Source organism: Marmota flaviventris, unplaced genomic scaffold, assembly GCF_047511675.1.
Source record: "Marmota flaviventris isolate mMarFla1 unplaced genomic scaffold, mMarFla1.hap1 Scaffold_43, whole genome shotgun sequence".
Classification (NCBI taxonomy): domain Eukaryota; kingdom Metazoa; phylum Chordata; class Mammalia; order Rodentia; family Sciuridae; genus Marmota; species Marmota flaviventris.
In genome coordinates this window covers 448,373-592,551 of record NW_027288260.1, presented here as the reverse complement: position 1 = coordinate 592,551, position 144,179 = coordinate 448,373, and positions in this window count along the sequence as shown.

The window sequence follows — 144,179 nt, the reverse complement described above, 5'->3', positions numbered from 1 at the left end:
TACTCCTACTCTAGCCAAATGCAGAATGCGTTCTACAAACTTTGGGTCAGGGCTCTTCTTTTTTTATGGCTTTTGTAAAGTTGTGGCTATGAAAGAGTACTAGTCAGGTATCTAGTCAGGAAATATTTTTTAATGTTTTTGCTTTTTCTTTTAGAACACTGTCTCCTCAATGAGAACAAGCTCACCTTAATTTATTAGATTCTGAGATATCATGTGAAGAAGATTCAGGGTGCTTTTTCTTTTGGCAGCCAGATCACCCTCTGAAGTTCAGTAATCTTAACAGCTAAACATATGCAGCAAAAATATTGCAGATGAATGCAGTTCAGTCCAAATGTGAACTAGTAAGTTTTAGAGTGACTTCTTATACAGTTATAGAAAACAATATACCCACTGGAGGGAGAATGTCAGGTTTTAATCATATGTGGTACAGTGAATATCTGGAAAACAGCAGATATCTTATATAAAGTATTTTAATTTCTTTTATTCATATCCCCAGCCCTGATCCTTAGTCTTTTAACAATGAAAATGGACCAGCTTGCATTTTGGACTTGATTCTGGGCCCACTCGGCTTAGGTTGGAGGCAGTGCCTGAAGACTTTTCCAGTGAGTCTCTTAGGTGCCATTCTTTTAATCATTTTTAGGCTTTCTGTCATGGATCAAGAGCCCAAATTTCTGTGCTAAAAAGAAGCTGAAAACAAATCACAGGGAGAACTCTGAAAACCCTGAAAGCAAGAAAATGATAAGTGTGCCTTGTTATCTTGAGACTGGATAAGTAGGTTGTTTGAAGCTGGCAAGAGTGGCAATGGTGGAAAATGAAAATTGTGGCTAGGGACTTGTTGTGAGGGGGCAACTGAAAGACCCTCCGACTCCCTGTCCAAGGAAAAGCACACGAGACACTGGCTGCAAAAGCAAGAGGCGATTTATTGCTACACAGGCGCCTGCGGGTGCTCAGCGAAACCTCAGCCGGAGCTTGGGTGAACCGGCACACCGGGCTTTGGGGCACAGATCTTTTATAGGGAATAAGTGGGTTAGTTCTTAGCATAGCACAGCGACAGTCTTCCTGTTGGACCTTCTGAATCCAGTCAGTGGGTCACCTAGGGGGTAAACTTGTTTTTCAACTTATTGTTCTCAGGAAAACCATAGAATGGCATCCTGTCTTTTTAATTCCTATTTTAAACCTGCATCCTATCCTTTTAGTTCCTGTTTTTAAACCTGCATCCTCAAGTTTGACCGTTAGGGTTATCTATATGGAACATCTTGTGGTAGCATTGTGCAGGACTTGAAATGCTACGTGCTGCTGGAGGGGTCTTGACATGGGGGTTGTATAAGGGAGCATCTTGCAGCTTCAGGGCCCAGGGGTTAGATTTCCTAATGTTGGGCCTGGGGCCTTGAGGTCCTTCACAACAATTGTGATATATGCAGTACAGGAGAGAAATAAAGAATTTCCATGCACTTCTGCCCCTTTCAATGCTTTATTCACTCAATTACTCAATATAATTTCACTCTATAGGTTCTTAATCAAGAAAACAACAATTCTTAATGCTAGGTACTGCAATAGACATAATCCATTCACAGCTAACAATTATAAATTAATTCTAAGCACTGCAAAGCACACTTAATCATGACAGGCTAATTAAAGACATTCCCTCTGCATGTTAAGTTCAAAAGTCTCAAGCCTTAGGCTTTATGTCCAGCATATGCACACTCACTCAGACCAGGGTGATCAGGACAAAAACCAAGGCAGGGCTGTCCTGGTGTGGAGCAGATGACTGGTTGAGGAGAGGATGATAGGAAGAAGTTGCAGCTCTCACCAGGGTCCAGACAAGGGCATACAGTTGGAGAGTGGTGAGTATTATGCAGAGGATCAGAAAATGAAGACAACTAATGGGGTGTCAGGTCCTCATCAGGCTTTCCAGCTCAAGTGCATCCTTGTTTTGGCTGGCTGAATCCCTGTTCATTAGCTCTATTATTTACATAAAATTTTGGGCTTTTTGACCCCCCTTGCAATCTTCTTCAGCTACCACCAGGTTTCTCCTTATCATTTACCCTGGGGTCAGAAACATCTTGTCTGGTGGTCTCCACCCTGATATTTTTGCCTTTCTCTCTTATCAGGCTGGGAGACCCTGCCAGGGGCTTCACTCTATTTATCAGGTTGAGGGGAAATAACTTGTTAGAGGCCATACTGGAGTGCTTGGTGTGTGTGCCTGGTGAGACTGCAGGTTTGAAACTAGAATTTTTAAAATATAGTGTTGTGTAGGCTCAGGCCTAAGACCATCCTCACAGGACTCCTCAGAGGGTCTCTGTGGCAGATCAACCTCCATCCCCCCCCCCCCTTACTAGTTTATTGAAGCTTAGATCAGCAGTTAAAAACCTGGGCATTTTGTTGAATAATTGTATGGTGTTTTCAGCTTGTCTCTAAAGCCCTTTGTGGGCATCCATGTGCCATGAGTCCAGCATGTTCCCACATTGTGTGGTGAAGACTGGAATAATTATCTGAAGAGAACCCCAACTTCATTTGTTGTTTCCATGCACAAGAGAGATTGTACTTTTAGAGCTTGTTATGGAGGGTTTTTTTTTTTTTGTGTGTGTGTGTGTGTGTGTGTGTGTGTGTGTGTGTGTTTTGTTTTCTTTTTGGTACCAGGAATTCAACCCAGGGGTGTTCAGCCACTGAATCACATTCCCAGCCCTTTTTAAATATTTTTATATGGAGACAGTGTCCCTTTGCGTTTCTTAGGGCCTCATTAAGTTGCTGATGCTGGATTTTAACTCAATGCTCCTCGTGACTCCTGAGCTTTTTAAACATAGGGGAAGCAGTATCACAAATTCAGAACAACAATATAAATCCCAGAACTTCAGCTTAGCTCTTCCTAAGTCTGAGAATAAACCTCTAGTTTTCTAGCTCTCTGTTCACATATTCAAATCTAGGGTTCTTTTTTTATAGTGAATTAATATAAAATTAATTAGTATAAAATAGAAGGGATAGTAAAATGACAGTGTAATCAGGATAATGAACCTCATTCTAACACAGCTGGAGGCTAACTGGAAGTTATGTTAATGAGCACCATTAAGGCCTATTTCAAATGTAAAAAACCTTAATGCCCACTTTTGGGAACACCTTTAACAAAGTCCTTTGTCCCTTGGTGAAGTTGCAAAAGGAAAGATGGGTCACGGAAAAGATGAAAATGAACCCATATGGTAGTCAGGATGCCTATTCTAAAACCTATTTTAAATAATTTTTTTCCATGTCTGCTGAAAAACATCTGTAAACTTTTAAGATGGCACACAAAAATGAGTTTATCTGGTATCATTCCCCATCCCACATGGTGGGAGTTCTATTTCGACTTGCTTAAATAAATAGATTTTATTCTTCAAAATTTGTGAGACAAGCACCCAGATGCAATTGGCAAAGTGAGAAATTTTGTTTCATCTCAAAACTCCACTTTCAACATTATCAATGACTATTTTCCCATATTTCGTTTCATTTTTCTTCAAGAACTAGAGAGCATTTTCAAAAGATTTGATTTATCATCTGTGTAGGAATGGCGGAAAAGTTCCATAAACTCAACAAGCAGAACTGTAGAGGCCTGTTACAGAAGAGATGGGGGATGGGGGAAGAAGAGAGAGAGAAGGGGGAAGAGAGGGGGAGGGTGATGGGGAGAGGGAGAGGGAGAGGGTGTTGATATTTATGAGCTCAACGGGGATGAGAAGGAGCAGGGGGGAGTGGGCTCTTACTTCTTTATTGGCTGAGAGTTCACGCCACTTTGGGGATTTGGAGGTGTGCCATTGTGCCATTAAAAGTTCACGCCATTCAGTGTCATGGACCTGAGCTCCTGGAAGAGAAATGCTCCAGGCACCATCTTTTTTTTAAGAGATACACACACACACACACACACACACACACACACACACACACAGAGACAGAGAGAGAGAGAGAGAGAGAGAGAGAGAGAGAGAGAGAGAGAGAGATTTTATTTTTTTTTAGTTTTCAGCAGACACAACATCTTTGTTTGTAGGTGGTGCTGAGGATGGAGCCTGGGCTGCACGCATGCCAGGTGAGTGCTCTACCACTTGTGCTACATTCCCAGCCCCTCCAGGCACCATCTTTACCAACAATCCGAGCTTTTTACATATGAATAAAGCAGAATAAAATTAGGTGACATTTAAAAGAATTAATCTCTTCTAAATGAGGTAATTTAGTTTATGTGTCCCAATAAAGGTCCTCAACTCATTTTGTTTTCATATGTAAGACCTTTTTATTAAAATGCCTCTGACCTATAGAAACATTCCAAACATTTCAGTAAACACCTTTCTCTGGTGTGGCAGGAAATTAGAAGTGGGACTAACTTAAATTTAAACTACATGAAAGATCAATCTCTCTCTTTCTTTCCTTTTTTTGTTTTTGTTTTTGTTTTTGTTTTTTGTGGTACTGGGAATTAAACTCAGAGCCTCATGCTTAGAATGCAAGCACTCTACCAGCTGAGCTATATCCCCAGTCCCATATTTTGGGAGGCAAAACCAGAGATTGAAGTCATGGGCACTCTACCACTGAGCCACATACCTACCCTTATTTTTATTTTTACTTAGAGAAAGGTTTTCACTGAGTTTCTTAGCTTCTCACCATTGCTGAGACTGACTTCAAATTCAGGATCCTCCTATATCAGCCTCTGAAGCAGCTGAGATTACAGGCATGAACCACCATGCATGGCCAACTTCAATCTCAAAAACTAAAGTACACAGCAAATTAGGTCACAGGCTGTCAACAAATAGGTACACTATGTTAAAAAAAAAACTATTTTTTAGTTGTTGATAGACCTTTATTTTATTTACTTATATGTAGTGCTGAGAATTAAGCCAAGTGCCAGACAAGTTAGCTACCACTGAGCCCCAGCCCCAGCCCCCTGGTACATATTTTTTTATGGTGGATACTAGAGATTGAACTTAGGAACACTGGACTACTGAGACTCAGTCTCAGGGTTATTTTGTACTTCATTTAGAGATGAGGTTTCACTGAGTCATTTAGCACCTCACTTTTGCTAAGGCTGGCTTTGAACTTTTGATCCTCTTGCCTCAGCCTCTCCAGCAACTGGGATTACAGGCCTGCACCAACACACCCAGCCTTTGGTATATTTTCAATACCCATTATAAATAGATTTTAACCAGTAGCCTTAAGTCTTTTCTAATATATGTTTGGATTGAATCCATAACCCAGAAATCAGTGAAACAGAGAATCTAGTTTTATCTCCAAAACTGTTTCATCTATTAGAGTGTCTGAGTTAAGATTACCCATTGAAGAATTTACTGTATATTGTGGTTTCATCCTGACCTCCCTTATGTACCTGATTCTGAGTTTTAGAATGTAAGGGTAAAAGAAATTGAAGTTAAAGTGTAAAAGACCGGGCATTGTAAAGATTCTAAGCTGCAAGGCCTGAGTTAAAATGTAAAGGACTAGGTATTGTTAAGTTCCTATGCTACATGCAAAACCTGAAATTCCTGAGGCAGTTAAGACAATGCCCTACTGGCCATTTAGTTGACTTATAGCCCAAGATCCTGTGCAGCTTGCCACGTAGGTATTCAAGGCCCAAACCAATCAGTTTGAATGTAACCCCCTCCTTAGGAATGACCTATCACTCCAGCCTGACCTGTTCCCGCCAATGTATGTACTAATCAAGTCTAAGAATTGTTGCTTTACTTTCCCGTGGTGTATGATGATTTGTTAAAGGAGACTGTGATATATGTAAAGTCCCGCCCTCCCCAAAAAGTGTACTTAAGCATTGCACAACCCCTGCTCTGGGCTCTGGGCTGTTCTCCCTTCTTGAGTGGGCACGGAGCCCTAGCATGCTAGATCAATAAATCCCCTTCTGCCAATTGCATGAGTGGTCACTTGGTGGTCTCTTTCTCCGATGCTTCGCCGGACTATTACAAGAAGAGTCTAAAAAAAGTGCCCACAGATATCAAATATCTTGGAGTACTTAAAAATCACAAGTATCTGAGTCTTGCCTTCTAGGGACCAGATTTAATTTTAAGTGTGTAGTTTCTAAAGGCATTAGTTGGATAATCTGCAGCTGGAAGGCATTTTCTGATAATACCTTTTATCTAAAAGGCAATTATTTTTTTCCTTTTATTAGATACTTTGAATGAAGATACAATAAAAATAGAAGTGCAGCAATATCTTCAGCAAAAGGATTTCAATTGCTTTACATATATGCCCATATTTTTTTTTATTTATTTTGAATTTAAATTACATGCAAGTTCAATCTCTTTCTCTCTTTTATTTTATTTATTTATTTTTTTGTTGTACTGAGGATTGAACCCAGGGATTAACCCATGGGCATTTTACCAATGTGCTACATACCCAGTCTCCACCACTTTTATTTATTTATTTATTATTGAGACAGTGTTTACTGATATGCTTAGGACTTTGCCAAGTTTTTGAGTCTGGTCTCTAACTTGAGATCCTCCTGTCTCACCCTTCTAAGCCACAGAGAGTACAGGCATGTACAACCTTGTGGTAGTACCACAAATTATTACTAGTGGATTATGTAGCATTTTTATTTTGGGCTTTTAAAGAACCTTAACACTTTTATCAAAAATATATTTATTAAATTTATGCTGTTGCCAACATTTTTTACATGTTTTTGTACCCTGAATCTTTATGTTTATTTATTTATTTTTTAAATTTTTGGTTTGGTACTGAGTATTGAACCCAGGGGTGCTTTCCACTGAGCAACATCCACTGTCTTTTTTATGTTATATTTTGAGACAGGCTCTCACTAAGTTTCTTGGAGCCTTGTTAAGTGAATGAGGCTGTCTTCAAACTACCAATTCTCCTGCCTCATTTTCCTGAACTTCTAGGATTCCAGGCATGTTTCACCACTCATGACAATTTTACATTATTATAATAGCCATTCCAACAGCACTGTACAGGCTGCAGGAAATTTATTTGATTTATGAATTAAATCCCTGAGGCAAGTTAATGTGAAATAGCCAGTGTAAAAGTGTTATGTAAATATTCCTTGGGAATAAACAGGGATTTTTTTCTAACCTCTTTTTTGAATGACTGTTGGAAAATATAGTCCATAAAAGTCCTAGAAAAAAAGAATGCAAATTTATTTGTTTGCAGTTTACAGATATTTGCACATGCCCAATTGCCTTTGCATCAAAACTTTAAACTTCAGAACATAGTAACTCAAACAAAATTTGTTAAAGTTGAAACAGTGCACAAACAAATTTCTTTTAGGAGCAATTGGTAGTTGTGGAGTTATTACTGTGGTCAGTAGAGTTGGGCCAGGGCTCTGGAAGGTCTCACTCAGGGTACTGGTGATTTACTTTATTCTACACTATCACACCCACAATACAATACTGCCAGCAATAGTAGTTGAGAAAATATGCTTTAATGTCTTGAGCTAAACTGGCACCTTTGATATTTGCCTACTTCTCTGCACTGATCCCAGCTGAGTAATTAACATGGAACCAGAAGGTGAATAGGGTATTTCCTGGGCTTATTGTTTTGGGGTCAGCTGCTCCATTAGGGTGGGGGGTGGTCTGAAACCAGGCTGGTGCAAGTATTTTTGTATATGTTCCTTTGCTCTGGTTGAGGTCTATCATTTTAAATGAAAAAAAAGATTTAGAGTAATGTGCTTGGACTTATTTTTCATACACTTCACAGTTTACATCAAGAAGAAATGCCTCAGTCTGGCTGGGCACAAATAACGGAGCCACCACAAAGCTTTGTAGGTTCAAACAGCAACTACTTTATTTCAACTCTCACTGGCACTGCACGCATGCTTTTTCGCCAATGCCACTCACATGGCCCTCCCTGCAACCCCCCACACTGGAAATCCCTCCTCCGGCACTTCCCCAACCAATGGGAACTCTCTGGGAATCCCCAGAAGAACTCCAAAGTAGAGCAAGAACTTCAAAGTAGCGGGCGCCCAAGCAGCAAGAGCCACCACATTGCCCGACAGTAAAGGTCAAATATACAATGCAATCAATCCAGCATCACAGCAATTAGATATAGCTTAACTCAAATAATCATCTCAATGGTTCCCTGGCATAACCTTTCAAACATTCCCTGTCACCTTTCAAACATTCCCTCTGGCAAATGCCAGGCATCACTCTGACTGGCCATGGCTCTCAACAAAAAAACAACAGCTAGAATTTATCTCAAAACCCCTTTACATACAAAATATAGGTTGTCATTGAATATGTTGGAAGTTTAATCAAGGTTTATTAGTTAGAGAACAGGCTGATCTAGAGAGAATGTAAAGTACCACCAAGTCTTATGTTTTCAAAACAAAAAGAAATGTGAGATATATAGGCATGCAGAAGAATTTTTTAAAATTTTTTCTTTGTTTATTTTATTTCATTTTTTTTAAAAAATAGAAATCAAATAGAGGAAAAAGGAGACCAAGGTGGAAAATATAATTACTGGCAGGACTATGAGACATCAAAAAATAGAATCTAGATTTCAGAAAAGAAAGATTTGACATATTGTATTTGGAGATGTGGATGGCATGAATGTCCATGATAAGAATGTTGTAAGCTTCTGAAAGAAAATTGATATGGTGAAAGAAGCTTATGTAACCCAGATCCTTACTTAAGCCATTTTCTGCCCCCCCAAATAAGCCATGCTAGGTAAACCACTGCTTGACTCTACTGCTGAATACTGAATAAAGAAAAGATTGCCAACAAAAGGTTTGCTTCAAACCTTCCACCTTTGTCATGTTTGTGTCATTTATGCTATTGTTAATCAATCCAAAATTATACAAACAGTAATGACATTTCAGCCCCTTTGAAATTTGTCAGTGAATTCCTGACCATTTTGATGGAGGCTCACAGCAGGCCTAGCAGGTGCCCTGGAGAAGACTTGGACCTGAATGACAGCATTAGAACCTTATTTTCCTCCTTCTGAAATTAATCAATATTTTGAGATGACTTTCTGGCTGGAGGCAGAAAACAGGAATCATTTCAGAAGAGTTGAGTCAGCTCAGAAATGTGTCAAACCCAGCTGGGCACTCAGCTCAGTAGTTGACTGGTCACAAATATCTGCAGTGGCCTCATGATTGGCAGCCTTGCACAAAGAAAGATCAACCTTGGTGCTTTCCCAGTTTCCAGGTAAGTCACATGGATCCCAGGCATTGGGCACTCACCTGCCTTCCTAAAAAATCTGCAAAGCCACTATCCAGTTGTTCATTCTTAATAGTTGCTGAACACTCTGTGCTTTTCAAGGCGAATAAATCAATAAATAACAGCATCATGACTGCTCACCCCAGCCTGCTTGTTTTTATGCAAACAGAGTTGATCTGTTTCAAAAGGAGCTAAGTGGGGCTGGGATCCTGGCTCAGTGGTAGAGCACTTACCTAGCATGTGTGAGGTCCTGGTTTCGATCCTCAGCATCATATTAGATAAATAAGTAAATGTATTGTGTTCATCCACAACTAAAAATTATTTTTAAAAAAGAGGCTAAGTGTTCTGTCTTGCTCCCCAAGTGGTGCAAAAAGTCACATAATCATTAAGAGAGACTCAAGGAAGACACAGGCAGGGGGAGCCAGCAGGAGGAAGTCCACAGCTGAGGAGGGTCTGACTCCTGGTGCTCAGGACTTTCTAGAGGGAAGAAAAGGAACCCAGCGCCTCTGTGTGAACCGTGCCCCGGGCGGCGGCGGCTGGGTCCCCTGTCAGCCGAACTGGACGGGTTTATAGAGGGTTTCTCAAGGTCCCCAGTCCTGGGAAGGCAGTGTCCCCCTCTCGGTCTTTCTTCTTCTTTTAGTTCACTTGGGTCTAGGGTGGGCACCAGGCGAGCAAGTTGCCTCCAGAGTCGGAGCTCGCCCACACCAGGGCGGGGGACAGGCCCGAGGGCAGCAGAGCCTGGCAGCAGGGGAAGCTGGAGCTCCCAGTCCCCTCTGTGGAGAGGGCAGGAGGCCTGTATTGACTGCGGACTGTGCTCTGGGCTCCATGCACCTGGCCTCGTCCCGAATCGCTAGGTTCCGCAGGTTCCAGGGCTTGGTGGTGTCTCTGGCACTCTGTTCTAGGGCTCTTACTTGTCGCTCTGCATCACTGTGAAGGGACCAGCGTTGGAGCCTGCTTTCCTGAGGCTGTGGGTGCCGTCTGCTGTGTGCCCTGGAGGCCGGGCTGCCCAGATTTTGGAAAGGACCAGAGTTCAGCATCTGCTCCATGACCCTGAAAGTGCCTCATTGGGGAAACCGACTCCAGTATGGAGCTCCTGGTCCTGAAGGGATCTCAGGGGACATGTGAGTTGGGGCATGGCTTGCAGAATGTGGGTCTTGGGAGGAGTTGGTAGACCTTAGGCCAGGCGACAGCAAAGAAGCCCCCCAGTTTACTCTCTGGGCTGGTTGCCAGGCACTGTCAGGTAGGGCCACCTGGGGCCACCCGTGGGAGATCAAAAGGATGAAAACAACTCCTCCAGTCCCGGGATGGCAGAGTCTAACAGAGGGGCATTTTCTAAAAGATGAAGAGATGGAAAATGGTCAAAACTAGTATATTTTAAAGTTGAAATGAAAGCTTGCAAAATTTTGGGACAGTATTTTTGTGTAACTTGTGCCTAAAGAAATATTAGGTCATTGACTCCCTTCTACTTTTTTAGTTTTTGTTTTTATTTTATTTTAGCAAAGAATCGGTTTTGCCAGCATTTTCCTCAGGAGCTGAGCATACCCACAGCAGGGAAGACAAACTAACAATTCTCAGCTTGATTTTGACTTCAAGTCTGGGCTCTAGCACTTCTAAATGTAGAGGAAAATCATTTCTTGCTGGATTTTCCAGGTGTGATTCCTTCCCTTATCCTCAAGGACCCAGTGATATTTGTTTATTGTTTTCATAAGCATCTATTTAAATGTAGTTTTTGTATGAAATACTCCCAGTTGCCACAGGGTGTAGTTTGTCAGAGAAAGCTGCTAGTGGCTTCACTTTCCAAGAATGTAAGTCATTTCCTTTCTTTGATTTCAGAGAGTTGATATTACACAGCATCTGAACTTTGTAGGGACAATTTTCCATAGTACATCTGTCATTAAAAAGGCTTTTGGGTTTCCTTCCTAAGAGCAGTGCATAAATTTAAGCCAAGCAACGTAAAAAGGGTAAGAAGTTTTTCAGCATCTAGAGTATTATAAGACTACTGTAGAAATAAATTTTAACAACCAAGACCTACTAAAAGTCACCTCCAGATGGTACCCAGACAAGCTTATCATTCATGCAAATGATCATTGGTCAGTTGCTTTGTAGCTGCAACTTCAGAAAGCATATGTACTGAAGCCATAGTAATATTATTTTAATCATCTAGAATACATATGCAACTAAATCTGTTACAGACTCATCATTGTGCTGCTGTTAACAAACAAAATGTCATGTGATTATGCAACACAATATTATATATATGATTTTTTTTCATTCACTAGAAATAGATCCTTCAGTCTATGACTTAAGGTTTGTATTGTATGCCCTCTCAATGCAATTATCCACATCTTAGTCAACATGGATGAATTTTAAAAAAGAAAAAAAAGAAGTACCTCATCCTTGGGAGTAACTAGAGTTACAGGAATGCACCATTAGGTGAGTTTGTATACTCAACTTTAAGAATGTTACAAAAAAGCCATGTACACGGTCATGCACTTCAATACCGGTGATACAGGTTTCTGATGCTTGAGGATCAAAAGTTTTAGCTTAGCCTTGACAATTGAGAAAAACCCCGTCATAAAAAAAGAAGAAAAAGATCTGGCAGTATAACTCAGTGATAGAGGAGTTATGAGTTCAATTCTTCATATTGCTAACTAAGTTAGAAATATGAAACAAAAATATGATTAAAATTAATACTATTAATATTTTATTACATAGACTTCTCTCTAGCTGTAAATTCATCATAATTTTGCACAGACATTAAAACCAGTGTTCTAATAGAAAGCAGAGAAAGCACAAAAATTTTATAGGATGAATTATATTTTCAAATTAAATCAAGTTTTGAACTGTAACAAATTGTATAGATAAAATGAGAATCAACAGACTCCCGATTAAAATAATATTTCCTCATTATGTGTCAAAACAAGTCCAATGTTTAAATATTAGGAAATAAGACACCATTTAAGATGGGGTGATTTTAACAGCTCTCTTTCTGTTTGACATCCCAATTCTGCCTTTGTATGAACTGAAAAGAACCGGTATGGTGATGTGTTTCTGTAATTTCAGTGACTCAGGAGACTTAGGCAGGGAGATATCACATTCAAGGACAGCTTCAGCAACTGAGTAAATACTAAAGCAAACAAATAAACAAACAAACAAACAAAACCACGACTGTGTTGGTCAAGGTGCACACAACCATAATCCCAGAAGGATGGAAAAATGAGGCAAGAAGATGGTAAATTCAAAGTCACCCTCAGCCAAAAGTGAGACCCTAGACAACTCAGTGAGACTCTGTCTCTAAGTATAATACAAAATAGCGCTGGGGATGTGGCCCAGGGTTAAGTGCCCCTGACTTCAATCCCTGGTAACAAAATAAAATAAAATACAATGGGGCTGGAGGTGTGACTTTGTGCTTAAATGCCCCTGGGTAAGATCTCTGGTACAAAAGAAACAAAAATTCTGCTCTTTTGAATAAGTGTCACTATCTAACATCCAAGAGAATATGAAAATATTGATAACTCATGTAACCTAGAGGTGGTGAGTTTTGGCTTTGAGATAAGGTAAAGTTTAACCTGAATTCCAGTAAAGTTACTTAGCAAATATTCTTGTGAGACTTAGCAAATATTCTTTCACACTGAACACCTATGTGAACCTCATCTATTATAAAAGGTACAGTAATCATAAATGCCAACATGTAACAATTCTTCAGCTTCATTTATATACAGAAAGTAGATGATATGTTTTTACTCCTACTCTAGAAAAATGTAGAATGTGTTTCCAAAACTTTGAATATTGTCTCTTATTATTTTTTATGAATTATGTAATGCTGTTTGCTATGAAAGAGTATTAGTCAGGTATCTGGTCAAGAAACATTTGAATGTTTTCGTTTTTGCTTTCAGAACACTGGTACCTCCATGAAAACAAGCCCACAATACTTTTTTAATCATGAGTTATTTGGGGGAAAAACATCAGGGTGTTTTATTGGCAGCCAGATTATACTTTAAAATTCATTGTATTTACCAACCATCAGCTAATCATATGCAGCAAAGATTCCAGGTGAACTGAGCCTAAATTGATGACCATCCCAAATATGAGCTAATAAGTTTTAGAATGAGTTAATTAGTGACAGATAGTTAGTTAATTTATTCACTATAGACTGGATGCCAGGTTTCAATCACATGATGTGCAGAGGTTGTATGAAAAACAGCAGTCATCTTATAGACAGTGATTTATTTTTTCTTCATTAAAATTTTGTTGAGTCTCTTAGTAAACTGTATTGAACTATAGAAAAATATTTATAGACATACATGCCTTTAATTGTGAAAATATTCTCCCACTACCTTATAAATTTGGTATGAATATTAGCACAATTATGAAAGCCAAATATCGCAGTCCTGCCTCTAGACATTAAAGGGAAACTTATTTGCAATTTTAACGTCAAGGTAAAATTGCAAATAAGTTTCCCTTTAATTGCAAATAAGTTTCCCTTTAATGTATTTATATTGTAGAGTCTGGGGTACTGAAAAATCGGAAGACCTGGCACCATCCACCTCCTGTGACAGCAATTCTTTATGTTTACCATGTGGGATCTGAAATGGGAATGAATCTGTTCTTAGAATCTAGTGAGAAATAATGTCCACATTTGTACAGTTCTGGGTTGGAGCTGCCAGCTCTCTCAATTTGCACTGTCTCTCCTGTTCTTTGGCCCTGTTGAGAATATGTCCAGGAAGTGTATTCCATCACCTAGGACCTAAAAATGAGTGGTTCAGGCCTTTCATCTTGCTGATGTCAATGAATCCATAGCTCTCAATGTGAAATTTGGATACAATAAACTGAGATATGCCTGAGACTTCAGGTAAATAGTGAATATTAAGATGGTTTTCCAAAAGTGCATGTGTGTATTAATAAATTCATAGTGTCAAGCCATGATAATATATTGAATATAGAGTTTTTAGTTACAATTTGTTTAAGCTCTTATTTTCTTCTTCTCCTTCTCCTCCTCCTCCTCCTCCTCCTCCTCCTCCTCCTCCTCCTCCTCCTTCTCCTTCTTTTTCATTTAAGGACAGAGTATTACTGAGTTTCTTAGTGCCTTACTTTTTGCTGAAGGTAACATTGAACTCACAGTTCTCCTGCAACCACCTCCTGAGCCACTTGGATTACAAGTCTATGTCACTGTGCCTAACTTTTGTTTTTCATTTATAATTTGAATAGAAAAAAAATTAAAATTATACTTGTGAGTCTCTTTTTAGTGGTGAGAGGTATGGGGACATTGATGCCTAAGGAAATTGCTAATGAGTTTAAACCTCAAGCTTTTTTTCGTAAGATCATTGAACAGAAAAGTTAAATAAAAATTTAAACTAACTGTGATATCATTTCCATAAATAAAAATATATACATATTTATTCACAAATTGCTTTAACCTTATATACAGTGATAAGTGTCAATGCACATCTGTCTGGGTTAGGTCCTATTATTGGAAGGAAATTCTCCCTCAATGTAAATCAACCCAAGTAATTTAATGCAATTCACAGCCACTCAAAATAATAATAAGAAGAATAAGGGTAGGGGGATTCTAGGTTTATGAAGCACACCTGTAATATAATTTACTTGAAAAAGCATCACAGGAAAAAAATTATTCTCTCTCTCTCTCTCTCTCTCTCTCTATATATATATATATATATATATATATATATATATATATATATATATATATATACACACACACACAAGTAGTGAGGGTACACAAGTCTAATACACAGTCCTTTTTTTCTTAAATTTTTATTTGTTGCTGTAGATGGATATAATATCATTATTTGTTTGTTTCTTTTCTTTTTTTTTTAATGTGGTGCTGAGTGTTCAACCCAGTACCTCACACATACTAGAAAAGCACTATACCAGAAGATTCTGACCCCTTTTTTATTTGATTTTGAGGGCCTGCTATCCTCTCATGTTTTTAATTGCTGGACTCAGCAGTTTTAGATGTGCTTCTTTTCACATTTTGACACCATTATCAGCAGATCCAAGATCTTAAATTAGATAGTCCTTAATACAAAGTTTCTCATTTTGACTTCTTAGTTAAAGATTAGTTTCTAAATATAGGTAGGTGCAAACCATTATTGAATTAAATAGTTTTTATTTGAGTTTCTTTACAAAAGTCTTTTTTTTTCCCTTAGGTCACTATGTTCTCAGGTTAGAGTATTAACAGGAGATGCTTTCAGTTTTTATGGAAAATATAATTTTTTTAAATAACAAAAAAGAATTCGTTGAATGAATACTAATGATTTTAATGGAGGAAAAAATAATTTGTTGAGATACATAAGGAAAATTGACAATATTAAAATCATATTTAGGATAGAATAGAAAGAAATCATAATTAATAAAAGAATAAGTGCAAATCATCCAGAAAGATTTTTAAAAATTTGAAAATGCCTTTCCCCCATAAGCCTGCAGAACCATCATTGGATGATGATAGCAGCATAAAATATTTTAGGTTCTAAGGTGGAGACTAAAGAAAAAGAAAAAATGTTGATGGCTCCAGAAGTTCTTTTTCTCCTTATAAGTTTTTTTTTCTAAATTTTTATTACTTTTAATTTGGTGGAGAGATACTGAAAAACTTCCATGGCCCAGGGAGAATTGCCCCACCTCTCCACCTCCTATGCCCTCCACCCATATTTCTTTTTTTTTTTTCTCAATCCACCTTTGCCCCCTCCTCAGCCCCTTCCTTTCCCCAGTGACAGGACTTGACAGCGGTCACTGTTGGGGAGGAGGAGGGAGGGACGGCCTTGCTCCTGAGCCCCCTCCTCTGCTCCAGAGCTGGTGCGGTCCAACTCTCTCATGCTGAGATGAGGAGGAGGAGGGGGAGGGTGGAGCAGGGAGAGGAGGAAGAGGAGGAGGGGAGGAGGAGGAGTGGGAGGAGGAGGAGAAGGAGGAAGAAGAGTGGAGGAGGAGGAGGAGGGGGAGGAGTGGAGCAGGAGGAGTTGCTAACAGGAGGAGTTATAACAAGGGAACTTGGCGGCGGCAGCCTCAGCTACAGCTTTGGCAGCGAAGGTCAGCGCCCTGGGCAGGCGGCACCTGAGGGACCAATAACAGGAGCCAGTCACCGCGCCTTCCCCAGGGGCTTCGAGGGCGGGTGGGAGGTAGGCGGGGGCTCCGGGTCCCCACCCCGGGCTGTGAGTGCCCACACGGAGCCCCGAGGAGCCGAGCGCCCCCAAGAGGGCTGTTTCTGGGTGCGGGCACCGCTGCCCGAGTGTGCGGAAAAGGGGAGCTGCATCCCAGAGGCGCCGTGGAGCTCGGGAGATGCGGTTTGGGGTGGGGAGGGCGGGAAGCGGTGGGGGAGAAGCGGAGTCGCGGGAGAGAAAGGAGGCCTCCAGCGCCTCGGGAGAACTCCGGAGACGAGTCCCGGGGGCGAGGCGGGGGGAGGCTGCAGCCCCCGGTGCAGGCCAGAGGTGAGCGCTGAGGCGGGGGGCGGGGGGGCGCAGGCGCGGTCCCCACTGGAGAAGCGAGCGCCTGCCGCCCAGACTGGTGCGGGGTTGGAGACAGCCTAGGCTCCAGCTCTCCCCAGGGCAGCCAGGGGAGGCAGGACTCGGGAAGTGCTGGGGTGTGTGAAGGTGAAGCGGAGTGTCAGAGGCAACCCCCGGCTGAGCCTCTAGGAGGAGAAGGAGGAGGAGGGGAGCCCCGCCCCGCAGGCGGCCGCCCTTGTCCGCGCCGGGGGCAGAGACAGGGGCACCGCACTACAGGGCCTGACAGGAGGGAGCTGCAGCGGGCAGGGCGGCGGAGGCTCTGGCAGAGCAGGCCAGTCCGCGGATGGGAGCCAGGCCAGCAGCGGTGGGGGCGGGAGCCTGGGGCGGGGAGCCAGAGCCAGGGCCTCAGAGGCGCCAATCTCGCTCCCCCATGACTTAACTTTCTGGGTGGACTTGTGTGCCACAGGTGCGCTGGGGCCATGCGGGGCAGGAGGAGTCCACCCATATTTCAGCTCAAAATTGTATTCATGGAGTTCTTGATGTCTAAAAAAATTTGCTTTATGAAAAGAACCAACTACTCTCAACTTTTATTCATTGTAATTAAATTATTCCTTTGTACATGGAATAAAAAAAGAAATTATTAAATTTATTTGAAGACATCCGAATAACATTTGGTTATGCAGTCTGCCTATTTTAATATGACTTGCAAAATTGAAAACTGCAGAGGAATTCAAAGTCAATAGAAAAATCTCTAAACTTTTTTAAGGATATTCATCTCAAAATGTGGTTTAAAATTAGGCACTTCACCATCTGACACAGGAAGAGAAAGATAAGAAACCAAATAAAATACTAGCAAAGTCTGACAGAAACTCTCTTTCCAAAATTAGACTTATTAATCTTCACATGAGAGACTCCATTTTCTACAGAGGGCTTATTTTTTTTTTTAATATACAAGACCTCCTCTCCTCCCCACTAAACTTAGAAAATTACACTGGTTTCTTGGGGCTTCTGCCCAAGTTTCTTCCTTATGAACCACTGACATTTCTGCAAACCTCCTCTAAATATTGTGAGAGATAGAAGTGGCTTTTTATTTGGAAAAGTAGTTGTGATTTAGGATTATCGGTGAAACCCCTTGGGGCTTTATTGAATCATGTCAACAGCTGTCAGTAATAATATGTACTTTGCTGGCTACAACATAATGTATTGATATGTATAAAACAATGTTATAAACTGGAAAAGAAATGTTTTTTTATATATATATAATTTATATGCAGTCTTATGAATAATACAGAGTTCTTTGTGAGCATTATGATGCTGTAGATAATAAATTTACCCTGTTCTCTGGCCTGCCAAGAGAGATGTAAAGCAGAATATATTGGTTCACCTTTGTGATAATAAACAATTTTAGTATGTCAGTAAGTTCTAGCAACATTTACTTCTGAGATCTTAAAGAATAGTGTGCTCTAAATGGTACTTGGAGTGTTTATACTGGCTTTGACTCTCCTGGGTAATGTTTCAGTGAGTGATATGATCAGATAACAAGTGGCACTATTTCTCAAGTATTGATATTGTGATATCTCCTGTAGTTTTATTACCTGGAGTAGCCGATTTTTTCTTAACTGGATCTGTAGTTCTTTGTATGTATTTTTAATATAATTTTTTAAAAGTGGTTTATAAACTTGTGTACATTTTCTAAGTGATATCACCCTTCTTTCTCATTTATTTTTGCATGGATCAGGAATCAATAAGTCCTTGCTGTTCTTGTTTTATCTTCTTGACAAAATACAGACACCCTTATAGGAAATGTTTCTCTTGAAACTGAAATAGCGATCAATTCATCACCTCTTCATGTGTTCCAAATGGTAACAAGACATCTGCATTGGTAGCAAGTCATAATTGATTATATAAATTTAATTTAGAGTAACATGTTTACATAAACTTTGTGAGAATAGCCAAGCTTTCTGTGTTTATTAATTTCTCCTACAATAACAGTAAGGGTGGTGATTTTTGCATAGGAAGAAAAACTCTGATATTCAATCATTCTTTTGGGTGATAACATACAACTGAATTTTTAATATGTTGTAATTTCCTCACAGGATAACAAAGAAGAAATAAATTTATAAGCAGCACTTTATTGAAGGTAATAGCTTTTCTACAATGGGTGAAACATTTCATTTTGTTCTTAGATGAAATCCTGTGCCTCAAACATGTTAAGCAAGTGTTCTACCATTGAGTCACAATCCCAGCTCCAGGCACAAACACAGGTCTTTCAGTTCTTTCTTGATGTGTAGAATTTCTCACCCATGCCTCTGCTGTCTTGATCTAAGTATCCATACATTTACTTCACATTGATACAGTGATTTGATGCACATATACAATACCATTTACTGCCATAAAACAGCATGGTTTATAACTTAAATCAATTTTAAGCATTCAAGCTAATTAGAGTCATAAAGCTATAAGAATAGGGCCTTTTAATCCACTGGTATATTAACCTATTTAAGATGGTTGGGCTTTTTATACAAAAAATCCTGAAGTAGTCCTGAAGAATATTTGGATTAAAACAGGTGAAAAATAATGGTTGAGGCCCACTGCTCTTTTGTGTTTCACTAATATTAATGCAGAGACCACTAGGAGCAGCACACTAGCTGAGCTGAGCTGAATAAAGATGGCCAATTTCAAAGAAAATCATAATTTATATAATACAGGACCTTTTAGATCACATCAGGTTGACTCCTTTGGAAAGCAAATGTGTAAGCCATGCAGCTCATAAGACATGACATGGATCATCCACATTCTGCATGGCTTGTGAGGCCTCTGTTTGGCAGCAGAAGACCCTCAACACTGGCTCCCACAAAAGAGATTCCTGCAGTTCAATATTGGGATTAGAAAATTGTAGTAAACTATGGTGAAAGCAATTTTGAAGACAGATGCCTTCTGTTTGTTTCCAGAAAAAAGACAGTAAGGAAAATATGAGTGAAACAGTCCTTTTCCATGAACTCCTATTTGTTTTGCTTTGTGAGCATACCCTATAGAAGAAAATAGAATTCTGACTGTGAGGGGAAATCTGGACCTCCAGTGATTGTTATAGAAGGATAGGAAATGTTGACACCAAGGGTATGCTATCAAATACTTAGCATAGGACTGCCTACTTCATTGAGAGAAGGCTTTGTGGTAAATAGAAAATGCTGGTAAAATCTTTTCTTTTGGTTTCATGAAGCCTAGAGTTTTATTTGATGTTTGAGATCCATTGTCCATTGAAATATAATCTTCTTAGCATCCCTGCCATAGGTTTATATGAAAGGTGATTTAGCATACTGTGGTGGGCTAACATCCATTGCTTCTTTTCATGGGAAACATTTTCTACTAAAAAAAAATAAATACTCTTTAATACGGAATTTTATTCAACATTTAGTGGAGGCTTTCTTAAAATGCATTTATTCAAACACACCCTTTTTTTAGAGAGAGAGAGAGAGAGAGAGAGAGAGAGAGAGAGAGAGAGATTTTAATATTTATTTATTTTTTTTTAGTTTTTGGCGGACACAACATCTTTATTTGTACGTGGTGCTGAGGATCGAACCCAGCGCCATGCGCATGCCAGGTGAGCACACTACTGCTTGAGCCACATCCCCAGCTCCCTCAAACACACCTTTTATTTAAAATATAGAAATGATTGGCTTTACAAAGCCAGTTATGTAAAAAAAATTCAGACACTTTAAAATAAACAGATCACTCACATTATATTTTCTACAAAAATATTTCATTTACCATTATATTTAGAAATATATAAAAGAATCAAATTATTTCACATACATATAAAAGTTAACCTTAGATAAAACATATATACATTTATACATAGTGTTCTAGAGTGCACATGCACATACATATTCTAAAATATATATAAGATTTCATCGACTTGAAGAAAAATTCCAGGAAGTATCTACTTTTGATATTATTTAATAAACTTTCATGAATAAGTAATTACAAAATCGTGTCTAAACTTGTGAGAAATAGTTTCATATGTTATCTTTATCCCAAGAACATAAGTTTTCAGAGATTTATCAGAGGATAAATAATCTGTCATTCCTCACAGTCTTATCATGCATTCACTACTTTTCTTATTTTTAGCATGGATTCTCTAGTACATTAAGACTTCTTTCTTCATTTGTATATTTAGTTTTCCACTTCTACCTATTTTGTTTTACTTTCTTAATCACTCTTTGTATTCTGTCTTTCTTTATCTCACTCAAAGAATAGATTTAAATGAGACAATATATTATTTTTTAATAAATGAATATATTTTAGTTGCTTCAAAAGTATTTTCTTTTTTTCATAATATGTTACAATTATCCTTGAGTATTACAAACTCCAGAATGGAATATATAAAACATTTCAACATATAAAAACATGTTTTTTTTTTTAATTTTTGTATTTAATTATTATATTTCCTCTGAATTTGCTCACAATCTTTTATAACATAATTTTTAGATTTTATTCTAATTTGTTATAAAACACAGTAGAATGCATTGTAATTCATATTACCCAAATAGAGTACAATTTTTCATATCTCTTGTACACAACAGAGTCACACCATTCATGTCTTCATATATGTAATTAGGGTAATGACATCCATCTCATTCCATCACTTTCCTATCCCCATGCTCCCTTTCTTCCCCTTCCTCCCCACTGCCTTATCTATAGTTTTTTCTATTCCTCCCATGCTTCTCCCTCCTTTCCATTACATATCAGAAATTTTATGTCAGAGAAAACATTCAGCATTTGGTTTGGGGGATTGGCTTACTTCACTTAGCATAATATTCTTCAGCTCCATCCATTTACTTGCATATGCCATGATTTCATTCTCTTTAATGATGAGCATTATCCTATTTTGTATAAAAAGAACATTTTCTTTATCAATTCATATACTGAAGGGCATCACAGCATACTACAAAAATGCAGCTACAACAATGTTTATAGTAGCACAATTTAAAAAATGATTTTAACTATCAGATTATAAATACTTTTTCTAAAAATCTGATATAAAGGTATAAAAACTCTACATGGTTTCTATTGAACATTGTGGATGTTGAAGGTGTTGAATATTGTCTTATATATTTATCATCAGAAATACTATTAATTCTACTAATAAAATGTTTCTAAAATGAAAATATTAAATGGAGAAGCCAATAAAGTAATAGCCTTGCCTCATAATGTATTAGGTGTAAGACTTTGTGAATATTATAGTATTTTTTAGGTGTAAAACCTTAGCTAGATTTCATTTGAATCTTAGCTTTTCTCACTTAGTAACTTTATAAACTATGATATATCACTTAACTCTGGGATTCTCAGTTTGCTTATCTGTCAATCATTAATAATTGCTCTGATTTTTCTGGAAAATTTGAACATGCCCAACATTGTTTTCTTTTTTAAAAATATTTATTTATTTATTTTTTAGAGAGAGAGAGAGAGAGAGAGAGAGAGATTTTTTTTTTTTTTTTTTTTTTTTTTTTTAGCTTTTGGCGGACACAACATCTTTGTATGTGGTGCTGAGGATCGAACCCAGGCCGCACACACTCCAGGCAAGTGCGCTACCTCTTGAGCCACATCCCAAGCCCTGTTTTCTTTACTTATATGTTATAAAAGAATTGTTCAGAGTTTTCTAAAGTTAAGTAGCCCTGAAAAAAAGCAAGTGCTCTATACAATGTAGGAATGCAGTGGTCATAACTTTTGAGATCAGAACTACATGAAGCATGGTTTGTATACTCCATCAATTCAAGTTTTGTAAACAAGGGATAAGACAATGTTTTTATACCATGAAGAAGACCTCATAGCAGGACAGGTAGACACTGCAGTCACTTATCTCCATGAAGTCCCAATATCACATCCACCACATTTGCAAAAAGACATCTCATTACATCAAAACTGGTATATGAGATGTAACGTCACTAAAAGTCTCACCAAGCACAAAAAAATTTGGACACGATACATGGGAGGGAGGAGCCAGGACCAGATCAAACAGAAACTGCTTGCATTAAGACCTGTAACCACCTTGGTGATGTAGCTGAACACAAAGAAAAATCAAAGCATGAGTATTGGGGTTTAGAGATAAGTGTGCAAAAGGCTTATTTGTTCTAAGGCAAGGAAGCAATGTAAACCATAATTGTAACTATACACTTATAAATCACAATTTTAAACAAAAGGACAGAAAAACAGGCAGAAGTATCAAATTAAAGAACAGGATAGAGTTTTTAACTCATAATAGAAGACTTGACAATCCTTACCAAAGGGGTGAAGATGTCCAGAAATTTTCCTTTATGAAGGTAATTTGTGGAAGGAGTGAATTTTTCGTTTCTGAAGAAAATTTTGGCAGAAAGTATAGAATAAGAGAAGGAATAGCAAAAGCACAAAAGTCACAGAAGGAAGCTAGAGTCTAGTAAGATGTTCACTTATAGGGTTGGGAATATAACTCAGTTGGTAGAGTGCTGGCCTCACATTCACAAGGCCCGGGGTTTAATCCCCAGTACCACCAAAAAAAAAAGTTCAGTTACAAATTTTTATTGTGTTTACCATGATGTCATTTAGAATTATTATTAGTATTATTATTTAAATCAGGAATTGAACCCACAGGTGCTTAAATACTGGGCCAAACCCCAGCTCTTTCTTTTCTTTTTTTTTTTTTTGAGACTTAATCTTGCAGAATTTCTGAGACTGGCTTTGAGCTTGCAATTCTCATGCCTTAGTCTCTAGAGCCAACCAAGTTTACAGGCATTTGCCACCATGCCCAGCTTGGAATTTTTTTAAGTTATTTTATTTTTATATATCAGGACTTCATCTGACAATGATTGTATTTTCTTTTTCGAATGTTTTGAATAGAATCTGTACCTTATACCACAAATAACCTAAATACTCACTCTTTATGTAAATATGATATCATCTTGGCATGAGTGGAATGACTCGACAGTTCTTGAAGTGACTCCCTAAGTATCGTCAAGCATAATGTCAAATCTTTAATATTGTTCCATAAGAAATTTGGAAAAGAATGTGGCACATTAAATGTATATTCTAATAAAATTAAAAAGCCTTGAAAAATATGTCCCAGATACTTGTGCTTTAATCCATTAGGTAATGTTTTAGACTGTATAGTTGAGAAAATAAATGTTGTTTAGAACCTCACATATCAGTGATTTATTTAATCAATGTTTATTTCCCACTCTAAAAGGTCTAAAGTGAACAAAATCTAATGGTCAGGCAGGTCTACTGGGTGGCTTACATATGAGATAGTTTTCAGAACTCTGGGGTTCCTGCATTTCATGGATTTTATGAATCATTTTTCCTCTACAATTTGTTAGTATCACAAGAGTACTTGTTTTCATCAAAAATATCCACCTTAGTCTCCCAGACTTTAGAAATCTTCACTTTGTGATGGTGTGCTGTGGGAGAGGCATTAGCTTTCAGAATCACTTTCAGCCTTCAGCACGCTTGTTTGTGCTACTTGCCATCTTGAAGTATTTTTCCAGCATAAAGTATGCTTAGACAGTTATTTTGTGTATGGAGAAAAACTTGAATTTTTATTTAACTTGCCTCTTGGCTGACTCATGTCTCTTAACCAGTGATGAATTTCTATTAATAATTTTACATGAATAATAAAGGAAAATGCATATTTAATAGGATAAAATTATAAGTAAAAATAGAATGAGGCATTATGCCTTCATTAAGATTCCCAAATGAGAAAGAAAATTAATGTATTTTAAATATTTGTAATTTAAAATTATTGTACCTAAAATATTATAGCAAATACAGTAATTTTAAACTGTTTCTTTATCTTAATATATATGATTGAAACTTTATAACTTAAAGATTATTTTTTCAAACCTGAACTCAATGAATCACACCTCACCAGGTGCAAAAGTCAAAAATGAAGGCAGAGAATTTGTATATTAAGAACAAGATTAAAAAATTAAAAAATAGATGGCTATTATAAAACCTGGAAGATAATGTTGAAAAGATTCTTCAGAATGAAAACAGAAGATGGGACAAGGAGAATAAATTTTCCTAACATGATTCTAAAATGAGAGAAATGAGATATGGAAAAGGGGAGATAGAACATGAAAAAAATAAAATTCCCTACTGCTGAGTGGGAATGTGAATCTTCAAAGAGTTTAAAGTCTTTCCACAAAGTAAAAAGTGATCATGAATAAAGGTGCCAAACCCACAGTTGTCCCTGAGTTACCACCAGTCTCCCTGTCTAAAGACACAGGAGAAGTTCTTTCAAGTTTTTTGAGATAAGGTTTAAAACTAAACATCCAAGCCACTCAACCTTTCTTTAACCTAGGAGCTAAACATAAAGACCATGGTGTCTACACAGACTTTATATCCTGTGATATGACTGTGTCTGTGTTTTAAATAATTTCATCTGTTGCTTTATGAATTTTTAAAAATGACTATATTCTGTAATGGAGTCCTTTGTAAATTACCTGATAAATGTTGAATAAGAAAAAGTTATCTACCATAGCTAGAATATCAATTAGGACATGGTGAAAGGCATTAAAATTAATTAATCTAGAGAACTAGAAGTAAAAGTGTCCCAGAAATGAATGTAAATTTGCTAGTTTACATTTAACTTCTGGATTCTTACCATGTATCCATTAAAATATAAGATTTGAAGAAAAATATATTTTTTAAGACAATATATACTAGTCCTTTGTCTTGGCTAAGGGAAGTCAGACCTCTTAAGACCAACTCCATTCCTCTTTGATATAGCCCTAAATGCTGTGTGGTCCTGCACTGGCTTTGGTCTTGTTTTTCAGTTCCTACTGTTCTGTAGCACTTTTTGTTCTGACATTATTTAAATAGTGCTCTCATTCTGGGTGGTTCTACACATTCTGTATTATGAGCAACATGAACAGGGTAATCATTAATTATTGAAGAAATACTAAGAAAAATTACTTCTAAAAATAGATAAAGAGAGCTAATTATTTTCTTTAACTGTTTTAAGACCTAAATATAATTACTCAAAAACTTGTTCTTCATTTTTTTTTTTTTTTTGATGTCACAGTGGAAAGACGTGAGAGAGACACATGGACAGACACAGGGGATGTATAAAATTTTCTGAGGTTAAACCTTGTTGTGCACACCCATTTCTCAAGTATTTGCTTAGAATTCTGACTTTTTTTCTCTAATATATTAAATCATTAAGATTTCTTAAATTAGAGTGCTTATTAGTTTTGACTTTATATCAAAATTGATTCTGATATTTTCTTGCCAAGAATTTATTTATTTCATGATCCTCAGATTTTTGAGGCTTACTTAATATTCTTATCATCTTTCTCTTATGCTTGCATTACTCAGAGACAGAATTGCTGTACTCTTTCATATGTATTTCTTAAGAGTAAAAATTTCAGAGTATTTGTTCGGGTATCAAAAGTATTTTAAATTAATCTCATGGCAAAACAACTCTAAATACTCCTTTCTATGTTTTTACATTTTCAAATTGAGGTTTTCTTCAGAGCATATTTTACTGAATATTTGTGTTTCACAATAACAGACTCAGAAATTTCAGTCACTAAAAGCCATTTATTTACTGATATATGTACAATTTGGATTTTTAATTTTGTGCAGCTACAATAATATTTGATAATAATATTTATGATGCTTTCATGAACAAAAGTATATTACAAAAATAGATGTATTTCACTATACCTTAATAAAAATGGACATGTACATGTATCATTATTTAAATGTTTATTTTCACCTCTGGGTATATTTTACCAATATTATTATAAAATAAATCATATAACATTTATTACTTTATGTTTATTTCTTTGTACCATATTTATTTATTATATTATTGTTCTATACATATTGCTGGTTAATACATTCTTTTTTTTTTAAAGAGAGAGAGAGAATTTTAATATTTATTTTTTAGTTTTCGGTGGACACAACATCTTTGTTTGTATGTGGTGCTCAGGATTGAACCCAGGCCGCACGAGAGCCAGGCAAGTGCGCTACTGCTTGAGCCACATCCCCAGCCCCAGGTTAATACATTCTTAAAAAGAAAATGCTATTTAATAACCATAGCAATGGCATATTAAAGAGCTTTTTAAACTACTCTTTTAATACATATTTTCTTTTATCTTTCTAAAACCTTCTAGAATCTGTAAATTTATAAATATACACATTGAGAAACAAGAGATCCTATGGCAATAAGTAATATATCAAAGTGTCAAAATCTGATAAATTCAGTGCTAGAATTAACAGTTTTCCTGAATTGCAGGTCAACGATGTCTCTAATGCAGATAGTAAGCAAAACATTAAAATAACTAAATAACTGTAATTGAAATGATTCAGCAAACTATTTGGCATGACCATATATGTCCTCAATTTTAATCAAATATATATTAGATTTATTTATAATATATAGGTTAATTTATTCCTTTATGATCATTATCTATTTTTTGAGAAATGACCTCTAGTAAACAGCCTCATTTGGCCTCAGGATGTGTGTACAGTAAGAAAAAAGTCTCAAGATTTCTCTCTATTATATTCATAACATATTTACATATCCCCAAGGCCTTTCACATACTGGTCAGTCACACACAGCAAGCAATTTGAAAGTTCATGAAGTTTTGCAATATAACATTGTTATCCTTTCAAGCTATTTCTAAGAATTCGTGTGCTTTATTGAAAACATCAAGGAAAATGAATATGTCTTTTTAAACCCAGAACTTGAAATGACACTGGACTCAAGAGATCAAGTTTATGAATACAGGAGTTATGTGTTATGGCTTCTGTTTATCTGCAGAAGAGCTGTCAAGGTGAAAGGGGTTGTGTGAGAATGGCCTTAGGCCTGAGCCTAAGCAACTCCTGTAATGCCAGATTCATGGGACCCCAATAGGCCTCCAGGAGCTGAATCTGATGCAGTCACACAAGAGTGTTTATTGTAAGCTCAAGCCTGGACTCACAACCATTTCAGATACAGTGGTCCCAAAGAGTGGGTCTTGACCCTTAATTCATTGAGGATTAATAGATTTTTGGGGATATTGTATGCATCACAACATCACACAGCCAATAATTTCACATCACAGAAAAGTCAAACAACAACTCTTAACATTGATTAGCACATTCATTGGCAGGAACAAGTTGTGTAAGGGTGATTGGTTAGTTCAAGTTGTGGATACACTTGAACTGATTGGTTTAGGCCATGAGAGGTTGCAAGAGTGTATATGATAAACTTGCCTAATTATTTTATCAATCAACAAAACTACTGGGAAGGTCACCTGGTGTTTCAGGTATTTTCTGTGTCTCATGCTTTTTGTGGTAGCTAGGGGGTTGCTATGGGTCCTAACCTAGTGTAACTGAGTCAGGATCACTTGGCATGGAAGATCTCTCCAGTTATTCACAGACAAACAACTCAGCAGGGTGGGTATATGCCTAGGAGCACTCTGAGTTTTTCCATGGACAAGGGTAACTCCCTGCTTTGGACAGGCTTTGCTCTGATGTAGAGGCTGGTTTCTCAAAAATGGAGTCACATCAGTTTCTCACTCCCTTTAAAAAAACTCCATTTTGAAACCTGAGGTCATTATTAGAGGTCATTTATCACCAGGCACACCCACAGAGCCCTCTAATATGGCCTCAGACAAATTACTTCCCCTCACCCTGATAAACTGAGTAAAGACTCTGGCAGGCTTTCCTCTCCTGATAAGAGTCAAAGGTGAAAATATCAGGATGGAGACCACCAGACCAGATATTTCTGACCTCAGGGTAAATGAGAAATCTGGTGGCACCTGATAATTACAAGGTGTGGTAAAAAAAATAGTATAAAAATAGAGTGAATAAACAGGGATTCATCCAGCCTAAACAAGTATGTACTCCAGCTGGAGAGCCTGATGAGGACCTTCACTGACATCCCATCACTTGCCATCATTTTCCTATTCTCTGTGTGATCCTCACTGCTCTCAAACTCTACCACCTTGTCTGGACCTTTGTGAGAGCTGCAACTTCTCCCTGTGACCCTCTCCTCAACTGGCTGTCCACTCCCCACCAGAAAAAGCCTGTTTTGGTTTGGGACCTAATCACTGCTGTCTGAGTGAGTGTGCATCTGCAGGACATAAAGCCTAAGGCTTGAGAGTTTTGAACTTAGCATTCAGAGGAAATGTCTGTCACTAGCCTGTCATGATTAAATCTGTTTTGCAATGTTCAGAATTAATCTAAAATTGTTTTCTGGGAATTAATTAATCTAGAATTGCTTGGTGTTATTTGATTATCTCCACTGCAGTGCCTATCATTAAGGATTGTTGTTTTCTTCATTAGGAACCCATAGAGTAAAATTGTATTAAGAATTTGAGTGAATAAAGAATTGAAAGGGGCAGAAATGCATGGACATTCTTTATTTCTCCCCTTGACTGCATATGTCACAAATTTGCTCCCTGGCAACCTGTTGCTATTATTTTTAAAGAATTAAATTAAGGAATTTGTATCACTAAAGATTATTATTATCTTCAATTCTAAATGTTGACTTTACATTTGGCATCATCTCTGTCCTCTGACTGTTATTGTTACTGCTGTTTACTGGTAATGAGGCCATGCTTTCCCAATGCTGAAGTATAACACCAGAGAAGCATGTCAAGGCAAGTTTAGAGAGGAAAGTTGAAGTTTTATTAAAGGACAGCAGAAAAGACTTCTCCCTGGATGAAGAGGGTGACCCAATGAAGTGGTACCCCCTTTCTCCACAGAAAAGTCCGCTTCACCATGGCTAATTTGGGGACTGTCAGCCAAAGAGTCTCTGCAAAAGAGTTCAGTGTAGATAAACTTTCTATTTTTGTATTGCCCTGTTTACTTGGCCACTGGCCAGGAAGATACCAGCACTCCGGGTGCTGGACACCCCCTTACTATTTTCACAAATATATCCAGTATAGTACTTTGAAGAAATGTGCAAACAAGGCCTCTGGCCTTGAGCTGGGCTTCACAGAGATGTCCACATTTTAAAGATAAGTTACAAATGGGCTCCATGGTAACAGCTGGCAGAGGGAGGAAGAAAGGGAAGAAGAAGTTCTCCTCTTCTCAAGTGTTGTCCTTGAAGGGTTAACTTGCCCAGAACAGTGAAAGAGAAAGCTGCTTCTATGTGAACTTCTGCAGACCATGAACTTCTGAGCCCCTCTACTTACATGCTGGGTATAAAACTCTGAAACTCCCTGAACTTGGAAGGATTGATTAATAACAGCAAAAGCTGTGCTTTCTGAACCTGGCTGCAGCCAAATAAAACTGTTTCCTGCTATCTTCAGTGCCTTGCTTCATTTGTCCCTACAACAAACTGGGACACAGCACTGGAGGGAGTTCTGTCACAGGTGGTGAGTCAGGTTCTGCAAGAGAAAACACCAACTGGGCTGCTATCCCATACATCTTTCCCACTTAGAGTAGCAATCTGATTCTGATTATCACCCCAAAGCCTCTCCCCACAAAAAGAGGCCTTTACATATAAGGGTCTGCTGACTGCCCCATGTCAGTCACATGTCATTTGGAAGCCAATGACAGATCCACATGGCTCCACCATAGATCTTTTATAATACACCTGCACTCTACTGCTCCAGGCCCAGTTCCCAGCAGGCTCCAACTCAATGGCATCTCTGTTCTACACCATTTTCATGAATTCCAGTCAAAATAAACACTATCTGGTTCAGTCATGATGAGCAACAGGAGATCCAATGTATCTCCAGTGCTTCCTGGTCATGAGAATTTCAAATATTACACTGTATTGGTCTAGACATCATTCAAGGATGAATAAGGTGGCACTGTGGGTCTTGATTCTTTCAGGAACCATTAAGGGGTGAGAAAACTCCTTTCAATGAAATATATATATATATATATATATATATATATATATATATATATATATATATATATGAGAGAAATATATACATTAAATACATTTAAAAGTAGCAATAGATATTCAAATCCAAATTCTTAATGGAACATATATCATTCAAAGATCACAAAAATATTCATTTGACTCTAAATGGGGCTATGTATAAACTTGTTCAACTATGGAGCTCACCATTGGTTGAACTTTCAGTTGCCCTGGGGTTTGGGGGGAGTGATCTGTTCGTGGAATTTGTATTTGGCAAAGCCAGAGTACTCACATGAATGTACCTGTGATAACAGGAAGGGCAATATATATGTATATAACTATACATGTTCTGACCCAGCCTACAGAGAAAGGGAATCCATAAGTTATATATTTGTTAAATTTGATGATCCATGGAGAAGTATTAGAATGAAAATGTGACTAGTGTTATAACACATACCCTTGATAAAGCAAAAGGAAAATCAAAGTATACACAATTCCTCCTATGAACTGCCTGCATTTCTTTATTTTAGGTTTGCTTTTATGCATATGTTAGGATTAGTACTCAGAGTCTAGGTGTGGGTTAGGGTCAGAGATTCAATACTTCAAAGGGAAAATATTAAAATCAATCCAATGTGTATATGAACATGTGCTACACAAGATCACTTCCCACTGTCATCCAGAACAATGCCTTGACATTACCATCACCCCAAGTTATACACAATTAGAGGGAGAAGAAGAAGAATATCTGTGAATACATACTGGAATGGAAAATGCTCAGCAGTTCACAACCTTGTAGGTGGCAGAGGAGATTACAGTGACTGAGCCTTTAATCTCTCCTACTCTTGGTTGTGCCCTTCCAAAACCTGATCTCAGGTAGTTTTTACTGAGTCTCTGGAAACAAAGAATTGAGAAACAGAATGCATCAGTGGAAAGCTTTCCAGCACTCATCCTGATGAATATATGAATAGACTGCCACTTGCTTTGCAAATGGGCAAGACCTACTATGTTCCTAAGTTCCTGAATTTTTCCTGAATTTTGGCCACTCTCCAGAAGGGGCTCATGGTTTTGTGTCCAAGATATGTACCAGCTCCAAGCTCTGTGAAATGGCCATTTCCTGGACTGTTGAAAGGAATGCCAAGCATCTCAGAAAACTCAGAAATCAGTGTGACTGGTAAGGGTCTCAGTGGAGAAACCCTGCTTGGCTAGATAGCAACCTAAGTAGCATGATCAGAAGCTGTCAATGCCTTAGTGTTCATCTTGTGGAAAAGTCTGTCCCCGGGCTGTTTTCTTACCTATTGTTCAATTCCCCTTCATAACAGGAAGGTCTTCGCCTCAGACCACCCCTTTGTGAAGCCTCAAGAAAACAGTTTCAAAATGGAAATGAAGGGGCCTCACCTGTGGCTCTTTGGTAAAGTGCTTTGTGAAGGGATGTGTCTGAATCAACCTCTTGGCACTGGGTGAGGCTGTGGATTAGATTCTCAGCACCCCATGAAACTAAATAAAGATCCCATATGTCCATCCAAAACTAAAATTACAGAAAAGAACAGTAATTTTGGATTAAGTCTCTCACCTATTTCTGGTAAGGCTCCTGACCTCCATTTAGTTTGAAAAGGGATTCTTTGGTCAAATGAGGTGTTCCAAGCCCTGCAGTAGCTAGCATATAAGTGGTTGTGTTTTCTGCCTTGGACTTTGAATAGCTGGGATAACAGGTATACACCATATCATAAGACATAAAGAATCTACCCCAGCAGTCAGTAGGCTTCTAATTTGAGAAGTAGGGCAGTATTAAACAAATTCTTCTACTTAATCTCATCTAAAATTAGTCAAGTTCCCAATGAAGCTACAGAAACAAAATTTCTATCAACATTCTCTGTTGATAGAAATTTTTATTTGCCAAACTCAGTTGTAGTCATATCCTATGGAGTGATAGTCATATCCTATCACTAACTTTAGCATCCCAGATCTGGTCTCTTTACTTGTCAAAGCCAGCTTCCCAGTTCCTTCTCTGCCTCAAAGCCTCCCATTCCCATGGGTGAGCCCACTGCCCCTTATCTAAGGCAGTGTACTCTCACTTCAGTAACTCCTCATGCTCTGTCTAGTGAGTGTCTCCTTCAATTATCTGTTCACAAAAGAACCTTGAACTACAAACCTTGTCATTGCATCCATCTTGCAAGAAAATCTTTCATGATTAGAAGTTGAAAACAACTAGAAATAGAAGAAAGAAAAACAGCTGGATGATATGGTGTATACCTGTAATCCCAGCTATTCAAAGTCCAAGGCAGAAAACACATAAGTTCTAAACCACCCTGAACCCCTTGACCAGATTCTGTCTCAACATTTTTAAAAGGGTCAGGATTTAGTTCTGAATGTCTAGCATATGTGAGACCATGAATGCAATTCTTGATACTGAAAAAAAAGAAAAATGCAAACAACAACAAAATAAAGATCACACATGAGAAATTACCTTCTAATACATTAAATAATCAAAAAACAAAATATTTTCTTCCCAAATGGAAAGAAGACAATTACATGCTTTCACTTGTTCTTTTTAACATATTAGAAATCCTGGCCAGATCAATCTGCAAGAAGTACAGGCAGAGGGCATGCCAAATGGAAAGGTAGAAGTTTAAAAACCTCTGTTTATCAGCGAGATAAAGTTATATCTGGAGAATCTCAAGATTCCAAGAAAATAATCACCACAATTAATAAATTCAGCAAAGGTGCCAATACAAACCCCCCCACAAACTGTGTTTCTATACACTAATAATAAATATATATATATATATATATATATATATATATATATATATATATATATATGGAAAGAAAATCAAGAAAACAATTTCGAGAGGGGACTCATCACTCCAGGAGGAGGACCCTTCCTACCTGGGTGTTGGGGGAGATCCTATATCTCTGCAGCCAGGGAGAGGTGATTCGCCCCTCCAGGGGGGAGACCCCTCCTACCTGTGTGTCCAGAGGAACTCGAATACTGCAGCAGACAGGGAATAGGGGACTCGCCCTTCCAGTCAAGAGACCCCTATAACTTGGACGTCCGGAGGAGCTCCTATACCACCTCAGCCAGAATAGAGGACTCCCTGGACCCGGCTATGGCTGGACCTGGGCAAATGGTGCTCCAACCAGGTAACTGAAGGACACAGATTCCCCCATTTGGATTCCTGACAGACTGATTCGACCCAATGTCCAGCTTCTGGACCAGAAAGCTGGAGAGATCGTGCCCTCGGAGTCTCCAGTACTCCCCACCATTGACCGTGATGCCTGAGGAAGATTTGATGACTACCCTGATTCCATCACTTTCCCGAATGAACTTTGGTAGTCCTCGATCCTTACCCAGAGGAGCAACTTCTACAAGATCTGCAGAACTGCCAACTTGGGGACAATTAAAACAATTTACTCATCAATCTTGAGAACTTATTTCTGCTTAGTCAAATCCATGCACTCCTGAGAGTATGTTTGTTGCTATATTAGCTATTCTTGCCTGTCAGATAACCAATGTATCTTCTGAATATTACTGGGCATATTATCCTGATCCACTTTTATTTTATCTTACTGCTTGGGGAAAAGGAGATATTAAGGTATTTACCAATAATACTGATCTCCTAGGGGGTGAGTCTGATTCTTTTATTACCCCTATATCAACTTATAATTTTAGTTTTAAGGGTCATAGTCATTTACCTCCTCTTTGTTTTAGCCATAATGTCATTCAAACTGTGGGCTGTATACCACTTAATTATAGAAATTTTATTACAAATTCTCCAAATGAGGAAAGATGTGTAAAGGATCTTTGGGCACTTTCTATTTTAACTTTAAGTTTTCCTGATTTTGAAGAAATCTTACCTCCAGAAAGGCCCCCTCCTATGTTTCAAGATTGTAAAAAACTGACTCCCATCTTAATTATTCATGGGTATGGGTAAATAGACAATTTGGATTTCCAATCTGGAAAAAATGTATGTTTTTTGAAAGAAGATTTAAACTCTTTCAAAAAAATTCTTCTTTTCCAATATATGATTTTTCTATTTCTGAAACTGATTATGATGATCATGGATGTTTATCATCACATCCACGGAATACGCCTCAAGCACAAACTTATGAGAGTTCCACTTAGCCTGTGAAAATATGGTATTCAGCTAGATGGGTCACCCCTTTATATTTTACTAAACTTAAACAACATTATCAGGTTTATACAGAACTTTATATGTAATTGGCTTCCTCAGATATAATACATACGGATAGGCCTTTTTCACCATATGAGAATCATTTTGTTATGGCTTATGTAGGATTCCCTTATGCAATATTACTTAGAAATCAAGGAACACTACAGATTTCAAAATAAGAGGATGAAACTAATGATGTTGTTTGTGAAGGTTGCACATTAACAAATTGTATTGATCCTAGCATTTCATATTCTAATGCCATTTTAATTGTACATCAAACTTCTTATATTATGTTGCCTGTTAAAGTAGATTCTGTTTGGTATGATGAAAAAAAAAAAAAAAAGAAAACAATTTCATCTGACAAGTAAAATAAAATGTAATACTAGACCCAATGTAATAGTACCCAATCAAGTAGATCAAATGTGAAGACTTTAAAACAAGCAATGAAACTTAGAATAACACCAAAAAGTGAAAGATATCAAATGATCATGGGCAGGAACACTTAAACTTGTTGACATATCAACACTATCCAGAGAAATCTACAGTTTCTGTTCCATCCCTAAAAAAATTCCTAACTTTTTTTTTCACAAATACCATTTTTATTTCATATTTTTATTTACTCATATTCGTTTTACATGAAAGTAGAGAATATTTTGATTTATTCATAAAAACATGGAATACATCTTATTCTAATTAAGATCCCAGTCTTGTTGTACATGATGCAGAGATTATTCATTGCAAAAATTTAAAATTCCAACCTAAAATGATAGGGAATGTGAAAACAACCAAGTTCAGAAACATTTTGAACAAGAACAAAATTGGTGGTCTAACCTGTCATAATTTCAAAACTCCATGCTATAAAGTTACCAGTCATACAAACACAAAAGATAGAAATGTTGATTAATAAAACAGGGTAAGAAATTCAGAAATGAAAAAAAAAAATAAGTTCTCAAGTGATTTCTGACAACAGCATTCCATGGAAATGGACAGTATTTTCCCCAAATACTGTTGAGAAAACTGAATAGATAGCAACACATGAAACAAGGAAGCTGGGCACTTATCTGACACCATGGACTAAAATTAACTCAACATAAATAGAGGACCTAAATGTAAGATCTGAAATATAAAACTCATAACACACAATAGAAAAAGCCCATGACAAGGGATTTTGACAGGGACTTTTTGAACAGCACATCAAAAGCACAGGCACCGAAAGGAAGAAACAAACTGAACTACATCAACCCCAAAACTTTGATTCATCAATCGACACAGTCATTAGTGAAAAGATGTCTCACTAAATGCAAGAAAGCATTTGAAAATTATATTTGTGATTAGAATTTAAGATCTATGATATAAAGAGCCCTTATATCTCAATAAGAAGAAAACAACAAATCAATATTAAAATGGGCAAAGGACTTGCACAGATATTTCTCCAAAGAAGATATGCAAATGGCTGAGAAGCACATGGGAAGATGTTCAATATCAATAATAAGTGGAGAAATCAAAATCACAATGAGATCCAGCTTCAAACACATGATGAAACAGAAAGAAACAGAAAACAGAAAAATCCCTGATCGGCTCCCATTCTCCAGTCCAGGAACAAAGAGGCACATCCACCCACCACCACAACTAAAACAGAAAACACCAGTGCTGCTGAGAATGTGATGGAGCCAGAACCCTAGTGGGTTAGAATGCAAAGTAGTGCAGGCTCTATGGGAAACTGATTGGTGGTTCCCCAAATTATCAAAAGGATCATTCAAATGACCCTTCAATTCTACTTCTTTTGAAGAGATATTTATATGCTTGTAATTACTACAGGATTATTTATTATATTCAAGGGTACATTGAGGAAGAATATTTTTTATTTTTAGCTGTGCATTGTAGTTATACAAAAGCATGGAATATAGTTTGTTCCAAGTCAGTCTCGAGAACTTGCCCTTTCCCTCCCTTCCTCCCTGACCCAGTTTCCTTTCTTCTTCTATACTGGTCTTCCATCCATGTATTTATAATTTTCTTAACTCGTGCTTTACAGATATACATAAAGATAAAACTCACTGTGGTCTCTTCATATATGTATATAGGATAGTATGGTCAATTTCATTCTACAATTTTACCCTTTTCCTATCCCAAGGAATATTTTTTTTTTACATGTAGCACATGATGAAGTATTATTTGGTCTAAAAAACAAAGAAAATCCTGGCTGATAGTAGAGTAGGGATGGACCTTGAGAATACAGACTGTATGATCCTACTTATATGAAGTACAGTACACAGAGTAATTAAAATAATACAGAAAGGAGAATAGTGACTTCTTAGAGCATGAGCAAAATTGATGATTACTGTCTAACAAATGAGCTTCAATTTTGCAAGATGAGAAAATTTCTGTGGCTACATGCTGGTTTCCAAAGAATGGAAAAATAAGTGTAATGAACACCACTGATCTGCCTTCCCAAATAGCTGACATGGCAACACTTTGCTGTGAACATTTGAAAATGTATATAAAATTAAACTTATTCTGCTTATTTCCACACAAATAAAAACCAAGTAAATTCTCCACTAGTAGAAACTTATCAGAAGGAAGTTCTCTATGAGTAGAAATGTGAAAGGATCATTCAGGTTGAAAGGATGAATCACTCACTTGGTCATGCTAAGAAAAAAAGAATACAATGAGGGTAGCTCCACAGGAAAATTTAAAATAAGTATCATTGTACAATCAGTTCTTAACTCCTCTCCTAATCTGACTGAGGTGCAGTGGTGTAATAATTATAGAGCTTGTGATGTTGCCAGAGCATGCACACCATGAGGCCAGTCATGTGCACGTATGGGCCAAGGACACCACCAAGCTGGGAGGGCCCTGTGGAGACTTGTGCTTAGGGTCTCTGTCTTTGTCTTGGCAGAGGGAAAAATGCAAGGGAGGATGCAACAGGTGGACAAACAAACAACTCTCTCAACAATTGTCCTTGGATCTGTGAAACTCCTGGCAGTTTCCTTCCAGAGTCAGTCCCTTTGAACCACAATGGCCATACCTCACATCTTGGAGGAAAAGCTCCCCCCACCACTCCTGAGGGACCATCCCTGATCAGCTCCCATCCACCAGCCCAGGATCCAAGAGGCACATCCACCCACCACCACAACTAATATAGACAGATGTCAGATAAGAATGAGAACGCAGAAATCACTTTTGGAGCTCCAGATCAACAGGAACAAGCATCAGTGCACTTGGGAAAGGCTTGCCATAACCAATGTGTTCCTGCCATCCCTTACGGCCACAGATGCACACATGCCACCCAGCCACAGAGACCTGTGAACACCTCTTGCTGAGGCATGTACATGTAAAGATGCACACTCATTAAAACCAATTCCACCACAGATATCATTAAAACACCTCACGTTTGGAAACAGGTGCATGACCCACAACTCACTGCCATCCCACCAAAAACACAGATGCATAAATCACCTTTATCCCTGCTTTCCCTGAATACACACACCACCACTTCCTTTCTAAAAAAATATATACATACCCACAAATACACATGCCTGTTATCACCCACGTACTGACGGACATGCAATTATAATGTATACTTTTCCAAATGCAGGCTTATACATTCCTGTATACTCTACACTTCCTGAAGGCATGCACATGATATAACCAAACACTGAGTATGCATGCACACAGAAATACAACATACAACCCCCCTACCCACACACACACACACACAAAATAATCCCTATTTGTTACCAGAAGTCACATAAACAAAACCCTAAGTACTCTGGAGAATCTCACAGACTTGATCATCTCATCAGAAATAAAATATACACAAAAATCTCTTTGAATTTCCCCAAAATTGAGTGGAACCAGAAATACCCTGATTACAAAAATGTAACATTCTTAAGCCTAAATGACACAGGTACAACCACCAACATACACACATAAACATGAGTTCATATTCCCAGAATCACTTGATACACAAACACCAACTCCCAAAAACACATAAAGTTTCCCAACCCTCTCCAAATGTACACAACAATGATGTCACCTACAATCTACTCAGTGTCATTTCCCAAATACATACATAACACAAGTGTGGCCTTAATACACATATTTTACCCTGCACTCTAATGTCACACCCTTCCCTAAACAAAAAATAAAATTAAATTAAAAAATCAATATTTTGTGATTATCAAAAAGTATTCATCAAAATACTCCATTCAAACACTCTTCTTAATAATTATTCACAAGTCCCACCATGTCAAAATAACCCATATACACTGTCAGTACCCAATCCTCCTAACTTGTATTCCCATATAAATATAACTCCTATATTCTCTCAGTGGAAACACACACTACCCATCTACAGTTTGAGAATGAATACTCAGCCATCACACTTCCTAAATACATTCACAGTCCTAGATTATACAAGTCTGGGAACACACGTGTCCATCTGAATCTACAAATCCACAGTACTCCCACAGACCCAAAGTACATGCAGCCACTCTCTCACTATTAAAGGGCACAGAACTCACTATTAATGTACAAAACTGCTCATACTTTCTGATATACTCAGTCAACAGCATACAACACTGTGGAGCTCTGAAAATCCTCAATAGCATAAACTTCCTATCTTCCACATGCCTGACTGTAAACCCAGAGTTTCTCATGCCCAAATTAAAACAAATACACAGCAAAATCCAAACAATTCCAATCAATAACCTTCCTTACAAAGTCTCATACATATTCCAGTCGCCTCCAAGAAACACTTAAAATAGATATGAAGTAGGACCGAAGAGGCTGGATACCAGAGGAATTTTCAGAAAGCAGGTTTATTGGCTATTGCCAACCAGTCCAGAGTGTGTTTCATGCCTGAAACATTCTATGGACAGATAATTTCAAAATATTTTGACTTTTATGTCCCATGGGGGAAAAGGGCTTGAAGATTCACTTGACAAGTGTTTTTCATTCCATTCTCTAGGCCAGAGAGAGGTTTCACATGTATTTACAAAAAAAAAAAAAAAAAAAAAATCTGGCATTTACAAGAAAGAGGAAGCTACCAACCACAGTAACTTTTGCATACTTGCTGCTGATCTGACAAGAGAAGAAGCTTAATTATGGCAAGGGTCTTTTGGTTGAGAGTATCTGGTGTGCTTCAGATACACATATCTTTAGACCACACATCAATCAGTATCACCCAAAAAGCAATCACACAAACACTCCCTTAGTAACTGAATGGAGCAAACAAATTACTTATTAACATGACAACAATTTGTGTTCTCAAATGAAAACATATACAATCACCTCTATGTTGCAAACATGCACATACACAGAATGCCTCAGAATATGAAGTTCAACAACAAATCTCAGATGTACAGACACTGCTAACTCCTCCTACATACTCACAAAGGACACCCCTCAATTCCCAAGAATAACATGATCACCTCAAAGCCCTAAACAAGAAAATACACAGCAGTCCACTTGAGACATTATCAACAGAATCTATACACATCTATGTGCCACATATACATAATTCCAAACACCCCAACATACCCCATGATTCCATTCTCTCCAAATTTCTGAACACCAAAGATTGTGTCCCTAAATTCTGACCTAGACATCATGAACATACACATACATTCTAAAATCTGAAAATGCACAGATCCAACACATAATAGTAAGACAACATCCTAACTCCTCTCAAATGCATTCACAATAGTCATGTTCACAATAGTCCACAATGCCAACAACACCTACAGATGCACCACTAAAACCCTAAACACATGTCCTGCCAGAAAGGTACTCAGCTAACACTGACCAAAGAAATCACTCAGAAAATATTTACACATGACAACCAAACAGTCCCACACAGGAGAATTTATGGTGTCTTGTTTCATATCCTTTCCATACCTATACACATGAAACACATGAGAGCACAAAGTCCTGGTGCTAGAGGGACAAGTTCTTGTTCTCTCTCTCTCTCTCTCTCTCTCTCTCTCTCTCTCTCACACACACACACACACACACACACACACACATACAGAACATTACATACATAATCTGAACACTGACACACCCAGTTCAAGGATATTATCTTGTGGGCCCTGCACACAGAGGTAGAGGGGTGAAGATGCAGATTTCAGGCACATACCTTGTTGTTGAAAATGTAAGAAAATATAAAAGTGCAAAGGAAAGAGCACATTCCCTCCTATAAAACTGAAAGGTACTTGCCAGCCACTCAATAACTGCTCAATATAGAGAAAAACCCTTCAAATAATAAGAGAGTACTCTCAGATAATGCTTCTGGAGATGAAGGTACTCTGGGACATTTAAGGGGTTTCTAAAAGAGAGAATCACCCCAAATAGATTCTTTGGAGTATCCACCGTCAGCCCAGATGGATGTCTTCTAGCTGGAAAGCCAGACCATTGTGCAATGTGTGTTCCCATGCCAGGGGTGGGCTTGTTCACCTGGGCTCCCCCCTAAGCCACATCAGCTCCAATTTCTGAATGGGGTCTGCAGTGTTCTCACACAAGAGGCCTTTGGCATCCTTACATGCCCAAATTCTAACCTGAAGATATTACTGACATGTTTGTTGCTCAAAAAATTAGTGAGTAAATTGTCAGCTTTTCTGTGTTACATTCAGACAGAAGGGGTGAATCTGGTTAGAGGAAGGTCTGGGGCTTCTTATATTTTGGACAGCAGCTGTCCTAATCACTTTCCAAACCTGTGATAATATACCTGAGATCACCACATTCAAAGGAGCAGAGATTTATTTTGGCTCATGATTTCAGAGATTAGAGTCCATGGTCACTTGGCTCTCTTACCTCTGGACCTGTAGCCAAGCAGAACATCTGGCCAAGAGTGTATGGCATAGGAAAACTGACCACCTCATGGCTGCTGGGAGGCAGAGAGAGACAGAGACAGAAGTGCATTAGGGCCCCAGTACCCCATCAGTGGCACATCCTCAATGAGGTAATTTTCATCAAATGGGCCCCACTTTCCACAAGCTTCCAACACCTCTCAATAATGACTTCAGCTGGGAACCAGATGTTTAAGAGGTGAGCCTTTGAGGAACACCAAATGTTAACCAGAACATCTATCCCTTGTCCCCAAAAGCTCATGTCTGTCTCACAGCAATAAATAATTAAAAATAAATAAATAAACAAGCATTTGGACTCCAAGAGTCCACAAATATCAACAGTGCATTCTCAATAGTTTTTTTTTCCAAAGTCTCTTCTGAGACTCAAGGGAACACAGTGACGCTGAACCCTGAATTGAACGTTTTTTTTGTTTTTTTTTTTTTCTGCAATTCTCTTCTTTTTAATTCATGAGTATAGCTTTCTTTTCTCCCCACACCCTCAACCCTATCTTAATGACTAACCATAGAGTCAGTCAAAAGCACTAAAGTCAGTTAAAAGGGCCCTTGCACTGGGCACTCCACCTTACTATATCACAGGAAATGTCCAAATTAAAAGGTATTGGCAGAAGTGTACAGAAGACACTGACTAGGAGGGAAACCAGACACACACACCTTCAGAATTGCAAGCATATAAAAAAATCACATTATCTTAGATTCACAGGTCTGGGATGTGTCAGGGTCCACTGGACTCAGATATAACCCACAGAATCCCAACTTCTTTAAATAACAGTTTTTTGAGAGAGAGAGAGAGAGAGAGAGAGAGAGAGAGAGAGAGAATTTTCTAATATTTATTTATTAGTTTTGGGCAGACACAACATCTTTATTTTTATGTGGTGCTGAGGATCGAACCTAGCACTGCACACATGCCAGGCGAGTGCGCTACCACTTGAGCCACATCCCCAACTCCTTAGTGACATTTTTTTTAATATATATTTTTAGTTGTCTATGAATATTTATTGATTTATATATGGTTCTAAGAATTGACCCCTGTGCCTCACACATGCCAGGCAAGCTCTCTACCACTGAGCCATGACCCCAGACCCCTCTAAAGGACAGTCTGTCAACACTAGTAAACTGTGCTTGTGTCCACCTGCCCAAGACTGAGAGGACGATTCCACATAACACACTGTATACACTTTCACTCAGAAGTACTAAGCAAGATGAAGCCAGGAGCTAACCATTCATCTCTGAAATGCTGAATTGTTCCCAATGAAGCCTTTTCCTCTCCCTCCTCTCTGCCTCTTCAGTTGCTGACTGTCATGAGTGGAAGCAAAGCAGCAGAATCAAACCTTTTGTAGATGCATTGGCTGCAATCCTCATTAATAATCAAAAAGAAAGTTAACACATTTCAAAGATACAACTACGCAGGGGAAACACAACTAGCCCCAAAGGGAAGAAGAGGACAGTAGTAAGGAGGAAACTGAAAAAGCACAGCAGGGCACACGTTAAGTCTAGTGCTCCATTAAGTCTAGTGCTCCAGGTGGGAAACTAGGGCACCTGGTGGTGTGATATGGGTCCCCTAGAGCTTGAGCCTCCTTACCCTCCAGCCTGGTCTGATGTGGGACCACTCCCTAGAGCTTCTGTGCTCACTCACTTTCACTTACCTGAGCAGGTGTTCATAGGCCTGCCACTGCTCACCTACTGAGCTCTCCACCACAACACTGGCTCCATTCTCATAGTTTGATAAATCACTGTTTCTGGGGTTACTGGGTTGCACTCTGAATGTGATATGCACATCCTGGTCGCCAGCCATTCCTCTGAAGTATGAATTCAAACCTTCACAACCCCTCAACTCTTCACTCTGTAAGCCTGATAACCAGCATCACATGGACAATACCAAGGTCAGCTGGGAATGAGGACAGTAGCCAGACCCACCTAGACCATGGCCTCTGTGAGCCCATATGATGTTAGTTACACAGCAAAAAGAATCTGGACATAGGATTCTGAGGTTGCCTTTTGCAAGCAGGGCACCCTGATAATCTCTCCACAAGTCATTGAGCCTGCTAAGGGTGGTGTCCTTCCCATTCCTGAGATGCCTAAAGGTGGCTTCTGTGTAATGGAACTAATCTCTTTACCAACCACACCATCCTTGGCCCCAACATTACAAAGTTTTCTTTTCTGGAGAACCTGCAAGTATTTTAAATCTTTCTATGCTGGCTTTTGCTCCTGAGCCCCATGGTATATCAGGCTAAAAGCAGCTAGAAATACCCAGGCCATATCTCAAATGCTGTACTGCCTTGAATATTCCCTGCTGGATAAATTAGTCTGTGTTTTAGTTGCCTTTTACATCACTTTGACAAAAAAAATCTAACAACAACAATTAGAGCAGGACAAGTTTATGTAGCTCATAGTTTCAGGTCTCACTCCCCTGACCACCAACTCCATAGCTCTGGGGCCGAGGTGAGGCAGAACATAGTGGTGGAAGTGTAAGGAGTGGGAAAGCAGCTCAGCATATGGCAATGAGGAAGCAGAGAGAGAACTCTGCTCACCAGGGACAAACTATGAACCCCAAAGGCATGCCCCCTCTGATTGACTACTTCTAGGTCTACCCTACTTGCTACAGTTACCATCCAGTTAGTCCATACCAGTGGATTGATGCACTCATTAGGATTAAGCTCTCAAAACCCAATCATTTCACCTCAAAACTTTCCTGTATTCTCTTATACCTGAGCTTTCCAGAGACAACTCATATCTAAAGTATGACCGTCTCTTACCTTTAAATAAGCCTCCCATGAATTCTAAGGACATGTGCAATGTAGGACAATTCTTTTTTTTTTTTTTAAAGAGAGAGAGAGTGAGAGAGAGAGCAGAGAGTTTTTTAATATTTATTTATTTTTCGGCAGACACAACATCTTTGTTTGTAGGTGGTGCTGAGGATCGAACCCTGGCCGCACGCATGCCAGGCGAGTGCGCTACCACTTGAGCCACATCCCCAGCCCTATGTAGGCCAGGTCAGGTGCAAAAGAAAATAGAAAGGGGACACACACCCTCCAGGGAATCGGGTGGAAACGGAAATGAAGGGTTCCATTGGCGTTGGTCTGTGGCTCCTCTCCCCCACCCACCCCCATTTTCTATTCTTTGTAAGAAATTATGATCCCCCCAAACATGAAGCCCCTTGCAGCACAGAGGTCAGCCTGGAGAGGGGTCCTGGTCCCTCCAGTCCGTCGACACTGTGCTTTGGGCAAAATGGGCACCTGGGTCCAGGTCAGCCTTCCCAGGCCTGATGCCCTGATTCACGTCTCTGTCCCCAGCCCAATTCCACCCCTCCTGAAATGAATCGGTTCATTACTAACTATCTCTGAGCTTGGAGGGGACCCAACGGCACTGTCAGTGCTGTCCCTGTGTGACAATGATCAGGACCCACCTGCACAACCCTTGGAAGGACGGGAGTGAGGACATCAGGTTGGTCCCACCCTATCCACGGAGCACCCTGTGTGGGCCAGGCTGTGTGCCAGGTGCGGAGGGGACAGTCAGGAGCCAGACCGTCAGGCGAGAGTCCCGGCTTTGGAGAAAATGGACAAGAATCAACAGCGTGAATACCTTAAAAGGAGACTTTCTAAAATATTCTGTTTTTAGTTGTAGTCAGACACAATACCTTTATTCTACTTATTTATTTTTATGTGGTACTGAGACTTGAACCCAGGGCATTGCACGTGCTAATCGAGCACTCTACCATGGAGCCATGACCCATCATGAGGCTTCAAGTGCCCCCATAACTCAGCCCGGCCCTGTGGGATGACCCGCCCAGTTCCCTGGCAGAGTGGCCCATAACCCCCTGGAGTCCATGGATTGACTATGTTTATTTATTGGGATTTGGAGAAATATACCTGGTCCTCAGAGGCCTCGGGATGCGGGGACATGATTTTGAAATACAGGTCGTTGGAGGGAAGGAGAATTATAAGGCAGAGTCGCAGCTCAACTCTCCCAGAGAGCAGGAGGGATGCCACTGTCATTAATGACCAGAGTCAATGTGGTGTCACAGGAGCCACGTGGAGAAGTCCCAAGCAGAGGCTGGCAAGGTCCCCAACCCCAGTTCCATTTCCCCAGCAGGCTGACTCCACACCAGCCCTTGGAACTCATTGTTCCCTCTGCCTGGTCCTCTGTTCCCTGCAGCCCTGACACCAGGCTCTTCTCCTGATGGGGTCAGTGCTGAGACCAAGCAGCGTGTCCTCCTGGAGGGCTGTCCCCTCCGCCCTCCTGATGCTGTCCCCTTCTCAATGAAGTCTTGTCACCACCCCATCGTTGAACATAAGTGTGGACTTGGCTACTGTTTCCTCCCCAGAGAATGGAAGCCTTTGTCCCTCTCTGTCACCTCTGTGTTCCCAGTGCTGAGCTTCAGGCAGGCACACAGTAGGAGCGCAGGGCACACAGTGTTTGTTGAATGAGTGAGTGAGCGGGGTCACCGAGGGCTGTGGAGACCCCTGGCTCCTGTTCTCCCCTCTTCTTCTGCGGTCAACCCCAGAAAACGTGCAGGCCACTCTCAGGACATACGTGGACACTGAGGTTCCGCGTGTCCTGAGGCCACTCTGTGTGCGGTGGCAGGGCAGAAACCAGGACCCAAGTGGCAGAGCAGAGACAAGAGGAATTTAGAGTCCCACCCTCTGGTCTGGGGCCTGGGCTCTGTCCCGTCACTTGGCCTCTCAGAGACTCGATCCCCTCCTCTGTAGAATGGGGACAGTGCCATCAGACCTGGGGAACACACAGTAGGTTCTCACCAAACGGTGCCACAGGCCAGACCCACCTTGAGCGCTACGTTGTTCGTCGTTTGTAGCCTGTCATTCCCCCTGACCACAGGTGCCCAGAGAGATCGCCTCCCAGAGAGCAGGCCCCTCAGAGGCACTGGTCACCTGAGGCAGGACAGCCAGCGGGGGTCCTGACGGTGACCCTGAGCTCTCTGTCATTTCTCCTGTGATGGAGGCTCCTCCATCTGTAAAATGGGACAGCCAGGGCTGGGGTCACCTTGCAAACCCCGGGGTGGGCGGGGAAGATGGTTGGGGATGGCATGGCGGGCGGATGAGAGAAGAGGAAAGGTGGACGGCTGAGTGGACAAATGGGTGCGTAGACGGATGGATGTGTGGATGGACAGACAGATGGACTGATGGATGGCCAGATGGATGGGGGTGAGTGGGTGAAGCAGTGGGTGTGTGACTGGGTCCATGTGGGTGGGGTGAAAGGGTGGACCTGGGGACGGACAGGAGGACAGGTGAGGGGCGGTGGCTGGGTCTGCATGCTGGTGAGTGGGACTGGGTGACCTGGGGGTGGGCGCATGAGGTGGCAGTGAGTTCCCCCCAAGGCCGTCTCTCCCTCGCACTGCAGTGGCCCCATTTTTCAGAAGGGAAAATCAAGGCCAGTGAGGGAGTCTGCTGTCGAGGGTCCCCACAGGGCCGGAAAGAAACCCAGGACGCCAGGGCCCCTGTCCCCAGCAGTCAGTCCCCAACTCTGGTAACACCCACCCCTGGGGAACCCAAGGTCCCCTCCGTGGTACTGCGGCAGGGATGAAATGGGCCGAGAAAAGCCAACCAGGCTGAGGCTGGGGTACACACGTGGCCTCCCCGCACGTCGCGGAGGTCCTGCCTGTGCCAGTGGGGACCACCCGTCCCTGCCAGGAGCTCCCCATGTCCTGCCAGGCTAATTCTGTGAGGCGACCCGGGGCCTGGGAGAGCCCTGGGCACCAGATCCTGGTGCAGAACCCAGAGCGGAGGTGGGAGGCAGGGAGGTGGCGAGGCCCTCGCTCACCTGCAGGGAGTTTTCCCTTTTAAATAAACAGACCTGCGGCTGGCCGGCCAGTTCTCTCCCCGTTTTTCAGAGCAACACTTATGTACTGATGGCTGTGCATTGTCATGAGAACGGGAGCTGGAATCCTCCTTGGCACAGTGATGGGGGAGGAAGGTCAGAAGACGAAGGATCACACTCAAAAACTGAGAATCACCTTTGTTTTGTATTCACCCATGATGAGAACCAATCACCACCACAGAGAAGGGGAGAAAACTAAAGGTCAGGTCCCTCTCTGGAAACATGAATCCACACAACTGACAGTCGTTTACTGAATGACTACTATGTGCCAGGCAAAACTAAGCACCTACTATGTGCTGGGCTCTCAAGTTACAGAGGCAAGCAGAACCACATTCCTGACCCAGCCCTGTCCCCAGAAGAGACCCCTGTTCGCTGTCCCTTGCTCTACCTTCCCAGAAATGAGCTAGGTGATCTCTGCCTCAGCCTCCTGAGGAGCTGGGATTACAGGTGGAGGCCACCACGCATGGGCTGATTGTCATTTGTGTGTCTGTTTCCCCCATCCCAAGGTCATAAGCCTCTTCAGGAGTCACCTATACCTTATGCACCTCTTCCCATGTCCAGCAGAGGGACTGGTGTGAGGTAGGTATGTGATAGACATTCTACCAATGAATCAGTGGACGGTGAATCAGTGGACAGTGAATCAGTGGACGGTGAATCAGTGGATGGTGAATCAGTGGATGGTGAATCAGTGGATGGTGAATCAGTGGACGGTGAATCAATGGATGGAGGGGTGGCTGAGGCTTGTCTTTCCACCCCTGTCCTATGCTGTACCAAACTCTCCTTCATGGTCCATCCAGGGTTTCACTGCTGAACAGTTAGGGCACATTTCAAGGCTCTAAATGCTTTCACTCAGATAATACCTGGCAGGACTATAGGCAGAAGACTTCAGGATGCAACTTGAGTCCTTTAAACACATGATCAATTTCTGCACAGCAATATGGTAAGGAAGTCTAGAAGTCCCCCCAGAAAGCTAACCACAAAATTATCATATGAATAAATAATAAAAAATAGGAACTTTCCCCCTCAAAAAATTACTTTTCACAGATGTTCACTGAAAAGGGTGAAATAATCCAAAAGTTCAAAAACAATCAAATGGATAAACAATTGTGGTATATCCATGAATATGAATGAAGTACTAACACATTCTATGATTAGATAAACCTTGAAAATATTATGCTAAGTGAAATAAACCACACACATGAGGTCAGATATGACATGATTCCATTTCTGCAAAATATACAACAATTGGGAAATCCAGAGAAAAATAACATAGATCAGAGGTTGCCAGGGCTGAGCGCCACAGTTTTGGAACTTGATAGAGGCAGTGTTTGCATCACTCTGTGAATGTGATAAAACCCTATTTTAATTCTGTATTATGTGAATTTTATCTTACTTTTTTTAAAGTCCTTAAGCAGCAAAGCAACGATGCACCAGGCTCATTCCCTCCCTGCTTCCTGCTGGATGTGGCCTGGCTGACAGAAAGCTGGGCAGGACATGGTCCTGAGAGGCTGTACCAGTTGTTAAGTGGCCATAAAGCCTGGTTCCAAGGAAGGAGCTGCCTCCAGAGGGCAAGTCTGAGCAGGACCCAAATGTCAGAGAGGAAGAGGAGGGAGACAAGGAGAGAGAAAGTAGAGGAGAAAAAAGAAAAGGAAGGGGTCCTGGAAGACCTGTGACTCCTGAGGACACCCCACTAACCAACACATTAGTAGGAATTAGGAAAAGAAAGCAGAAAATCAGTGCTGTCCTCCCAGGTGACAATCCATCCCACAGGCCGACTGAGGTCCAGCTGGGGGCCTTTGGGTGGGTTCTGGGAGAAGGAGGCCACCTCCCTGGCCCTGCATGGGGAGCCCCACATTCCTAGGGACTGTCTGGGGTGAACGAGGGCATCCCATGCTGGGCCTGGGCAGAACCTCCTCCTCTGAGTCCCCTCTGCCTCTGGAAAGCTGTGTTCTGTAGAGGAGTATAGAGACGTCTCCAGAAGTCTGCCAAACAGGAAGTGCAGACAGATCCCCAGTTCCCCAGGAGCAGGGATGTTCTTGGCAACTTCTTGGTCAGATAAGTGCAGCAGAAGGGACGCTGTGAGGTGAGGTCACACAAGAGCGCACAGCTTCCCCCTGGGGTCCTCCCCTGAGACAGTCCTGGGAACACGTCTGCCATGTTGTGAGGAAGCCCAGACCACACGCAGAGGCCACCCACAAGCCTCTGCCCCCACAGCCGCTGCCAGGGTCGACTCCCGGGCTGCAAGTGAACCAGTCCCCAGAACCTCCCACTCCTACCCATGGGGCCACCCTAGAGGTGCCTCGTGAGACAGAGGAGGCTGTGGCAACTCACAGATCCCCAAGAAAAATTAACACATAAAATCATGAAAAATCACTTAATATGTTTAAGATAATTAATTTAAACATGAATCACATTTTTAAGTTGCTGACTTTGGGGACATGTGTCTATAACCTCATGACAGACAACTGGGTGGATGGGCAGTTCTCAAAGGGTCTCCCCCCTCCCCGAAGGTGAATGCTCCATCCTTTATGGGCTGAATCAGGTCCCTCCAACTGCCACCAAACCCTGTGTTGAAGTCCTGACCCCAGTACCTCTGAATGCGACTGTGTTTGGATTTTTCAAAGAGGTGACTGAGGTAATGTGAGGTCATCGAAGACAGCATGGCAGGTTCTTCTATGTAGAGCAGATATAAAAAGGAGACACAGTGAGGGAGAAGGTGGCTTTCTAGAAGCCAAGGAGAGAGGCCTCCCAAGACGCCCACGCTGCCAGCTCTTGGCCCTGGGCTTGCAGCCCCCAGAATCAGGAGGACATAGATCCCCATTGCTCCAGCCACCCGGCCCGGGATGCTCTGTTACAGCAGCGCTCGCAGACTCATACAGCCCCGGGAGTCAGTTTCCTGGTGGAAGACACAGTGTGAAGGTTGGTGCCTCAGGGGGCCCTCAGTCTATCACCCAGCCAGGGGTGGGTCTTCCGACCTCCTGGGGGTAACCCCACTGTGAGGCTTGAGTGCAGCGGGAGTCACCCTCAGGTGGTTCCCCAGAACCAAACCCCCAGGCTGCCTCCAGGGCAGACATTGCCAGTCCACCCCAGAGCACTCCACCAGCCCCACCTTGTTCTCCAGCTGGGCACCTTCTGGGTGGACCAACAGGGACAGGTTTCCCTGGGCTCAGCTCAGAAGGGCCTGGCTAAGGCTGTTTGAGTCATGCTTGGGGGGGGGGGGCTTTAGCCTCCCTGGGGGTTACCTGTGAAGACACTGGTCCAGGAGATCCCCAAGACTAACTCGCCAGCCACACTGTCACCTGCAATGTGTAACATAGAGAAGTGTCCTAGTGTAACTGGACCCAAGGCCAGGGCGGGGCCAACAGGGAGAAAAAATACTGATAATTGTCCCAAAATAAATAGATAAATACACTCAGTCATCAGGTCAAGAGAGTTTAGCAAAACCCAGATCTGGGGTCTGAGAAACCCCAGTCTATCCACTGTTGTCACCCAGGAGTTGACAGCAAACAGCCAAGCCGGCTCTATGTCCACAGGGCCTGTGAGGTGGCCATAGAGAAGGCCCAGGTGCAGCTCTTCTGTTAGTCTCCTGGGGGACCTTCTCAAGCTCCAGTGTCATCAGCACCCCCTGGAATCTGGAGGTGCAGAGGGGGTGCTGTGGGCCTTCTCTCAGACCCTCAGTGATGTCAGCTCATTCCTGCCACAGGGCCTTAGCACAGGCGGCTCCCCTGGCCTTCATGCTGAGACTTCTAAGGCTGCCTGCGGTCTTCACCCTCCAGCCGCCTTTCCAACTGGGCTGCCTTCCTCCCCTGCCCTTTCGGCTCCTCTTCACTTCCTCAGGGTCACTTATTGAATCTCCCAGTTTGACTTCCATGGTGTTTCCTTTGCTCACTGTAGGTCCTTCCACTCAACAGGGAGCCAGCAGGGTCCAAGATGGTCCCGCACTATTCCCCAGGGCTCCAGTGCTGACCACAGACCTAGCATGTAGGTGCTCAATAAAACAACTGCTGGGTGAACTCAATGATCTGCGGAGTCAGCGCTCAGATCTTTGTGCTGTGGGTAAAGGAGTGAGTGGCCGTAAGGTGTGTAGAAAGGTCAGTGTCATGTCCGTCACATGAGCTGGCGCTGACCACGTGCCCAGCCCAAGGCCTGACCCAGAACGAACTTTCACAGTTACTTATTGAGTTGTCCTATATAGACCGCAGAGTAGGCTCTGCACAACTGAGAACTGCCAAATGGACACAGCCCTGACACACCCACAGGGACACAGGGGACAACGACGGCCAGAGGCCTCCAGGGTGGTCTGACGTGAGGAAAGCAAGGCTCAGAGAGAGTAATATGCTGCCCCAAGGTGACACAGCACTCTGAGGCAGGCTTGCACAGGACTCGGAGCTCTGGTCTTCGTCCTCCCGTGGTGGCCATGTGTCCCCAAGAAGATTCCTTCCCTTGTGGCCCTTGCTACATGGCCATAAAGGGTCTGGGGGCTCCAGCAGGGTTGCAGAGGTCAGGCACACCCCTGTCCCTAACCCCAGACCTCAAGCCTGCCTCATGGTGATCTGTGGTGGCCGCTTGGTGGCACTGTGGAGTCACCACTGACTGGCAGCCACCCCGGGGACCCCAGTCCAGTCAGGCTTGACCAAGAGGCCTCAGGGGGTGCTCTGTTCTGATCTTATTCCAGATGAGGAGGGGGAGGTGTGGAGAGGGGCTGGCCAGCCCTGCCTGAGCCACACGGCTGGTCCGGGTGGAAGGAAGTGGTTTACTGAGCATCTACTGTGCGCAGCGCTGGGAACCGCCCCCACCACCGGGACCAGGGAGCGGAGGCCGACTCCACGCAGGGGGAGATCTACTCTGGCTCCCAGTTGGAGGCTGGCTCCTCTGCTTCAGCCAAAGGCCAGGGAGGCTGCGCAGAGGGCTGTGGCAAGAGGCAGCGGCCATCCCAGGGCCCCTGGTTGGTGGGTGGGGAGGCCAGGGGACAGACCCCTTCAGGGCAGGCGCCCAGCAGCCATTAACTCACGCTGGCTTCATCAAGGTCAGAACCAAGGCACAGGTCTCCCTGGAGACACAGGAGGGGTGACAGGAAGGATCCTGGGGACAGAGACAGTCACCAAGACGACACAGCGGGCCATCTCAGCCCCACGCCGCCCACAAGCCCCAGACTAGGACACCAGTGAGGACCCACCTCACAGGGGTGAGGACACCACCCGGCCAGGACGTCCTGCTGCAAGGCACGTTCCTGTCCAGAGGGGACAGGCCAGTCCCCCTGCCCCACCCCTGGCCAGACCCCCCAGGCCAGCAGGGATGGCTGGGCAGGTGGGTGCCCCGGGCCCAGGGGGAGGCGGGGTGCAGAGGTGGGTCCACCGCTCCCTGAGCCCAGCAGCCCCTACGCTCATGGGAGCAGGGGACACGGTGACCCCGGACTGTCACCAGGGAGGGTGACATGGAAAAGGACAGGCAGCATGAGGGCCCTGGCAGCAGAGAACAATGGACAGAGAACAAAGCTGGGGCCCAGGGCTCAGGAGAAGGGACGGCGGAGCCCAGACACAGAGGCCCAAGAGCACAGAGCTAGGACCAAGGACTTGGGGGACCCAGGACAGTCAGGAGACGGCCAGGACAGACAGGACAGGATGGGCAGGGAGGGCAGGAGATGGCCCCTGGAAAGATGTCAGGGAGGGAAAGGCCAGAGGCCACCAGGGGGAGCCTGGAGGGAGGTAGGGGAAGGGACAGGGAAGGCCTCAGGTGGGGGAAGGAAGGGTGCCAGGGCCAGAGGTGGAGGCCAGGGATGGACAGGGTCCCAGGCACCTTGGGGACAGGGTCCTCCTGTCCTGGGGACTCTACACAGCCTGGACACCAGCAGCCAGGAACCTCCATCCACCCTAGTTCCCACACAGAGTCCACATCCCAGCAGGGGCCTGGCCCAGGACTCAGGGGCCCAGAACAAAGGCAGAGGCTGGCCTCCCTGGAGCCCTGGAGACCTCTGGTTCCCAGGCTCAGCAGGCCCTGGGGCATCTGCATGAGGCCTCCCCCTGGGGGATCTAATGCTCTGATTTTCCTGCTCCTGGAGGTATTTGCATACATTTGCATACCCCTGGGGAATTAGACCCAAGGGCCTGGGGGCATCTGGGCTCCCTGTCTCTCAGTGGGCTCTTAGGGCTGCAGTCTATCCTGGGGGTGCCCTGGCAGGCAGTTTGACCTGGAAAGATAGACTGTGTGTGTCCCCCACCCTGAGGCTACTGTTCACCCGAGGTCTGGGCTAGTGGGGGGAGATCTCAAAAACCGGGGTCTGACCTTTCTCATCCTTCTGCAGCTTCTAGAATCTCAGAATAAAGCCCAAAATTCTCCTGTAACCACAAGACCAACCCCTACCAGTCCCTGGTACCGGCTCCCTCCATCACCACCCACCACCCACGGTGGAACTTCTTCCTCAGAGGGCCCACTCAGCAGGCTTCTGGTCACCACAGGACCCTTGCACATGCGACTCCCAGCGGCTGCCTTGCACTACCCTCCTCCTGTTCACTCCCTTACAGATGGTTCATTCTTTGGATTCCGGGGAGAGTGTCACTTCCTGGGGAAGCCTTCTCTGTCCCGTCTGACCTCATGCTCCATTAGGCCTCAGCTCCCTGGTAAGGGAGACATTATCACAATGACGTGGAGGAGCTCGTGCCCACTTCTCCCCCACCAGACTGTCAGACTTCACTCCTCTCCTCACTGCCCTCCTGGGTCCTGCCTGGTACCCAGGGGTTCCAGGCAGCTAGAATGGATGGATGGATGGATGGATGGATGGATGGATGGATGGATGGATGGATGGACAGATGGTAGATGGGTGGATAAGTGGATGGATGGATGGACAGATGGGTGGATGGACGGATGGGTGGGTGGATGCACACGAGGACCATGGCCGCCGACTCTGGCAGTGCCGAGAGATCTTCAGATCCCATCAGCTGGGAACCAGCCACGTTACTGTACACGAGCCTCATCCTGGTGACTCCCTGAGGCCGAGGCACGGGATCCTGTCACCTACAGATGAGGAAAGACTCCAGAGAGACTCCAGAGTCCAGGCCACGCGGTGAGGACTTGGCAGACTGGGAGGCCACCTCAGGGCCGTGGGGCCAGTCCCCAGCCACCTGCGCACATCCCCAGGACCCTGTGGGCGGTGAGCTTACCGGCGTGCACACAGCCTCGGCCTCGCTGGGCCACACCCCTGCCTGTGTGCACCACCCTGGCCTTCAGTCCTCGTGAGCACACACACACACATACACACACACACACCAGCACCCAGACTCTCGCTCAGTCATTCACCGACATCTCACCTGCACCCACTCTCTGTGGCCTCTGGGCCAGGAACAGACATGGCGGGCTCTGCCAGCCCCTCGGACTCTCTCCGGGGGACACACACCTGACTGCCACCCACACGAACATTGGTTCCCTGGAGCAAAGCTTTCTGCTCACACGAGAGTGGACAGATGGGCCAGGTGCAGTGTCGCACACCTGTCATTCCAGCAGCTCAGGAGGCTGAGGCAGGAGGATGGCGAGTTCAAAGCCAGCCTCAGCCACAGCAAAGTGTGAAGCAGCTCAGTGAGACCCTGTCTCTAAATAAAACACAAACCAAGGCTGGGGATGGGGCTCCGTGGTCAAGGGCTCCTGGGTTCATTCCCCCGTACCCCCCACAAAAAAGAAAATGAATGAATAAAAAAGAGTTCACATGATCCTCCCTGAAGTTCCCCACCCCACTTTGCCCACAACAACCAAAAATGGCCTTAGTAGTCATTGCAGCCACGTTGATGCAGCACCTACTATGTGCTAGGATCTGCTCTGCATAAAACCCCCCATGAGACACACCAGTTCCTCTATTTAAGAAAGAAACTGAGGAACAGAGAGGTTAATTAACTTACCCATGGTCACACAGCTCAAAACAGGACCAGTGGGGTTTTCAACCTAGGCCATTTGGTTTTACTCCAGACCCCTCAAACCAATGACGCAGTCAGTGGGAGGAGAACATCAGACGGATGATCCACCTATGGCAGGAGAAGACTCAGGTGAGTGGAGCCTTCCAGTGACACAGACAGTGTCCCCCCTCGGGGGCTGCCTCGCCTGGTTTCCGGGAGCTCCCGGGAAGGGAGGATGTCAGCTGGGAGCCACCAGGTCTATGCCCAGGCTGTGCTCCAGGCCCCTGGACCCTGCTCTGGGTCATCTCTACAAAGGGAAGGACATCCAGGGCCTTCATCTCACAGCAGTTTATGCATTGTTTGTTGAGCCCCTACCACGCATCATGTGGATGTAGCTGGAAAGTGGATTTTTAGCATGTGCAAAGGACCTGAGGCAGCAGTGGGCTTGGTTCATTTGAGGCTGTGTGGGGAGTTGAGGCTGGCCTGAGCCAGCATGTGCCTGGGGATAGCTGCACCAGATGAGGCTGTTTGGGAGCTGATTGACTTCTTTCCCTTGTGCTCCACCTGTTGGACAATCGAGGCACAGAGATGAAGCTCTTTCACATTACAGAGTCTGAAGGTCAGAGTGGTAAAGGCATTTCCAGGTGCTGAAGGTAATACATGGCAGAGCTGGTCTGTCTCTAGAGCAATTTACCTGTTCCTTCTAGCATGACTTTCTGACTTTCTGACAAGTCCAGACCCACCCAAACTCAACCTCCTGTAACTGGTTTGGAGAGTCCCAGGTACATGAGTCATATAAGGCCCTGATAAGTCCTTCTGCAAAGAAAGTTTCTAATATTTCTTTAACCCAGCACTTCCAACATTCATTTGAACATGAGATCCTTATAAGTGTGACCAGAATGAAGACATTTCAGAAGTGACCTTGGGAGACACTGGTCTTGGTAACTAACAGAAGTTTCAAGTGGTCTTCCTGATCTTGGGGAAGAGAATTCTGGATATATTTTGGAGACTCAGTAAGATGGTGAAGGGATGGAGAGAGATTCAAAGGAGTAAGGGGGCTATTTCAGAGCAGGAAGGGATCCCTAGGAGGACCCTAAGTTGGACTCTGGAGAGATTTCCTCCCTCATTCCAGAGAACAGAACCAGGGCCCGTGAGGGTAGGAAAGGGGTTGGAGCTGTACCTGAGATGGGCCATCTAGGTCGGGAGTGAGCTCCCCACCAGCAGCAGTGTGCAATTAGAAACTGTTGCATTACACTGCTGAAGGTCACTTCCTCTAGGATTCTGGGCTTCGGGGTAAAGAAATGCAAGCCCATCTCGGCCATGCTCAGGCCCCCTTCTCTCCTGCAAAAGCTGGATGAGCTCTCCACAGTCAATCTCCTCTCGACAGAAATAAAGCCAAGCCCTTGACTCCAGTGTCACCTCCCGCCATCGACTACAGGAAACCCTCATTTTAAGAAGTATAAAAAGAAAAGTGATTGACATTTGACATTCTAAAAAGTGTGTGAGCAGGAGTGTTAGAGTCTGTAAACAAGTCAGGATCGGCTGCAGCAAAATAACCGGGGGGTGACGAGGAACTTGTGTACATTGATACAGCAGGAGTGGGAGCCGTTTATTGTAGGACAGGAGGGGTATATATACATTCCACACAGCTTATCTAATTAACATAAACTAGATACATCAGTCAACCAATAAGGAATCTCCACACTTAATGGCTCGCCGGTGTTACTTCACAAACCACTCCCTCTGGCAAAATGCCAGGCGGCATCCAGACTTGTTTACAGACTCTAGCACAGGAGGGTGCATGACTGGCTGGAGAGACCCAGAGACAGGAGGAGAGAGGAGCCATATCTGTCTCCTCCATCTCCGCTTAACCTGGAGGGCTCAGGCTCCTCTGTCGCCCAACAGCTGCGGCTCAGTGTCCCCTTCACCAAGAAGGAGGTCGAGGTGGGTAGGGGCGGGCAGGGGACAGGGCCACGGGCCTGGGGTGCCCCGACTCCTAGTTCAGGTCCCCCCCTGGCGGGGCTCTGGTGGCTCTGTGGGACTGTCCTGGGAGGGCAGGCAGGGGATCTGGCCAGTGGAGACCAGGGATCCAGGTCCCCTCAGCTTTCCAGCCAGGCTGTGGGCTCAGGGATGCACACAGACCCTGCCTCGCTGCCCGCACCACTGCCACCTGCCCCCACCATCACCTGCACCCCTGGAGTGAGCGCAGCCTGGGGTGGGGTGCAGCGGCGTGGGATGAATGTCCACTGAAGCCATTCCAGGGAGGACCTGGGGACACCCCTGCGCTCTCTCCAAGGCGAGGGGTGAAGGGGCTGGGCCCAGGGACTCCCTGGGCACAGACAGGGACAGCGCCCTGGGGATTCGTGGGCTCCAGGACGGAACCCAGCCTCGGGCCTCCACCCTGACTGCCTCTCACACTGCTCTCCTAGTGCAGCACGCGCGCACACGTGCACACACACACACACACACACACACGCATGCACATGGGCCAGCGCATGCTCATGAGGTGGATGTCACACACCTGCAGCAGCATCACCGCCCGCGCGCAGGAGGGGCTGTCAGGGGGCGGTCCACCTGCACATGCGCAGACCATGCGCACCCACCCCGTGATGCATGCACCCCCTCCCCCCCCCACACACGTCCATTCTATCTTACGCACGTGCACACACGGGGACGGACCCTCGTTCTGACCCATGTCCCACACTCCCAGCCAGTTGCCTGTCCAGCACAGGCCAAACCCACTGGGAGTCGCGCACACAGTCACAGTGGCCTCCCCACCTCCTGGGACCCCACCTCGTGGTGCCCCACTCCCTGAACAGTGTTTGCACAGCTGTCCTGTGTCCCCTGAGCGCTGGGGGAGCAGGCCACGGGCGGCCTCGAGGGAGAATGTCACCCGCTCCAGCCCCTCCTGCCCCCAGCCCACCTTTGTCAACCAGGACAGCTCTCAGCGCTCAGGGGACCTTGCTGTCCTGCCCTCCTAGCTGGCTTCCCCGCCAGGGGCCTGGGCAATGAGTGAGCCTCGGGTGTCCCTCCTCGCCCAGTCGCCCTTGCCCAGGCCTTATCAGTGGGCGTGTGTAGAGAGGACAGGGGCTGCCACTGGGGAGGCCTGTTCTAGAAGCATCTGCCCATCCCTCCCCTTCCTCTCCACCAGCCCAGCCCCTCACATCCGCTGGTGGCCCCACTTCTAGGCCTTTGTCCAGGCTGTTCCCCGCCCCCAACTCACCCCTTAGCAAGGACCCCTAGCCACCCCCTCCAGGAAGCCCTCCGGGTTCCCTTCCCTCGTGGCCTTGAGGCTGCCTGCACCTCTTCCCTGGTCCCCTCTCACACCAAGATGTCCATTTCTTGCTCCCCTGAACATGACCATGGGATGGGGAAGCGTGGAGTCATGGGGAAGGTGGACAGCTGGGCTCCCATCATCTTGGCACCCCCAGAAGTGCGGGGGAGACCTAGCCAAGGGCTAGACCTCTGCAGGAGGAGGGTGGACGGGAGGGAGAGGCCCAGGGAGTGTGTGGCGCCTCTATTCTCGGGCCTCCAGGAGTGTTCAGTCCCTGGTCTTCATTCAAGAGTAAAGGATGCCACCACACACATGAGGAAGTTAGTAAATTCCCTCCCCTCCCCTCCCCACCCAGAAGGCTGCCAACGTCTAGATGGTAATGGTGTGTGGGATAGTGAAATCAGCATATCCATCCACACACTCCCTGCTCATCATGTACAGGGAAGGGCCAGTGGCTCCAGTTCCACATCATCATCCTCTGGAGGTTCCCTGGGCACCGGCTCCCAAATGCCCCGAGGGAGGGACATCCCCCCAGCCCCCACCTAGGCGCCACCAGGAAGCCCTGGGAGCCCTGAGGGACCATCAGGAAGGGGAATCCTTTCTACTCAGACTGCAGTTGCCTTGGGGTAAAGTGAGTGGGACCTGTTGGTTGAACTTGGTGTGACAAGGGTGGGCATCCTGGGTCCTCCCCCACAGCCAGGGGCCTGCTTAGGAGCCTCCCCAGGGTGCCTCCCACTTGTCAAGTGAGGATGTGGAGACATGGTAAAGTAGAATGTGCTCCTGAAAGTATGTCTGAGGAGGTGAGGCTGAAGTGCAGAGCCCCCCACTCATAGGAAAGGACAGACAGCTCATGGCTTAAGAACAGAGACTTTTTTTTTTTTTTTTGTACTGGGGATTGGACTCAGGGGCACTCAACCACTGAGCCACATTCCCAGCTCTTCTTATATTTTTTTTTAGAGATAGGGTCTTGCTGAGTTGCTTAGCATCTTGCTAAATTGCTGAGGCTGGCTTTGAACTTGCAATCCTCCTGCCTCAGCCTCCAAAGCTGCTGGGATTATAGGCCTGAAGGACATAGACTTTTTATTTGGGGAAACCTGGGTTCTATTGCCTGCCCTGCCACTTGCTACCTTGGAGATCCTGGACATGTGGCTTGGCTCTTCTGACCCTCACTCTACCTATCTGCAAAATGGGGGTGATATCTGTAGCCCCTCTTTCAAGACTCTGTAAAGATTCACATGGATCGTGTGCAGTGACTCTGTCCCACATAGCAAGCACTGGACTAATTCATGCCTTTTCAAAAAAGCATTTCAGATTCAAAAAAGCACATTCCTGGTAACCCCAGTGAATCAGGAGGCTGAGGTAGGAGGATCAAAAGCTTCTGGTCAGCTTGGGCAACTTAGTGAGATCCTCAAAATAAAAAATAAAAATAAAAAAGTAAAAAGGGCCAGGGTTATAAGGCTCAGTGATAAAGGCACCTTTGGGTTTGATCCCCAATTCCACAAAATAAAAAAAAAAAATGATTTCATGAAATGTCAGGCATATTGCAGAGATGCAGTAAATATTCTTTGGATTGATGCTTGGCTTTCAGCAAAAGTCAAGATGCAGCTGCCTCGAGTCTGAGTATTTTGTAGGTGCTCCGTAGTAGCCTAAGGTTTACCTTGTTTCCTGGGCCCTGGCAGCCTGGACACCCTTTGCCTCTTCACTGGAGGGCCAACAGGGGTTTTTGAAATGACCCTGTGGATGGGGTAAAGGGAGCAGGTTCTGTCCAGGGTGAGGTCCCTGGAAAGCTTCTAGCACGGTGTGTTAATGCAGGCTGGGAGGTCAGGAGCCCCGGGCCAGCCAATGAGACCTGAAAGCTTAGTCCCAGCCTGGTAGAAGGTTAAGGGCAATGTGCCAACATGAGGCTGACCTGAGCTGAGTTCAGATGCTGCCATTTACTGGCTGCATGGCTACAGGCTCCTCTCTGGTCTGTGAAATCGGGCTCATGTTGTCTTCTGTGCTCATCAACCAGGTTGGGGTTGAGGATGCAATGATATAGCAAGAATGTATAGATACAATGGAGTGTGGGACCCAAGTGTCCTGGGAAATCAAATGAGAACTTCGAATATCTTTTACAGAAGGCAGCAGAGTAAAGAGGAAACCTTGGACCTGGGCTCAAATCTTGGTTCTGTAAATTTGGGGCTCTGTGACCTTAGGTAAGTTACTGAACATCTCTGAATCTGGTTCCTCATGTGAATGCATACTCTATTATCATGAAGGCATAATAGTCTTTCCCACCCTAGTGCCCACCTGGGACTCGCTGTGCTCCAGGAGAAAACTCCTCTGGCCAGAGCCTGCCACCACAGAACATGGTCTCTCCTTCTCTGACCCCAATCCACAATGTCACTTGAAGCAGATGGAATGAGAGGGGCAAGCTAGGGAAGAGCTGTGGAAGCTTGGTTGGATGCCAGGGAGCAGTGACAGTAAAGTGAGGCCCTGCGTGCCCTCCTGGGGGTCATGCTCCGGCAGAGGGGTGCATGTTGGAACATATGCTACAAAGGGCAAACAGGCACGGGAGGGGATAGGTGTGGCAGGAGGCTGTTCTGGTTTGGATGTGAGGGGTCCCCAAAAAACTTAGCTGTGAGACAATGCAAGAGGGTTCGGAGGACAAGTGATGGGGTTGTGAGAGTCTTAACCCCTCAGTGAATTAATCCCCTGATAGTGATTGACTGAGTGGTGACTGAAGTGGTGGGGTGTGGCTGGGGAGGAGGGTCATGGGCCAATTCTTTGGGATATATATTTGTACTTGGCAAGTGGAGCCTCCCTCTGCTTCCTGATCATCATGTGAGCCCCTTCCCTCCACCACACTCTTCCGCCATGAGGTTCAGCTCACCTCAAACCTTGAGGAATGGAGCCTGCTGTCTGTGCATTGAGACCTCTAAAACCCTGAGCCCCCAAGGCAACTTTTCCCTCTCTACAATTGTTCTGGTTGGGTCCTTCCATAGTGCAGCAAAGAAGCTGACTAAAACAGAGACCATTTTCAATCAGGTGGCAAGGAAGTCTTCCCATTTGGTGGCACAGGATACAGAGGAACAGACTGACCCAAGGTAGGCCAGCAAGGTTCTGGAACATTCCAGAGGTCTGCCCCTCCTCTCTGCACCACGCTGTGTCCAGGGTCCCCTCACACTTCCTCCATGGCCTTGTCCTACTCGTGCCCACCCCTCTGCAGGGACAGCCCAGCTGGCTAGCCCTTTCTTCTCTCAGGCAGCCGAAGCTGCTGGGAGGATCTGAACTCCAGCCAGCCAGGGCGCTCTCGGGTCCCTCCCTGCCCAGTCATGGGGAGGAGGCTCAGGACCCTCTCCTCAGGGGGGGCATGTTGGGGGCCAGGAACTTACAAAGGCAAATAATGTCTGGGTAAACATTGGCTGCTGATAGCTCCAGCTGTGGGGGCCAACGATGTCCCCTTGGTCCAGATGTTGGCCTCACCCACCTCCCTCCTGTGGCAGCACATTTGAAGAGAACCTTGTAGGCCGGCGGAGAGCAACACAGAATGCGGGGTGGGGAGGGGGCTGGCAGGGCCACCCAGCACAATCCGTGCACAGCTAGTCAGCATGGTCCTCCACCTCCAGGGTTGTCTGGACAGCAGGGGTCACTCCTGGGCTGAGAGTGTACCAGGGAAGGTGGGGCCACAGCCTCCCCTGTCCAATGTCCCAGATTTCCTGGCTGGGAATGAAAACTGAATCCAGAGGTGGGACCAATGCCAGGACCCTACGCTCTCCCAGGATAGAGTGAGCTCCTTGTCCCTGGAGGGATGTCAGCAGGGTCTGCACCTTCAGAGCTGGCGAGAAGCAGGCTACTCAGGGCATTGGAGAGGGTTGGGACCAGAGCCTTCTCTTGGATTCTTGCCAATTACCCAACCCCTGATCCTGAAGCCCACAGGGTGCCCAGTCCACCCTCCCCTCCAGCACCAGGAGAGTCTAGAACTTGCTTCTTCAAATCTCCCTTCCCTGAGTGGGTCACGGTCTTGATGGGGCCCTCCCCTGCCCCCGGTGCACACCGACACTTCTCCTAATGCATCCTGGCTGGCCGGCTGGGAGCCACAGATGGCACTGTCACATGAGGGGACATAAGGGGGCTCTCACATTTCCCCCGGCTGGGCTCCTGGGCCGCCAGCATTCATGCTGGCTGATTTCAACATGAAAGGGCCCCTTGAGAAGGAGATCCCCCTTCCCTTTCCCCGTCGCCTCTGCTAAGCCCCACTCTGCAGCTAACCACTGTCTGAGCCTCCCTCCCTCTGGAGCACCCTCTCACTCACCTGCCAAGCCTTCCCCAGACTGCTGCAGCCTCACCTCGCAGCCTCCGCCAGCCAGGATGAGAATCCCAAGGTGGGGTGGGGGGCTCAGGGCTCCATATTGCAGAGGAGGAAAGGGGTCTGTCTGGCCTAAAGGTATAAGCCCTTTGGCCATCCATAGGCCAGAATGACTGAATAAATCTTTGTGGGTGCTTTAATGCTCTGAGGACAGGAGGTCTCCCAATCTCAAATCCAAAGACAGGCAGAGCAGTGAAATTTCCCATGAGGCCTTCCAGGCATCTGCCCTAAATTTTCGATGTGGCAACTTTTTAAACCTTTTATTTTGACCTAATTTTAGACGTACAGAAAAGTTGCGAAAAATAGAACAGATAGCTTCAGTACACCCCGCACCTAGCCTTCCCTAATATTCACATCTTACATAACCCTAGTAAATGATCAAGCCTGAGAACTTATCCTTAGTTCAGTACTATCACCTGAACTTCACATCTTATTGGAAGCTGGGTACAGTGGTGCATGTCTGTAATCCCAGAAGCTCAGGAGGCTGAGACAGGAGGATAGGGAATTCGAGGCCTGCCTCAGCAAATTAACAAGGCCCTAAGCAATTTAATGAGACCCAGTCTCAAAATTAAAAAAAAAAATAAAATAAAATAAAAAAGGGCTAGGGATGTAGCTCAATGGTAAAGCAGTCCTGAGTTAGATCCCCACTACCTAAAACAAAACAAAACAGCTCTTATTGGAATTTCCCATTTTTCTACTAAGATCCTTTCCTGGTTCCATCACCCCATTCTGGACCCCACACTGCATTTAGTTGTTATTTCTCTTTTGTGTCCCTGATCAATTGGTTGCCGCAGTCCGGCTGCAGCAAAATAACCAGGGGGTGATGAACAACTTGTGTAGATTGATACAGCAGGAGTGGGAGCCATTTATTGTAGGACAGGAGGGGTATATATACATTCCACACAGCTTATCTTAATTAGCATAAACTAGATACAGCAGTTAACCAATAAGAAATCTCTACACTTAATGGCTCGCTGGCACCACCTCACAAACCACTCCCTCTGGCAAAATGCCAGGCGCCATCCTGACTTGTTTACAGACCTTAACATTGGTGACATTCCCTCAGTCTATACTCATCTTTCATGATCTTGACAGCACTGAGGAACAAGTGTTTTGTAGAACTGTGGGTTTCCTTGTGTTTTCTCAAGATCAGAGGGAGGCTCTGCAGTTTTGGCAATACCACAGAAATGGTGCTGGATCCTTCTCAGCTCACCATATCAAGAGGCTCATGTCATCAACATGTTTGATTACTGGTGGTGATGACCTTGATCACTTAGTTAAGTTGATGTCTAAAGGGTCTATCCACTATAAAGTTACTATATTTTTCTTTTGAATTAATAAATATCTTGGGGAAAATACTTTGATATATATGTGCAACTATTCATAACTTTATACTTTAATTTACACATATATCTTTTTAAAATTTCTTTGTTTAGTTGTAGATAATTGTTATACCTTTATTTATTTTATGTGGTGTTGAGGATTGCACACAGTGCCTTACACATGCAAGGCAAGTGCTCCATCACTGAGCCACCACTCCAGTCTGACACAAGTATATCTTTATCATACAATATAGTAATTTGACACATATATTGATAATAATGGTGTAATTATCATTTTGCCTCCTCAAATACTTATCATTTCTCATTTTGTTTATCACATTTACTTTCTTCTAGTAATTTTGAATCATATCATATATTGTTGTATATATATAGAATAGAACACAAGAACTAGTTAATCCTACCAGTGTTTGTGCCCATTTTAAAATTTGCCTACAACTAAAGATTCCAAATGTTCAGCACGTTTTTTTAAATATTCATAAAATGTCAAATTATTTAAACATCATGAAAATGATGCCTGTAATCCCAGAAGCTTGGGAGGCTGAGGCAGGAGGATCATAATTCAAATCCAGCCTCAGCCACTTAGAAATGTCCTAAGAAAATTAGGGAGATTCTGTCTCAAAATAAAAAAAAAATGATAAAAGGGCTAGGGATGTGGCTCAGTGATTAAGTGCCCCTGGGTTTCATTGCAGGTGCAAAGAAAATAAATAAATAGAATAAATAAAATAAGTAAGCTGCTTATCCACAGAAAAACATGGATGAATCAAAACACAATTTTAAACAAAAATGTATACATCAAAGTGTATATCATGAGAGACTGGGATTTTGCCTCAGTGGTAGAGTGATCACCTAGCACATGTGAGGCACTGGGTTAAAACCTCAGTGTCACATATAAATTAAATAAAGGTATTGTGTCCACCTACATCTAGAAAATAAACATTTAGAAAATAAATATTTTTAAAAGTGTATATCATGATTTTTTTTCAGTTAAAATGTTTCATTAGTGATTAAATTTATACTTTGATCAAAATCAAAGCAAAGTTGCATATGGTCAATGCAGTTGAAAATTGTACTAGATTTTTTTTTTCATTAGTGAATATGACTCTCATGGTGAGGGTGTTGAATCCTGCAGAAGAGGAACAGTTACTGGTTTGGTTTGGTTCCAGATAAATTTTGGGATGATCCCCTGGTTTATGTTGTAGCTAGTGGATCCATGGTTACTTTGCAGAATCCTGTGGTGAATAGATGCCTTGGAGGACCTAAAATTCTCTGTGGAGATTTAATTTAGTCTAAAATATTACAAGCTTAGTGAGTTTAAACTGAATTAATTTTCTCCCAATAATCTGAGACAACAACTCAGTTGTTACAACCTCCATAGAAGATGTAGGTAGGCCTACCTATCATCAATTTATTGGTATTTTTTTCTCACTCAGCATAGCTCCATCAGTTGACTTGTAGGTATGATGTGAAAAGCAGCATGAAGAAAAGTAAAACCTTCTGCATAGATTAAAAGAAAAAAAAGGAACTCATGGACAAGCTGATTCCTGCTTAAAATGGTATGAAGGAACTGTCATTCTTAGAAAATGGCAGGATACAGAAAGTTCTTTTCATTATCTCCACCCTAATAAATGCTTAAAGAAAAGCAAAGGTCACCCAGTCATTTCTAATGGAAGAATAACCTTCTCTGGTACAAAGACTAAGTGAGTAAATATCCAAATATCGAAGATGTGGTGATGGAAATGCTAAACATACTGACATTCATTAGAGGTCAGGAGAGTCACATTACAAGGATTTTTTTTTTGAACCTTCAAAAAAAGACAAATGCTATGTACTGATGTTTATATGGGCTCTTTCTCGTCCAGCAAGGGGTTTCACGGAAAATTGTAGAAGAGACTGTGTCTGTGAAGTCACTAATCAAGACCTCTGGACATCAAGCAGGAAGCAGGTCTCATTTTATTGTGAATTTACCATGTATATATACTCAGGCAGTAGCTTAGCAGATTACAGGCAGCCACCAATGCAATTTCTGCAGTGACCAATCAAGGAGTGAGCAATGGAGCAAGAGCAGGGAATTCAACACATAGCCTCATGCCCAGGGCTGTGCCTAAGGGGTAAGTAGTTTGCTGTTCACACAACCTAGAATGGGATAGTGTGTTGCCACTCAGGCACTCTTAATGTATGCCATGAATGCAGTATTCCATGAACTTGTCTCTAAGACATCATTGTGGCCTCGCCTCTCTAAGATTTCTTGAGGTTCAAGGTTGTGCCATACTTCTGGTCTCTTTCAGATGAGATCATTGTGGTCAGGGGTGCATCAACCTCATGACAGGAGTTTTGCTACCTTTACATGGGGACACAGCAGCAAGTCTATTTATAAATAATTGATGCCTGAAGTCTCCTTGGACTTGCATTCTTTAACAGAGTGCATTAAGTTATCACTTTCTGGCAGTAAAATCTCATCTATCAGCAATAAGATAAATATGGTGTATTAAAGATTAAACACTTTCATTCAAAATTAAATTTAATCAAACTATGTTAAAGATAGCATTTTGTAATTATTAGTTTTATTAGATGTATTATTTGGTAATTTATGATGTATATTCCCCCCTGTGACAGAACAGCTAGTTCAATGACCTTGTGGGCCTTCTTTGCCTCAGGAGAATCCAAGTTGGGTGCAGCTCTGACTTGAGAGCATGTCAGCAGGAGGAAATCTCCTGTCTGTTCTTGAAGTCTGTGAAGGGTCTTTGCCACAGCTTCATTAAAATTTTATGTTATAATCTAGCAAAGAAGTGCTCACATTCTGTACTGTTCCCAAGTGGGTTGCTCTTTACTTCCTCAAAAATATTTCAGAAAATATTCTTTTAAAAAACTGTTTATCATTGAGGGGTTTATTGGGCAGAAGCCATATGGAGATGTGATAATTTTAAAAAATTCAAGGTCTTTTTTAGAGAGAAATCCCCACATAAATGTAGAGGGCTTTATGTTATTGTTATTGTTGTTGTTGGTGGTGGTTTGTGTCTTATTTCAGCAGCATCCCCAGCTTATAACTAAGTGGGCTTGAGTCATGTTCTACTAGGACCTGTTATAAAAACACCCCAATGTCATAGATGTTGGAGTCTGCTGGAGCAGTGGTTTTCTAAGTGTGGTACCAATGCCAGCAGCTTCATACACATAGGATGGCTATGAATTCCCATGCACAAGAATTATCTGGAGTGGCGGGGGTAGTGGTTTCTTGATTGGCTAGTTTCCTCATTAGCCTAGAAGGTAAGAGGGATTCTGACAAAGGATACCATAAGAGTCACTGGCCTTTACCAGAATGGGAGGGGGCCTTCCCGGGAGGTGCTTGAAATCCTGTGATTGGAAGAGGCCAGGTAAAACCTGGTGGATGCTCTAGAACAGAATTCATAAAAGTAGCACCTGATAGCTGTATCCACACCACTCTATTTTATTTATTTATTTATTCTTTTTAACAAAAATTTATATTGGAACACAGTTAGCAAGGTATTTGTTGAAAGGTACTAGATTTGAACTCTCAATAAGTCATATAATCCATAATATTTGCTCCTGGTGATTTATAGAACATCATCATTCAATAATTTTTGCTATTATGGAAATGCTCCGTGTCTATCCTGCCTAATACAGTAGCTTCAAGCACATGATATTTTGGCATATAGATCCTGTGACAAAAAAAAAAAAAAAAAAAAAAAAAACAACGGAGTTTGTCAATTTGATGGATTACATGGCCAATGGCCACAACATTGGGGAGCACCATTCTAGGACACCAAGGCAGAAAATGGAAGCATTTCCTCTAAAAACTGGAAAAAGACAGGGATGCCCGTTTCCACCACTTCTATTTAACATAATTCTTGAAACACTGGCCAGACCAATTAGACAAATCAAATAAATTAAAGGGATATGGATAGGTAAAGAAGAACTCAAATTAACACTATTTGCTGACAATATAATTCTATACCTAAAAGACTCAACATATTCCATCAGAAAACTGCTAGAACTAGTAAATGAAGTCAGTAAAGTAGCAGGATACAAAATCAACACCCATAAATCAAAGGAATTTCTGAACATCAACAAAAAATCCTCTGCAAAGGAAATGAGAAAAACTACTAATTTAGAATAGTATAAAAATTATAAAATCCTTGGGAATCAACCTAACAATAGCTGAAAGATCTCTACAATGAAAACTACAGAACCCTGAGAAAAAAAGATCAAAGAAGACATGAGAGTATGGAAAGATCTAATTTTTTCTTGAATAGGCAGAATTAATATTGTCAAAATGACCACACTACCAAAAGCACTGTACAGATTTAATGTAATTTCAATCAAAATCCCAATGACATTCCTCAGAGAAATAGGCTTTCTGTCAAAAATAATAAGGAAATGAATAAATAAATTAGAAAAACCAGTATGACATGCTACCAGTTTATTGCTCATCACAACTGCTTTCAAGAGAAAACATTCTAAGGTTTTGAAGTAATGGTGAAGATGGTGTTTGTAGCTCTGCATAGAGCGCAGGTCCATAACTGAGAGGCTCAGTGTGGCCATTGGTTTCTCATAAACACAAGGTTTGGAGTGTCCAATTTATTTTAACAGAGTTTTTATCTTTTTTTTTTTTAGTTAAATCTAATGTGGATTGCTTTGCAACATAAGAAAAGGTTAAAGGGTAACTCTTACATTTGTAATGTAGTAGATGTCAACTAAGTGAAAGTTTGCTTTAATAGCTAAAATGTTCTAATGGCTTCATTTAGGTACAATTAAAATTATGCACACACATTTATCCTACGTATGAGTATGTTTTGATAAGTATAACCCATGGATCAATTTCCACATTCTCAGGAATACCATAAACAAAATATGTTAAATGTGAAACATTCAATACACACATACACACACCCACACACACACAAAAAAAACTTTTTCTAGGAGGAATTGGTAGTTCTGGCCTTATTACTAGTGTATCAGGGTTAGGCAGGATTCAGGAAGTGCTAAAATCTCACTCAGGCTTAGAATAGTTTACTGGAGTCCTCCCTATTTCACCTATAATACAAGCTAGAGTGAACTTCATCTGTCAGCAACAGCAATTGGGAAAATATGCTGGCAGATTTTTTTTTGAGATAAATTGACAGCTTTGATATTTGGGTATTTTTGTGTCTTGGTCACAGCTGATGAAACACTTGTGAAAACTTTTATGGCTCCTAGATATCACCATTTTTTTTGTATCATTTCTTTCATATTTCCTTCTTTTTTTTTCTTTTTTATGGTGCTAGAGATTGAACCCAGGGCCTTGTGCATACAAGGCAAGCACTCTAAAAACTGAGCAACATCCTCAGCCCCTCTCTCACATTTCTGTTCACTAGAGGTGATGATGGTAATTGGAAATTTTGTCCCAAATGTTGTACATTACTTAAGACCGGACTAATATCCAGTGTATCTAAATCTCTCTACTCATTCATGATTTTGCCAAAGAGATACTCACAGTAGTTTTTTTTTTTTCCTTAAATGTATCTATAGATGGAGGGAGAGTGTCTCATTTAATATTCTGCTTTATTTTCAACATCATTCCCTGTTAATATTTGCTTTTTATAGTGTTGCTAAGTTTGGAACTGACTATCTTGCACATTCTGCACACACACTCTAACAGTGAACTTTGCCTCTATGTCCCAATTCTAACTTTAGGTTGGATAGATTCATTCATTCACGTCTAATGTTATTTTTCATATGGTCCGTTTTACATATGCCTTTCTATTGCTCTTAACAATTCTATTGATCTACATATGGTTTCAGATTTGTTTTATATTATGATATATTGGTCTGTATTATTGCAATATACTTTCATAATATACATTAAATGTGTCTCATAACAATAACTATATTATTATTTTTTTTATTAAAGGTTTTGGGGTATTTTACATATATTTTATTTCTAAGATAATTTTTTGGTCCCTTCTTTCTTTTCTTTTATTTGGTACTTGGAATTAAACTCAGGGGAATTGAGCCACAGCCCCAAACATATTTTGTATGACATTTAGACACGGTATCTCACTGAATTGCTTAGGGCCTCACTTTTGATGATGCTGGCTTTGAGCTCACAATACACCTCCCAAGGTACTGGGATTACAATTGTGCACCAACAGGTCCAGCTCTCTCCTTGTATTTAAAGAAAAACATGCTAAAATTTTGATAGGAAAATATTATATATTAAATTGAGTTAAAATAATTGTCTTTGTAATGATTAGTTTTATTTACACACATTCTATTTTATGTGCTTTTGTACATTTTTATTTTGTTTGTGATAAGTTCCACATATTTTCCTTGAAATCCATTATACATGTGATGTATTGAACAGATGTAACTTCAGGATAATACTTATGTGGTATTTTGTACTCTAATTAAACCAAAAATCTTTCTGGGATCCAGAACCATTTTTTCTCAAACTTTATTATTTTTATTTTTCTGAATCACCTCCTGTTTCCTCCTAGGCCACACATTTCTACTGTATTGACAAGTATAGCTCTAGTCTTATGCTATCACATACTTGTACACTGTCATTTTACACACATACTATAATTTCTACAGGTCTAAGCTGCTTGGTGAGAAATATATATATATATATATATATATATATATATATATATATATATATATATATATATATATAGTTTTCATGATGAAATAACAGCAATTTCTACTCCATCTTTAGTTCATGATAATTTGTTCTGTGTCCTCATGAATACATTGTATTCTTTTTGTTGTTTTTGTTTCTTACTGGAAATTTAAATCAGGGGCACACAGAGACTGGGTCACACATAGTTGCTTAGGGCCTTGCTATGATTCTGAGGCTGGCTTTAAACTCAGGATTATCTTGCCTTAGCCTTACAATCCATTGGGATTAGTGGTGTGTGTCATGGAACCTGGTTCTATTTTATTTTTATATTGAAATATATATTACCTCTGATAATAATTTATTCTTGATATTAAGAAAGCATAGAATACCATTTTCCCCCACAAATAACTCCCCCTTTTTTTGGAAAAGATGTCAATTTTTTTGGAAAAGATGTCAATAGTGCTAGGTGTATAATTTATTAATGTCTAAATGGCAAGTTTATTATTATTATTATTATTATTATTATTATTATTATTATTATTATCATGCTATGTATTAGTTACAAAACTTTATCTCTTCATATTATTATAAGGTATATACTCTTTTCTATAACTTTATAGCATATATCATTGTGTACCAAAATGACCTTTTGGGGGTTGGGAGGTGAGGGGAAGGATCATGGGGTTAAAAATGATGGTGGAATATGATGTATATTGTTATATAAAGTATATGTATGAAGAAGTGAATTCTTGTAAATATAATTTGTATAAAACCAGAGAAATGAAAAATTGTGCTGTATATGTGTAATAAGAATTGTAATGCATTCTGTTATCATATATAATTAAAAAATATTTAAAAATTAAAGATAAATGATGGCATTATGTTCTTTGTACTTTATGAAGTACAAAATGTATCCTGAACATTTGGTAATACATAAACCTAGATGTAGGTATTTATAGTGTTGTCAGAAAAATTAAATAAATATTGTAGAGTTCATTTTTGCAATGTATACTCATAATTATATGAGATGCATTTTGTACATATACATGTATACTACCATTATATATAATTAAAAATGATTACTACATCTCACATTAACTACATTTATTTCAAATTAATTTGTCTTTTGAAGGCACTGATATATGACACTCCTTGATATGTACACTTGGTGTGTCCTCAAATTTGTCAATTTTATGTATTATGTTCTTTCCTTTATTCTCCTTTTTATAGAATTTATTTTTCCAAATTATTGAGATTAATAAATTTTAAACAATTCAGTATAACAGTGCAGTCTGTAGATTTTCTTTTTTAACCTAAGACAAAATACATCGCAATTTTAATAGGCTTATTGTTATGTAAATGACTTTTAAAAAGCTGTATATATAACACCCTTACCTGACCGTACTCTGGACTATTGATATCTGGGTGGAGGGGATCTCAAAGTGATCCATGGAAAAGGCAGAACAGGGATGGATCAAGATGTGACCTTGGTGGATACTGAGTATGTAGTAGTGAGTATTCATGAAAAAGTATTGGTGGAATAGGTACAGGTAGAGAAAAAAGTGCTGTGAAGGAAAGAGAGAAAGAATGACCAGCTCAAGAGTTCAGATTTAAAAAGTCTAATGGTGGATCAATGGTAGTATGAGGGTAAAGGGTAGTTTCTTTGGAGGCAGAAATAAGGTAGAAGTGAAAGAAAAAGGTAACTCTGGCACAGTCCCCAAGAGAAAGAGTCAAATGAACACTACTCTCTCTCTCTCTCTCTCTCTCTCTCTCTCTCTCTCTCTATATATATATATATATATATATATATATATATATATATATATATATATATATATATATATATATAACTTCTATAACATTAGATTAAAGTCAGCCAGCCTCAGCAATTTAGTGAGGCTCTATGAAAATCAGTGAAACCCTTTTTCTTTATAGAATATTTTATTAAAGGCTGAGAGTGTTTCTTAGTAAAAAAGCATATCTGATTTCAATTTGTCATATGAGAGAGAGAGAGAGAGAGAGAGAGAGAGAGAGAGAGAGAGAGAGAGATCTTGCAAAAATTAAAAACATTAATCAGTGACACTGTTAGTTGCCGCAGTCTGCCTGGGCACAAAATCACGAGCCACTCACAGCCTTGTAGATTCAAACAGCAATTCTTTATTCCTGAACTGTCACCAGCACTCTAAACGCAGTTTCTGGGGAAAAAGCACTTCCACTGGGCTCTGCATCCCAAAATACTCTCTGAATCCCTCGAGAACTCAAAGGGAACTCAAGGAGTGGGCGGGGCCTGAGGCAGCAGGATATGCCCTAGTCCCAGCAGGGTCCTCCTTAAACCTGGAACTGCCCTAAACCCAAGGAGCAGGCGCCTGAGGCAGCAGGATACTCCATTTCCCAGCAGGATACACCCTAAACCTGGACCCACCCTAATCCAGCAGGATTCTCCCTAAACCCGGATCCATCCTTGTCCTTGAGCAGGGTCACCTTACTCAAACATACATGCAATGTCACTGCAAATGACCTGGGTCCAAGGCAAGCCCATTTCCACAATGGAGAGTCCTCTGTCTAAGCAACATGGGGTAAGCTGACAAGGAAATTGCCATGAGTCATTCTTTCTTTGCTATGGGTCTCAGCAGTTAGTGTCAAGGATTAAATAATTTAAACGTAATAGTGAGCTAGTTGGAAAACTCATCTAGGTTATTAACTACTGCTTGGGAAGTTAGTCTACTCTCCAAAATATAAAAGTTAGAGAGAAATTCTTTATTAAAGTGTATATAAGAAAAAAGAGGAGTTTTGACACAGCTTTTAGATGACCCAGACTGGGTCAACTTTAGCAGGTGATTAGGGTTCTGCAAAGATGATAAATCCTTGAGTTATTTGGAATAATGTGATTTTATCTTGTCTTCATAAATGAAGATTGAGGTCTAATATAAATCAGGCTTGGTAAAGGAAAAACATTTCAATGAAAAGTAAATGTATGAATAAACACATAAAACAATATTTAACCAAAAGTCAACATTCAGAATATTTATGCAATTATGTAATCACCAGTAATGTAAAAACAATGAAAACTAAAGAAAAAGTGAATTAATAAAAAACAAATAAATAATGTAATGAATGAATTAATTAATGAATAGCTAACAAGTGCAAAGATGTAATGTGACTGGAATTGTCAAAGTCAGCTTGTAGCCATGAAAAAGTGTAAAGGTACATAGAAATGGTGTTTTACTACTTACTGAGACATACCCTATGAACTATAAATTCCACTCCTAGGTGGGAAGAGTTAAACACAGAACCCATTCACCTGGCTCTCTCACTTGGGAACTGTGCAAAAAATTACCTTTTTCTTTCCCTCAAATTTTATTGCTGCTTCCAAGAACACTACCCTCTATATTCATGCTATCATTGTAGACTTGTAGCATGTGAACCCCTCTACTGTTCAAGTTTTTCTTCTTTTTTTCATTGCTCTTTTTCTCCCTACCCCCATATCATCCACCAATACTTCTTTTGTATAGCAAAATCTACATACTCAGCAATCACCAGTCTTATATCTTACTATATCCATTTCCTACCTTGTGCATGACCACTTTGAGATCCCCTCCATGAAAACATCAATAGTCCAAAGTGATCAGAATGGGGGTAAAAATTGCAGAATATTAAATGTCAGTTACACAACAAGAAAGCTATAAAAAGTGGGCTTCATTTAAAGTTGAAAATAAAAAGAAAATCTTTAGACTTCACTAGTTAAAATAAAGGATCAAAAATTTATGAGTCTCAATAATTTGAATTATACTTGTGAGTCACGTTTTTGGGGGAAGGGATATAAGAACATTGCTGAAGAGTTTAAAGTTCAAACTGTTTTTTTTTATGAGACAAAGAATAGAAAAATTAAAAAAATATATTAAAGTAATTTGATATCATTTTCATAAAAATATATATACATATTTATTCACAAATTGCTTTAACCTTATAAACAGTTATAAGTGTCAATACATTTCTCGCTGGGCGAGGTCCTATTATTGGAAGAAAACTTTGCCTTAAAATAACCCCATACAGAGGCATTTAATGCAATTAACAGGCCTTAAATAATAATAATAATAATAATAATAATAATAAGTGAGGTGGGGAGGATTTTAGGTTGTGAAGCATACCTGTAATATAAGTTACTTGAAAAGACATCACAGGAGAATTTTATACATTTTCTGAAGACATATATGTATATATTATTTATAAAAAGTGTTTATGAGTTCTGTAGTGAGGGTGCACAAGTCCAATACAATTTTTTTTTTTTCTTGAATTTTTTTTGTTGTAGATGGACACAGTATCATTAGTAGTTTCTTTGTTGGCTTTTTTTAATATTTAGTTTTAGTTTTTGGCGGACACAAATTCTTTGTTTGTATGTGGTGCTGAGGATCGAACCTGGGCCGCCCGCATGCCAGGCGAGTGTGCTACAGCTTGAGCCACATCCCCCTCTTGGGTGGCTTTTTAATACGGTGCTTCGTGTTCAACCAAGTACCTCATACATGCTAGGGGTGTTCTCTACCACTGATCCATAACCCTAGTCCCCAAAGTCCGTTGCTTAATGTATTTTTTTGGCGGGAGTGTATGTGTGTAGTGCAGGGGATTGAATCCATGGCCTTATATAAGCAAAACAAGCACTCTACTGACTAAGCTATATTCTCAGCCCTGATCTGTAGTCGGTTAACAATGACAATGGAGCAGCCTGTCATTCAGACATTGATTCTGTGCCCACTTAGCTCAGATTGGAGGCAGTGCCTGAAGCCTTGACCAATCAGTCACTTAGGTGAGAACTGTCCAATCCTCATGCAGCCAGTGATGAGGGGGAGGGCTTCCACAATCTTCTGTTCCCTTGGTGTCTGGAACCCGCCATTTTAAAAATCTTTTTGTAGGCTTCTGTTCTGTATCCGGAGCCCAGGTGTCTGTGCTATGCAGAATCTGAAAACAAACCACAGGGAGAACGCTGAGAACCCTGAGAGCCATGAAACAGTAAGTGTGCCTTGTTATCTTGAGACTGTGTAGGAAGGGGGCTTAAAACTGACAGGAGTGGCAATGGTGGAAACTGGCAGTCCTGGATAGCGACTCCTCCTGGTCCTCTCCAGAGTCTTGTGGCCAGAGGGTCTCTCTGTGGTAGCTTAGCCTTCACCTCCCTCTGACTAGTCTAGTGAGGTTTAGATCAGCAGTTGAAAACCTGGGCATCTTATTCCATAATTGTATGGTGTTTTCAGCTTCTTTCTAAAGCCCTTTGTGGGCTTCCATGTGCCATGAGTCCAGCATGTCTCCAGATTTCATAGTGAAGACTGAGATAATTACCAGGAGAGAACTACAAATCCATTTATTGTATTCATGCATGAGAGAGGCTGTTAATTTTAGGGCTTGTTACTCATGAGGGTTTGTTTGCTTGTTTGTTTGTTTATTATTATTATTATTATTTTTGAGTGTATGTTGTTTTCTTTTTGGTACCATAAATTCAACCCAGAGGTGTTCATCCACAGATTCACATTCCCACCCCTTTTTAAATATTTTTATTTAGAGACAGGTTCCCTTTGAATTTCTTAGGGCCTCACAAGTTTGATGATGCTGGCTTTTAACTCATTCTCTTCATGAGTCCTGAGATTTTTAAATGTAGCAGAAGCAGTATCTCAAATCCAAAACAAAAATCTGAAATCCAAAACTTCAGTTTAGCTCTCCATAGGTCTTAGAATAAACCCCTAGTTTTCTTGCTCTCTGTTCACATATCCAAAACTATGGTTCTCTGTTCACAGAAAATAAGTATAAAATAGAATAGATAGTATAATGACCATGTAATGTAGATAATGGGCCTCACTCAAACACACCTGGTGGCTAACCTAAAGATGTTAATGAGCACAATTAAGGCCTATTTCAAATGTAAAAGACCTTGAAGCCCACTTGTGGGAACACCTTCAACAAAGTCCTTTGTCCCAGGGGCGATTCCTGATTGAATTTGAAGAAAAAAAGATGGGTCATAGAAAGAATGAAAGTGAACCCATATAGTAGTCAGGATGCCTTTTCCAAAGCCTATTCTAAATGCATTATGCTTCCTGTTCTGCCCAAAACCATTAGTAAACTTCTAAGATGGCACACAATAATGAGTTTTTTTTTTTTTTTTCTGGTATCCTTCCTCATACTACCTGGTGGGCATTCTATTTCTTCTTGCTTAAATAGATTCTTTTTTTTTCTTCAAAATTTATGAGACAAACACCCTTATTCAATTTGCAAACTGAGAAATTTTGGTTAATGTCAAAACTCCACTTTCAGCATTATTAATCATTTTCCCATGTTTTATTTCAAATGTATGCATCATTTATAATGTTTTTCTTCAAGAACTGGAGGGCATTTTTAAAAGATTTTAATTTTTTTAAAGAGAGAGAGAGAGAGAGAGAGAGAGAGAGAGAGAGAGAGAGAGAGAAAGAGAGGAGAAGAGAAGAGAGAGAATTTTAATATTTATTTTTCAGTTTTTGGTGGACACAACATCATTGTTTGTATGTGGTGCTGAGGATTGAACCTGGGCCACACGCATGCCAGGTGAGTGCACTACCGCTTGAGCCATATCCCCAGCCCTAAAAGATTTTAATTTATCATTCTGAGATTTTCATGTGAGAAGAAAGCAGAATAAAAGTAGGTGACATTAAAAATAATGAATCTCTCCTAAATGAGGTTTATGTGTCCCAATTAAGGATTTTTAAAAACTGTAATGGGTCATCAATTGAGGGTTTATTTATTCATTAATTTGTTTGTTTATTTATTTATGGTCAGGCAATCTGGGGTTGTGGCTCAGTGGTAGAGCACTCACCTAGCACGTGCAAGGTCTTTGGTTCGATTCTCAGCACCACATAAAAATAAGTAAATAAAAAATAAATAAATAAATAACCCACACAAACATTCCAAATATTTCAGGAAACTCTTTTATTCTGGTGTGGCAGGAAAAAATAAAAGTGGGACTAACTTGAATTTAAATTACATGCAATTTCAATCTCTCTCTCTCTCTCTCTCTCTCTCTCTCTCTCTCTGTACTGGGGATTGACCCCAGGGCCTCATGCTTAGAAGGCAAGCACTCTACAAGCTGAGCTATTTACTCAGCCCCATTTTTTGGGGGGGGAGACTGGGGATTGAAGTCAGGGGCACTCTACCACTGAGCCACATCCATACCCTTATTTTGTATTTTACTTAGAGACAGGGTTTCACTGAGTTGCTTAGTGCCTCACCATTGATGAGACTGGTTTTGAATTCATGATCCTTATGTCTCAGTCTTGTAAACAGCTGATATTACAGGCATGCACCACCATGCCTGGCCAACTTCAATCTTTTTTTTTTTAAAGAGAGAGTGTGTGTGAGAGAGAGAGAGAGGGAGAGAGAGATTTTTTTTTAATTTAATATTTATTTTTCAGTTTTGGGCAGACACATCATCTTTGTATGTGGTGCTGAGGATCGAACCCGGGCTGCACACATGCCAGGCGAGCCCACCACCACTTGAGCCACATCCCCAGCCCCAAACAACTTCAATCTTAAGGGCTAAATTACACTCAGTTTAGATCAAAGTCCATGTCAATATCTTGGAGATATATATTATATATATATATATATATATATATATATATATATAATGTTGTTGATAGACCTTATATTCCAGTGCCTCACATGTGCCAGAGAAGTGAGCTCCACTGAGCCCCAGCCCCAGCCCCCTGGTACATTTTTCATGGGGGATATTGGAGATTGAACTCACGAACACTTGACTACTAAGACAAATCCCCAGGATTTTTTTTTTTTTTTTACTTTATTTAGAGACAGGATCTCACTGTGTTTCTTAGCACCTCGTTTCTGCTAAGACTGGCTTTGAAATTTTGATAATTCTTCCTCAGCCTCTTCAGCAACTGGGATTACAGGCTTGCACTAACACACCCAGCACATGGTACATTTTTAATACCTGTTTTATGTAGATTTTAACCAGTAGCCTTAACTTTTTTTCTAATATATATTTGATTTGAATCCATAACCCAGAAATCAGTGAAACAGAATCTATTTTTTTATCTGCAACTCTGCTTTTGGTTATGTCAGTGTCTGAGTTAATATTCCCCATTAAAGAATTTACTATGTCTTGTGTTCTCATTCTGACTTCCCATATGACCTTGTTCTGAGTTTTAGAATATCTGAAACATGGTTCCCAGAGATTCCAAAATTTTTGGAGTATTTAGAAAACACCACTCTCTGAGTCTTGTCTTCTAGGGACCAGTTTGGATTTTAAGTGTGTAGCTTCTGAAGGGATGGACTAATTGGATGCTTTGCAACTGGAAGGCATTTTCTGATATACTTTCTATCTAAAAGGTACTTTATTTGTTTCCTTTTATTAGATACTGTGAATAAAGGTACAATAAAAAATAGATGTGTGGCAATATATTTAGCAAAAGGATTCCAAATTTTTTACATATATACCCAAAGTTATTATGACTGGATTGTATGGCATTTTTTTACCGACAATTATTATTATTATTTTTTTATTTATTTAAATACTGTAGATTAACCCCAGGGCAATTTACCAGTGTGCTACATACCCAGTCTCCAACACTTTTATTTATTTATTTATTTTTGAGAGGGGGTTTTACTGAATTTCTTAGGACCTTGCCAAGTTCTTCAAGCTGGTCTTTAACTTGAGAATAAAGCCCTAGTTTTCTACCTCTTATTCTCCTAAGCCACTGGGAGTACAGGCATGTACGATTTTGCACTACTACCCCAAATTATTACTAGTGGATTATGTGGCATTTTTATTTGGGGCTTTTAAAGAACCTTAACACTTTTATTAAAAAATATTTATTAAATTTATATTGTCACCAAAATTTTACATATTTTTGTACCCTTGAATCCCTATTAATTATGAAATATTTGCTTGGTTTTGTATGGTTTGGTGCTGGGTATTGAACTCAGCGTTGCATACAACTGAGACACATCCACATTCTTTTTTATGTTATATTTTGAGACAGGCTCTCATTAAGTTGATTGTAGCCTTGTTATGTTACTGAGGCTGTCTTTGTACTAACAATTCTGTGTCATTTACCATAGCTTCTAGAATTTCAGGCATATGCCACCACACATGACAATTTTATATTTTTATAATAGCCATTCCAACAGCACTGCATAGGCTGAATAAAATCTATTTGCTTAATGCATTGAATCCCTGAGGCAAGTTTATGTGAAGTCGCCAGTGTAGGAGTGTTGTGTAAAGATTAGCAAGGATTGTGGAATGTGATAGACATTATTATCTAAAGTACATATATGGGGCTGGGGATGTGGCTCAAGTGGTAGTGCACTTGCCTGGCATGCGTGCAGCCAGGGTTCTATCCTCAGCACCACATACAAACAAAAATGTTGTGTCCGCAGAACACTAAAAAATAAAAATAATAAAATTCTCTCTCTCTCTCTCTCTCTCTCTCTCTCTCTCTCTCTCTCTCCCTCCCTCTCTCTCCCTCTCTCTCTGTCTCTCTCTCTTAAAAAATAAAGTACATATATGAAGACAGGAATTGATGTAAACATACTTTATATACAAACAGAGGTATGAAAAATTGTTCTATATGTGTAAGAAGAATTGCGATGCATTCCATTGTCATGTATTTAAAAAATAAAACAAAAAAAATCTTTATATATTGCTGAGAATCAAACTCAGTGCTTTGCACATGCTAGCAAAGTAGTCAACAACTGAAACACAACTCCATCCCATGTACCCAGCTTTTTATACTCTCTCTGTAGTAATCAGAAACAACTTTAAAATTAAAATTGCATTTATATCACTTTTCCTAGTACAGTAATGTATTACTAACTAAAATTATTCTTTGTATTTAAAAAAAAAATAATCTAATGGATGACTGTTATTTTTTCCATGGATTATTTTATCACTTCTTTAGGCCTTGGTGAAGGGTCTTTTTTTTCAGAATATAGATTCCTTCTATTATCAAATGGGTCCATGCTAACTGTGTTGAAAATAGTGATTCTAAAACTTCACACAATGCACACATTTCCAAGAGTATAGGGGAAAGGGAAAGACAATATTCACAACCAAGAAACCATTTCCCATGGAAGCACAGTATCAGTGTCCAACCTGGAGTGTAATCTAGATCTTTCAGTGGTAAGGTTGTTTAAGAACCACAACCATACGTTTTTGGGATCCTCTAAAGTACACTGAATGGCTTTAAATCACTTACTCTTCTTCAAAATAAAATTTCTGCTACCTACTTAAAAAATAAAGCACTATGAATGAGAAAGGTGAATGAGACTTAAGTTCTTTGGAGGTACTGAGGTTGACGTTTAATTATAGTTTATAAATAGTCAAATAAGAAGTGCCTTTGAGTTGTCTCAACTTTTCCAACACATGATATAGAATACTTAGATGAACTGACATGAAATAATGAAAATGCATTTCAGGGAAGTGATATCACAGAAATTTTCAGGGTAGAATCTTGGAAATGTGGGAAAAATACATTAATATATATATATGCTTTTCTATAGAAAAAAATAAGTGATAAGTACATGAGTATGAGGGTAAATTCAGTGTGCCTCATGCATTCTAGGTTGAAGGTAATGATAAAGTAGTAACTGAGGAGATCCAGAACTCTATAATCCTGGGAGACATTAATAGCAATTTAGAAAAAGAATATATAGTCAAATCCCTTTAGATTTGCCTATGTCCTCTGTTCCTCTTACGAATTTGATTCTGTCAAATGAGATTATGTGGGTATGGTTCTCTCTGAATTTATGTTTTTTTTTTTTTTTTTTTTTTTTTTTTTTTTTTTTTTTTTTGTTGTTGTTGTTGTTTTGTTTTGTTTTTAGGATTATGTCAGCTATGTCATGTAAAGCCCTGTCTTAAACTCACTTTGGGGGCTCTTTTACTTCATGTTCTGGACTGCAGAGCAGAGACTCACCTCACTCATTCTGTGCAATGAATTGACTTTTGTTAATCTTTGCAAATAATGGTTGGAAGAACAAGCATATTGGAGGGTCTTTCATATCCTATAATATAGTTGTCATATCCTGTGAGTTAAAGGGTAGTTACTTGCTATTTTAGAAACATCTTCCCTATGAGAAGGGCTTATCTATATATATTTTTTTTTGTTTTGGAAGCCCCATAAACATAGAAGAGAAGCATTTATGGTTACAAACAAAGGAATGCCTGAAGCCATTAGATATGAGAAAATACAAAAAAATAAAATCTTCTCTTAGAGCTTTTAGAGGTAAAAAGTTTATTTCTGTTTTGTGTAAAATAACTAAAATTTCTCTTTGGTCTGACAATCTTTTGATGTTTTAAACTTGCTTGTAATTTCTACCTGTGTTTTGAATTCACCTATGCCTGGCTATCCCTTACCAGATAACAACCCTCTCTAAAACCTTACTGGTGCCTCATAAATTCTGGCTCCTGCTGACCAAATAACAATTCTCTCTAAATCTCAGTGGCAACTTATAAATTCTAATGTCTGGAGCTGAATTTATTTTCCACCTTGAAATGTTAGCCACGTAGATCCTTAACCTGCTATTTGCCTTTGTATTATGATTGTCAAAATCTTGTTAGCTGTAAGTACCTTAGACACCCACCTCCTTTGTAACTTTTTGTGCTGTAGAAACGTTTTCCTGATGATCAGGGGGATGATCTCTAGCATGGAATCTTGTAAGAGACAGTCCTGGCCAGCTTTTGTGTACACAATACAATCTTGATTTAATTTGATTTAAAATTTGAGTTGGTGGTCTTTTGTGTTTTGGTTTAACATTAACCTTTTTTTAAATGTCATTGTAAATAGAACCAAAGAACACAACAAAACTCCTGTAAACGAGCCAGGTGCATAAAAATAGTCTTTCTTTACTGAAAGCACAGTATTCATTATAGAAATGATATAAACTTAAAAATTAATTAAAAGATATCTCAAATATCAAGTGAGTTTAGGAGTTAGAATTTTTTTTCTTTCATAATATAGGTAGTAAAATAGGACAAAAGAGAAAATGTGAAGCATAAATATATTAAGTAATATGCAAAAAAAATCACAAATATTTATTACAAAAAAATCATATCTACAGAAATGGTTCAAAAGAAGAAGTCTTTTTGTCAGGAATAAACATTTGGACAGGAATGGAAGTTTTGGTTCTCTTTTTAAGTAGTTTTACTCCTAGTGAATAATCTTTACACTATTTCTTCATGTTTCTGGTTGGAATTAATTATAATTCATATATCTGCAAAAAAGGTACTGAATGCAGAAAAATATTATTGCTCATGTTTAAATCACCTCCATTATTTGATCTTTCCCTTTTTAAACCAAAAATCTGCATAAAACCATCTCTTAATAAATATATCTATCTCTGTATATTAGCAGCAACTGAGTTATAAAAATTGCTATGATAACTTGTCTCTTAATGTACTTCAAGACTATGAATTTGCTACTTAGCACTTAGGTATAAGTCTCTATGATGTTCTCTAGTTATTTATGTCACTCTGCCAAGTTTTATACCAAGCTCTTAGTATGTGCCTTAATTACTCAGTGTAGCAATGTAGGATTTATGTCCTATTTGTGACACTTTGTTCCCAGAACTGTGTCTAAAGGGATATTGTAAAAATGATTATTTAGGAAAAAAATCTATCTAATATTATATTTTATTTTATATTTATTTATATATTTATGTATACATATTTTTATTTTTTAGAAACACCCTTTGGTCTGAAACTACAGTGATACTAGTGTATTTTAGCTTGAATTGGTTGTGAGAATCAAACTAACAAGACTTTTATGTGTGTTAGTTGGTGATTTCTGCAACCTCAGGAACCTAGTGAATAATAGCAGAAATAAATAAGTAACTCTTTAGTTTGATGCAAAACCACCAAACCAGATGATGTTTTGCTTCTGCTTTCTATTTTGATTATCAGAAACATACCTTTAAATTTACATGGAACTCTTTTGGAATTCTGTTCTGTTAGTTCTTCTAAAAACATCAATGAAACTGAAAAATAATGCAGGAAAGATAAATAATTAATTTCAAACAATTCATTTCTTAAAATAAATAATTTTTTTCAAATCACCAAAAATTCTGAAAAGTTAGAAAAGTTAAAAGCTTTAGAAATATCCTAATGCAATTTCTCTTTTGCTTAGAACAGTAGACTATATCTCCAACTCATTCTTCTCTATAATTGGACTGTGCGCAAATATGAAAAAAAAAAAAAAAAAGTACTAAGAAGCCCCAAATTGCTTATAAGTTTTAAAATCCTGAAAGGAGTTCAAATCTGCCATTTTTCTACTTTACAAAATACAAAATCTTAAATTTGTGTACTTAACAATCATTTGCAGAAGTGTAATTCAAAATGACCTAAAAAAATGAAAAATATCATTGAAGGACTGACCCACTGAACATGAGGGACTTATGATATTGAATCCCTTATATTAAATGTTTTTTTATCATTGTCAAAATTTTCCATGTTTATATTATCAATATATTAATCAAAATTTTTATGCATTTAATAACAAATATCTAATTTCCTATTTTATTCAGTCTTTTAAAAAAATTAGTAGTAATTAATATTAATAATTTAATTCTCATACTTGTGAAAGTATGAAACATATACTTTAAAAGCTATGGCTATAGCAAGTGAAAAATCCAGCCTAATTTCCTTTTAAGATTGGGAGCCATCTCATCACAAAGGCATGAAAAGTTAATTTCTGCTTCATTATAAATTACTGTGATTTGCTTGAAATGCCTACCAGTGCCTTGAACTCACCCATGTCTGGTTTTCCCTGATGAGATAACAATCCTCCCTGAAACTTTAGTGATGACTCATAAATTCTGGCTTTCACTGAACAAATAAAAAGTCACTCTGAAACTTTAGTGGTGGATCATAAATTCTGATGTTTTGATCTAAATTTACTCCCTAAGTGCTAAACCATTTAGACCATTAACCTACTACGTGTCTTTGTATTATGCTTGTGAAAATCCTGTTATTCGTGTAAGTTCTCAAGTCACCCCCCTTTTGTAACTTTTTGTGCTATAAAACTACAGTCCTAGAGAATTGGAGTGCTGAATTCTTTTTCCATGGGTTTCAGGAGAGACTGTTATGCTCAAATGCGGGACCACCAAAAGACCACTAGAGACCAATATCAATGTAAGCACCAAAGAGGTGTTTATTCCAAGCTAGCTCAGTCCTCCAGGCACACAGAAATTGGTGGCTTAGAGGCCCTGAGCCTGGGGTTTGCAGCAGTTTTATAACTCTTTGGGGAAGGCAGGAACCCCATATACATCATAGCATCTCTTAGCAAATCATCACACACCTTGGGAAAATCATAAACAACTCTAAAACATGATTAGCACATTCACTGGTGGGAACAAGTTGGGTAAGCACGATTGGTTAGTACAAGATGGGGATTCATTTGAACAGATTGGCTTAGGACATGAGGGGATTATATGCTGAACTATCTGGTTTTCCAAAATTTTATCAATCACCATAAACTACTGGAAGTTTCATTTGGAATCCCAGGAATTTTCCCAGTCTCATGCTGATTGGTGTCTGCTAGGGGGTTGCTATGGATCCCCACCTAGCCTGACTGAGTCTGGGACACCAGGCACAGCAGATCTCTCCTGTTATTTGTAGATAAACAACTCAGCAGGTTGGGTATGAGCCTAGGAGTCCTCTGTGTGTCTTTCCAAGGACAAGAGTCATGCCCCCTTCCTTGGACAGTCTTTGCTCTGAGGTAGAGGCTGGTTTCTCACCTTGTACCTTATGTTTTTTTTATGTATTTTTTTAGATGTAGCTGGACACAATACCCTTGTTTCACTTATTTATTTTTATGTGGTACTGAGGATTGAACCCAGGGTCTTGCACATGCGAGGTGAGCACTCTACTGCTGAGCCACAAGCCCAGCCCCTTATGTGTTGTTTTTGTGGGGCATTTTTACTTTAGGGGTTTTCTTCCCAGTTCAAAGTTCAATCTGTAACCTAAAAAGAACAGAGATCAAAAAATAAATAAATAAAATTCGATAATTATTGTCAGTATTTTATATTAATTACTTAATAATATACAAGCATATATAATCCATAAACTGAAATGACTTTATATGTAAGTTTAAATGAAAATGTTCTGTTGGTTGGGTTAGTTCCCACTAATGGGAAAACAACCTTGCCTCAAAATAATAGCAGCCTTAGACTCTGGGGTACATTTCTCAGTTTAAAACAAAACAAAACAACAACAACAAAAAAAAAAAAAATAAAAAATAAAAAAATAAAAATAAAACAGCACTCAACGACCTGAGATTCTAGCCCTTATTCATGCCTGGATTGGATAATATTCCCTGTCACTCAAAAAAGGGCTCACTTCTCTCAAATTCAATGTTCATGATCTGAAGCCCCTTCCAATCAAGAGCATTTTGTGGGAACTGTCCAATCGTGTGTCATCAGGGAGGAGGAGTGTGGGCTTTCACTTCTTATCTCCTGAGTCCTCCATTTTTGCCATCTGTAGTCTCATACTTCAGAGTCACAGGTTCTGCTGTGCAGGAATTGAGGATCCCAAGTAGCCCTACTCCTGAGAACCAGGAAATGGTGAGTGTGCATTGGCCTAGCAAGAGAGGCTGGGGGAGGAAGACTATTGGAACCTAAATACTGGCTGTGTTGAAAACAGGAGCTAGCACATTGGGACTCTGGGCAGTCTCTGGAGTCTGTAGGCTTTACTCCTCCACTTGGCCACTATGTCCTCAGTCCTACTGGCCAACCAGGTGGGGAACATGTCAGTGGTGGAGACTCTTTGCTGCCTTCCTTATGCTCAAAGGGCATCCTCAGAATCTGCATAAAATACTATGTGGTAGGAGTGTTCCTGCAGCCCAGTGTCTTACCAAATGCTGGAGATTGACAGGTGGAATAATTATCAAAATCAAATCTCCAAGGTCCATTTTCCTGCAGGAAAGGAGCTGTCTTTTTTGGGTACCTAAATTCCTTTTTAGCTAGCTAATTTTCATTTTGACATTCTTTTATTTTTACTTTCTTCATTATTATTATTTTGTTAAAGTTAGGTGAACTCAGGGACACTGTACTACTTAGCCATATCCTTGGTAGTGGAGCCAGATTTACAGATAGGTAGTTAGTGTAGTTAGGTAAATTAGGTCTAATATCCAGTAAAACCAAGAATGAACACCATATTGAGGATGGAGTCCAGCATAGGGGGAACTGAAAATGTCCCCAAGGCCCTGAGCCCATCCCAAGAAAATTTTAATGAAGCAGCTCACCACAAACATGGAGATGCTAATCCAAAAGCCTTTCCTGCCCAGATTACTCCTTCAGCCCACCTATCCTCCACACTTTTGGCCTTCCCACCTACATTCCAACACTGCAAGAAAACAGAACAAAGGACAGCAATGTGACAGGAATGCAAGATAGCTGAAGGAAGACCTTAGCTATAAGAAAGCTAAAAAGAACTTAGTTTAAAAAAAAATCCCTTTCATGGATTCTACATCTTGGGTCCCCTTTTTCTTCTGGGGAGAAGTCCTTTCTACTGTCCTTTAATAAAGATTCTACTTTCCACTCTAAACTTGCCTTGGCACACTTCTCTGATGTTATACTTCAGCATTGGGGAAGAAAGGACTCTTCACCAGTAAACAGCCCTAACAGGTTTAAATTTATTTTGATAAAGGTCCTAGCTAAGTTGCTGAGATTATTTTTATTATGGTTTGATTTATCTACAATTTGCTATTGCAATAAACCATAGTGTTTTTACATACATATGTATTCATATGGGAATCTTATTTATATTATGATTCTTTATTATTGTAATATTATATTTTCACAATATATATGAATAGTAGGCCATGATAAGTTCTTTTTTTGCTCTTATAATTGAAAAGATTTTTGGCTAAAGTTACATATAACTTTGTAGATGAATTTTAAAAATTTATGCTTTGGTTTCTTACTTCATTTAAAGTAAAGCTTGATGATTTTTTTATTATTACATTTTTTAATTTTTTTATTGTTGGTTGTTCTTTATTACATTATTGTTGTATTTAATAGTCAGGTTTATTTTGACATAACCATAAAACATGAAATATAATTTGCTCCCCTTCAGTATCCAGTAGTTCCCCTTTACCTATTCTCCAAGTTTCTTCTATCGTATATTTATTTATAGTTTTTTAAATTATTGCTTTATAGAATACACATAAAAGTAGACTTCACTGTGATATATTCATATTTGTGCATAGCAGTTTTGGTGAGATATATTGTCGGTAATTTTGGGGGAAATGATAACCTTTGTAATGATGAGTTTTATTATTTACATGGGATATATAATTCAGTCTTTTATGTGCTTTTTGTGACTTTTATTTTCTCATAAGTTCTACATATTTTGTTTCTAAAAATGTACATATGTGAAATACCACTTGCATAAAGCACCTATATAAAATTTATACATAGTGTTTTATGCTCTTTTTTAACTGGATATATTATGAAATGTGACTGGCCCCAGTGACCATTTTTCCTACAGATTATTATTTATCTCTTCCAAGATGTATATTGTATTGAGCCATGCCTTGGGCTTCAAGTGTTTGGATGAGTACCATTGCATACTTACATGTTATCATGATCACATATGCTCTAATTTCAGTAAGTCTCTGTGATGGGGAGTATCATGTATATTCAATAGCAAAATAGTTTCCACAGATAGATACTAATTTAAACTCATTTTGAGTTAATGATTATTAATTTGTTTTAAATGTTCATCAATATTACTTAATTTTTCCCATGGTGGGTTTTTATTTTATATTTCTTAAATTTCTAAATATTTTGAATTTTTATAGTTAATACACATATCTCATGTATAAATTTGAAGTTCAGACTTTTGTCTTTTATATATTTTTGGCTTAAAAGATGAGAAAAGGATCCAAAAATGCAGCTAGAGATTGATTTAAAAAAAAAAAAAAAAGGTTTAAATTATTTTTTAAAATTGACTTTTTTCTTTACTCATCATTTATTTTAGGTTTCTTATATGATTGCAAGGGTAGGTTATTTAAAGTGGATTCTAGGGCTTATGTTTGTTAATTACTACAGGAAAAATAAATAAGAAATTTCTCTACACTATGGCTGCAGGAAAATGAATAAATTTCTTTAAAATCATATGGTAATAAAATTGTTAAATGACATACTTACTAAACATCCACTCCTTAAAAAAAATTTTTCTGTAATATTTTTGGCAGTGAATCATGAATTCTATTATCTGGATTTTGGGATTTAATATAAAATCATATGTAATAAAATTTGTCCAATCCTAGAAATATTCATACATAATTTGTTGTTTACTTAATGACATGTTGTGGAGATAGCAACTAATGAAAATATTTATTTTTAGAAATAGTTACTTTTTTGCTTTTCAGTTTCTAATAAGCCTTTTAGATTTATTTCCTTCCTGAGTCACTCAGGGCCACTGATGTGTTTTTTTTGTTTTTTGTTTTGTTTTTTTATTTTGTAATCTCCAGGCATTTACCCTCCTAAGAAATCTGTCTTGTGAGCTCTGTTTCTGAAGAGTTTCTTAACATGAAAGAAAAAAAAAGTCTTTATGTTACCCCTGAAATGTATTCTCAATGCACTCTCTTCAAAATGGAGAGAAAATAATATTTCCCCAGACTGCCATCCCTGTGTCAGGAGGTAACAATGCATTGATGGTCTTTGAAGAAATTTCATACAGTTCTGTCTCTGGGTAGTTTTCTGTGGGCTGCTGAATTGCCATTTAATATCCAGATACCCATGTTTTTTCATATGTACTATGGGAATAATTTTAGAGGGCACAGATGAATAATGCTCTTCATGAGGCTATGAATACCTGTATGTTCTGTAGTGCACAGCTGACAAAGCCCCTGGAATACACTGTGCAGATTCTATTTGGTTAACCATTATCTGCCACTCACATGAATTTTCTTTCAAAAGCTTGTAATAACCTTTTCACTTTAGGCATCCATGTCATCCACATTCCCAATTATAAAAGTTTGAATCTTTTTTTTCTGAATTCCACGTTCCATTTCTCTTGTGGTTCAATATGGTACAAATAACTATATTTTTTTTCTTTCTTTTGCACTGTGTTTCTAATAAAAATGTTCTCTGCTCCAAACCTATATTTCCCATGTCCAGCTATGTTTAGAAAATGACATAGATAATTTATTTGATAATTAATAAAGGAGAGTTGAGAATAATTCTTGCTCGTGTTTCCCCTCCTTAGAAACTGAACCAGAAGTGTTCTTGGTACTGAAAAGGGAGGACCATAACCAATCATATATATTAAAAAAATGTTACTTGATTGTATATTCTCTTCTAAGAACTCTCTGTTCAGATCTTTGGCCCATTTCTTGATTGGGTTATTATTATTATTATTATTATTATTATTATCATCATCATCATCATCATCATAAACATCACTATTATTATTATTTGTTTAGTTTTTTTTTTTTTTTTTTTTTTTTTTGAGTTCTTTATGTACCCTAGAGATCGGTGCTCTATCTGATATGTGCGGGGTAAAATATTCCTCCTAAAATGTAGGCTCTGTCTTCACCTCACAGATTGTTTCTTTTGCTGAGAATAAACTTTTTAGTTTGATTCTATCCCATTTATTGATTATTTGTTTTAATTCTTGTGCTTTCAGTGTCTTATTAAAGAAATTGGGGCCTAATCCCACATGATGAAGATTAGAGCCTGTATTTTATTCCATTGGACACAGAGTATCTGGTTTAATTCCAAGATCTTGATACACCTGGAGTTGAGTTTTGTGCATGGTGAGAGATAGTGGTTTGTTAAAGAGGTTATCTTTTCTCCAGTGCATGTTTTGACACCTTTGTCTAATATATAATAATTATAATTTTGTAAGTTAGTCTCTGTGACCTCTATTCTGTACCATTCGTCTGCAGTCTGTTTTTTTTTTTTTTTTTTTTTTTTTCAAATGCAATGATGTTTTTGTGACCATTGTTCTGTAGTATGGTTTAAGGTCTGGTATAGTGATGCCACCTGCTTCACTCTTTCTGCTAAGGATTACTTTAGCTATTCTTGGTCTCTTATTTTTCCACATAAATTTCATGGTTGCTTTTTCTATTTCTATGAGGAATGCCATTAGGATTTTGATCAGAATTGCAGTAAATCTTTATAGTGTTTTGGGAGCATTTTTATTTTGATAAAATTAATTGTGCCTATTGATGAGCACAGTAGATCTTTCCATCTTCTAAGGTGTTTTTTGATTCTGTTCTTTAGGTTTCTGTAGTTTTCCTTGTATAGACCCTTCATGTCTTTCATTAAGTTGATTCCCAAATATCTTTTTTTTTTTTAAGTTATTGTAAATGTGGTAGTTTTCTTCATTTCTTTCTCAGAAGAGTTTTCACTGATATACAGAAATGCCTTTGATTTATGGGTGTTTTTTTTGTATCTTGCTACTTTGCTAAATTTATTTACTAGTTCTAGAAGTTTTCTGGTGCAGTTTTTTGAGTCTTCTAGGTATATAATCATATCTGCCATTTGAAGGTAAATGGATAGCATTGGAGAAGATAATGCTAAGTGATGTTATCCAATTCCAAAAAAAAAAAAAAAATGCCAAATATAAGGAGGCTGACTCATAATGGGGTAGGGAGGGGGATCATGAGAGAAATAGATGGATTCTCAATAAAGAGGGGTGGGAGGAAAACAAAGGGGGCAGGGGATTAGCAAGAATGGTGGAATGTGATAGAGACCATCATCAAAAGTACATGTACAAATACACAAATTTGTATCACCATACTTTATATACAACAAGAGATATGAAAAATTGTGTTCTATACATGAAATAAGAATTGTAATGCTTCTGTTGTCATTTCTTTAAAGATATCGATAGAAATATGAAAAAAGTGTTCATAAATTATATACATTAAATATGATATATGCATATATGTTTATATATAAATCTAGGGAAAGGCAAGTCTCTTTCCTGAATTTTTAAAAATCAATTAATTTATTAATTTGTTCTAACTTGCTAATAGAGCAGAATGCATTTCACTTTGTAGAACACACATGGAACACAAGATTTTATTTCTCTTGTTGTTCAGAAAGTATAGTTACAAAACCCATGTAACTCTACTTTGTGTACAACAAGATTTTCATCTCATTCCACCATCTTACCTACCTCTATAACATCTCCCATCACCTCCCTCCCCTTTGTCTTATTCAAAGTTTCTTCATTTCTTCCATGCTACCTTCCACTTCCCTCATTGTGGATCACCATCCACTTAGCAGAGAAAACATTATTGTCTTTGGTTTAGGAGGATTGGATTACTTGCCTTAACATGATATTCTCTAACTCCATGCATTTACTTCCCAATTCCATAATTTTATTTTCTTTTAATGCTCAGTAATATTCCACTGTGTAAATAGACCATATTTTTTTATCCATTCATCTAGGGAAGAGCATATAGATTGGTTCTATAGTTTACCTATTGTAAATTGTTTTGCTATGAACATTGATGTGGATATGCCTCTGTATTATGCTGTTTTTAGCTCTTGTTTTAAGCTTGTTGTTGGTCTGAGGAGTGGGATAGCTGGGTAAATTTTGGTTTCTTTCCAAGTTTTCTAAGGAATCTCCTTATTCTTTTCCAGATTGGTGTCACCAATTTAGAGTCCTACCAACAGTGTAACAGTGGGCCTTTTTCCTCATATCCTCACCAACATGTATTTTTGCTTGTATTTTTAATAATTGCAATTATGATTGGAATAAGATTACATTTTGGAGTAGTTTTGATTTGCAATTCTTTAATTACTAGAGATGTTGAACATTTTTTTTATTGATTGATTGATTGTTTATATTCTAATAAGTGTGTCTCTTCAGTTCCTTAGCCCATTTCATTTAAGGATTTGGAAATCTGTTTTTTGTTATTAAGTTTTTTAACTTCTTTATATATCCTGGAAATTAGGTTTCTATTTGATGTGCATGTGGTAAAAATTTGCTCCTATTCTCTCGTATCACTTTTTGCCTCACTGAGTGTTTCCTTTGCTGAGAAGAATCTTTTCAGTTTGAATTCATCTCATCTAGTGATTCTTTTTTCTATTTCTTGTGCTTTAGTACTATTCTTATAGAAGCAAAATTTCAAATCCCCTACTTGGGATTACAGGTGTATGACATTATGATAGCAACACAATTCATCTTCATTTCAAGCCCACTTTCTTAAGGGGCTTTCATCCTAGGAAGAAAAAGAAAATGTTATAGACAGGCCACTGGGTCTAAGGCCATGACATAAAATAAGGAATATATCATTAATCAATTTAAATAATATACTCAAAACTTTGGATCTGGGGAAAAAAATAATATATATATATATATATATATATATATATATATATATATATATATATAATATATATATAAAATTATTATTATTATTATTATTATTATTATTATTATACACACACACACACACACACACACACACACACACACACACCATACACCTTCTGGTTAAATCTCCTTGCCCTCACTCAGGGCAGTTTCTCTCTAGTTTTTTATATGTCAAAAGAAATATTGGTTAAAAAAATATATATAAATGCATCTTTCACCTGTAGCATAAAAGAAGTGATCATGTCCTTCATCTTCCTGAACTCAGGACAAGCATAACTCTCAAATATGGTTCTGTGAACTGAGATTTTATGGAGTCTTGACATAGTTTTGAGGGTGCTGTTCCAAAAATACATATACTTTATTAGTAATATTTTAAATACACAATGGTAATTTTCACATAGTGGAAATTATGGGTTATACTATAAAATTCAATTTTTACTATTTTTATATGAATTCTAAAAAATAATTATCTTTCCACCTCATATAATTTTAATGTTCACTCTGTTTCCATACAAGAGAAGTTAACTGAAATTTTACAAGATTTTCACTGTATTATTTCCATCAATAAATAATATATTTACATATATAATCTTCAAATTCAAAAGGCCTCATATGCAAGTTTGAATGCAAATGCTCTTCTGGGTTGGCTGGATTTTACTTCTCCAAGGATACTTTGCCTTAATTTCGCTGCAGCCTGAGGATCTGGATTTCAATTCCCAGAGCCTCAAAAGAAAAATAAATAAATAAATAAATGTACAGACAAGACCCTACAATTGGACATCATTTATTTCTGGATTTGAGGTTATCTCCTGACTCTCAAAAAAACTCACTAGGCTCAGATTGAGCATATGAAGACATAAGTTGTGTCTAATCAGGACCCCTTATATAAGCATAGTCCAATCTACACATATTCAGTAAAGAGAAGCAAGTTGTGACCATCTGGTGTGAAGTCTGCCAGAGTGGGTATCCATTTCTAGGCTTCCTCACTTATGTTCAGTGAACCTGGTTTTTTTCTCCTGTATACGTACTTTGTGATTTATAGAGAGGACATGTGGTTCCTAAAAACACAGTAAATCATGAGTGTGCAGTGAAATCCTGAGACTGGATGGTGAGTCTGGTTGAAACTGGCTGCACTAACTATGGTGGGAACTGGCTATGGTTGGCTAGAATCCCTGGTGTAATCTTTAGTTTCTGCAGTCCTGTGTAAGGTCAGCCATGAATTTCCACTGGCCAGTCAACTGGACCATATATTAACAGTAGACACTGGAAGTCCTATAGTATCCTATAGAATATTTTCAGCCCCTACCTTAAATTCTACGTGAGAACATTTGTGGCAATATTTCCGAATCTTCTCAGATTGTGTTGTGGATTCTGGAGTGAGGAGATCATCCCAATCACAACTCCATGTATTTTTTCTTCTAGGAGTGGGGTGAGATACTCTATAGATATCTCAGTTTTTCTTTCTTCCTGAATTCATTCTCCTTTTTTTTGGAGATTGTGGTATTGTGGATTGAGCCAGAGGTACTGTACCACTTAGCTACATACCTGGTAATTTTAATTTTTTTTTTTCATCTTCAAACAGTTGCTGAGTGTGATTTTAAATTTATGCTCCAGTATTTTGAGTTGTATTTATACATAAAATTTTAGCTTCCTGTCATGACCCCTTGCCCGCAAGGAAGACGCAACTCAGGAATCTTCTCTCAGCAGTTTATTCAGGTCCCTGATATTTCTTCTTCTCTCCCTCGGATGCCCCTCCCAGCCTTAATAAAGCATCTCAAGCCCCAATGTAAAGCTGCCACGTGGAGCTTTCTCATAGGGTGATAAGGGACTACGTGCCAACTCTCCAAAAAAGGAGTTGTTTATCACAGGCCACAGTGGAAGCCGGCGCCATCTTTTACTGGCGGCCACGGTCTATAGGAACGGCTCACCACAGTTCCCTCTTTTCTGTTTTATAAAACAATGCAGGCGAAAGTAGAGGTCCTATCCCACTGTGCAGAAGTGGCTGCAATGTATGGTTCAGTCCTAAGGAGGTGTCTTCCCCAGACCTGATCCCATATCAGCCGACGCCTTTTTTCGTAGGGCGGGGCGTGGACGTCAAACCCGCATGCAATAGGACATGCTTTCCTTGAGGTCCGTTGAGGGATCACTCAAGTGCAGTGCTTTGCCTCGCATCCTGCATCGTGACGACGGCGAGAAGTAGGATAACACAGGTAGCCTGGTAATGATGACAAAATTTAAGTTGGCAACACAATCCCTAAGCCCCAGAGGAAGGTAAAGAGTCTGTAGCCGAGAAGAAAGACCAGTCCTGAAACCCATCTGCGTGCAATGGTAACAAGACCTGTAGAGTGCAAGGGCTATTCAGCACTGAGAAAGCATAGGAAAGAGGGCACGCCAATCCCAGTGCAATGTGAAATTAACTTGGGGTGCAATGGCCATGCCCAGAAATCACTGTTCAAGATGTGCAAGCCAGATTTGTGGAGAAATGCCATTTTTTAAGGCCGCAAGAGCCTGTACAATCATAGCTTTCTCTTGCGCATGGCGAGCTTTAAGGCGACAGAGAAGCCACAAACAAAGTACAACACCGAAGCAACACATTGCCCCAAAAATGCCCACTCCCACCCATTCCTTAAAAAAGGAAAAGGCAGAGGACAGCCAACTGGTGAATTGACCCAAAGTCACTGGTTCGACACGGGTACTATTCAAAACAGCAATCTGAGTTAGTTGAGACTGGATCAAGTTTTCTGCTTCCAAGGACCAGGTTCCGGATAGATACTCTCCGATGATGCGGGAGGCATTTCTGGAATCATAAAATCTGACAGAGGTTATGCATAAATGTGCACGTTGATCAATACAACCCAAATGTACTAGAACAGACAACTCCTCAACTTGAGCTTGAAGCAGATCTATCCTGATTAGCAGCCAAAATCCCAGATAAAATGTGTTGATTAATTCTACTTTGAGATTTAAGTATGGTGGATGTTTGTTGAATAACCTGATTAATAGTGGCAGCAGTTTGTACTTGACTGGCCATGGCCACTCCGGCCGTAACCACTGCAGCAGCAGACATTGCCACAGCTGTCACTATAGCTGCCGTAATACCAAAATCTCTATGGGCTCTAATCAGTTCAACAATAGGAAAAGACTCTGGATCTGCAGTAACCGGGATCGGGACAAAAGTTGGAATTTTCATAATCACTGTCATAGTCCAGGAGCCATTCCAACACTCAGACAAGTAGCAGGTAACATTAGAACAATTAAGCATTCCCTGTGATGTATCATTAGCCAAAAGAAACAGAAACGGAGATTGGAGACAGACTGCTGCAGAGGGCAACATAGCATTAAACAATTGTGAATTGTGTGAAGTAATTTTAAGTCTCCTACCTTGCTCCGAGTTTTGGGTACTGCCAGAAACATTAAACAGCCAACTTTGGACTCCTAATATTTCCCTGGGGAAACACAAGCGTGGACTAGACTAGCCCAATCTGAAGGAGTCATGCAAAATCTAGTAAGTCCCTCCACTTGAGTGAGAGTGAAAGCGGCATCTATGCCATAAGTGCGGACAGATTTTGCCAAGGTTTTAACTATCTTAAAGTCTAAAGGCTCATGATATCTTCCCCTGTTATTGTCCTGAAATACAGGGTATGCAAGTCCCATATCTGTATTAACTGTCCTCCAAACTTGTGCATGAAAAGATCTCCCGGAACCTTGGCTCCCCTCCACATACGGGGGTGGGGCAACAGGCATCATATCTTTTTCTAAATTTTCAACCTCCTCCTCCTCAGAATTCTGTTGACCAATATTAGATCCCTCCCCCTTCTTACAGTAGGCATGCACACCTTGTGTCTCCTTTTTCTTCTTTTTCATTTTTATCTTACGTAGTTGTTGTAACAATATATCAAGGTCCTCAGAACTCTCTGAGTCGCTTGTGTTCTCAGGCGTTTTTAATTTGGTCAAGTCTGGATAGAGCCTTCTCCTATTTTTATCTTCAGGCTCTTTTGCCTTCTCACTACTGTTACTTTTGATACTCTCTGCCACTTCACTATGTGATCTTTCAGATTTTTCCTCATGTAGTTGTTCAAGAACGGCCTGACCCTCACTCACAGCTTCTTGGCATTTACCATCTGTAAGGCAACTACGGACCATTTTCCAAAGGGGTATCACCCCACCCTCTAATATGCCCAGCTCAGAAGCAAAGTCAAGATCTTTGCCTAATTTATCCCAACTAGGTACAGTAAGGCTGCCCAAAAATGCAAACCACGGTGCAGCGATATCTATCTTCTGTAAAAATCTCTGTAAAGTACTATGTTTCACTTCCAGGCCCTTGGAACGTAACAGGCCATCTAGGGCCAGGAGAAGTGGACTTGAAGATGCGGCACCCATAACACAACAACAAAAAAAGCACAAAAAACAAAAGCGAAAGTAGAAGCGAAAGTACACAGTGCAGCTGCAATAAAATGTAACGCTCTCTCTTTCTTTACAGAGGAGCTTCCTCGCTTTGGTCGCGGGTCCCACTTACTAGGGACTAACCTCGCTTTGATCGCGGATCCCACTTACCTGGGACTAACCGGTGCACCACCCCTGACTGTTGAAAGTTCTGATTCCCGGGTTTCAGCACCACTTGTCGCGACCCCTTGCCTGCAAGGAAGACGCAACTCAGGAATCTTCTCTCAGCAGTTTATTCAGGTCCCTGATATTTCTTCTTCTCTCCCTCGGATGCCCCTCCCAGCCTTAATAAAGCATCTCAAGCCCCAATGCAAAGCTGCCACGTGGAGCTTTCTCATAGGGTGATAAGGGACTATGTGCCAACTCTCCAAAAAAGGAGTTGTTTATCACAGGCCACAGTGGAAGCCGGCACCATCTTCTAATGGCGGCCACGGTCTATAGGAACGGCTCACCACAGCTTCCTGTTCAATGACAACTTCCCCCTTTCCCAGTATTATCAGTTACTTTTTGCAGTATTATCAGTTACTTTACCCATATTATATTTCAAATGAACATGGTATTTTCAATTGTTATACCAAAAACTAGATGAGATTTTAAAGTATTTTTTTTTCTCTCTGGGTGCAATGATACATGCATATTAATTCCAGAGACTCAAGTGGCTAAGTCAGTAAGATTGCAATTTCCAGGTAAACATCAGGAACTTAGGTAGACTAATTAGACAATTAGAAAAACCTGTCTCAAAATTTGAAAACATGGCTGGGTATGTAGCCCAGAATTAACATGCTGCTGTTTCAAATCCCCAGTACCATAGAAAAATATCAAAAGCAATTTTTTTTGTTGCTTATGAGCATTTTACATGATTGAAAAGTAAAGAAGAATCACTTAATATTGGAAAACTCATGTGTTTCTATTCTTCCTTTGTGTCTCCAAAGGCAGACAACCTGTCAGAGTGTCTTTATGCTCAGATTTCCTTTTGTGGAATGTATATGAGAGCATTCTCATTCACTTCTCTGGTATTCTCCTGGAACTGTGTTTCAGAACTATGTAATATGAGGATCCCTCAGCTGGCACCTCTAATGCCTCTCATAAGTCCAGACCAGTACTTGGGGCTTTTCTTGTTCAAGAGCAATATAAATGTAGAGAGCTTAGTTTCTCAAATAAATAACTGAGAGAACTCTCAATTTCCAATTTTTTAAAATGTCTTCACTAATTTTATAGTCTAGCACAGTGTTTCTTCCTTCCATATTCATATAATTGAAGTACTACTTACTATTCCACTTTTTGAGAGTAGCCATTCTAACAGCTGTGCTCATACAGAAGATCTTATAGTTGGATGGTGCACTAAAATTCTGATGCAAGCTTTTAAGATTCCAGGGTGCCTTATGCTCACTGGAAAAAAAAAAATTGATGTGCACCTATTTTCGAAATAAAGAGGGATCTATGATTGTAACCATTTTTTTCTTCACTAATATTCGAGATTTTAGCCCATTACAATGTTTTCACACCAATGTGAGAACACTCCTTTTTGATCTAAGTAGATTTGCACCTGCACAGTTACTTACCAGTGCTTTCAATGTTTGAGGTTTCAGATGTAGTCCATTTAATGGAAAAAGTTAATATTGGGACAAATTACTTACAGAAAGAATTGGTTAGGTCTGGTGTTATTAGTAAAGTGAGCTGGGTGAGAGAGATCAGGAAGTGCTAAACTGCCACTTTGGCTTTCAGTGGTGGTCGGTATTTCCCTGTTAATTTTTTGGTACTGTCTAGATAAAAGTTCAACTGTCAGCAACAGCTATTTGCATTTTTAGAGAATGTTGGCAAATCCCCTCTAAGGAATTAAGGGATTACCTTAAGATTTAGCATCTCTTCCACTCTGGCCTAATGGAATAAAGCCCATAGATCTTGCATGGCCATAGAAAACCACTTATTTTTCCCCCCTGGAGTAAATACTCATGTATATCTTATTCCTTCCTTTGTGTGTACAGATAAATTAGCATTTAAACTACAGGCAATTTAGAGTTAAATAATATATTTCAAATGCAAATCAATCTTCCTTTATTTATATTAACACTGGATTTGGGCATTTTGTTCCAGTAATTTTGCATATTTCTCAAATCAGAAAAATCTTCAAGTGCATTCTACTTATCTCCTCTCGGTCGATATTATTATTTTTTTTTTTTTTTAGTTTTCCAATTTGTGTGCCTCTAATTCCTTTACAGAAATTAGAAGGACTCAAAACAGGAGTATATATTTATTTGGTGTATCCATAAATGGAGGTAGGCTTATATTCTGCTTTTATTTATTTTTATTTTATTTTTTAAAATTATCTCTCTTTATATCTGCTCTTTGGTGGATGCTTGTGTATAATTCCAGTGTCACACACATTCTGCACACAAGTCGCTTTTGTAATCTATGCCTTTTATTCTAGCATCTACCTTGAGGTTGGATTGTAGCATTCATTAACATTAAATATTTTATTGATATGTTTTTATTTATATACTTATAATAATTAACAATAAAAAGATATTTGCATACATCTGAACTGCCCTATGTAGTTTTCTGTATTGTGATTTTTTTATCTTAAAATTACTACACTGTTGTAATATTATAACATTCATTAGTGTCAGGTAATAATCACTAGTACATTTGTTCTTACAAGTGAGAGAGTACTTGTCTAATTTTATATACATTCATCTTTCCAGGAAAATTTTAGAAGTTTTTGCTTTGATTTCTTCTTTCACAAAAAGCAAAGAATGGTAAAATTATTACCAGTAATTATTAAAGGGTACCTTGGGAAAAATGATCATTTTTATTATAGTTCTATCCTTTGTAAATATGTTGAATATTTGAGTCTTTTATGTTCTTTTCTGTATTTTTATTTTCTCAAATACTGCATATTCCTTTCGTAAACATACTTGCATATGAAATGCAACATTCATGTGACATAGCATAAAATGTACATGGTATTTTATAGTATTTGTCAAACTGGATATAATATATCAACAAAAATTCTAGCTCCTCGAATTTGCATTTTACAAAATTTAATAATTATTTCTTCCTCTTTAGCCATGCCCCTTGGTTTCAACTCTGGAAGAATGTGGATGTATTCTCATGAACAGTTGCTGTAATTTTAGTCTCTGTTTACTCTGTGGGTGTATCATATACATATGATTACAAAACAGTTTCTACAAATGGATAATAAAAGCTTAAATTATTATTTTCCCTTTTTGTGAATGCATTTATTCCACATATTCATCAATACTATTTAATTCATCTATATGATGTGATTTTATTCAATGTTACCTAATTTCTAAAGATTTTGAGTTTTTATGATTATTGAAAAGTTAGATATATCCTTTTTAAAGTGACACTTCAAGAATTTTTTGTTTTTCTTATGCATTCTGTTGTATTTCTTCTTCTTATAAGTGTTTTATTATATGTGAAGAAATTAGGATTTATTTTGCAGCTTTTAATGTAATCATTTGATGAATAGATTTTTTTGTATTAATATTTTGTAATTCATAGGTTTAAGTCTATTATATTGTATAATTTTGAAAAAAAAACAAAACTATTTTTTTCTTTTGTGATATTAGGGATTCAACCAAAGTGTCTTAATGCTGAGCATATTCTCAGCTCTGTTTTAAATTTTATTTCCAGATGGGGTTTGCTCAATTTCTTCAGTTGGCCTTAAATTTTGAACTTTATGCCTTAGACTCCAAAATAGTAGATATATCAGGTGTGCACCACCATATGAACCGTACCTTTTGTATGTAAACTTTTGAGCTTTGTACTTTCTTATATATTTCAGTATTATTTATTAATAACTTATATTCAGCATTTAATGTGTCAAAACATGTTGTTATGTTTTATGAGTGAAGGGATAAAATAGCATTTTATTATTGCACTCTTTTCCCAATATCCTGGCATGTTTTAAGAGTTTTGTTGTTGGTGTTTTCTGTAGTTCCACCATTTCTTTTTTTTTTTCTTTTTTCTTTTTTTTTTATTGGTTGTTAAAAACATTATAAAGCTCTTGACATATCATATTTCATACATTAGATTCAAGTTGGTTATGAACTCCCAATTTTACCCCAAATACAGATTGCAGAATCACATCGGTTACACATCCACATTTTTACATAATGCCCTATTAGTAACTGTTGTATTCTTCTACCTTTCCTATCCTCTACCATCCCCCCTCCCTCCCCTCCCATCTTCTCTCTCTACCCCATCCACTGTAATTCATATCTCTCCTTGTTTATTTTCCCATTCCCCTCACAACCTCTTATATGTAATTTTGTATAACAATGAGGGTCTCCCTCCATTACCATGCAATTTCCCTTTTCTCTCCCTTTCCATCCCACCTCATCTATCTGTTTAATGTTAATCTTTTCTTCCTGCTCTTCCTCCCTGCTCTGTTCTTAGTTGCTCTCATTATATCAAAGAAGACATTTGGTATTTGTTTTTTAGGGATTGGCTAGCTTCACTAAGCATAATCTGCTCTAGTGCCATCCATTTCCCTGCAAATTCTATGATTTTGTCATTTTTTAGTGCTGCGTAATACTCCATGGTGTATAAATGCCACATTTTTTTTATCCATTCATCTATTGAAGGGCATCTGGGTTGGTTCCACAGTCTAGCAATTGTGAATTGTGCTGCTATGAACATCGATGTAGCAGTATCCCTGTAGTACGCTCTTTTAAGGTCTTCAGGGAAAAGTCCAAGAAGGGCAATAGCTGGGTCAAATGGTGGTTCCATTCCCAGCTTCCCAGGAATCTCCATACTGCTTTCCAGATTGGCCGCACCAGTTTGCAGTCCCACCAGCAATGTACAAGAGTACCCTTTTCCCCACATCCTCGCCAGCACTTGTTGTTGTTTGACTTCATAGTGGCTGCCAATCTTACTGGAGTGGGATGGTGTCTTAGGGTAGTTTTGATTTGCATTTCTCTGACTGCTAGAGATGGTGAGCATTTTTTCATGTATTTGTTGATTGATTGTATGTCCTCCTCTGAGAAGTGTCTGTTCAGGTCTTTGGCCCATTTGTTGATTGGGTTATTTGTTTTCTTATTGTTTAATTTTTTGAGTTCTTTGTATACTCTGGATATTAGGGCTCTATCTGAAGTGTGAGGAGTAAAAATTTGTTCCCATGATGTAGGCTCCCTATTTACCTCTTTTATTGTTTCTCTTGCTGAGAGAAAACTTTTCAGTTTAAGTAAGTCCCATTTGTTGATTTTTGTTATCAACTTTTGTGCTATGGGTGTCCTATTAAGGAATTTGGAGCCCGACCCTACAATATGTAGATCGGAGCCAACTTTTTCTTCTGTCAGACGCAGAGTCTCTGATTTGATATCTAGCTCCTTGATCCACTTTGAGTTAACTTTTGTGCATGGCGAGAGGAGGGGATTCAGTTTCATTTTGTTGCATATGGATTTCCAGTTTTCCCAGCACCATTTGTTGAAGATGCTATCCTCCCTCCATTGCATGCTTTTAGATCCTTTATCAAATATAAGATAGTTGTAGCTTTGTGGGTTAGCCTCTGTGTCCTCTATTCTGTACCATTGGTCCACCCTCCTGTTTTGGTACCAGTACCATGCTGTTTTTGTTACTATTGCTCTGTAATATAGTTTTAAGTCTGGTATTGCTATACCGCCTGATTCGCACTTCCTACTTAGAATTGCTTTTGCTATTCTGGGTCTTTTATTCTTCCATATGAATTTCATGATTGCTTTATCCATTTCTACAAGAAATGCCGTTGGGATTTTGATTGGCATTGCATTAAACCTATAGAGAACTTTTGGTAATATCGCCATTTTGATGATGTTAGTTCTGCCTATCCATGAACAGGGTATATTTTTCCATCTTCTAAGATATTCTTCTACTTCTCTTTTTAGGGTTTTGTAGTTTTCATTATATAAATCTTTCAACTCTTTTGTTAGGTTGATTCCCAAGTATTTTTTTTTTTTTGAGGATATTGTGAATGGAGTGTTTTTCCTCATTTCCGTTTCAGAAGTTTTGTCACTGATATACAGAAATGCCTTTGATTTATGCGTGTTGATTTTATATCCTGCCACTTTGCTGAATTCATTTATTAGTTCTAGTAGTTTTTTTGTAGACCCTTTTGGGTCTTCTAGGTATAGAATCATGTCATCTGCAAATAGTGATAATTTAAGTTCTTCCTTTCCTATTTTTATGCCTTTAATTTCTTTCGTCTGTCTAATTGCTCTGGCCAGTGTTTCGAGAACTATATTGAATAGAAGTGGTGATAGAGGGCATCCCTGTCTTGTTCCAGATTTTAGGGGGAATGCCTTCAATTTTTCTCCATTGAGAATGATGCTAGCCTGAGGCTTAGCATAGATAGCTTTTACAATGTCGAGGTAAGTTCCTGTTATCCCTAGTTTTTCTAATTTTTTGAACATAAAGGGATGCTGTACTTTGTCGAATGCTTTTTCTGCGTCTATTGAGATGATCATATGGTTCTTATTTTTAAGTCTATTGATGTGGTGAATAACATTTATTGATTTCCGTATATTGAACCATCCTTGCAGCCCAGGGATGAATCCTACTTGATCATGGTGCACAATTTTTTTGATGTGCCTTTGTATCCGATTCGCCAGAATTTTATTGAGAATTTTTGCATCTAGGTTCATCAGAGATATTGGTCTGTAGTTTTCTTTCTTTGAGGTGTCTTTGTCTGGTTTCGGAATCAGGGTGATGTTGGCCTCATAGAATGAATTTGGCAGAGCTCCTTCTTTTTCTATTTCCTGAAATAACTTGAAAAGTATTGGCATTAATTCTTCCTTAAAGGTTTTGTAAAACTCCGCTGTATACCCATCCGGTCCCGGGCTTTTCTTGGTTGGAAGTCTTTTGATTTCTTCTATTTCATCTATTGTTATTGGTCTGTTTAAGTCGTGAGTATCCTCCTGACTCAGTCTGGGTAAATCATATGACTTAAGGAATTTATCGATGTCTTCACTATCTTCTATTTTATTGGAATATAGGTTTTCAAAATAATTTCTAATTGTCTTCTGTATTTCTGTAGTGTCTGTTTTGATATTGCCTTTTCCATCCCGTATGTTAGTGATTTGAGTTCTCTCTCTTCTTCTCTTCGTTAGCATGGCTAAGGGTCTGTCGATCTTATTTATTTTTTCAAAGAACCAACTTTTAGTTTTGTTAATTTTTTCAATAGTTTCTTTTGTTTCAATTTCGTTGATTTCCGCTCTGATTTTGATTATTTCTTGCCTTCTGCTACATTTGCTGTTGTTTTGCTCTTCCTTTTCTAGGGCTTTGAGGTGAAGTGTGAGATCATTTATTTGTTGGTTTTTCCTTTTTTTGAGGAATGACCTCCAAGCGATGAATTTCCCTCTTAAAACTGCTTTCATTGTGTCCCATAGATTCCGATATGTTGTGTCTGTATTTTCATTTATCTCTAAGAATTTTCTGATTTCTTCCTTTATGTCTTCTGTAACCCATTGATCATTCAGTAACATATTGTTCATTTTCCATGTGATGTAGGATTTTTCCTTCCTTCTTTTATCATTGATTTCCAGTTTCATTCCATTATGATCAGATAAAATGCATGGTATTATCTCCACCCCTGTATATTTACTGAGGGTTGCCCTATGGCATAATATATGGTCTATTTTTGAGGAGGATCCATGTGCTGCTGAGTAAAAAGTATATCCACTTGATGATGGTTGATATATTCTATATATGTCAGTTAAGTCTAGGTTGTTGATTGTGATATTGAGTTCTATAGTTTCTTTATTCAGCTTTTGTTTGGAGGATCTGTCCAATTGTGAGAGAGGTGTGTTGAAGTCACCCATAATTATTGTGTTGTGGTCTATTTGATTCTTGAACTTGAGGAGAATTTGTTTTATGAACGTCGCAGCACCATTATTTGGTGCATAAATATTGATAATTGTTATGTCTTGTTGGTGAATGGTTCCTTTTAACCGTATATAATGTCCTTCCTTATCCCTTTTGATTAATTTAGTCTTGAAGTCAATTTTATTCGATATGAGGATGGCCACCCCTGCTTGCTTACGAGGACCATGTGCGAGGACCATGTGCGTGGTATATTTTTTCCCAACCTTTCACCTTCAGCCTGTGTATGTCTTTTCCAATCAGATGTGTCTCCTGGAGGCAGCATATTGTTGGATTTGTTTTTTTAATCCATGTTACCAGCCTATGTCGCTTTATTGGAGAGTTTAAGCCATTAATGTTTAGAGTTACTATTGATATATGGTTTGTACTTCCAGCCATGTTTGATTATTTATCTTCTTCTTCTTTTTTTTTAATTTAGTTTGTTTCTCCATGGTTAGCTTTCCCCCCGCCCTCTGTCTTTATAGAGGCACTTCCCACTGATGGTTTTGGTTATTGTTTTTCATTTCTTCCTCGTGTAGTGTTTTGCTCAAGATGCTTTGCAATGCTGGTTTTCTGGCTGCAAATTCTTTTAGCTTTTGTTTATCATGAAAGATTTTTATTTCGTTATCGTACCTGAAGCTTAATTTTGCTGGATACAGAATTCTTGGTTGGCATCCATTGTCTTTCAGTGTTTGAAATACATTGTTCCAGGATCTTCTCGCTTTCAGCATCTGTGATGAAAAATCCGTTGTTAACCTTATTGGTTTACCCCTGAATGTAATCTGCCTCCTTTCTCTTGTAGCTTTTAGTATTTTCTCTTTGTTCTGTATATTGGATATTTTCATAACAATGTGTCTTGGCGTTGGTCTACTGTGATTTTGTGTGCTCTGTGTCCTGTATGCATCTACAATTTGTATATCCATTTCTTTTTTTATTTCTGGAAAGTTTTCTGTAATTATTTCTTTCAGCAGGTTACTCATTCCCTTGGTTTGAATCTCTGTACCTTCTTCTATCCCGATGACTCGTAGGTTTGGTTTCTTTATGTTATCCCATATCTCTTGGATGTTTTTCTCGTGGTTTTTAACCAGCCTTTCTGAGTTGGCTAGGCTCTTTTCAAGATGATATATTTTGTCTTCATTATCTGATGTTCTGGCTTCTACTTGCTCCACTCTTTTAGTGATACTCTCAATTGAGTTTTTAATTTGGTTTATCGTTTCCTTCATTTCTAGAATTATTGTTTGGTTTTTTTTTTTTTTATAATCTCAATCTCCTGATAAAGATGCTTAACTTCTTCTTTTATCTGCCTATGTAATTCATTTTCAAAGTGTTCTTTCACTGTTTGAATTTGCTGTCTCGTATCTTCTTTAAGGTTCCATTCCATCTGTCTAAGGTATTCCTTGAGTTCTTTATATGACCATTTTTCTGCTGACTCTAGGTCCTCCTGAATATTTAGGCTGTCCTTCATTGTTTGTACTACTTTTCTTCCTTGCTTTTTTATGCTGCTCATGTTTCTTCTTGTTCTGTTTGACTGCTGAGTTACTGTTTACTCTTATAGATTTATTTGATGCTTGAGAGGAAAGATATTAGAAGGGAAGGGAAGAAGTCACTAAAGAGAATGAGAGTAGGCAGGTAGAATTCAAGGAAGGGGGAATAAGAAAATTGAAAAGAAATGAAAAGACAAAAGAAACAAGAATAACAAAGATTAGATAATAAAGAAAGAAAGGAAAGATGAAAAAAAAAATTTTAACAAAAATAATAGTGATAATAAAAAATGAAAATTAAAATTAAAAAAAATAATAATAATAAAATAAAAAAAATTAAAAAAAATAGAAACATTGAAAAAAAGTTAAAGAACAACAACAAATAAAAATTGAAAATGAAAGAAAAAGAAGAGAAAAAAAGAAAAAAAGAAAAAGAAAAAAAATGATAATAATAATAATAATAATAATAATAATAATAATAATAAATGCAGTCCTAGAGTTCTATTAACTTCTCTTCCAGTAGGTGGAGCTGTGCCCACTGGGCCAAGCTTCTCCTCTCAATAGGTGGGAACCATTCACTGTGCAGCCGCTCTTTCTCCTAGACTGGGCGGGTCTCCAATCCTGAGTGTCTAGGGCCTTGTCTTGTGTTTCCTCAAGCCAGGCCGTGCTCACCTGTGGCGCTCACCACAATACTGGCTACACGCCAGGTCTGCTGCTCCTGGGAGCCTTGTTTTCATGAACACCTGGGCTCACTCTCCCTGTTTGCCTCCCTCAGACCCTAAGTTTGTAGAGCTTGGGGCTGAGATCCCCCAGCGAATTTGCTTGCCCTCCTGTAGCAACGCCCCCCGGTAGCTGGTGCAAGAGACCTCAGTTGTCAGCACTGGTGGGAGCGGTAGCCGGGAGTTCCGCGCCACTCCTGATTCCCTCGGTCTGGTTATTGCGTTCACAGGAGAGCTGGGAGTGGCCCTTAAGTTTTCCCTGCTGTGTGGAGAGAGATGACTAGGGGATTACACACCTGTCGCACTGGTTTCAATGCAGTTATCTCCTCCGCCCGTGATGCCGTTTCTCTGCCATGGTGATATCCCATGCAAATGGTGACCGTTTGTTACCTTTGCCGGGTGACCAATGCAACGGGTGGGTCCTGACTGTCTCGCCCAATCCCCGTTTCAGTCCTGTGGCCACTGCCTATGAAGGCTCGGTTGGCTTTTACCTCTGTAAGTTCCTAAGGGCCGGCCAATTATTTCAGCGGGATCGTTAGTGCTGAGTCACACGAAGCAGGCGAACCGGAGCTTAATTGCTTCTGATTCGGGCTCTGTGTGTGTGTTCTGAGGGGCCCAGCCTGTACACCCCAGATCCACGTCAGCTCAGCATTGCCTAGTGATCCTGAGCAAACAGCATTTAGACAGTTTACGGCTCCCTATGCCCGCGCAGTTGAAGATGTCAGAGACTTGATCTCTCTGCGCCTGCCACCATGTTACATCTCCTCAATGCTATTCATGTTGCCCTTACAGCTTCCTGGTATAAGCAAGTTCTTGGGATTATACAAACTGCTGCTTCTGTTTCCAGTCCAGATTTCTAGAAATGAAACCCTGCCGCCATCGCTTCCGTCTCTGGGCCGTGCTTGTCTGCGACCGTAGCAGAGCCTCCCTGGCTTCCGCAGCTCTTCAGCCCTGTGCCCGGCCCCAGGGGCCCAAGCGGCTGCCGCCGCGGCTCTCCGTCCCCCTCCTCCGGAGCACGGGTCCCCTGGCAGGGGGGTGCAGAACGACCCCAGAGCAGGCTCTGCCAGAAGGTGCAGCGGCGAACAGGCCACCGAGATGCTCGAGGCTGCAGTCCAGCCTTCGGAGGACAGGGCTCGGCACGCAGCCCAGCTCCAACCTCTAGGTGTGGCTGCCGGACAGTGTATACAGAGCCATCAATACAGCAAGCAGAAAGCAAATGGTGGCTCCTGTGGAGTGGATTTTCGGCACAGAAACCACAGCCCCGCCAACAAACCCAATCCACAAACTCTCCCTGTATAAAAAATATTCAAAAAAAAAAAGAAAAGAAAAAAGAAAAAAAAAAGGCAGGGCGCACTGAGCTTTCTTTGCCTCGGGTACTTACAATCCACTGCTGATTACACATTCAGCTTCTCCACCCGGAGCCCCACCATTTATTTTATTATGAGGTTTACCCTGACTGATTTTACTTCATAACATCAATCATTTGGCATCATGGTATTTTGGTCAGCAGTAGACTTTATGTACAACCATGTATCTAGCAAATATCTTAGCTATGTACTAGTCTATACCATGTAGATTCTGTCATTGCACTCAGAGTATTGGAAAATTGCAGAAGATTCTTAGGATAAATTTTCCAGAGTGTATTTCCATAAAGTGAGAAATCATTATATATGCCTATATTTGCAATTTTATACTGTATAATTGATATAATTTTTATTCATTGAATTTTCAAATTTGCTAGTGCTTTTTTAACTGTATCTGCTTTTTAAAAAATTTGTACTGAAGATTGAACCCAGGGGTGCTTAACAATAAAGCCACATCCTCAGTCCTTTTTTTATATTTTATTTAGAGACAGAGTATTACTGAGTTGCTAAGTGCCTCACTAAGTTGCTCAATACAATATATATAAGACAAAATTATGTATAATATTGTCTTAGAATTTATGATCTTTTTTTCTTATCCTCCTTAGTCGCTGGAACTAAAGTTGTCCATCACTAGACTGGGCTCATTTGCTTTTTAAAAGCACCAACATTGATACTGGTAACTCTGTGTTATGTTTATCTTTAATAGCTTCTAATTTTTCTCTTTTGCTTAAGACTTTCTTTTCTTCTAGTTTTTGAATTTTACTTTTTATTGGGATGTATGATTTGATAATAAATTCTAGTCATTTTATGGCTTAATAATTTTTGTGTATGTTTTTTTCACCTCAGGTATAGATGAATTCCAATTTTTCTAGCTGTATAGAGGTCTAAGTGAAACATAATAACCTGTATGGATATTGTTAAAGAAATGGAACCACAATTTTACCCAGTTTTTTGACTGCACTGTATATGCCCAAAGGACATAAAATAAGCATACTACATTGACACAGCCACATTAATATTAATAGCAGCAGAATTCACAATAGCTAAGCTATAAAACCAACCATTCAATGATGAATGTGTCCATTCAATGATGACAGGATAAAAAATGTTGCTTATGTACACAATAAACTATGAATCTGTATCGGCCATAAAGAAGAATGACTTTATGACATTTGCCAGGAAATGGATGAATCTGGAGATTATATGCTAAGTAAAACAAACCATTTCTTTAAAACAAAATATTGAAAGTTATTGCTGATATGTGAAATCTAAATCTTATTAAGTGGGGAAGGGTAAGAAAAGAAGATCAGTAGATTGCACAATGGTAAACAAAAATAAATAAGTAAATAAATAAATAAATAGAGGGACAAGGATAGAAATATTATATATATCTGTAAGTGAATCCTACCATTGTAGCCACCAACAAGAACAGGATTTTAATTAGGATAAGATATATGCTTGCATAATACCATAAAAATCAATTTACTGTCAGGTAGAACTAGAAAGAACCAATAAAAAAATTATATTGTTTGAAGAGCTATATGCATATTCTATTATAAATATCATACAATATACACAACGATCAAAGTTTGTGTGTATATGTGTGTGTGTGTGTGTGTGTGTGTGTGTGTGTGTGTATATAATTTTGTATGTTAAAATTATAAAAAGGAAAATTCAAACAGGATTGTTGTTGCTATTTTTTATATTAATAACATACATAAAAACTATAAAATGTTTGAACTTAAATAAACTATTAAATATTTCCATTAAGTGCTCTGCCTACCTTGTTGCATTTCAAAATTTCTCTTACTAGAGATCTCACTACACATTCAGAATAGCCAGCTCTATCAGAGAAATAACATATAAGATTCTAAACATTAGTAAATTTCTGATTAGTGGATGTACAATTAAAATTTGAAAATTCCCTTTCTTAATTACCATGATTTTCTCATCTGAAAAATATGTAAAATTTAGATCAAGAAATAAAAAATTACAAAATATATATTTTTGTGATAATGCCTGAGTTTTATATTGTGTTTCATAAATGTGGAGTATGTATACTTTTTTGAACTTAAATCACTTTTTCTGCAGAAGTAGATAATAGTATAATTGTGTTCCAAAACACTACCTACATGATAGTCTACTAACTCTAATTTCAACTGTATTTACATTACAGACTGTGCAAATATTCCTGTGGTCAATGTGTTATTTATTTACCTATTCTTATTTTAGGAACTGTTAACATTTATGGATATAGCCATTGATTTTACTGAAGAGGAGTGGGAATGCCTTCAGCCTGCTCAGAAAAATTTATATAGAGATGTGATGCTAGAGAACTATAGAAACTTGGCTTTCCTGGGTAAGTTTAACGTCCCTTTAAAATTATGAATTATTAATTATTATTTAATTTACTTCTGTTGCAGAGTATCTTCTGGGAAATTCTCTATAAAAATGAGTTTCAGATTTGTGTTTCAAAAAAAAGGGCATTTTTAGTACAGATATTTCTCTCTCTCTCTCTCTCTCTCTCTCTCTCTCTCTCTCTCTCTATATATATATATATATATATATATATATATATATATATATATATATAATTTTACTCTTTAGTCTGTCTTTTCCTTTGTGTGTTGCACATCCTTCACTTTAGATAAGTAGTACCTAGTATAATTTAGTAATGTAAACTATTGTAGACTACACATAGCAGCAGACACAGTTGAGTCATTCAAATGTCAAGAAGAAAACCAAACTAATAAATGTTGAAAGAGTAGTCACCCAGCAGAAGAAATTTTCAGAAGCTTAGGTTTATTTATTTTGATTGTAATCATTGAACACATACTGCCCTATATTTATCACATTTTCAAATTCCTTGTTGTTCTCTGTTTTCTTCTTTAGTGATGTCCCAGTTTATTCAGATTAACCATCAAAACTTACCTTTTGTTGTGAGGGCCAGCATGATCTGTTTCAAATCTTCTTGTGAGGAAACCTTTAAAGGAGCAAACAGAAGAGAGAAACACACACACACAGTGAAAAGGAAAAAAAGAAAAAAAAATCTGGCCACCCCTCTTAACAGCTGCACATATAATCCCCCAGAATTACATAGCTTCTGATACCATGACTACATTCTAACCCAGTGTTTCTTTAACCCCATGTGCTAGCTAATCAAGATTAGGTACAATTAATACAAATATAGAGCCCCTTCTCCCTAAGGACATTACCACAGAAACTAGATAGTGCCCCTGTAGAGTTGTCTTAATATCTTCAGGGAGAAACTGCTGGGCATTACAATTGTGGGACTCAGGGTGTCAATTACAATTACCCCCACACTTTCCTGTCTATTCCAAGATCAGAATACCTAATACTTCCCCTATTTTTAAGGCCTTTTGAATAAATAATATTGCTTATCTCCTTAATGCTGGTGGGGTCAAAAAAATAGGACATGCATAGACAACAGCAAGTTCCAACATCAGTAAACATCCACCTATGAATATTTTTGACCCAGATGAAATTGAGTAAACATGAAGTTAACCAGTTCAACAAGTCCAAAATTCATCATCTTGTTGAACCCTATTAATGATATCTTTAAGGTAATCTAAGATTTTGAAATAAAATTACTATTATAACTTAAATTGAAGGAACACGTGGTATTAAACTTCTGATATCCTTTATGATGTAACAATAACAGACAATTGCAGCATAATTGTCAAGTATGGCTTGACAATGTTGTTTTTGTTCTTCATTAAGCCTATTTACATCCATGGAGGCATGACTGGTACTGTTTATGATAGCATAGGCGAGTTTCATAGTAGTTTTATAAGCCCATAGAGCTAGTCCAGGTAAACTCAGCAAGGAGAATGTCAAAACGTTAAATTCTGCCTTAGAGAGAAGCTTCACTGAATCATCACAGTTTTTATCAAGAGGAATAGATCTTTTATGAATAAATTGCACAGGATTTTGACCTATTAAATACTATGTGGATGGTAAAGACACATTATTCTGCTAAGACAACAATGAATACCATGAGATATTTTTCCATTTGTATAACAATTTTATGCAAGTGAGTCAAGATATTGTAATGGGTTCTTGAAGTCCAGGATCTGGCAGTACCGAATTTCCCAGAGCTGGTGTACAAAAACAGAGCAAAATTGTTGTTAAGACCAAAGCATTTACAAAGTTTTGTGTGAGTTTAGCAATCAAAGAAGTAACAAAGTTATCTAGAGTACATTCTAACCCCATTTTAGCCAACACCTGTTGAGCTGAGGCTGTTAATGGTTTTATATCTCAACAAGTAACTAGAATTTAAGTAACTCGGGGTCCTCTTTTAATGTTTCTCTTCTTTTGAGGATGAACTCTTATCTTCCAGGGTTAAATGAAACTTAGAAATCAGCTTGTGAAGTCACTGATGTACATTTGTAATTGCTATTTTTCAAGCATGAAGCTAGATTCCAAACAGGACATGTTAGCATAAGTGTAGCAGTCTATGCTTTTCCCCAAGTGAGCAAAGCCATAGGAGCTTCTCATGCTGGTCAGGTGGAACCTCATATATTACATAATTTTATTGGTAATGGCTGTTTGAGAATAAAATGTCTATTCAATGCAGATGACCAATTTTGAGTATTAACTTTATGTTGTATATTGAGTACATTAACTGTAAATAAAACAATATTTAATGCATATTAATATAATAGAGGCTAGATCTTTGTTTGTTTCTGTTTTAAAAGGCAAGCATTAGGATACAATTTGTGCACTCAACAAAAGCTCATCCAAAAAATTATGAGAAATTTCATGATTTAAAACTATATCTCACTGATTAAAAATTGTGCAAAAGGATGAGATGTAAAGGCTGGAGCATTATCAATATTTAAACAAATAGGGATTCTAGGAGCAGATCATGTTTGGTTTCTTTCCATGCTCTCTGATGGAACTTACTTCACGTTTCCTATTGTAGATTCAATTCTGTTATTAATTTTTTTCTTTTGTTTTGTGTTTTGCAATAATGCATTAGTAATCATAAATTTTTTGAAGTGAATAATTCATTATACTTCTACTTTGTAATTTTTAAATATTTTTTTTATTTTGATTAGTGATTTAATTTCTGGATCATTGTTTTTTTTATTGTGGCATGCTTGGATTCTTTTCACACTTCATATATATATATATATATATATATATATATATATATATATATATATCCCACTTCTCTTTATATATCCTATAGATTTTTAATTTTTACAGTATTTTACAAGTTGCTTAGACTTGTATTAAACTTGGTACTGCTTGATAAGCCTCTACCATATTTGTTGAATTTTGGATTTGCACACTAGGAATGCTCCTCTCATTTTTTCTTAAAAAAATATTCACTTAAACATTGTGCCCATTGATGTTAATATTTTTCAATTTCATTCTATAAAGTTTTTTTAAATAGTTATTTAGTGTTCTTTGAGTAATTCAAAACTGTCAGTATCCTAATGTTAAATTCTTAATGTTTTATTTTTGTCACTTGGATTTAGCCATGCTTCTCTTTGTTTATATTTGCTGTACTATTTTTTATTTGTTCATTAAAAGAGCCATCAGTAGATTATATACTCCATTGTCAGGAAAAAAAAAGTATAAAAACATTTAAATAAATAAAAATAGGCAAGAACAGTGCTGCATCCTTGTAATATTTGCTAATTAGGAGGTCATGCAAAAGTACGTCTTCTTTGAGAGAAGTCACAGATATTTAGAAACAGCATGGCTCAAACAATTTTAAAAAGACTTGTGTTATAGTTCGTGATATAGAATTTTTGGGGTAATCTCAAGCATTACACATGAAACATTAAAAGTTGGATGATGTAAAGATCCAGAATCGCCAGTACTAAATATGTATCCATGAACAATTAAATCAGAAAATCGAAGAGATACCTCTGCTTTTGTGTTTAGTGCCAACATTTTTCTCAGTACTAAAGCTAGGGACTCAATGTGTGTGCCCATCAATGTCAAATGTTTAAAAATATGTACTTATATACTATTATTATTTAATTATAAAATATTTTGTCTCTTAAAGTGTTATAAGAAATATATGCAGGACTTTTAATTAAGTGAAACTTGGCATGCAGATATTAAGTTGTAGGAGCATTTGATTCACACGTGGAAGTCAGAAATTTAGTGAGCGAAATTTTGTCACCAGGCACTGTGTTTTGTGTAGGGTTGATATTATAGTAAAGGTATCCATATTTTTATCTTATTGAGCATAATAGGATCAAGAGTTTTATTTTACCACATAGTGAGTGTATTATGTTCTTCATAAATACTAGTAGAAGGAATACAATACGTTGTAAGAACAAAATTGATAATTATATGAAATAATGATTGTTAATTCATTCTATTTAGTCATTTTACCTTGTATATATAGTATAAATTACCATGATATATTTATAAATAAACAAAGTTGTATTTGTCAATAAAGGAAATTCTCATATCACACGATTGTAAAAATATAAAAATCAATTTATTATACTTGATTGTCATGTGTTGAATTCATCCAAATATTATGGCCACAGGCTATGCAAGGTTTTTATCATCTTTTAAAATGTTGTTACAAAAAATTTTATTTACATATATGTATATTTCTCAGTAAAATTTTTGCTCATATTTCTTTTTAAGAGTCCATTGCCTCTTTGCCCTTGTTGAATATTTATGGTATTATCACTCAAAATCTACTAGTTATTTTCATGTCTCTATGTCATGGTAGACAAAAATCATTTTTTGGACACACTTTGAAAAACCCGGAAATGTTTGTATATGTTTTACATTTCTCTTATTCTACTGACAGTGAAGGTAGCTGGTAGATATTTCCTAAATACCCAATACTATCTTATGAAGGACAAAAGGGCGTTAAAGATTCTTTTCTACACTTTATTATATTACTCTTCTTAATGATGTACTCCTCTTGGATACTGTGGTCTCTACAAGAATTTGAATAATATTCTCAAGGTAATTTTTTCTGTACATTTTTATTGAACTAATATATTTTTTGGATTTATGGTGACTTCGGACTTACTAATCTGCTATACCCCTGATGTACTTATTTTACCTTAATTTCATGTCATGTATGCAAAATATATTTATCCCAGTCTAATAGGTATTGTTTTTTTTTTAATTTTTGTTTATTTCAGCCATGACTCCTAATCATATCCAAGAATATTCACCAGAAAAGGGCCTAAAACATATATCACATGAAGTGATAAGTGCAAAATATGAAAGTTGTGATCTTGACTATTTACCACAAAAGAAAATATGGAAAACTACAAGTGAGAGTGAACAACAGAAATCATATAAAAAATCAGGCCTTGTTCATCACCAGAGAATTTATACTGAAGAGAAGCCCTACGGATATAAAGAATGTTGCAAAGCTTTTAGTAAAAAAAAATGTCTTATTTACCATGGAGGAATGCACAATGGAGAGAAGCCCTACAAATGTAAAGATTGTGGCAAAGGTTTTTGTCAAAAATCAAACCTTATTTACCACAGCCAAACTCACACTGGAGAGAAGCCCTACAAATGTAAAGATTGTGGCAAAGCTTATGGTCTAAAATCAGACCTTACTTGCCACATCAGAACTCACACGGGAGAGAAGCCTTACAAATGTAAAGAATGTGGCAAAGCTTTCAGTCTAGAGTCACTCCTAATTTGCCACAGGAGAACTCACACTAGAGAGAAGCCCTACAAATGTAAAGATTGTGGCAAAGCTTTTGGTAAAAAATCAAACCTTATTTGCCACAGGAGAACTCACACTGGAGAGAAGCCCTACAAATGCAAAGAATGTGGCAAAGCTTTTGGTGATAAATCAAACCTTATTCGCCACATCAGAACTCACACTGGAGAGAAACCCTACAAATGTAAAGATTGTGGCAAAGCTTTTGGTCAAAAATCAGACCTTATTCGCCACATCAGAACTCACACTGGAGAGAAGCCCTACAAATGTAAAGATTGTGGCAAAGCTTATTGTCAAAAATCAAACCTTATTTACCACATCAGAACTCACACTGGAGAGAAGCCCTACAAATGTAAAGATTGTGGCAAAGCTTTTGGTCAAAAATCAGACCTTATTTACCACAGAAGAACTCACACTGGAGAGAAGCCCTACAAATGTAAAGAATGTGGAAAAGCTTTTGGTCACAAATCACACCTTATTCGCCACAGCACAACTCACACTGGAGAGAAGCCCTACAAATGTAAAGATTGTGGCAAAGCTTTTGGTCAAAAATCACACCTTATTTGCCACATCAGAACTCACACTGGATAGAAGCCCTACAAATGTAAAGAATGTGGCAAAGCTTTTGGTGAAAAATCAAACCTTATTTGCCACAGAAAAACTCACACTGGAGAGAAGCCCTACAAATGTACAGAATGTTGCAAAGATTTTGGTCACAAATCACACCTTATTTGCCCCAGCAGAACTCACACTGGAGATAAGCTCTACAAATGTAAAGATTGTGGCAAAGCTTTTGGTCAAAAATCACTCCTAATTTGCCACAGAAGAACCCACTCTGGAGAGAAGCCCTACAAATATAAAGAATGTGGCAAAGCTTTTGGTCAAAAATCACACATTATTTACCACAGAAGAACTCACATTGGAGAGAAGCCCTACAAATGTACAGAATGTGGCAAGGCTTTTGGTGACACATCAAACCTTATTTGCCACAGGAGAAATCACAGTGGCGAGATGCCCTACAAATGTAAAGAATGTTGCAAAGCTTTTGGTCAAAAAATAAACCTTCTTCACCACAGCAGAACTCACTGGAGAGAAGCCCTACAAATGTAAAGAATGTGGCAAAGCTTTTACTCAAAAACCAGGCTTTATTTGCCACAGTAGAACTCACACTAGAGAGAAGCCTTACAAATGTAAAGAATGTGGGAAAGCGTTCAGTCAAAAATCACACCTTATTTTCCACAACAGAACTCACACTTGGGAGAAGCCTCACAAATGCAAAGTATGTGACAAAGTTTTTACTCAAATATTACACCTTATGTGCCATAGGAGAATTTACACTGGAAAGAATCCTTACAAATGTAAGGAATGTGGCAAAGCTTTTAGCAATAAAACAGGCCTTATTCACCACAACAGAACTCACACTGGAGAATAGCTGTACAAAAGTGAATAATGTGGAAAAGCATTTAATAAAAAATAAAACTTTATTCACCACAGCAGAAGACATCCTGGTGAATATGAAATGTGAATAAAGAAATAATACTTTTAAAGAAAGACTATACCTTGGGGCTGGGTTTGTGGTTCCATGGTAGAGTGCTAGCCTTGCATGTTTGAGATCCTGGGTTCGATCCTCAGCACCACATAAAAATAAATAAGTGAAATAAAGGTATTGTGTCCAACTACAACTTAAAAATAAACACTTAAAAAAAGAAAGACTAAACCTTATTAACAACAGAATTTATACAGAAAAGAACCCCTGCAAATTGAAACAATGCAGCAAAGCTTTTAAAAGAAATCAATTCTTTTCACCATTAGGCTACTTATTCTGGAAAGAATACATCTAAATGTAGACAATGTAGAAACATTTTAAATTATATATCATATATTACTAGACATCAGAGAAAACACACTGGAGAGAAGCTCTACAAATGAGACCATTGTACCATTACTCTAAGAAAGGGACAACATTTAATCCTCACCACAATAACCATAGCATAGAGAAAATTTTGTAATGTGAAAATTGACAATGTGACAATGCCTCTAAAATTTATTCAGCAATACTCAGCACCTGTGGATATATACTGGTTAGAGAAAATACAAATGGAAAAAAAATGTAGCTACATGTTTCTTTAACACTGCTTATTTTTGGAGAATTCATTGTGCCCAGAAACTCTTAAAAAGATAAATAATATTTCCAAAATGTATTTAAATTTTAAATTCATTGAACATCTGAAAACTCATACTAGTAGTGAACACTGAACAGATTTTATACAAAATGTATGCCTTATATAACAATGAAACATAATAACTTTAGTATACTCTCACATTTATTAACTATATATTACACCTTGATGTATATGAGGATCAGTAAAATACAGAACTCATTTAAGTTTAGAAAACAAGTAGTTGTCTTTAAATTTATTAAGCATTATCAAGTTATTTTGTAGAAATATCAGTCATAAATGTCATATGCATAGTGAAGAAACCTCATCTTTGAAAGAATATAATTGTTTTTCTAAATCAAAATTACTATTTTCACTTTTGAATAGTGAGAAAAGAATTATATGAAATCTATTTTTGATGTTTAACACTCAAGTGTAATATTTTAAACTTTATTTTTTTTTTTTGTATTTCAGTTTAAGTTTAGGTATTTTTATACACTGAGCCACATTCCTAAGCCCTCTCTCCACTTTTTCAAATTTTGAGACTGTCTTGCTAAGTTGCTTGAAACCACACTAAGTTGCTGAGGCTGAATTTAAATTTCTGAAAATACTCAGCTTCCCAATTTGCTTGGATTACAAGCATGGACCATCATGCCAGGTTTACAGTGCATTTTTTAACCTATATTTAACTTATGTATGCAATATGTCTTTAAAACTGAATATTTGTTTATGTGTTAACACTCATGCATTGCATCCTGTTGTTAAATGACAGACATCATAGTGTTCCACTTGACTAAATGTTCTATGTAACAGTACAATATACTGTTGAGTGAATAATACTCTAGCATCTGTTAATACTTTTACACATTTTAATCAAACAATGTGGAATACAATTTGCATAAGTTAGATCATTATCTTTTTTCTGTTTGTATTTATGGTGAAATTAAGAGTTATAAGAAGGATGTAGATATAGGAAAATAAGCCCCAGATTTTCATATCTTGATTTATAAATTTTAAAATTTTAACTTTTTAACATTTTAACATTTCCTAGTGATTTTAATAGACTGAATTTCCACAAACTTAAAGGTAGCTCTTACATGAAAGAAGAGCTTTATCTTTCTTGTGTGCATAATGGCCTTCTAGACTTCATCCTCATTGGAGACATTTCATTTTTCATGGAATGAGGTCAATGATCAGTGTTTTCATGTACATTAGTAAATTCTGACATCCTTGTTATTCTATAGGTAGTGTTATTTCAAGGCAGGAATTAGAGAAATGGATGTAGAGTCAAGGTTGAGTGAGGCCTTATACTTATGACAAAATAATCAATGAGCTATGTTTTATAGTCTCATTTTCTGAGGACCAAGTAGTAAGAGGTAAACTGAGAAGGTTGTATGTAAAGATTAAGTTTCTTATCATAAAATGTTGGCTTTTCAAGTACAATAGTGTAAAAGCTTATTATACACAGAATCCATACAAAAATCATATTGAATATCATTCACAATTTTATTAACATTACATATAATTCATGAAGAACTGAGTTTACAGCAACATATGCCTAAGAACAAGATCTGGGGACATTGTGCACTCTCCAATATAGACATATTTATACCAATTTAATTATACATGAAACTACATTAAATGAGAAGTAAAATCAATTGGATCAACACACAACAATATATAAATAAAAACTTGTAAAGACTTAAGCAAGAGACCAATAGTGGATGAAGTGTGGTTTCCAAATGCGAGGGCAAAAATGGACATATAATCAGTTAAAGGTAATTGAAGAATGATAAGTTACCTACTTTGAGCTACAACAGCATTTGAATGAAAAAGAGTCACAAAGTAAGCAAAGATAATTCACTTCCATTTGTATGCTTTGTAATATTTTCTAAAAGTTTTCTGCATATTTTATTGCAGTAAAATTGGGAAACAATCCAGAAAGTTAAAAAAGACAAATATTTCTCCTCTGGTTTTAAAAGCAAGAAAAGAAATTTATTGAGCTAGAAAAATTTACTAGTTAGAGTTAAAAAAAAGAACTGAGATTACCAGAGTCTAAGTATAATGTATTTCAGCCATCCCTGGCTGCACAGGGCATTTTTGCTTAATTAAGAATTTGTTTACATATGTACGCTTAAAGAACATTGCTGTTTTCAGTCAGTCTTTTTCATTAATAACAATGATGTACCTTTCAACAGTTTCCAGCCACAAAAATACACAATTTCAGAAATTTTCTGTTTCATCCTCTATATATTCTGCCACAGCATTCACCAGGAGAAGATAATATAAAACTTTTGGCAGTCCCACAAAGGCATTTGACTTCTATTAATTTTAAAGCCAAACATATACTGCATAGAAAAGTATGATACATGGAACAACATAATTTTACTTAGTAAAAATAATTTTTTTTTTCATGAAAAATATATCCCAACTCCTTTGTCGTGGGATTACATTAGAAAAATATGAGGTAATTATACTGGGTATTATGACCTTAGGCTATGAGCCTTATTAAAATTACCTTAAAATACAAAAGAATATTAATGTTTATTTTTAAATATAGTTTTTATATTTCAAATATTCAAAATCCCCAGCAATCAATGATACAAAAACATAAGAAAAACAACTGCAGTTTGATGTCTCATCATGAAATTTCAATACCTGCTGTAGATTGCCTGTGGCTTCCACTTTTAATTTAAACAAATAATAATCTTTCCATACAATTTGGGTGAAGTGGAGGACAAAATTTCCTGCATTGTTTTCCTGGGCAAGCCATCATACTTGAAACAACTGAACCCCAAATCAAAATATGTTTACTCTACATTCTAATTATATCAGTTCTTAACTCATCTAGCATAAAACAAATCCACTTTCTTCTGGTTGAATATCTTGAGCTCAAATATATGGAACCTGGGAGCTAAAAGAAGTATGGCATCAATAATGAGGTCTTTTTTTGCATAAAGCAAATTGCACTTTTTGTATTTGATTTTTCTGCCTGTGAAGATCTACATTTCTCTTCCTACAATGGTATTATAATTGATGGTGACTTGTGTGATTACAGGAGGCGTAAAATGCAGCTACATGTGTTTGAGTCCTTTCACTGGTAAGAAAAAAAAAATACTATAATTTGTACTCTAGTAGGAGACTCAAAATGGTGCTGGACAAACCTATTTTTTAATCTGCCCCTTTATTCATGGTTTTCTAATGGTTTTGATCTAGTCAGTTCAGACTATTTCTGAATAATGGGTGTCATCAAGATGTAAATTCCCTCTATAGTCATTAGCAATGAGACAATTCTTCCAATTAAAAATAAAAACATTCTCAAATAGTCTTTGCTATATTCTAAGGTACCACTCTTGCTTTTGCTTTACTAAACAAAACAAATTCCACATATTTGAGTCCCAAAGTAAATGGCAATACATTAACCTAAGCACCATGAGGAATATAAGAAATACAAGATATCACCTTTGAAATATAAAAACAAATAAGAATCAGAAATGCTAAGCCATTACCATCTAAACTATACCAGAGCTTTTAAAATGTAATCTTAGATCTTCTACTCACTCTCATAGTAAGATGCCTTAGACACAAAGATATTTAATCACTCACTAAAGGTCACTCAGTGGATGAATAATAGTTTTTATTCTAAAGCTTTTACCGAATTTTTTGATAATACATTGCAAAGTCTCACCTGTCTTCTTTAGAAATAAGACACAGAGGTTGTTTTATAATGTTATAGAAAAATACCAGAAGCAGGTCAATGTATAAAAAGAGATATAAATGCATAAAAATATTTTCTGAGAGGCTGGGGTTGTGGCTCAATGGTAGAGTGCTCACCTGTCACATGAAAGAAGTTGGGTTCAATTCTCAGAACCACATAAAAATGAATAAATAAATAAAATAAAGGTATTTTGTCCAACTACAATTATAAATAAATAAAAATATAGTTTTGAGTACATAGTTCTGAAGTTTTAAGTGCACTGTATTAGAATCTTCTCAGCTCCTGTGACAGCTCCTTCACCTGCATTACACATGAGGTATCATTATGGTGAGGGCTCATTTGAGAGGTAGAACATAATGAGACAGGAAGTCAGAGAAATTCAGAAAAAAGACTTGCTCTTTTATAACAACCAGCTTTAATAAGAACTATGTTATGCCCCATGAAAGTTACATTAACCCTCTCTAAGAACATCTCCCCCAATGATCTAACCACAATTTACTAGTCTCACTTCTTAAACATTCCACTGTTTTCCAACTCTCTCCCTTTTAAACTAAGTTCCAAACACATGAGCTTTTGGGGGACATACTCAAATTACAATGAAAGTAATATGAGAGAGACAATGGTAAAAATAAGACATAGAATGCCATTTCTTAGTAGTTATAAAGATTCTAGATACTACAATAAAATGCTTTACAGTATAGAAATTATTTTAGGTTGATTTTTTTTATTTTAAAGACAATAGGAAATTTAATTAAATTACTTTTTGAAGAATGAATGAATTTGAATGTGACAAGACTAATGGGCTAGTTATATTAAAATAAGGGAAAAGTCTGTGCAAAAACTCAATGAATGTTTAGTAAACCATGCTTTGGTATAAAAACAGAATGCTGGGCTTTCTGATTATGCTATATCAAGCCAAAAGTTTACTGGCTAAAATCTGGTGGCCCTCAAAACCAGATAAAAGATGTAGTGGACATCAATCTCAAGAGCTTCCTACTTAAAATATCTGCTTCCAAATAATACATGATTCAAGTAATTCTCAGGAATATTATATTTCTTTCAATTGCAATTTTTAGCTTTCTATATAGTTAATGCACCATCTCATGGCCAGATCAATATTTTCTTGAACTTCTTCATATATTAATCTATACACTATCTCAGATATGTTTGTTTCTAGATTGTCAGGGATCCCTTCTAGTGAATTCTGAGATGTGTGAGAGGTTGAACAAGCATAGAAATATGCTTATGAAAAATAAGCCATGTTGTAGGTGGGAAGTAAAAGGAGAAAAGAAGCAAAAGTCCTCATCTAAACTTGTATGTGCTGATACTACACAAGGTTATTCCAATGATGTCTGGTTTGAGGTAGGGAAGCAACTTTTCTTATACATTATGACACAAAGTTCATCAAATATGGTTGTTACAGACTTTTAGAGAACACCTAAATTTTTCTTAGTAATTTCTACATTGAAAAACTACTGTTATCTTTAAACAAAACTATCCATTGCAATAAATCTGAAATAGTTCTTTAATATTGTGAAACAGAAAATTGATGGCATTATTCACTGAATGCTAATATTTTCCAATAACACCTCACACCACAATTTATGTACCTTATATACATTAACACCTATAGGGGTTCTTAACACAATGGATAGATAATTAATGCAAAGAGTGAAATGAGACTCAGAAACAACTAATTATCGTAAAAATTATTATTACCTTATTTCAAATACTAGTGCACCCTTTTGCTTTTGTTTTCCCAAAAGTTAATTTTTTTAACCTTTGGTATGATATTTCATTTTATTTAAATAACATAATAAATAATACTGTTTTTTATATGTACTCTCTGATGCATCTCAAATATATTTGCATACCCCAAGACCTTAGCAGATTTCTATACTCATTATTCACTAGAGAAGCAGTAGTTACTTCTGAAATCTATATTGCTTTTTTCAAATGAGGTCTTGCAGTTTTTTTTTTTTAATATCTGAAATAATTATAATGAACTTATTTCTAATTAGCATATAGTAAGTGCCTGATAAATATTTGTGAAAAAGATTGAAGAAATAATAAGAGCATTTATATAATCTGTACAATATGGTATGTGGTATTTCATGATTTTAGCTACAACTTATTGAATATTATAACAATCTTATTATGTAAGTAAGATGTGGGTATAATGAACCAATAATAAATAAAAATTTCATGCTGCATTGTTAGTAATTCACAAAAAATTTTTTTCAAAAACAGACACTCTGATGTGTGTTTTTTTTTTTTTTTTTGTCAACTATTATATTATGAATGAATGAAGCTCAGTAAATGAATAATTTGAACTACATATTTGCTTAGGGTGACTGTCATTCATTGTTAAAAAAAACCTTTAGCTATATAAAATTTTAATAATGTATGTACCATTGTGATATAATGGAATTTTGATAAAATGTACATTAATAATGCTGAAGTCTTTCATTGAGTCTTATATCAGTTTATGAAATAAACTTACTGTGTGTGATTTCCTCAATTCTAAGTGTCTTATGTTTTAAGAAACTGTATGGACAATGCAAATTAAAGTTAACATACTAATATCAAGAACAGAAGTACCACAGAAAAGATGAAAACAAAGAATTGGGAGATTCCACCATTATAGATGTAATTTTCTCAACATCTTTTCAATGTACCTAACCCACTATTGATACCAAAATTAATGGGCAAACTCTTCTCATGCTGATTGTGCATGATGCTATTATATAAAATGAAAACAAGCAAATGTGTCAGAGATGCATTTTACAACATTGGTTGAAAATACAATTGATTGATCAGTATCTCACTGTGTTTTACCCCAGCAGAAACCTTCTCAGTGTGCAAGATAAATGGGTAAAAATAAAAAAAAAAATCAAGTAAAATTTATGTTAAAGAATAACAACTATTTTTTCATGAGGAAAATGTTAATGTCTTTTTGAAACAACATGTCAAGAAACTGTGCCCTATCACTTAAAGGAAAGCAACAATTCTGGTAAATTTCTTCATTTTATTCTTTGAATATGCCAAGTATTCTTTAGCAAACTTCCACATATATTGTTTAATTTCACAGGTGTAAATTATATCTGGTTTTCTTGAAATTGCTACTTATTTAATATAAATTTGTTGAGAAATTATCTCTGCATGTGCTGATAGTGAAATATAGTGAGGAATGGAAGTCATTTAAAGCTCTATAAATTGAAATCCCAGAATGGTGGGAGGAAACTGTATATAATCATGAGAAACATATTGAGTACTATGAATTTGTTTCAGATATTTATTTCCCTTAGTATCCACTTTTCACATAAACAAGTGCTTTTAAATGAAGCTGACTATTAAATATCATAGAAAAGGCCATCAGAGAAATCAGAAGAAGAAATTTAAAAGAGAAACAATCAAATCATAAACATCTGGTTGAAACAAGAACTGGCCAAATGTTGGATCTTAGCTTTTGACTTTACTAAATTTTCTCCTATAGTTTTTTTTTTTTTTTTTTTTTTTTTTTTTGATGATGACTAAGAGGAAGGTACTTCTATTAAAACACTTACCAGAACAATTTATAGCAATTTGTTTTTTCTAAAACACGGATAAAATTGACTTGCTAACTAAGGATAGAATCTAATGAATAACTCTTGTTATGGTAAAAAAAAAAAAAAGTATAACTACTCAACATGAATATTTGCCTTTTCAAAAAAATATTAGGGTCAAAACCAATTTAGTAAGATAGTATTGAATATTTTATATCAAAGAAAAGGCAAAAATATTTAAAATAATTTTGATTATTAGATGCATGTAAAAAAAAAAAAAAAAAGTAGTGTCCAGGTCTGATGTGGTGGTACATACCTGTAATCCCAAATATCATAGAGGCTGAGGCAGAAGGATCACAACTTCAAGACCAGCCTTGGTAACTAAGTGAGACCAGGTCTCAAAATAAAATATCAAATAATTTTGTATATATATGAGTGATAAAGCACCCCAAGTTCAATCCCCAGTGCCATATAAAACAGTAGTTTCCAAAATTTACACCCAAATCAGCAGCCTACACTCTATCTGCAACTATGTAAAGTTTTAAAAGGAAACTAAATTTAGCCATACCTACTACTAGTTGTCTGATTATATTGATCATAGTATTGAAACATAAATAGAAGACCCTACACAATGTTTTAGGTGTTTCCATTATTTTTTCTAATTGCAATGAGAGAGGGAGGAAAACCATTTTAACTTATCGGGCCACTTCTTTTTCTTCAGGCCTAATTAATCAAATATTAAAAGGATTTAGCGTTTAACTGATTATCATTTATGGTATGTGTTCTGGGATTTCTTGCTTAATTTACATTGGACACTTTATTATTTCTGAGTATCAGCATATGTACAGGCCACCACAACCCACTCTATTTTTTAATACTTACAAGTCCCTGTGTTCATGCTTCCTCATTTAGTTATTCTCTTTAAAAAATAATTATGTGTTGCATTCTTTGTCTACAGAAAATTTATGAAGGTTAAAAACCCATAAGCATTTTCACAAATTTGACTTTAAGATACTTTTCATCACAAAACACACACCAAAAGTAAGAATGATTTCTTTCCCGAATTTATTAGCCTTTCTGACATCCAATATCAGGGCATGAATGCTGCTCATGGAGGGATGTTCTTATCATCAAGAACAATCAGTACTACTTTCTTCTTTCCCATTAAATTTTACAAAATGCAAATTTTACTGTGTTTCATATACAGAACTTGGCTTTCCATTATTTGTGTTTAGTGCGTTTTTACTTTCTTTTTTCATCACTTTGTTTTTCCTGTATTTTCTAATATTCATTTTTTTATGATGAGAAAAATAGACCACTAGAATCTTCTAACTTTTGCTACATTCAATCACTTGACTACTTACTAGCTAATATTTCTATTAAAGCATCATTTTAAAGGTAGGACTGAGGTATGCTAAAAAAACTATTTTCAAGGTCTACTGCAGAATAAGCATAACTTTCTTGAGCTCTGCAGTTGGAGCCACTGTTTCTGTCCACATACTCTGCTCTCATTTTTAAAATTTTTTCTTCTATATTGAGTAACTCTCTTTGAAATGAGGCATGGAAAATAGCTTTTTAGATTTTTATTATTTATGAAAATCTATTTTTATTTATCATTGATGGACAATCTGCTTCATTTTAGAATACCAGATTGAATACTATTTTTCCTTTAACTCTTGTGCTTATTCTGTATTTATCATCTATAATCCATCATTAAGGATAAATTCTTGGGTTTTATTCTTGCTTTCTTGAAGCTGACCATGGTTTTTAATTTCAGGATATTTTCTTTGTTTTAAGCATAGCTACTTGAGAAAATCTGGAGATATATTTAGCATATTTAAAATTTATTTTCTTGATTATTGCATTCAATCAAAACGTAATATTTCCGGACCTAATTTTCTTTTCAGTATATACATGTAGGAAAATGGATAAAATATGGAAAATAATATATCTGTTTTTCAGACACCAAAAACAGGCATAGCAGGTGAGTGAAACCATAAGCAATAAGTGCAGACTGGTTAGGCGAACTATAACTTTATTTTAAAAATGAATTTTAATAAGCGCAGTTTGATAAAATGCTGTTAAAACTTATGGGTAAAGGGAAGTAAAAATAATCAATGTATACCACTGTAAGAAATAATTGAGGTCTGGCACCTGAGAACAGACTGTGGGGGAAACTTCATGTTATAAAAGGAAAGAATCCCCCACTTTCCCTTCACCCTCTCACCCACGTAATCTCACCAGAAACCACCAAGATGCCCAGAACAAAATGTTTCAAGTTCAATAGTCACAATCTTTCCAAATACACAAAGCAGTTACAATTCAACTGAACAAAGAAGCTAATGTGCAAAGTTAAGGGGATCTGAGACATCATATAAAAAGTTAGGTTAAAGATAATTCTGTTTCTGTTTTTTTTTTTTTTTTTTTTGGTGTGTGTGTGTTTTGTTTTGTTCCAAGGGTGTGGCTATTCCTTGGTCACCTGAACTCAGAAAAGAAACTGTTATTTTGATGAAGTGTTAGTGGGTGACCCACATTAAAATCAGACAAATATTTTAAAAAAAATTAAAAACCCTATTAATCTGCTTGAATCAAATGTATGAAATATGATATGTCAAGAGCTTTGTAATGTTTTGAACAACTAATAATAAAAAAATAAAAATAAATAAATAAATAAAAAAGCCTAATTACCAAAAAAAAAAAAAAAAAATGTTGCTACTTTCTCCCTCTACATTTTATGTTTAAAGTACCTTTTTTTTAAAAAAAAATTCATTTTAGTTTTAGGTGGACACAATATCTTTATTTATTTTTACATGGTGCTGAGAATCAAACCCTGTGTGTCATGCATACTAGGCAAGCATGCTACTACTTGAGCCATATCCCCAGCCCTAAAGTATCTTTTTTTTAAGTTTTGATTTTTATTTTTTGTCCTGAAAAGTAGACAGTAAAACAGCTTCTGGAAAAATTTACAACCAACTGAATGAGGATCTGGGAAGCCGAGAGGCTGAAGCAGGGCTGGGAGGAACAGACTTGAAGTCTGACGAAGGAGCAGACTTCCCTTAGTCAGTGGAGGCCAATTATAACTAAAAAGAGACGAAAATCAATAAGTGTTTGTAAACCAGGAAATGACACAGATTATCAAGTTAGTGTCAGTTATAAAAATTTATATAATCATGAAAATAGAGAAATCATGAACAAGATTAGAAAAATAATAGATGTAAATTTTATTTTTAGAAGTTTATTGGTGATACATAAAAATAAAGATTTTAAATGGAAGGCAGAGAGATATGCAAGTCATGTAGTACTTCACAAACCTTACTTCAGTTACAAAAGTATAATCAATTGATAACTTCTACTTATTTTACTCTCTATCTTCCTTTGCATTTCACCTGAGGTCACACTTGTAGAGTGTGACCAATAACTAAGCAAATAACTAACCAAGAAGATAGTCCCTGAAGTTACACTCTTTCTCAGAAAACCCCAATCAATTTCAGAGCAAAGGTGTGATACAACACCTATTCATTTCCTTCTTTGGGAAAAGGTCCCTTTTGTGAATCAGAAGAGGAAATTGGCCAACCTCTATCAAAATATTACTAGAAATAAATATGAGTTATCTTCATTTAGAAGTAAAGTGAAATAAAATAACACCATTGTACAGTATCTTTCAGGATTACCCTTGAAAAATAAAAAATGAAAAAAAAAAAAAAAAAAACTCTTTCTAAAGAGCGTAATACTTGGCAGCACACTTCATCCTTAATTTCATGTGGAAAAAGAAGTTACCTCAGGTAAGAATGTACATAAGAAGGTACATAAAATAATAAGAAGAAATCAAGACTTGGTCAAGGGTTTAGAAGGAACTTTGAAGACTATAAAATTTGGGGGGTACAGTAATAAGGATGGATCTCTGAGAGAGAGAATGCAGTGCAAATATCATGGGATTTCATGCTATCACATACCAAAGCACATACATCATGGACATTGTACAAGACAACCAAGTTGACAACTGGACTTGGCTAGTTGTTTTTATCCAGCCTCTGATGCTGCACAGGATGAATGAGGACTGAGTAAAATAGTGGTTTCCAGTCACCGTATTTTATCTATCAAATGCTTCTTCCAAATATCTAGCCATCTAGGAGGAGAGATCTATATGTAGATTCCTGTTAATGCATCACTCTTTTCATCATTTTCTCATAATAAATTAACAAGTGGACGTCTTTTAACCCAGAAATAATTTTAACCAGGAAAACCCAAACATTTTTTTTTTAATTTTGCTTTTTCAGACAATAAATGCTAAGCAAGTACCACTAATAAAGTGTCAATACATCATGCCTAAAATGGAATCAGATCACACTTAACAAAAACAAAGATATTACTATTGGCTATGACCATGGTATCCACTGTATTATCATCTAAAAATAGAAACAAAAAGCTGCTGGCCTGGTAGAATTCTGGAACAGGTGATGATGTTGCTAACACTTCTTAAATTTCACATCATTATATCAGGTTGTGCTACCAAGAGACACAAAATATAGATCCAGGAACCAGAGTGTCAAAGTTTAAGAGTCTTAACTCACCATCACTCCTATTAATGCACTTGGCAATCATATTTTCTTACATCATACCTCTGCATCCTCCACTTTTAGAAATCATAATTATTTAAGAGGACCCTTTACCAACAGGATGTTTAACAATATTCCAACTAAAATTTAAACTGCACCTGAGGACTCTAAATTCTATGTACTAAGAAAACAGAAAGCAAGAGGAGAAATTACAATCCTGGTAGGTCAATTCACTCTCCTCACCAGAAGGACATTGATTCCATGTTGCAATGCTAAGCAAGTACCACTAATAAAGTGCCAATACATCATGCCTAAAATTGAATCAGACCACACTTAACAAAAATAAAAATATTACTATTGGTCCATGACCATGGTATCCACTGTATCCAAATATAAAAATCTATTGTATATTTGAAGATAAAAATCAGATGATTCAATTTGAAAACAGATTATCCAATTCTCTACTTTTTAGTATTAACTTTCCATACATGAATTGTAAAAGGATCAGTGCAGTAGTTGTGTCTTGAGAAAATTATAGTGAGGAGCCTCAAATGATTTGGGGATGAGTATAGAGACCAAAAGAAGTATGTTTAGTGGATCTAAATTGAACAGAGGAAGAGACATAAGATGACTATTAATTTGACATTCAGTCTACACAGCTGTCAAATCTGTAATTAATTGCACTGTTTTCCATTCTTATAAGTTTTCTTCAGGAATAGAGTCTCACCAGTACCATAAACTAAGTACAGAACTTAGACTGAAAAGTGAGTTTTTATGGTGTTACTACAGGGAACTATGCTTTATGGCACCATTAGGACTGAAGGATTCATTTCCCAGACAATTGCTGAAAGTGGTCTTTTCAAAATATTTTCATTAGTAGAGATCGTTTTTCTGCCTATTACCATTTAAGGTTTCCTAAACTCAAGACCGTTTGAGACTCATGTAAATCACACTCCATGTCTCAAGTATGAAAATATGAGCGTGCAAGACAGATCCATAATTTCATTTTGAGTAAGCAGAAGCCTCCTTTGAGATTAGACTGCAACCCCAGATTCTGTGTGCCCAAATGTGCTTCCTTCCCTTTATTTCCATTGTGCTGATCTGAAGCACACTAACTTATGGACTTCCAAGGTGTCTAGTCATGGTCTAAATCCACCTCCTGGGAAGCCCTAATTAGAACTCAAATGCATCCTTCATCTACTTCCAGACTTTCTGTTTTCCAGAAGGTCTTTAAAGTCTTTTTTTTTTAAATAATTTTTTTTTAATAATTATTTTTTAGTTTTCGGCGGACACAACATCTTTGTTTGTATGTGGTGCTGAGGATCGAACCTGGGCCGCATGCATGCCAGGCGAGTGCGCTACCGCTTGAGCCACATCCCCAGCCCCGGTCTTTAAAGTCTTTTTGTCACTGAAGATTACCTCCTCTTTTCATTGTGGATGTTTATCTCATTTTATGCTTCTCTTTTACTGTTACTTTAATTCATTGTCAGTAAAATAGACTTGTACATTTGAAGATCCAGATCTCTAAGTAAAATAGTTAGTTTATGGGCTTATAATACACAATCAAAAATGTTCAATACATTTTAATATGAATTTAGATCCATGATTAAAATTGGAGGAAATAAAATAGGCTTTATTAGGATGTAATTCTGCACTACAAAATTATCTTTTTTCACAAAGGATAAGAATTTTGGAAGATAACATGACACCAAAAAAAAAAAAAAGAATCACTATTTTTTATATATAGTTGTGCTTGAAAGAGAATAAAAACATCACCATAAATTGATGATATAATATAAAATAAAAAGCTTTATAACCAAGTTCTGTTTATTTTTGACAAAACATATTTGAAGCAAAAATACCAAATCCATGAATCTCCTCAAAATACTATACAGTGAATAGCATTTCTACACAAAACATATAATTTTTATGATATTATGTAAATTTTCTAGACATAGATGTAGAGGTTAAATACACTAATATTATTTCTCAAGGCACATTTATTTTGAAGCACAGTTCCATAAATCTGCAAATAAAATTAAATTTTACTTATTATACACAGATCAGTACCACAAAAATGACCAAATACCTGGATATATTTCCTTTGACAGATTTATCTTTCCTAAACAATAAGGTCAGCGTTAATATAATATATCTCCTACCTTTTCAGTGACACAGAATTTTTAAATTTTAAGCAAAATTCTCCAATAGGCTCAAAATTTACCATATAACTATGGTACTAATACAATTAGTGATGGATGATGTTAAAAGAAAAATTCTTAGTTCTTTTAAGAGAGTTTTTTGAAATGAAACACTATATCAACACATGATCCTTCAAACAAATTATGATAATGCATGCACAGCAATAAATTTGGAATAAAGAAGGTATAGACATTTATTTGCTACAGGACTTTGAAAACACATGATTTGGACCTAAAAGACAGTTATTTTGCTTTGTAATTGCAGAACTTTTTATAGCTTTGTGAGGAGTTTTAGTTCTATGTTTTTGTTTTGTGATCTCACGTGCTTCATTTATTCAGATGTATTAATGTAATATATGCTTATATGAGTTATATGCCTCTTTCTAATTATAGAAATTTTTTAAAAGCTCTTGGTAATCATACAGTTTCTAAATTAGAGAACAATTACCATGCAAGCTAGAAAATGCACAGTGGCTTAAAGAACTCCTCATTCCAGAGTCTAGCCTTAGAGTTTTCTCATAGTTGAAGATCAATAAATTTATATGGATCATAAAGTTAAGATCTGTTTAATTTTAAAGTAAAGAAATAGGAAGCCAGATAGGTGCTTCTTCACAGATGTCAAGCTGTCATTATTGGGAAACCCAAGGAGTCCTAGAGTGCAGTCTGTCTCTCTGATTGATGTAGTTATGTAAAATTCAAGTCCTGCTTTTCTTCCCCACAACTTTGGCTTTCCTTTGTCATCTTGTTCTTTGTGTTTCAGTGACCAGAGAAAGAGATAGGTTTACACTTATTTGTTCATGCTAAAGACAAAAAACAAACAAACAAGCAAGCAAAAAAAAAAGAACTTACAAACAACCAAGTTTGTGAAAAAATCAGAAATTTAATTACAGTGATCAGGGTAGACTGGGATTCCACTGACCTAAATGTTCCTTTAAGAAAAATTAGATTCAGACATTTCCATTGTGACAGAAATGGGAAAGGGCATATATGTATGTATATAGTCACATATATATACACACATGAAACTAATACATAAAGAATGAATGAACACAAATATTCCTCCTCTAAACTTGGAAATTATATTTCTGTTTATTTTTAATTGGGAATGGGAAATTACTAGTACATTCATTTGATTTTCAAAAATATTTAGTGTGCTTCCAAACCCTTTTATCATGATTCTCTCATTTGTCATTTCGTAACTGAAAGAGTACAGGATCAGGAAATTTTTAATCTTTTGAGTTAAATTGGATCCAAAGACTTTATGAGAAATATAATTAGTTTATGGCATTGTGATATTGCCCTATATGAAATGAAGTTTTGAACATAGAATATCATTTCATTCTTAAAATTTAAAAAATTATAATTACTCAAATTATAGAATTTACATCAATAGTAGTTCTATTTTATTTTTTAATATTACAGAAGCAAGTTTATAAATAAAAAATGCTAAATTACAGATGGAGATATGGCTCAGTGGTGGAGCATATGTGAGGTCCTGGGTTTTATCCTCAGCACCACATGAAAATAAAATAAAATAAGAATTTATAAAATATCATGTTAAAACTCATGTCTTCTTTTATAATATGTATACAAATAAGTAATTTTTAAAATCAGTAGATGACATTCCATATGCAAGTTGTATCACTAGAACTCATTAAACTTAGAACAAATGGAAAACTAAAATTAATCATGATTACCTATTAAAAAATGACTCACTTTAGGAGGATATAAAATTAAAGAAGCCAACATTGTTAGAAGAAAATATCCTCAATGTACCATACAGAACACAGTCCTCTGGATTGAGTAAAATTATTGGAGCTGAAGTCTCTCTCCTGCATCTACAAGAAACCTCACTAGTATGCTAAAATTTCCTCCTTCCACAGCCTTTCCATGACCCAACTGCACACTACTTCTGAATCTAAGAATGCAGAGGCACTTATCCAGATGGATGAGGCAAAGGATGATGTTTTGCACGTAATAGCCTAAAAGTTGCATGTTTTAAGGAAAGACATCTTTAAGTTCTGTCTCTGCAGTCCTATAATATTATTGTCTAGAGAAATATGACAAAAATCTCCCTGGAAAACACAGAACTGTGGCTTTCCCAGTGTAATACGTAAGCTGACTCTTAATTTTACTTCTTCTTTGGTGGATAACAGCAATCCTGGGAGAGCTGGTCTCCAAATTTTTTTCTGGACATATTTGGAAAGGCATCTCAACTGGCATCATGTCCAAACAAAATTGTTATTACTCTGATCATAAGATCAAATTAGTCCAGTCAAATTAAACAATTTACAATGCCTCCAATTTGGGGTGAGGGATTTCTGGCACCTCCCATGGTTACACCATGGCTCTGAGGGTCCTCTCTCTATCATGTGTTATAGGATCCTCTTCCCTAGCTTTTTCTCACACGAAGCATCTGGTTTCTGGGTAGTGTTGTTTCTGCATGCCACCATTTCTAAAATGGATTTTTTTGTGATTCAGGCTCTGTGTAAAATATTAAAAATAATAATTAATTAATTATTAATAATTAATTAATTAAAATTAATAATTAATTAATGAAATTAATCTGAAATTTCAAAGAAGAAGAAGAACAACAACATGAACAACAACTGAAGGCTACACGCTGAGGAGATCACAGGAAGATTGAACATGGAGCTGTGTCAGAGCCCATGCTGAAAGGCAACCCTAAGGAACCTGTGATGAGCCATCATATTCACTAACGGAGGTAGAGGGGAGGCCTGCCCTATCTCTGAGACAAACCATGTAAAATTAGCTTAGTCTTTTCTGTACTATATATAAAGTTATATAAAGCATAAAAAATAAAATGGAGACTTGTGATGTAGAATCAAATTTCAAGCAGGTCACTGAAATTCCAGTGTTGGAGTCAGAAGATATCGCTTTATCACAACCATTGTCAATGTGTGAAGAGTTAATACAAGTATCATAAAATGAAAAAAAAAAAAAAAGGTATTTTGAGAGAGATTTGGAAACTTGAATTAAATGATAATAAAATCAATTAAAACCTGTAAGGCCTACAGGAAATTTTCCACATGGTTGAATTTGGAGTAGTTTGAAAGCTTCAGAAAAAAAATTATAAGAAATGCCAAATCATGAGACCTTCAAAGCTATGTGCAAAAGAAATATAAAATAGGAGAAGGGCATAAATAGTTGAACAAGCATATATGTGATAAGGCAAGGCTCATTAGTGGAGGAGGAAGTCCTGGGCTTCATGTGCCTTGGAAAAGTTTATCCTCTAGGCCAGCCCCCATCCTGGCCCAGCCACTCCTCTGCCTTTACTGGATTGGGTTATTCCCTATTTCTTGCGTGGCATTGTCCATTGATCACCAAGTTACCACCTGGAATTCTCTCCTCTATGTACACTTATTCCCTGGGAGTATTGTGGGGTGAGTTGTGGCAGAGGGCTTGGCTTGTGTCCCCCCCAGCTTTGTGGAGTCTTCTTTTGTTTGGAGTCACAGAGATCTCTTTGGAGAGCTACAGAAGTACAGACACACACCCTGGTTTTCCTGTGGACTTGATGCACAACATTGAGCAGGTGAATCCAATCATTTTGTCTAAGTTTCCCTGATTTTTAATATAAAAGTGATTACATCTCTAATTGTGAGGAGTAGAGTCAATCACCCTGATACCTGGACTTTAGCTCCAGTCAGTGAAACAAAAATATCTGGGGAGTACTCTCAAGAATTGGATTTATTAAGCTTGCAGGGAGGTTCCTAGATGTTATGACTAGTATAATATAAATGTAAATGGACCAAGGTCCTGAGTACATATCATACATTTGTATTCTGGCTTTTATATATTTATAGAGGCTTGAATAGTTTCTTTTTCCTTTGGTACTTGGGATTGAACTCAGGGGCACATAACCACTGAGTCATATCCCCAGTTCTACTTTGTATTTTTATTTATAGACAGTGTCTCACTGAGTTTCTTAGCACCTCAATTTTGCTGAGGTTGGCTTTGAACTCACAATCTTTCTGCCTTAGGCTCCTAATCTGCTGGGATGGCAGACATGTGCCACCTCACTTAGCTTGAATAGATCTTTAATTTCTCTCCTATTTATTTATCTTTAAGATGGGGATAATGCCACTTGCTTCCAAAGACTATAGTAAGAATTAAATGAAGTCATAGATAGTTAGCACTTAGTGCCTAGTGAGTGCTCCATAAGCCAGGGGGATTATAGTCCTTTGTATTTTTGCTTTGTGGGCACCCAGCTTTAGGTCTTGGGGCAAAGCCTTGAAAAACTTAGCAAAACCCTGTTTAAAAAATACAAAAATAGGACTGGTGATGGGGATATTGCTCAATGGTGAAGCTTGCTGAATTTCAGTCACTGGTACCAAAAATGTCATTTAATTTAGGACATTGCAATTATTTTATTAGTATGTTCAATTGTGACTTATACATATATGGGCATAGCATCATTGACCAGTCTCGTTTCTCAGTGCCTGAATCATCTCTCTTATCCTCTCTTCCATCAGTCTAAACTCAATTATTCTTTCTCCAATTTTTTGAGATCCACTTCTTTTTTCAACTCCATTTTTCTTTTACCTTTCACATATGAGAGAAAAGACTTGACAATTGAATTTCTGCATCTGATTTATTTCATTTAATTTTATATTCTCCAGATTCATTCATTTCCCACAAATGATATAATTCCATTCTTGTTGATGGCTGAGTAGAATGAGTAAACTTGTGAAAATATATGTAGATGCTATTTTCTGGGAATATCACCTGCCAGCACACAGGACCTTCAGGGTCCAAGCTCAGCCTGCCATTGTGTGAACCAGGGAATGAAGATGGAGGAAGCAAAAGGTCTCATGTGAACCATTTGAGGTCTTCCAATCCATGGCTCTGACTATTTGTACATGCACCAACCAGCCTGGTAAATTCCAGAGTGTCCTTTATTGTCTGCATTGATGACTAACCTGTCTCAGTGGTCTGTTTTAAGTACAGTTTTGTTCTCAAGAGGAGGGAGTCAATGTGAAGGTAAAATCTCCTGATTCTCCAAGTGTCAGATATAGGATTTGGTTCCTTCCCTCAACTATTTCCTTTTTGTCCATTCATGAAACTGCTTTAATTTGCTTTACATTAGTCCTCTCCTCATGTGGCACCTTTGTATTTATTCTGCCCTGAGCTCTGGTTGGGGGTAGAGAATCTAGAGTCAGAACAAACCTGGGCCAACTGGCCACTTGAACTTAATTATTTTATTTATTTATTTTTCCTTTTAAAGGATTCATGTTTCCCATGTTGTGAAGTGGGATTGACAGCTAGTAACGGTGACACTTAATGACATCAGGAGCAATTGATGACCATGTACTGGACTATTGTTTTTGAGAATTTTATCCCTGACCTCTTCACTGGCAATAAGAACTCCATGAGTTGAAGCCATGTTTACACCCATGTTGCAGGACAGGAATGCTCAGCTGTGTCGAGTTAACTTGCTTAAGGTCACACAGCTAGCAAATGGCAGCTTCGTTGTTGCTGTGGGAACAGAGAAAAAATGCACAGATGAGCATGGTAAAGTGTTGGCACAAAATGATCAGGTCATAGAGCAGGAAAATGATGTACAGGTGCAATGGAAGGCCTGGCTCTAACCAGGATACAGGCAGAGCCAGTGAGGAGGTGAGAGCAGAGTTCAGAGTGCAGGGTAGAAGGAGGCTTCACTCCTATATTAAAGAGGTAGCTCAGAGAGTAACACCACAGAAGGCCTTTGCCTGCCTTGAAGGGATGGGGCCAAGTGGGTGGTTCCCAAATTTGACATGTACAAATGCAGAATATGAGGATTGGGCTTGGTGGAAAGCCCCAAGCTCCTTGCTGTTGTATGTACATGTACTTAGGCACATACATGGAGGGATGCTCAGAGAGTTGATAACCTGTGTAAAATTCAGGGAAGAGTTCATATTGAAGGAACAATTGAAAAGACAGAATTATCACTTTAAATATATTTTAGTCTGTTTGGACTCCTCTAAGGGAGTACTAGAAACATATACCTTACAAGCAAAAAAAAATTCATTTGTGGACTTCTGAAAGCTCAGATGTCCAAGATCAAGTTTCTAACAGGTTTATTGACTATTGAGAACTTGCTTTTTCATAGAAAGCTCTAATTTGAAGGTTTGTGTCCCCTTGGGTAACTTGGTTGAACTCCTCCCCCTTAAGGTGATGGTCTTAGAAGGTGAGTCTTTGGGGAGGAGTTGAGGTCCTGAGGTTGAAGACTTCATCAGTAGAATTAATGTTATAATGAACAGTGCTACAGGCTAGCTAGCTTCTTCCATCACATGATGACACAGCCAGAAGCTTCTACCCATTAGAAATATCCTTTCCAAACATTGAATTGCCTTGTGCCTTGATCTTACACACTGTGAAAAATGAGTGTCTGTGGCTTATAAACCACCCAGTCTACCATAGATTATTATAGCAGCTTGATGAGAGTAAGGAAGTACACCATCTCTGTCCTCACAGGATAAATTGAGAAGTTTCTTTGTAACTTTCTTTTAATAAATGACAATAATCCTATTTCATGACTTAATAACCTGCAGGACCCCACCTTTGTCTGCCTAGGCTCATGATAAACTACCACAACATTAAAATACATACTCACACACGGTCTAGGACTGGTCATTTTCCCCCAAGTGTGTATAGCTAAGCTTCTGAAACCTGGACCGGAAAGTAATTGTCAAGTCCTCTCTGTGTTCTTGGCATTAAACTTTCAAAGAATTCTTCAATGTATATTAATAGTCATATCTATGTATTCACCAGGCTGCTCACACTAGGTAAGAAGTGGCCGCTGCTCTTGTGAACTGCAGTCTAATGGAGAAAGCATAAAACCCATCTTGTCCCTTGCTGTGCTGACACTAAACATTGCATATGAATCCTGTGATCCTTTATTGCCAATTACTGATCAGTAAATGTTACATCACAGCAAGCATTGCTACTTTAGGTAAACATTTTGTTCACATTGGAGAAGAGATCCTGGAAATCATGCAAGCTTAAGAAATTAATTAGTCACAGAATAGTATGGTTCATGTTTGTGTTGTCAGACTCTTACCTGTCTGTTGGGCTTGATTTTTGTCCTTTGATTTAAATCTATGTTTTGAACATGTTTTTTGTTTATGTGGCTCAAACATAAACCCATATTAAAATACACTGAAGACTCACCTATATTCCATCCACACTAATCTTTAACCATTGCCCTTCATGAACAACTGATTTAATTGTTTCTAGTATATATTCTTACTGTTTCTTTTTTTTGGTAGGAGGTAATAACAATAATATGTTATTATGTAAATTTCTTTCTTACCCAAAAGGGAGTGTTCCTGTATATGCTTTCTGCCCCTTATTTTTTACTCAATGAAACAACCTGGAAAACACTCCACATATGCAAAAATCTTAACTTTCCATGAAATAGACAAAAGTTGGAACTAAACAAATGATAGACATTCAGGCTATTTCTGAATTTCATTACTTAACAATATTTCTGTATTGAAAGGCTCTGGGAATCTATTTTTATATTCTTGCAAATGTACATTCAATGTTCAGTCCTGCAAGAAATATTGCTTTATCAATGGCTATTTTTATACTTTCAAACAATAAAGCCCAATTCGCTGGAGGGTAGCAACATTTTTCTTTCTCCCAGCAGGTATACAAGTTCATGCTTTCTGTAGATGCCCCATATACAGAGGCCACATTTTGGATATTCTGTGCATTACCACAATGTGCTTGTACTTTCTTTTTTTTCTGAGAGAACCATTTCCTATTTCTGTTTTTTTTTTCTTTTTACATATGATTGATACCATGTCATGGTTACAGAAGAAAACAGCAGTGTCCTACCCAATGCTGAAAACAATAATTTCTTCCCAGTACAGATCACCAAAGATACAATGCATTTTGGTATTCTGTGTCTTCCACCAAATTGATCTATGTTATCTAAGTCCTTAAACCTATGGGCTGAGAGTTTAAATATTGTTTATTTATTTTAATGTTCATGTATTAATAGTGATAACATCATTTATTTTTTAGTTAGAGTTTTATCTATTTATTGACTTTTAGAAAGACCTGAGGACTAAAGCCTTAGAAAAAAGACTTCCTGGAACACCCCCAATATTGAAAATAAATGCCTTAGAAAGTAATACATTGGTACCATTGTTCAGCATACAGTAGTGAATACAAGATCATGTTTGCTCACATTGATGATGGCAGTAGAAGAGAATGAGAATCAAGCATTCAAAAACATGTAGAATACCCACAAGGAACAAGGAATCACAGGCTCTGCTGTGAGAATTGATGGTTGAACTTTGCCAAGCAGGAGCTTCTGGGGCTGAAGGTGATGTCATAGAGAACACTCAGTGGGCAGGTGGTACAAATGGAGAAGCACCCCCCAAAAAACTGTGAAAGTAGATTATTAATATTTATTTGATGTCATCTCCAAAATTATGAGACAAAAACATCTGTAACTATGAACCCCATAATTATTAGCAAACCTAGATGTATTAGGGTCAAGATACCAATGGTAAAGTTCTTGGGCTAGATCTTGTGCTAGAAAAGGCATGCGAAGTTTCAGAAGAAAATTATGGTGTTAGCTGAAATCTCAAAATAAACTTCAGAGGAAAATGTTTCTTTTATTAATAAAATAATATAGTTTGTTGATCTTTTTCATCTTTTTTCATATTCCATATTAATAGTATATATCTTAGGAGAAAATGAAGAAGAAGCCTTTGTTTCAAATAGTGTCATCTTCATCAATCTCAGCCTATCCTCTTACCAGGGATATATGTGGATTCACCCAAAACACATTTTTCTCACTTCAGTTATCAAGTCCCTCTAATATCCTCCAGGTGCCATTCCAATATTATTACCGAATTATATCTGGATTTTGTAATGGTATTTGTGCTCCCACTGTACATAGGCTTTCTTATAGATTCAGAATTACCATATGTTATCAAAATAGTTCTTGATATAATCTCATCTTGAGGTTTTCTGTGGTAGTGTGTTACTTTGATTTCATCTTTCTCTTCTTGATTAAGCAGTAGGAACATATTGAAAACTCTACAATTTTCAGTGAATTGAAATGGAAGGATTGCACAAAAGTAAAGAATTGCAACCTTCTCAAAAATGCATCTTAATGTAGTAGGTGTGCACATAGATGTATTTTATAGTGCTGTCTTTTGACATTCATTACAAGAATTAATGCCTTTAATAAATTATCTAATATGACACTGAAAATCATGCCCTCTAGTGATTTTTTTAAATTTGTGTTTATAATCTTTTATTGAGTTAAAGTGTTACCTTGATGCTAAATCTGATCATCGTGTATGACATATAAGGAGTCACATTACATATATTCTAGAGCTATTGTGTATGAAGGAATAACAAGTATCAAATATGGATGGGTTTCTGAAATAAAAAGTCCTCAGTAGAAATGCTGGCCATTATGTTTTAATTATGCAATTCCTCATATATGTGATTTAATAGATTTAAATCTTTTCTTTTAATAATGGCTACATATGTTTTTGCTTCAAATTGTTTTCATAATGTTAAAAATATTATAGCAATATGTCTAGAAAGCTCTTTGGCAGTATTTTAGGCCTGTCTTTGAGAGTATGACCAGAAAAAAAATATCTTAAGTGACCAAAGTCCAGCTGTTGAATATCAGTAGAAATATATTATTATTGTCTTCTCCTCAATCATCTGGAATAAAGGATGGTAATTAAAGTCACAGTTCAGATAGACTCAAAGTCATTTCATTGTAATGTTATTAATTAAAGAACAAGAATTTGGCCCAAGCCTAAAAGATGAACTTCCATAAAATCCCAATATTCATCTGCTTGAAGGAAGCAATGCAATTCTTCAGTAAAAAAACCACACATAAAATTATCAGAAAAACCACACAGAAAATTTGATGTTAATCTGATAGAATATTTTCTATACAAGGCATGTTGTGTTTTAAGTCAAGTGTCTGAAATAGTAGATATGTACTTTAAATTGTTTCAAGCCACATATTAAAAAATACCAGGCATCAGGGCTAAGACTGTGGCTCAGTGGTATAGTGTTTGCCTAGCACATGTGAGAAACTGTGTTCAATCCTCAACACCACATAAAAAATAAAATAATAAAATAAAGTGTAAACAAGGTTTGAAAAAAATAGCAGTCATCAGAAAACCATGTGGATGAGGCTAAATCATTCCATGACTCTTTAGACCTTTTAGATATAAAAGATAGGATAGTAAGAAAAACCAAAATAGTAAAACATTTATGAACATAGGATACCATTTTAAAATCTGAGGTGATGTAGATATTTGGTTAAAACTTCAAAGGGTTGATTTCTGTTTATTTTAATTTTTAACTGGAATCTACTATTTGTACTTGGATATGAGACCCATTATTGTAACTAAACATGTGTATATAGTGTGTAATTATCAGACCAGGGTAATTGTCATCTAATTAAAATTATTATTCTTTGTTTGAAACCTGCAAATTTCTGGCTATTTTGATTTGTTTAAGAAGTTATTATAGAACGTAATCACCTTATTGTGCCATAAAACCTAAGAGTTACTTTCTGGTCTTAACTGATTTTGGCACTCCTTACACACAATCAATCTCTTTCTCATTCTTATCATAAATCTGGGAAGCATTTCTGTTTCAGTTTCTGTGTAATCAACTTTTTAGCTTTAACACATAAATGCCACATGCAGTATTTGTGGGAAAATAAATGTCATTTTTAGGAAAAAAATATTATCCACAATTAATAATTTTGGAAATTGGCATAATTCTTTGCATTCACTCATTCAGTGTTTTAAACTTGTCTATAATAATAAATCTGGAAAAAGAATAAAAATATATAAATCAAATATCCATGTTTTCAAGATTTTATGGGTCACATTTGGTCAATGGGAGTAATTTTTGTGACATCTATTTTTATAAAAATGGCATATGCTAATTCTTAAAAATTTATTTATAATAAGTGAATATATTATATGTATGTTTTTTGATTGTAAGTTTAAATAGATCCATGTTACCATGGAATAAATAACTTTAAAAATTGTATTAGAGTTGGCTCAGTGGCACAGGACTTTCATTCCAGTGGATGTGGAGGCTGAGGCAGGAGTATTGAGAGTTCAAAGCCAGCCTCATTAACTTAGTGAGTTCCTGAGAAATAATTTAACCCTTTATCAAAATAATAAAAAAAAAAAACAAGAAAGAAAAGGGGACCCACACACAGTGGCACACACCTGTAATCCCAGTAGCTCAAGAGGCTGAGGCAGAAGGATCAAGAGTTCATAGTCAGTCTCAACAATGGTGATGAATTA